At 37.5% G+C, this 144,179-nt stretch overlaps 4 protein-coding genes, 1 long non-coding RNA gene, 1 other non-coding gene and 1 pseudogene across 8 annotated transcripts; 3 read left to right on the forward strand and 4 right to left on the reverse strand.

Moving 5' to 3' along the window:
* Window positions 1-915: 915 nt before the first annotated feature.
* LOC148869070 (mavicyanin-like) lies at window positions 916-1,911 on the forward strand. The gene is made up of 2 exons (XM_088971873.1): window positions 916-1,249; window positions 1,388-1,911. The coding sequence occupies exons 1-2, from the start codon at window positions 1,060-1,062 to the stop codon at window positions 1,786-1,788; spliced, it is 591 nt and encodes a 196-aa protein (XP_088827999.1). The 5' UTR covers window positions 916-1,059; the 3' UTR covers window positions 1,789-1,911.
* A 2,051-nt stretch (window positions 1,912-3,962) lies between these two features.
* Window positions 3,963-34,875, forward strand: LOC148869071 (dolichyl-diphosphooligosaccharide--protein glycosyltransferase subunit STT3A-like; annotated as a pseudogene). The gene is made up of 15 exons (XR_016107257.1): window positions 3,963-4,159; window positions 4,324-4,386; window positions 7,526-7,581; window positions 9,149-9,220; window positions 9,383-9,488; window positions 9,586-9,636; window positions 24,799-24,894; window positions 25,135-25,194; window positions 25,275-25,388; window positions 25,599-25,684; window positions 32,170-32,274; window positions 33,918-33,997; window positions 34,079-34,166; window positions 34,316-34,405; window positions 34,509-34,875. The product of XR_016107257.1 is annotated as a dolichyl-diphosphooligosaccharide--protein glycosyltransferase subunit STT3A-like (transcript).
* Window positions 34,876-36,151: 1,276 nt separating this feature from the next.
* On the reverse strand, window positions 36,152-52,453 carry LOC148869072 (protein unc-13 homolog). The gene is given in 6 exon segments (XM_088967455.1): window positions 36,152-37,550; window positions 37,644-37,833; window positions 48,853-49,308; window positions 50,336-50,878; window positions 50,880-51,206; window positions 51,811-52,453. Coding segments are annotated over 6 exon segments (2,946 nt in total). The 5' UTR covers window positions 52,303-52,453; the 3' UTR covers window positions 36,152-36,612.
* Window positions 52,454-54,770: 2,317 nt separating this feature from the next.
* On the reverse strand, window positions 54,771-54,844 carry TRNAI-AAU (transfer RNA isoleucine (anticodon AAU)). Its single transcript has one exon. It is a non-coding gene; the product is annotated as a tRNA-Ile (tRNA).
* A 103-nt stretch (window positions 54,845-54,947) lies between these two features.
* Window positions 54,948-58,870, forward strand: LOC148869074 (F-box protein SKIP2-like). Of its 2 annotated transcripts, none has more exons than XM_088968381.1 (2): window positions 54,948-55,212; window positions 55,309-56,986. In XM_088968381.1, exon 2 carries the CDS (start codon window positions 55,484-55,486, stop codon window positions 56,570-56,572), a length of 1,089 nt encoding a protein of 362 aa, XP_088824507.1. In that variant the 5' UTR covers window positions 54,948-55,212; window positions 55,309-55,483; the 3' UTR covers window positions 56,573-56,986. The 2 variants fall into 2 exon arrangements, 1 of the variants encoding a protein (XP_088824507.1); XR_016106904.1 differs by adding an exon at window positions 58,514-58,870 and having other exon boundaries at window positions 54,972-56,860.
* A 1,784-nt stretch (window positions 58,871-60,654) lies between these two features.
* On the reverse strand, window positions 60,655-65,952 carry LOC148869075 (ruBisCO large subunit-binding protein subunit beta, chloroplastic-like). Its single transcript, XM_088971902.1, has 15 exons — window positions 65,656-65,952; window positions 64,479-64,733; window positions 64,261-64,386; window positions 64,026-64,163; window positions 63,834-63,929; window positions 63,303-63,545; window positions 62,966-63,200; window positions 62,677-62,846; window positions 62,506-62,583; window positions 62,334-62,405; window positions 62,116-62,220; window positions 61,921-62,013; window positions 61,741-61,833; window positions 61,206-61,329; window positions 60,655-61,068 (listed from the first exon to the last, which is right to left on the reverse strand). Exons 2-15 carry the CDS (start codon window positions 64,716-64,718, stop codon window positions 61,055-61,057), a joined length of 1,827 nt encoding a protein of 608 aa, XP_088828028.1. The 5' UTR covers window positions 64,719-64,733; window positions 65,656-65,952; the 3' UTR covers window positions 60,655-61,054.
* A 38,795-nt stretch (window positions 65,953-104,747) lies between these two features.
* On the reverse strand, window positions 104,748-106,728 carry LOC148869076 (uncharacterized). The gene is made up of 3 exons (XR_016106683.1): window positions 106,144-106,728; window positions 105,480-105,572; window positions 104,748-105,382 (listed from the first exon to the last, which is right to left on the reverse strand). It is a non-coding gene; the product is annotated as an uncharacterized LOC148869076 (long non-coding RNA).
* Between the last annotated feature and the right edge of the window lie 37,451 nt (window positions 106,729-144,179).

The following is a 144,179-nucleotide window of genomic DNA, read 5'->3' on the forward strand; positions in this document are numbered from 1 at the left end:
TTAAAATAATTAAAATTTACAATCTTACTAAAAAAGATTCAAACATATTCAACTATATTTTAAAAAATATTAACATAATATATATATATATATATATATATAAAAACATATGCATATATATACATATATATTAGCGAGGATCCCATGGGGTGGGGATTAGGGTCCCTACAAAGCAGAGAGTGTTCTTGCCCCCGGCCAATGGGGATGAAAATTTCCCCATCTCCGTCCCTGTCTCCCTACGGGGGAAAATCATCTCCATTCTTGTTTCATTCAGAACAGATCCCTATGGGGGCTAGGGAAATGGGAAAAATTGCCATCCCTAAGTTTGTTAAACAACCCTATCTAAAATTAATTATTGCTATTTTTGTATCATAAAAAAATTATTAAAAATAGTATATAAAATATAAATGATTATTAATTATTATATAAAATAATTGTGTAATCTTATATGTTTCTATTGTTTAACTTTAACTTAACAAATACCGTATTTCCTGTATAATATAAAAAAACCTCATAAAAAAATTAAAAACCGACTTTGGTGCTCTCTAGTTTCTAAAATACAACAGCAGCGCATTGTTCTCTTGGAGTAGCACCACCCACTCACAAAAAATTTTTACTTGATTAGAATCTTCGAAGCAAGCAGATTCTCATCAGACGATAGAAATAGTTTCCCTCGTATAATAATCAATAATGGTCCCCTTCCCTTCAGGCTTCAACTCTAATTAATCTGGCCGTTAAAAGAGAAACCTTTTCTGTGAAATTTCAAATTTGTTACTCTATCTAATCGTATGGGGTTTGAAATTCCAAACGATACAAGAATTAAGTCCACGTTCTAGTTTGAAATTCCAACCAATAACTACCCTTAACTGCCACGACTAGCACGTTTAAACTTTAAAAACGGCTTCTGGTTTATCCTTGGTACACTTCTTTGAGGAAGAGTAGTCTTTCTCAGAAGGTTAGAGCCCCCTCGATCCATTCATCAACATTGAGCTTTATTTCTCGATCGGAACCAGTACTGCTCCGACCTTCTGAGGAGAAACGACGAGAGAAACACCTTCCATGGCTTCTCTCTTGCGTCTTTTCTGCGCTTTATCCATTGCCGCAGCCACTCTGATCAATTTTGTTGTTATTGTCACAGCCACTGAATTTAAAGTTGGTGAAACTCTGGGCTGGCGACTACCCATCAACGACACTCAAGTTTATAGCCAGTGGGCTGCAAACAACAGATTCCGCGTTGGAGATTCTCTCTGTAAGTTGGTCATTGTTTTGCTTTTATTAATTGTTTGCAAATTTAAAGTTAACACAGGCAGCAATTAATGGCGGAGTTTCTTTCATCTCTCTCTCTCTCTCTATGTATTTGATACAGTATTTTGAATTTGTTTTACAGATTTCGAGTACGAGGAGGATTCAGTTCTCGTAGTGGACAAATGGGGGTACTATCACTGCAATACTAGCAAGCCAATCGTTTCCTACAACAATGGGAAAACGGTGATCAAGCTCGACAGGCCTGGGCCATTCTACTTCATCAGTGGGGCGCCGGATCACTGCAAGGATGGACAGAGATTGGTCGTCAACGTGCTGGCTCTCCGCCCATCTCCGCCATCCCCACCGTCTGCCGCCCTTCCACCCCAATCTCATGCGGCTGACTCACCATCACCATCACCACTTGCAAGCTCATCATCAGGATTCTCTGTCGCTCTTACATCCATTCCCATAGTTGTGGCCCTCACAGCCAGTATCTCGTCCTTGGCTTGGGTTATTGCACCATACCCTCCTCACCTTAATTAATATATGTTGATCGAACAATATTCTATATTCTGATTAGTTCCATGGTTTTTTTTTTATATATATATAATATATGTTGATCGAACGTATATTGGTTTGTTATATATATGCTTGGTTAAATTACTACTTCGAGTCAATACTCAAGAGTAGCTAGCGTTATTAATTCATTGAGAATATAGTGGGATTCTGTCGGTGATAATAGGCCCTTCTTGATTCTAGATATTACTATTACATCATTATCCTGGTTTCCTGCATTTACAAACTTGCCACGTCAACTTTTGTGTAGAAACAATAGTGAATCATGTTTGTTTTGCATGGGGTGATCATTAATTTGAAGCAACAGATCTCCTCGGGTGAAAAGGGAAAATGTAGGAAAAAAAAGGGAAACCCAGTTACTACATTTCAATTCCTTAATTTGAAAGAATTGGCAATAAACACCAATTCTTGAGCTTGGACAATTGCGTACCTATGGTTGGGGACGTCAATTTGTTGAAGAAAAGACCCACCAACTAAACTATAAGAAACACCAAACCCTCCTAGACTGGGTTTGGGTTGGACCTCTCCGATCAAAATCAATTTCAATTGGTTGATTAAATTGGACCGGTCCAGACTCCAGACTCAATAATGGTCTAAAAAATACTTATTGGATTGGCTTGGACCTGATCCATTTGTAACGGATTTATATCGGAATGGGTTGGGTTGAGCCAATATAGAATATATTGAAACAAGACAAGAGTAGGGGTGTTATGGACCAGGTTTGGATCGTACACACAATCTGAATTGAAACCAATTTGAACAAATTGAACGTACGGTAAAAAAAGACATTAAATTGGACCAGTCCAATAAAAAATATTTATGGTATTGGGTTAGGACTGATCGGACCGGATTGGATTGGACCAGTATCCGATTCGATCCATTAACAACCCTACACGGACTGTTCTACTAAATCATGATCTGGCCAGTCACCAGTGGCCATGTTTGGACCCATTTGCAATCCTCAATCATCATCATCATTCCACATGACTGACTACCACACTCATGGTATACCTAGTGGTTATCTGATCTCTTCATAATGGTGAAGACCTGCTGATACAGACTCTATCTACTAAATTATGATCTGGCCAGTGGCCATGTTCCTCAATCATCATTCAAGCCAGTGGCAAGTGACCATGTCCCAACCGTATAGGATCTGCTATTTGAATCTTGTTGGCCAGGTTCTCCAAATTCTAAATGGGTTTTCAGTCCAGCGCAATGGGTTAAGATTATATTCGTGACAGAAAGGTTAGGCTCATAGGTTGTTTCTATTGTTTGTGACGTTGAAGAGAGTTTCACATGTTCCGCAGAAAACCAGAGAAGTGGTTTTGAATGCTAGTGAAGGCCTTGTTAGAGGCAATGGCTTTTGGAGCTGATGAATTCTTGATTTATTCAACTTGGGGAACCGAGTTTAATTTTCTCAAAAATAGAAATAGAAAATGAGAGCTTGATGACTTCAAAACAGATGAAACCGAAAAAAAATACCACACCAGAAAACAGAGGATATCTTATGTTATTTCGATGAGTTAAGAACACCTTATTTTTCTTTTCACCAATCTGAGGCAACTGGCTAAGATGAATTGAATAGAAAATTGAAGAAACCAGCAAACGTTATTGAAAGAAAGAAAAAAAAAGGCATACTGCCATTGCTGTGACTCTTCAATCAGTAGAAAGCCGTCCCAAGCCACAATCAAAAGTTATTTCTATCACTCTTTCGCACTCCCCTTTTTATTCAATAAACGCTTTGATGTTCACTGCAAGTAAACAACGATCTGTCCCTCTTGAAACCTGAGTTCAAATCAATGTCCAAAATATAGCTAGAAAATGAAAAAAAAAAAACAGAGTATTTTGATCTGTAACAGTTGCGTGAAATAGTGGGAAATGCTGAGACCTCACATTCTCACCCTTGTTTTAATCGATGCTTCATGGCGGAAGCAAACCACCGAAAGCATGAATTCACCTTCAATCAAATCAAACCAGTGACAGCCAGGCAGAAGAATGTATATTTTGAAAATTTAATAGACGGTAAAGGTCATTTTTGACAATTTCGTTTCTTTTCGTGGGGCTACACCACACAACGGGGCATTTTCGAGGGCATTTTCGTCATTTTATCTATGAAGTTTACTTCAAACTTCTTCAAGGTCTTCTCCTCGTCTTCTCACCAAGAAAAAACCCTGGCCCAGGGTCCTGCAACTCAGAAGTCAGAACTCGATTTTCAGCAATAATGGCGACCTCGGAGAATAGCGGAGGAGCGACCCTCAGGCACGCCTTTGGGAACGTGCTCACCTTCTTCATTCTCCTTCTGATCGGAGTGCTCGCATTCTCGATCCGCCTTTTCTCTGTAAGTTGAGCTTATGATCATTTATATTTCAGTGTATTCATGGATCCGGTTGTCAATTTCTTGTCAACTTTGGGTTTTTGGATCTCATATTTTTCGAATTAGTTTTGTTTTGAATGAGTTATCTTGCATTGAAGTCTTACAGCTCAGTCGAATGGCTTGTACAGGTTATAAAGTATGAAAGTGTAATCCACGAATTTGATCCTTATTTCAATTACAGGGTTACACAGGTTCGATTCTTTCTTAATTTCTGTATTGGTGCAAAATTTGGTTTCTAAGGATATGATATTGTCGTGACTCGACAATGTGGTGCATAATTTGGCACTTCGGTTTTGCTGAATTATGATGTTAGCTCATTGTGACATGTCAGATTCAATAATTGGTGTAGATGTTGATTCCGGTCGTGGATAATGAGTGTCGAGAGTCCTCTTAAACTGCCCTGACAAGAAATTTACGAGTGGGTTAAGTTTACATGACCGGATGTTTTAGAATCTAAAACATTAGTTGGACTATGATAGAATTTAGGGAGTGCAGATGTAGTAAATGCATTAAAAACTTAGAAATGTTTCATTGATGGGAAATGGTTCTTCATAAAACAACTACTTTGCAATCATTTTGATCACCCCTCAATGCCAGACAATAGAGAAATGCTTGAGAGTAACAAAGGGTCTCTAGAATGGTGAGGTGTACAATGAATATTGGTGGGTCACATAATTGTTTCTAAGGCTTAAATTGTGACAGCAGACTGCTATAAACAAAGCAGCTCTAAAGAAGCATTAGCGTTTGAGTGGCATGGAAAATGGGAAATCCGGTTAGGTTACTTAGGTTAAGTATAGGTTTTGAGGTTCCGCTACATGAACAACAAATAACTCTTGGTGCAGTCCATAAGTGTCAAAACAAGGGCTGTACACAGGTTTGGTTGAATGTTGCGGTGCTGTCATGAGAAGGTACCATACAGAGTTCAGAAACAAGGTTGGGGTTCATCTAGGATTCTAAACAATGGATTTATTGCTAAAGAAGGGGAAATAAAGTGGTTGAACTGAGAAAGTATATTAATAATACCATGAATCGTAGGGACAAAGAAACCTTTGTAAGGTTGATGTGGTTCCAACTCACCTGGGATGGAATCCTACCTTCATGGCCCCCTCATCTCCAATTTCTCCTAGCAATGAAAAAAAAAAAGAAAACCTTTGTATACTCTTCTTCTTGAATTGCAAAATCTATGCAATCTTCTGTTACTATCTTACCAATTTCTATTAAAGAAAAAATTATAAATTTGAATTTTCTAATTAGGATGCCTGATATCATCTTATTATGTAGTCATGCTGTTAATGTCAGTGGAATACTTCTTTTGAGAGATGTAGATGCTACAGTAAGCCTGGGTTTTTTTTTTTTTCTTTTTTTCGAATTCATAGGCTACACAATGGGGGTAGCCCATCTCCCAAACCCATAACCCCTCTCTGCAACTGTGGTGGCAGAGGGATTTGATCCTGAGTTTCCACTACAACCAGCTAGAGATCCCACCAACTGAGCCACCATCAGTTGGTTCAGTAAGCCTGAGCTGAGATGTGGATGTTGTTAGTCCCTGTTTATCCTAAAATGGAATTGTGTCTATTCTTTTTTTATCAATAACAGAATTATTTCATTAATGAAAAATGAAAGATAAGTACAAGGGCAGGGGGAGATAAACTCTCTTAACTCCCCCCAAAAAATAAAAGATTACAAATAGGCCCAGAACAGCTGATTTCTTCCCACCCCTTGTTTGGCTAGTGCATCTGTAAAGGAATTGGCACACCTCTTTCCCCATTGTAATCTCACTGTCTTATCCCGAGTCAACCACTTGAATACTCTTTTTTCATTCAGGTAGCTCCACATGCTACTCTCCTTTTGTAGCCATTCTATTACTAACTTCGAGTCTCCCTCAATAATTAACCTCCTTAAGTTAAGCTCCTTAGCCTTTTTAGCACCTTCCAAGACTGCCAAAACTTCAGATCGAAGAGAGGGGTGTCCTTCCCCGACTGGGCCTGAAAACATAGCAATAATCGCACGCACTTCATTCCTAAAGACCCCTCCAATGCCTGAAGGGCCAGGGTTTCCTTCACTGCTACCATCGAAGTTCAGCTTTATAAAGCCGAGAGCTGGAAGATCCCACATTGGTTGAGGGACAATCTTGTCAGGAGCTGAACAGGCCACTTCTTTCCAATTGTTCAACAGAGCTGATGTGGATATTCTTCAAATAACTTCAGAGACTTCACCCATTGTATTACCCTTATCGTAATTACTTCAATTATTGCCTCTCTGGACCTTTCCTTATCAACAAATGTTCTTTGATTTCTTTCCTCCCAAATTGTCCAGCATACAGCAACCCTTGTACATCTCCACAAAGCCCTCCCCCTCTTCTTTGTTACAACTACCAGCAATAGGACCAAAGAGGCTTTGAACATCTGGTGGAGGAATCCAACTACAACCAAACAAAGAGAGAAACCATTCCCAAATAAAAGAAACAAATGGGCAAGAAATTAATAAGTGAAAGCAGGACTCACCATCAGCTTTACAAAGAACACATCAGTTAGGAGATAAGCACCAAAAAGGCTTCTTTCTTTGAAGGAGATAACCAGTGTTAATCCTTCCCAAGAAGGCTTCCCAACAAAAAGCCCCAGTCCTAGGTGGAATCGGTTTACCCATACTTCTTTAACTGGAAAGGTTTTCCCAACACTACCGATAGGCACCATTAAAGCTTTGAAGAAGGAAGCACAGGAAAAAATACTGGAAGAAGAGGCACCATTAAAGCTTTGAAGAAGGAAGCAAAGGAAAAAATACTGGAAGAAGAGGGAATCCAAATGCGTGAGCCCGACTTTGAAGGGTCCAAGCAAACTCTTTGTAAGATATGAAGAAGAGACAAAAGTCTGTTTAGATCTGAATCCCTGGTTCCCTTTCTGAAAGGAAGGTGGAAACCGGTTCATTTTTGTAATCAGACAAGGCCAAGAGAGAGGGAAAGCAATCTTTCAAGGATAAGTCTCCCACCCACAAGTGTTCCCAGAGCAAACTGGTCAACATGTAAGCATGACTTCCAGGGTCTGCTAACACAGTGCAATTTTTGAAGTTGGCAGCTGCTGGTTGTATATTATGATTAGATCATATCCCCAAAGCTGTAAACTATGAAAAGACAACCCCTCCCCCAAAAGGAGCTGTCTGTTCTTTGTTTTCTATCTTTTCTTTCCTTTTTTTTTTTTTGCATGTTTACTTAGGAAGTGGCTAGAATGGTTGTTTATTTTTGTTTAGGAAGTATAGTGCATGTTTTGATTGATTCTATTATCTTATTTGTTTCTAGACCAGTTAGTAACTGATGGCCATGCTCATTGATTTCAGTATCTCACAAAGAATGGAATATATGATTTCTGGAACTGGTTTGATGATCGAACCTGGTAATGGCTATTATCATTGTTTGTTAACTTATTCTTTTTAGATTGTTGCTACTTTCCTAAACCAAAATAAAAATAGAGAAAGTTAATTCTCTATCCAACTAGGATAGTTCAGTAAACTCTCAGCACTAATTTTCCTTATTTCTGAAGTTATGTCCACTGAGGCTTACTAAATCTAGTATTCCTACAAAGGTTAAAGACTGGGAAAATCACTAAATATCACAACTTTGATTATAGAAGGGGACTCAAAAGTATTGGTGTGCTGGATGAGAAATAACAGCATGGGAATTTGGTACTATAAAAGCACCATGAGGGTGTCTAAATCTAGTATTCCTACAAAGGTTAAAGACTGGGAAAATCACTAAATATCACAACTTTGATTATAGAAGGGGACTCAAAAGTAGTGGTGTGCTGGATGAGAAATAACAGCAAAGACGAGAGACTTAAAATATTCATGGGTTCACAGATCAGAAAATGGCTGTACTGATACCTTGGCCAAAGAGGGTGTCAATGGGAATCAACCATTCTGGGGGCTTTTTGATGATGTACAAATGGGGGACAGCCGGACAGGGTACACACCCTATTTGTGATAGTGGTCACCTCTAGTACAAACTCTATTTGTATTATACTGTTGCTTGATAGTTTTGTCAATCAAATAAGAATAGAAAGAATAATATTTCTTCATATTCTTTCCCTTGCTTTATTTTAATTGAAACCCAGCTTCCTAGAATCATGTTTAGGGGTGATCATTTCTAGCCAACCCAGCCCAAAATATATTTTATATATTCTATGTATGCATATGTGTGTTATTTTATATTTACATAAAGATTTATGCCAGATAAAATAAAATATCATATACATTTAATATAATGTATTTAAAGTCATAGACCCAGAAGCCTAGACCATGATCACCCCTAGCCATGTGGCTAGAAATCTAAATGGATAAATAATTTATTGACTAAATATGAAAAATGAAAATAAAAAATAAAAATGCATTTTTTTGAAAGAGGTTAATTATGAATGTTCATTATTCAAAACTTTCAACCACTCCATGTGCACGAACTGTACAAAGGGAAAATACAACCTTACATCTCAGGATTTACAAAAAGATTTATTTTGACAAAAAAAGCATCATATGATTTCCTATAAAACACCCTATGCATACCCACCCAAGAAATGATTCTGGCCTTAAATTTAGCTAACAATCCATCTTCTGCCTCATATTTGTTTTCAAAAATCCTTGAATTCCTCTCAATCCAGATGGTTCAAAAAATGTACCTAATATATCTGTTGTGTATAAAAGTAAAAATACAAAGGAAATAAAAAAATGCTTCATCTTTAATGGATCTCTCCTCAGTAATAATAACATTTGATAGGAAAAATCTTTGGGTGTCTAAATGCCATTTTAGAAGTAGGTAGAGAAGTTGATACCAAGAGTACCTAGTGGGTAGAATTAAAAAAAAAAAAAAATCCCCTCACCCTTCCAAAAGAAAAGGAAAAATATATTGTTTAGAAGGTTTGAAGTGATTCTAAATGTAATACTCATCTTATTTATCTTATTTATCGTAAGGTATCCTCTTGGTCGTGTGATTGGTGGAACTGTGTATCCTGGACTGACATTGACAGCTGGTTCCATATGGTGGTAGGTATTTGAGATTTATTGCCTTATTATTTCTTGAGAGTTTATTAAATAGTTTTTCTTTGATCGTTGCTACCAGATTTATCCTACTCTTCTGTGTACTTAGTATTTGTGAATCAGTATTCCAGATGGCTAGTGTTTTAGACAATTACTTTCTGATGGCAGGTTACTGAACTCGTTGAACATTCCTCTATCCGTGGAAACAGTATGTGTATTTACTGCTCCTATTTTCTCAGCTAATGCCGCTTGGGCGACTTACCTTCTGACAAAGGTTTGCCTTCAGCTGAAATTTATTCTTGTCATGGATTCATTAGTCATGTATGCATTATGCAGTGATATGTTCTGTCTCCATTCTTAAATCTTAACAGGAAGTGAGAGGTACTGGTGCTGGATTGACAGCAGCAGCTCTATTAGCTATGGTAATTTCTATGACCACTTTTCAATTTATTATTATAATTTTTTCTGGGTTTGTTGAATTTTTTTCAGAGAGGGATCTCACCTGTTCTAAACCATGATTTTTTTTTTATTTGAGAGAAGAAATAGTTATGGAGAAAAAATATAAAATTCAAAATTGTGGGGTAGCTTTTACTAAGCTCCCAGCCTCATGTCAATTGTTTTTTATTAAAAAATTAGTGCTTGGGTTTCTTTGTAGCATGTAGGCTGGGAAATATTTTCTTTTTTCCTTTTGATATTGGATTTACATTTTTGCAGTTCCAGGTTTCCATCTCATATGAAATAGAAACAAGTATGTGGTTGGTTGTCCAAATCTGCACACTGACGAAAATGCAAAAATGTAACTGGGTTAGTTCAGACTTCAGAGTTTTGGGTAGTTAACCAAAAAAAAAAAAAGTTGCTTGTCAGATTCTCTATTTTGTGTAGCTTGAATTTTCATTTACATTGAAAATGAGCTGAACCTACCAAAGAATGTGGACTCATCTCTAATTATAGACTTGTGCAAATGTTAAACTAAATATGTAATCTTGGATATCTCTTTGATCTGTCTATTAATTTGATGGTCAAATAAGTTATTTTTATATAAGATGTTGCAAATAGCTGACATATTATAATTTCTATAGTAAAGTCCAGAATTTTTTTAGTAATGCTGAATATTCTTTTAATTTATTACTTTATTCTATCTTTCTTTCTTTATGTTTCCTCATTAGAGACCCTAGAAATGCAAAGTTGGAAGATTTGAGCTTCCCCCTCATTGTCTTTGTTAACCTTAAATATGAATTATATTCTTTTGTTCTATAAGGCCTATTGCTGGTTAGAAAATGCATTTCCAGCTAAGCAGCTTGAAGAATTGTAGGAGAACAAGTGTCTAGAACTCCACAACTATAGTAGCCTAGGTTCTGTAGGTGGAAACCTGGAGAAACCTCCTTTATGTTTCCACAAAAATAACAAAGGCTCTCAAAGAACAAAAAGCCTGAAGGAAAATTTCATTCAAGTTGAAGTTGGTATTGGGGCTATGGGCTTCAATACCCCTTAAGTTGGATTATTTCTTGCAAATGCATGGTCCTGAAGGTTAACCATCGTGAGTATTGTTTGATGCCTGTTAACTGTTTGGGTTCCATGTGTCATAGACTCATGGAGTAGTAGAACTATTGTGAAGCCAGTGATGTGGAAATCTTTTATGAGGGATGATTGTTATTGTAGTTGGTTCTCATTGCTATCTTTTGTAGCATATTGGGAAGAGCGGTTGAGTTTCCAAGAACTTATGAAACAGGGATTTGGTTTCCAAGAACAAAAGAAACACTGAATTTCAGATTTTCCATATCACTGCAGGAACGAATCATCTACAGATTGATCAAACTCTGAGTACACAAAAACTTGTTTGGGGTATGAAAGTGATCCATTGTAGACATGCTATCAAGAGAAAAGAAGTCAACAAAGGGTCTCCATATCAACCACCACCCTGGACAACTACAGATGGCAGGAGGACCATGGCCTCCTAGATTCATGTTGAGAAAGGGCAAATAGTCTAGCAATTAATCTGAATTGCTCATCCAGATAAGTTCATAGAACTGAAAATAAAGAGACAGTTGCAGAAGCTAGGGTTTCAAGAGAGAGGAAGAAGAGGAGAAGAAGAAGAAGAAGAAGAGGAAGAAAAGGGCAAGTGTCGAGAGGTGTGTGTTATTCACTGTTCACACCCTCAAAAGATTACTTTATAATTTGAGAAAATAATAATTACAAGAAGGCCCCTATCTGGGTGCCTAAATACTGAGAGTATAAGAAAGGAGAAAAAGACCAAAAACACCCCTGTCTAGGGGTGGCAATGAGCCGAGCTTTTGACGAGCTCTCGAGCCCAATTTATAGGCTCAATTAATAAATGAGCCGAGCTCAAGCCTAATAGAGCTCAGCTCGTGAGGCTCGCAAGCCGAGCTCGAATATATATATATATATATAATAAAATTATTGTTGTCAATTGTTTATGTTTATGTATTTAGGTTTAGTACCATAAGGGTACTGATGTAATTTCCTCTTGGATTACTGTTCGGCTGTACTAGTATAAATAATAATAGATCATTCTTTCGCCCCCTAAGTTCAATAGGGGCTTTCAGTCCTCTCGGCTCTCCTCTCCTCTCTCCCTCTCTTCTCTCCTCTTGTCTATCACTTGCTCTTGCTCAACATGGTATCAGAGCAAGTTCGTCCAAGCCTGAAAACAAATTAGTTGAGGTCATTCTCCAATGCTGAGTAGATTGCCTCTTCATCTCCTAGAAGTTGTATCCCTGATGCTCGACTTCAAGAAGGAAGAAGGTGTCGGCCTGACTGTTCAGCTTCCTAGCGCAGAAAAGAGTTCTGGTACAGAGTCTTTTCGTATTCCAGCCCATATGCTGTTTTCATTGATTGCTCAGCTGTAGAGAGGCTATCACCTGTTGTACGAAGAGGAGGTTCTGGTTTGCAGAGAGGCTGGAGTTCAAGAAGGTACTGTCCATCTGCTGTTCGGGTGCCCTGGTATTCAACTGAAACTGTTTTTTGTTGTTCTTTCTTCTTGAATCCTTCGATGGATTGTTGATGCCCTAAAATTCGAATGTGGTATTCTCCTCTGGTGTGTCACTACTATTCGGCTACATTGTTGATGGACTGAAGTTTTTTTCCTTGACTGTTCTTGCTGTTCGGCTACATTATTGATCTCAGTGACTGTTCAGCTACCCTGAAGTTGGTGTCAGCCGATTAGGTGTATGGTGAACTATCACCTTGTGTTTCTCTTCTACTAAGGAGTTGTATGAAAACTGCAAAACCGTAGGTCATACAGACCTGGTTATGTACTGCATTGCAGTGTTTGTATGTTTGTTCATTGGATTCCTACAAAAATTGTAGATCATACAGACTAGTCCAAGTGCTGCAGCAACAGTGCTTGTTCTTGGCTCTCTGTGAAACAGCAGGTCAGAAGTACCTAGTTGTATGCTGAAATAGCAAGTGCTTCTTCTTTTGTGGACTGAAGGACATAAGATCCCTTTTTCTGTAACAGCTCTATGAGGCAGTGTGCCTTGGGTGTTGTGTGTTCTTAAACCTGAAATCATGAATAGTGAAGATTCAGCCACATCTGGAATCTCCACGATGTTGAATGGAATGAGTGGGGGTGGTGACCTATCCTTCCCTATGGCTGTTGTTCCTCTTGATGGATTAAATTACCTAGAGTGGTCAAGAGGGATCAAGTTATACATCACTAAGAGGGAAGATAGGCTACATTAATGGGAGGATAAAAGAACCATCCTCCGGGAGTGCTGAATATGATAGATGGAATCAAGAGAACAATATTGTTATGTCCTGGCTCTTGGTTTCCATGCAGCCTCAAATCAGGAGGAATTTCATGTGGGCTGAAACTGCGAATGAAATCTGGGAACAAGCAAAGTCTACATATTCATAATTGAGACACTATGCCAAAATTTATCAACTGCAGGCAACATCTTCTACTTGTAGACAGGGGGAGAGGTGTTTATCGGCCTATTACTCTGACTTAACATCTGCCTAGGAGTTGGATCACTACCAGAGTGTGGATTGGAAATGTGATGAAAATGCTAAGAAGTACAAACAGATTGTCTCCCAGCAAAGGGTGTTTGCATTCTTACATGGTCTGAATCCTATGTATGAATCTATCAGAGTTCAGATTCTCAGCTCTAAGGATCTCCCTTCTGTTTAGGAAGTCTATGCTCTTGTACAATCTGAAGAAAGCAAGAGAAATTTGATGAACAACTCTGGTGGGGATGTTGTTGTGTTAGTTGCAAAAGGGGGTGTATCTACTGGTGGGGGATCTTCTTCCCGGAAAGGAGATCTCCAGAAAGAAACAGAAGATAAGGAAAAATTGTGGTGCACTCATTGCCAGAAACCCCGACACACCAAAGATACCTGTTGGGATCTTCATGGGAAACCAAAATGGGCTCAAGATCTGACTAAGAAGCAAAGTTCAGAGGTGAATAAGAAGTACGAGCAACAAAATACAAAGAAACATCACATGGCTAACATGGCTACTCGGGAGCATCAGCCTACCATTTCTACTGTGACTCAGACACATCTCACTGGACCTGACCCGAGGGAGGACATTATGAATTCCTTCCGTGACCATTTAGAGCTCTATGGTAGAACAATTCGTCAAATGGATACTCCTCCCTCAACCTCATTTGCATCTACGTCAGGTAACCCTGCCACTGCTTTCCATGTTGCTTCTCACACCCATGACTCTCCATGGATCATTGATTCTGGAGCATCTAAACATATGACTGGTACGTCCTCTTACTTTCAAACCTATCACCCTCTTTCTGGAAGAGACAAGGTGAGACAAGCCGATGGATCATACTCTTCCATAGCTGGTCAAGGAACCCTCTCTCTTCCTCTTGGCCTTACCCTCTCTGATGTTCTTCATGTCCCAAACTTTCCCATTAATTTGTTCTCTGTTAGTAGTGTTACTAATTCCTTAAATTTCCCAGTGACTTTTTTCCCTTCTCATTGTGTGATTCAGGATCTGGCATCGGGGAGGACGATTGGTAGGGGTCGTATGGCTGATGGACTTTACATGCTGGAGAATAAGGCTGGTCTTCATGTTACAGAGTTTATGAGTCAGTCCTATAAGAAAAAAGTCTATTTATGGCATTGTCGTCTTGGTCATTTGTCTTTTGAGTCTTTGAAAGTTGTATTCCCAGATCTGTTTAAGTCAATGTCTGTCTCTGACTTTTCTTGTCAAACGTGTTAGTTGAGTAAACATTGTAGAACTCATTTTCTTCAAAGACATAGTAAATCTGAATCTCCATTTCACATTGTTCATTCTGATGTGTGGGGCCCTATTACTTTACCATCTGAGAGTGGCTACAAGTATTTCATTACCCTCATTGATGATTATTCTAGATTTACATGGGTATATCCGATGCGAACCAGGGAAGAAGTACCAAAAATCATTCAAGATTTCCAGCGGATGGTCTTCACTCAATTTCAAACTGAAATCCAAATTTTCCAATCAGATAATGCAAAAGAATTTTTTCATAGTGACCTCATGGAATTTTTTGCTTCGCATGGTTCCCTTCACCGTAGCTCTTGTGCCCGCACACCACAACAAAATGGTGTGGCCGAGTGGAAGAACCGACATCTCCTTGAAGTGGCTCGAGGTTTTTTGCTTCATATGAATGTTCCCAAACGGTTTTGGCTTGAAGCTGTTCTTTGTTCCACTTACCTTATAAATCGTATGCCCTCTCGTCGGTTAGAGTACAAAGCCCCACATCAACTTCTCTTTCCTAAGGCTCCCCTTCTTTCTATTCCTCCTCGTGTCTTTGGTTGGCGGTGTTTTGTCCAAAATCTGTCTCCCACCCGTGGGAAATTGGACTCTCGTACTATACCTTGCATATTTCTTGGTTACTCCTTCACTCAAAAGGGCTACCGTGTTTTTGATCCTGTTTCTCGTAAATTCTGTATCTCCATGGATGTTTCTTTCTTTGAAGATGAGCCTTTCTATCCTGTTTCTCCTCAGGGGGAGTGTAGACATGAGGAGAAACTAGTTCAGCTTCCCTCTCCCTGACCCTCCACCTTTTCGTGTTTTTTCTCACCGTTGCAAAGGCCAGCCAAATCCAAGAGCTGTAGAGAATCTGGAAGTTGTACCTCCTATGCCACCAGACTCCTTGACGGAGGACCATACTCACTCAGGTATTTTAGCTCCCAATGATGTCCTTGAACCTATTGAAAATGATTCCTCTACTGCTAATGATCTTGACCGTCCTATTGCTCATAGGAAGGGGGTCAGATTGTGCACCACAAAACATCCCATTTCCAACTTTGTCTCCTATGAGAACATTTCACCCTCATTCCGTGCCTTCCTTACCTCTATTGACAGTGTCCCTATCCTTAAGAATGTGGCAGAAGCTCTTTCAGTTCCTGAATGGACAAATGCCATGAGGGAAGAAGTTAATGCCCTTCATAAAAATGGCACATGGGAACTTGTTGATCTTCCCAAGGGAAAGGTTCCAGTTGGATGTAAATGGGTGTTCACAGTCAAACATAAGGCGGATGGAACAGTGGAAAGGTATAAAGCTCGCTTAGTGGCAAAGGGATTTACTCAAGTGTATGGAGTTGATTATGCTGAAACTTTTGCCCCCGTTGCCAAGATGAATTCCATTAGAGTCCTTTTCTCTCTTGCAGCCAATCTGAATTGGGTTTTACACCAACTGGACATCAAGAATGCATTCTTGAATGGTGACCTTGAAGAGGAAGTGTACATGATTCAACCTCCTGGGTTTCTAGCCCAAGGCAATGAACAGAAAGTGTGCAAGTTGAAGAAGTCCTTATACGGGCTGAAACAATCACCAAGAGCTTGGTCCAGTAGATTCCATGTGGCAGTTCAGCAGAAAGGATACAGGCCATGTCAGTCAGATCACACACTGTTCGTGAAAAAAGGAGAAGGTAAAATTGCTGCTCTAATTGTTTATGTGGATGACATAATTGTTACTAGTGATTGGGAGGATGAAATTCAGAAATTGAAACTTTTCCTTGCAACTCAGTTTGAAGTGAAGGATCTAGGACCTGCCAGATACTTCCTTGGAATTGAAGTTGCCCGATCAAAGAAGGGTATCTTCATTTCTCAAAGGAAATACGTCTTAGATTTACTTCAAGACACTGGAAAGATGGGGGTGAAGCCAGTTGACTCTCCCATCGACCCCAACCATAAATTAGCTGACAACTGTGGTGAATCACTCAAGGATGTGAAACAGTTTCAGAGACTTGTAGGGAGATTGTTATACCTTTCTATGACTCGCCCAGACATTGCATATGTTGTTGGTGTCCTCGGTCAATTCATGCATGCTCCTAGGTCTTCTCATCTTGAAGCAGCAGAGAGAATCCTCCGATATTTGAAGAAGTATCCGGGTATTGGTTTGTTGTTTCAAAAGCATGGACATTTGAAAGTTGAAGTTTATACAGATGCAGATTGGGCTGGATCCCAAAGTGACAGAAAGTCTACTAGTGGCTACTGCACCTTCATAGGAGGGAACCTTGTTACATGGAGAAGTAAAAAGTAAAATGTGGTAGCTAGATCCAGTGCTGAAGCTGAATATCGTGCTATGGCCCACGGGGTTGCTGAAGGCATGTGGATAAAGAATTTGTTGGGGGAGTTGGGTTTTCCAGTGACCAAACCTATAACTCTATTTTGCGATAACAAAGCAGCTATAAGCATTGCTGCCAATCCGGTGCTACATGATAGAACAAAACACATCGAAGTTGACAAGCATTTTATCAGAGAGAAAGTTATCACAAGCGAAGTGTGTACCCCCTATGTCACTTCTGAGAACCAGCTTGCAGACATCTTTACAAAGGGTTTAAACCTGTCCAGACATCATGATCTTTGTGACAAGTTGGGCATGATTGATATCTATGCTCCAACTTGAGTGGGAGTGTTGTCAGTTGTTTATGTTTATGTATTCAGGTTTAGTACCATAAGGGTACTGATGTAATTTCCTCTTGGATTACCGTTCGATTGTACTAGTATAAATAATAATAGATCATTCTTTCGCCCCCTAAGTTCAATAGGGGCTTTCAGTCCTCTCGGCTCTCCTCTCCTCTCTCCCTCTCTTCTCTCCTCTTGTCTATCACTTGCTCTTGCTCAACAATTATAATTCTTAATTTTTTAAATATAAAATAAAAAATATATTTTATATAATTTTTTATTTTTATAAAATATTTTTCCTCAAATCGAGCTCGAGTCAAGCCCAGCTCAAGCTTATGAGTTTTTGAATCGAGCTCAATATTCTAGCTCAAACCGAGCTCGAGCCTTATACAACCTTGGCAAGCCGAGCTCGAGTCTCATACTATTCAGCTTGGCTCGGCTCGAATCCACCCCTACCCCTGTCTAACCATTATCAACACTCCCCCTCAAGCTGAGCATATATGTCAATCATGCCCAGCTTGGCAAGGTCTTAGAAAACTTTGGATGGTGAACACCTTTAGTGAGGCAACCAACTAGTTGGTCTTCTGACCTTACAATAGGAAGGCAAATCTCTCCGCTAGAAATTCTTTCTTGATTGTCACAATATAGTCTCATTGGAACATTTGCTTGGATGCCCATCTCAGTCAATAAGGTCTTTAACCAGAGTAGTTCAGAGTTCAGACACTCCATGAGCCATTGCCCTGTACTCTGCCTTAGCACTAGAACGAGCAACCACAGATTGTTTCTTATTTCTCTAGGAAACCACATTACCTCCAACTGAGGCACAATAACCGGATGTAGATCTTTTATCATCAATGGGCCCTGCCCAATCAGCATCTATATACGCCTCAATCTTTAGATGGCCATGGTTGGAATACAACATCCCTTTGCCAGGGCGTCCTTTCAGGTAGAATAAATTTCTGTTAACTACTTGCATATGAGATGTCCTAGGTTCATGCATATATTGGCTAATCACTCCAACAAAATAGGAAATGTCAGGTCTAGTCAAACAAAGATACAGAAGGCGCCCCACCAATCTCTGATATACCCCCCCGTCTGGAGGAACTTCTCCTTCAGTAGAGTTCAACTTGTGGTTGGGATCAATTGGAGTTTCTATAGGCTTACACCCTAATTTCCCAACCTCATGAAGCAAATCAAGTACATATTTCCTTTGTAACAGAAAAATCCCCTTCTTGGATCTTGCAACTTCAATGCTAAGAAAGCATTAGAGATCACCAAGGTCCTTAATCTTAAATTTAGTAGCAAGGAATGACTTTAACTGAAAGATACCTATGATATCATCACCTGTCACAACAATGTCATCAACATATACTATCAACATATACTATCAACATTATTACTCTACCATCAACTCTTCTAATAAATAAGGTGTGGTCAGCCTGAGATTGAGAAAAACCAATCTTTAAGATGACATTCCTAAACCTGTCAAGTCATGCTCTTGGAGATTGTTTTAGCCCATACAAAGACTTTTTCAAGCGGCACACGTTTCCATCACTGTTAGGAAAACTTACCCCAGGTGGTAAGTCCATATACACATCCTCTCGTAAGTCCCCATTAAAGAAGGTGTTCTTTACATCCATTTGATATAAAGGCCACAAGTAGTGGGTAGCAAGAGACATGATCACACAAATAGAGTTCATTTTAGCAACTATAGCAAAGGTTTCCAGATAACCAATGCCATAAGTCTGAGTGTATCCTTTGGCTACAAGCCGAGCTTTGTATCTTTCAATTGAGCCATCTGCCTTGTGTTTAACAGTATAAACCCACTTACACCCAACAGAAATCTTATCTTTGGGGCAAGGAACAACCTCCCAAGTCTAGTTCTTTATTAGGGCCTCCATTTCTTGGTTCATAGCTTCCTTCCAATGGGGGTACTGCATTGCCTCTGTAACATTGCGAGGGATGGAAACAGAAGAGATAGCAGAAATATAGGCACAATAGGAAGGTGAAAGAGAATCATAAGACACATAGTTAGTGATAGGATACTTGCTACATGTCCTCTTCCCTTTCCGAATGGAAATAAGAAGATCAATGTTATAATCAATAATATGATTGTTAGGAGGTTCAAGATTACCCGAGTCTGGGGAATCAAATTGTGATGGGCATTCTGCTTTAGGAACCACCCTCTTACTGCGCCTGATGAAAAATTGCTGCCAGGACCGAGGTCGATACACAAGAGGAGGAGGAGGAGGAGGAAAAGGAATAGAGGTAGGAACAGGAAGGCGGAAGGAATTTCGGTCTTCACTTGCATTCTCCCCCTGAAGAGATGGACGGGATGACTGGAAAAAAGGAAGAGGATTCCAAAAAGGTAATATCCTTAGAGACATATCTCTTGCTAGAGAAAGCATCAAAGCATCTATAGCCTTTCTGGATTGGAAAGTAACCAAGAAATACACACTTAATTGATTTAGGATCAAACTTGTGCTGGGAAGGACTTATATCATTAACAAAACAAACACATCCAAAGAACTTAAGGGGTAGATTAAAAGGAGGTTCATCAGGGAAGAGTAGTTGGTGAGGAGAATGAAGGTTAAGGACCCTTGATGGGAGTCCGTTAATGAGATATACAACTGTCTCAATAGCATCACCCCAAAAACGAGTTGGAACATGAGTTTGGAACAATAAGCCTCAGGCAATTTCAACCACATGCCTGTTTTTTCTTTCAGCCACCCCATTTTGTTGTGGAGTATAACTACATGAACTTTGGTGAATAGCGCCCCTATCTTCAAGAAATCTATGCAAGTGATGTTCGAAGTATTCCTTGGCATTGTCAGATCTTATTATCTTAACTCTTTTCTCAAATTGTGTCTCGACCATATTCATGAAGTTTTGAATAACCATAGGAACTTCATCTCTACTTTTCATCAAATAAAGCCATGTATATCGATTGTAGTCATCAATGAAGAGAATGAAATATTTGTACCCCCCCATACAGGAGACAATATATGGGCCCCAAACATCAGTATGGATCAAGTGGAAAGCAACATTACTTCTTTTACTGCTTGCAAAATGTTTTTCTACATTGTTTGGATAAATGGAAAACTTCACATTCAAAATTTAATTTGGACACGGAACCAAACAAGTTTGGAAACAAAAACTTGACAAAATCGACAGACATATGACCAAGGAAAAAATGCCATAATTTCAAGACTCATTTTCTCATTGAAACAAGACTCAATCTGGCTTGGCAATCCATGCTCTGAAGGTCCCATCCAGGAGGTAGACTCCATCCACTTCATGCCCACTTCCAATCGTCTTCCCCGTGCTCAGGTCCTAAAAAACACAATGGTTGGAAAAAAAGGTCACTAAGCAATTATTATATTTTGTTAGAGAACTAACAGATAATAATTTTTTTTGTAGCTAGGACACATGTAGAACATAGTCAAGAGAAAGGTTATTAGTGATTCTGACTTCACCTTGACCCAAGATTGGGGTCTGAGATCCATCAGCAACAATAATCTTGCCCTTCCCTGGGGTTAACTTATATGAGGTAAAAAATGTTAAGGCATACCAGTCATATGGACATTGGCCCTAGAGTCTACAATCCATGGGTTAAAGGAGGTGGAACGAGAAAGTGTAATACCTATCTTGGATTATGAACTAGATAGATTACTAAGTCCAAAACCAGGTGAGGAGGATGTACCACCCTTCTCTAGCTGCAACAATATATTCCTGAGTTTGTCCATCACATCAGAGGAGTCAAGCACATCCGAGGACTGAGCATCATTACCAACTGTAGCCAAGTGAGTATTGCCCTTCTTCCCGGTTTTGTACTTTTCTAGTTTTAGATGAGGATTGAGCTTCCAACACCTTTCTTTAGTGTGTCTTGGCTTCTTGTAGTACTCACAAATAACATTCTCAACTTTCTCTGCAATGGGATGTTTGCTAGTATTTTGCTTGAGTCAAGATGACATAAAGGTAGAATGATCACTCACAAAGGATTGCATCATGGCAGTTCTTCGACTTTCTTCCCCTTGTACAAGAGAGTAACCAGTAGCAAGAGAGACAATGCCTGCACTAAGAATGTGTTGCTTGGTGAAATCAAACTCTGGGTTTAAGCCTGCCAAAAAATCAAAGACTCTATTCTCCTCTATGTACTTTTGATATTGTTCACCATGTTCAGGGTCCTTCCAAACTAGAGCTTTCAAGTGATCCATTTCTTCCTAGATAGACTATAGAGAAGAGAAATAAATAGCAACAGATCTCTCCCCTTGACGTATACTGCAAGCTTTCCTTTGAAGCTGATTGCCATTTAGCTAATAAGCCCGTGGATATTGAGGTTCCGCAAGCAGTACTTCCTGATACTGTATTTGAAGCAGTTGTTAGAATCCCTTATGATATGCAACTGAAACAAGTTCTTGCTAATGGTAAAAAAGGGGCTTTGAATGTAGGGGCTGTTCTTATTTTACCTGAGGGATTCGAATTAGCTCCCCCCGATCGTATTTCTCCCGAGATGAAAGAAAAGATAGGCAATCTTTCTTTTCAGAGTTATCGCCCCACTAAAAAAAATATTCTTGTAATAGGTCCGGTTCCTGGTCAGAAATATAGTGAAATTACCTTTCCTATTCTTTCCCCAGACCCCGCTACTAAGAAAGATGTTCACTTCTTAAAATATCCTATATACGTAGGCGGGAACAGGGGAAGGGGTCAAATTTATCCTGATGGGAGCAAGAGTAACAATACAGTCCACTCTAATAGTATTGTTAACTTGGGAATAAGTAGCAACTACCCTATCCCATATATCCTTGGCAGATGGAAGAAATAATTTTGGGCAATATGAGGTTGCATTGAGCAAATCAGCCATGAAATAACAAGGGAGTTGTCATGTTCCCACCTTGCAAATTTCGAGTCTTCAGTACTCGGCTTCACTTCCCTTCCTGTGATGAATCCCAGTTTAGCCCCCCCACCCCCCAGTAATGGTAAGTTTAGCAGATTGAGACCACTCTATCGGGAGCACGCCGGGAACCATCTAAAAATCCTTAGATGATTCCATATTCTAACAAGACACCTTTTTACCAACCCAAAAGGGCCCCCAACACTTTAACCGATGTTCCAAACCCAAAAACTAGGTTACCACATGGTTAAGAACCAAAGGAAGACCCAAAAAACCAGGTTGGCGGCAAAATAGAGGAGAAAAAACCCTCCCAAAAATCACACAGTGCTCAGAAAATTATGGGACCACTTCCTGTCAATCCCAATTTGAAAAACGACCTCAATGGTCTAGGTTTTATAGCAGAAAAATATCATTAAACCTGTTGTACATGGTTCGGCATCAGATCTGGAATTTCAGCAATTTTTTCCTTGAAAAATCCACCAAAAATCATAGAAGCTTCATATGATGACAAGAGTCGTACCAAAATTTTTCTAAAATCAGGGTGAATCAAACTGCACTGGTTTCATAGACTTCCGCCGGCACCTGTACTGGCTGTTGACATCACCCAACGACAGTCTGGCATCAGCAGTTTGCCTCTGGGTAGGAGATCAGCAGAGAACAACTCCCAGATGCTTCTACCCGCTCTGATACCAAGTTGCAAAAACTAGGGTTTCAAGAGAGAGGAAGAAGAAGAAGAAGAAGAAGAAGAAGAAGAAGAAGAAGAAGAAAGAGCAAGTGTCGAGAGGTCTATGTTATTCACTGTTCACACCCTCAAAAGATTACTTTATAATTTGAGAAAATAATAATTACAAGAAAGACCCTATCTGGGTGCCCAAATACTGAGAGAGTATAAGAAAGGAGGAAAAGACCAAAAACAACCCTGTCTAACTGTTCTCAACAGAGACAAAAACACTTTCAAGGAGTAGAGTGAACAGGGGAGAACTAGATTAGGGTTTGCCACGACATGGGCTGAAAATGTAAAGGGCTGTAGATAGCTATCAGCTTTTGTTATATTTTTTTTTTCCTGCTTCATTGTGTCATTAGAATGTAAGACTGCAGCTCTGTTCATTCTTCTACTTCTCTCTTCATTTCAACATCATGAAATGTTGGGGTATTTTATTTTGATCTTTAACAAAATTCTGGTTGTTAATGTTAAAAATACAATTGCAAATCACAGGATTTAGTGGAAAACTTTTGTCTATGCGCTAATCTCCAAATACTGATAAAAAAATGTGCTAATCTCCAAATAACCTCTTCTATTTGGTCCCAGAAAAAGACATCCTTCAGCCTATTGAAAAGTATAGGTACTCAATCTCTTTGCTCAGCATAGGTCTCCTGACAACAAACTATAAACAACCACTCCATTCTGAAACTGGAAAAAAACCATTACTCTCAAGTCTTACCAACCTAGGTAAAGACACGAAAAAGGTCTTGGAGGAAGATCATACAAGGCACCTGCCATTTTATTCTTCCAGAATTGTACTCTATCTCCTCTGCCCTTTGAAGCTGGTATTCACCACAAAATCGTTTTACTTCTCCATCATAATACCTTTCTATAAGCTGACCCCATAAGAAGGGGAAAAAAAGCATATCCCTAGAAGCAGGGCCAGATCCAGAATCATTCCTTATTTATAATCATAAGTAACAACAATAATAACAACAACAATAACAATTCTCAGTGCCCCGTTGTATCCTAACTCCTGAGGTGGGGTAGGAACCTCTCTCTCCTATTCCCTTTTATTGCAGGCTACTATAGGAAGGATTGAGAGGATTATTATTGGGAGGGCCTCCTACTATTAAGAGATTTCACCACTTGAATACGGATTAGTCTTGTTATCTTCCGTCTTTCTTTTTGTACAAACTTTACATACTTATAAATGTTCTGTTGAGTGACCCTGTCCATCCCTTTAATACTAAATTTATACCATTACTTATCAGGATAGTTGGTATCTCTTACCACTCCCAACCAATTTCTATATGGGGTGTTTTCAGAATTTAGTAGAAGAGTCAGGGTGCCACCTTCACTCCACTTCTGCCTAGAAGGTCAACCATTGGTATAGAGACCAATCAGACCATACTAGCAACAAGGGATTCTGGCCAAAGCACTCTTAACCTGAAAGTTTATTAACCGTGATCTCATTCACTGAATCACAGGTTGCCTTTTGGTACTTCTTATTCCCCATTGGAAGCCCAGAAACATATGAACACTTAAGCAGGAAATAGCAGGGATCCCTTTCTTCACCCTTAATCCTGAGAGAAGTCCAAGTACTCTGCTTATGGATCATAAGATCAAGACCTCAACTATCCAACTAGGGCAATATTCCTGCCTCAATCTGTATGCAAATCCAAACTGTGCCACAAAAATATGGTGTGCAACAACATTTCAAACTGGCAGAGAATAAGGGATCACCTAGCTATATCAAGTCATTTATAGTGTATATGTTTATAATATTCTGTTTCCTAATGCATTATGGGTTCATCATTTTTGTTCTTCCTTTTTCTTTTTCTTATTCTTATTTTTGGCTTCCTATGGCTACACAATGGGGGGTAGCCAATCCCCCAAACCCATAGTGCCCCAAACCCTGGTGAAAGAAGGATTCAATCCCAAGTCTCTGCTCCAACCAGCCAGAGAGACCTTACCAGCTAAGCCAGTTGGCACCTTCCATCAGGTTGCATTCTTTGAATGTGTTAATTTGTAATTCATTATCAATTTTTATACTGCAAATTACATGTCTTCAAGACTTCAACATAAATTTCAATCTTCATAATATGTTTGCTTTGTAGGTACCATCCTATATATCTCGATCTGTAGCTGGCAGTTATGACAATGAGGCTGTGGCCATATTTGCTTTAATCTTCACCTTCTATCTTTATGTTAAGGTAGGATGTTGATTGTAAATGTTACGAATTCATTCTTATGTTTTTGTATTATAACATATTTACCCAAAAAAAAAAAGTATTATAACATAGAAACATTCTAGCTTCTAACAGAAAGTCTGGATAGCTTTCTATATCTTTTTTCAATTGATTCTTCATGCGTTTTGTACTGGAGAAATAAGAGATGTAATGTTGTTATTTTGTCTTCAACTATTATTTGACAAGTATAGTAATTTTATGCAGACACTAAACACAGGATCCCTCTTCTACGCAACTTTAAATTCTTTAGCATACTTTTACATGGTGAGATGGTGTATGCTGAGATTGCCATTGTTCTTCTTTTCTCCTCTTACAATATTCATATTTGTTTGTAAATTCTTCAGGTCTGCTCTTGGGGTGGTTATACCTTTATTATTAACCTTATTCCAATGCACGTTCTTCTGTGCATTGTAACAGGTTGTTATTCTTCTAGGCTGTATATTGCCTATGCTCCTCTTGTAAGTATTTATGGCATTCTACAATGTTGCGTAGCAGCAAATTTGTATATTTACTTTTTGCCAAAACGCTTAAAAACTGCACATGACATGTTTACATGCATTGTTAAAATTTCCTGTATTTTGCCATTAGGATAATTTCAATTGCTTTTTTAACCCTTTTGGCAACAAAATTTGCTTTATCTTTCATAAGATTTATCTTTCTGGCTGCAGGTTGTCCTGGGTACATTGTTAGCCTCCCTGGTCCTGTTGTTGGTTTTAATGCAGTGATGACATCAGAACATTTTGCATCTTTTTTGGTGAGTTATTCATTTATAAATAATTTTGATATTTGAATCGGTTCATGTTCCTGTACTTTCTAACCAAGGTAGTTTCTCTAAGAATTGTTGGGAAGTTCTCAAAATTCTGTCATTCTTAATTCTCTTGGTATCAGACATGCCACAAAGTTATGGCTTTCTAGCCAATTATTCCAAAATATTTAATATCACAAATTTATTTATTTATTTATTTTGCACTCCTAAATGTTTTATAGTTTTAGATATTTTTATAATAATAAATATGTGGGGGATCTAAGAAAAAATAGCAGAAAAGGAACATTAATTTAGAATACACACACAAAGTTATTACCTTATTGTTATTCTCAGGTGGTTCTTGGTTGGGATATTGGACTCTTTATAGGAGGGGAAAGACCACTGCCTTGGATAAATAGCTTATCTAATAACTCAAATGGATCCCAAAATTGGCTAGTGCATTGGCTGATAGTTTAGCAAGAGGAGAGATGGGGAATGCTTATTCATTTTTGGGACCATATAATCTGGGTTAATGCACTATGTTTTTTGTGATGTGTTTTTTCTTTATAATAAAAGCAGTCACTGTGTTTCCCCTCTTCTGCTAGTTTTGAGTAGGGATGTATCTCTTTTCTTCATTTTTCAATAACATTTTCCTTATAGTGTTGCCAATCAACCAGAAAAACCTAAGATCCATAGATACAGAATGAAGGGAACAACCATAATCTATGCTGATACCATGCTTGTATATTTTAACTTTTTAAGGCATCTATAGACCATTTATATTTTTAGAAGTATTCATGATGTGATGTTGATAGGCCCCAATTAATGCCAGGAAGAGGAAAGGTCAACAATAAGCTAAGGGGGGGAAATAATCGAACAATCAATCACATGAGGGCAATTATAGCTGGAGGGAATAAGGAGAGTCTTGGGGCATTTATAGCTATGTCAGTTATGAATAAGAAGAGTTTTTGGGCATTTATAACTAGGCCAGCTGGGCATTTATAGAGGGAGTCAATTATGCTATCAGTAGAGTATAAGAAGGGGCTTTGGGGGATGGGGGTGGGATGTTTTTCTTGGAGTGAAGAATATTGAGAGTGTTTGGGAGAGCCGGTGGTCTCTCAAAGTACCGACCAACTGTTACTGTTTTCTGCTGAATGAATATTAGTTTCTTTTGTTGATATTCAAGTGTGTGAACGCTGCTGTAAGTCTGAACTGCGTGTCAAATTTCTGGGTCATAAGAGCGCGTCTTTCCTCGGCCATAGTGACAGCAAGGAAGTGGCATCGCAGGTGGGGGGTTTCAAAGAACGCTTGACTTCTCTGCATTCTGAATCTCGTGGGGAGATGGATGGCTTACGTGATGAGATAGCAGCTGGACTTTCGAAGATCTCGTCTCTGGAAGGAGTTGTTCAAGACTTGGAAAGACGATTTGATCTGTTGCTTCAGCAACAGACCTTGCCAGCTCCTTTGACTACAACTGACAATGCTCCTCCTGCATCCGTATCAAGTCGTGCGGCTGACAAAAGGAAGAGTGCAGCTGTTCCGACGTCCCCTTCAATGACAGTCCCGGAACGTATTTCTGATTCACTTCCTCGGAAGTTGGAGTTGCCTATTTTTTATGGGGAAAATCCAGACGGCTGGCTGTTTCGCGCAGAGCACTATTTTGAGATTAATGGCTTGCTTCCGGCGGAACGTCTGCGAGCAGCAGTGGTCTGTTTAGAGGGTGATGCATTGGCATGGTATTATTGGGAGGATGGAAACTTGAACGTTTTCGATCAACTCAGGAGGGAAACTTGCAGGAGCAGCTTCTATCATTACGTCAATCCACTACTGTCAAGGAATATCGTCGCCATTTCGAGGTGCTTTCTGCCCCCTTACGTGACCTGCCAGAATCAGTCCCTGAAGCAGCCTTTGTGAATGGGTTGCGCCCAGATATCCAGGCCGAACTCCGACAGATGGAACCCGTTGGGTTGATCAGGAAAATGGTTGCGGCCCAGAAGATTGAGGATAAGAATCAGGCCCTTTGGGCTTATCAATCAGCACCACTTTGCCATACTAGTTGGGAGATCAGCTCAAATAAGTCACTTTGCCCTGATGATTGGGTATCAGTCCAAATAAGAGCAAGTGTTTTGGGCTGATAGAAAACTCCAGTTATTGGGATGAATCCGAGTCCCGATGTAGGGATTATAATGGGCACTTGGCAGCACTGACATCAGCCAAGGAACTAAGTTTTGCTGGAAAACTCTGCACTAATACAGGAAGAGGCGGCTGCGTTGGAGGAAGAGGCTTCAATTCTACAGGTGGTTTTAGTTGGAAGTGGTCTGACAATGCAACACATTGGAATGAGTCCATCTTCCCTGGGGCACCATTTCACTCCAATTGCTCCAATTCATCATGCAAAGGCATTAATCTGATCAATACCTGTACTTTGGTGACTAATGGCTAGCCAACCCTTGTGGGTGAGATACAACAACTCTCATGAGTTCTTCTGTATGCTTGATATAGAGAACACATGCTAGCACCTGCGCCGCCACAAGGAGTATCTTATCATCCTTGCAACTGTTAGTGGGATGATCCTTTGCACAACTCTGGCCGTTGTAATTTTGTTGCTTGCATACAGGAAGAGCAAGAGGAGCAGAAGGTCTCGCAAAGCATCTAATCCATTGAAGGAGCTGATAGAGAGGCACTGTGGAGGAGTTAGAGGTGGATGGGTTAATTTGCTTACAGAGATACCAGGGGGTTATTCTGTTCCACTGATTCCAAAGTACATATGCGATGATGTGTTGATGGATTATGATGCACTCAAGGCTGTCCAAATGAGTTTAGGGACAGCTGCTGTAATTATGATGGACGAGTCAGCTGATATTGTGGATGCGATTGCTAGGCTCTCTTACTTCTACAAGCCTGAAAGTTGGGGGCAGTACACACCATGTAGGGAGGGGACAGGATGGCTGTGGAGGATCATGGAGAGGGCTGAAGGTTGGAAACGCGAAGCTGGAGGAAATAGACATGCTTCAAGAGGTGACAAAGCAGACACATCTGTGCATTGGGCGATGCTGCTGCTTGGCCTGTGCAGGGACATATCAGTACACGGTGTGCGTCCATCCACTATGCCTGGAGCTACTGGTTTGGGAGTTCTTATTCATTGGCTGGGCCTGCCTGATTTTGAAGATTCTTGGGAGCCTTTTGACTTACTTCGAGACCAGTTTCCTCATTTTAACCTTGAGGACAAGGTTAGACTTTGGGCGGCGGGTAATGATAGGCCCCAATTAATGCCAGGAAGAGGAAAGGTCAACAATCAGCTAAGGGGGGAAATAATTGAACAATTAATCACATGAGTGCAATTATAGCTGGAGGGAATAAGGAGAGTCTTGGGGCATTTATAGCTATGTCAGTTATGAATAAGAAGAGTTTTGGGGCATTTATAACTAGGCCAGCTGGGCATTTATAGAGGGAGTCAGTTATGCTATCAGTAGAGTATAAGAAGGGGCTTTGGGGGATGGGGGTGGGATGTTTTTCTTGGAGTGAAGAATATTGAGAGTGTTTGGGAGAGCCGGTGGTCTCTCGAAGTACCGACCAACTATTACTGTTTTCTGCTGAATGAATACTAGTTTCTTTTGTTGATATTCAAGTGTGTGAACGCTGCTGTAAGTCTGTGAACTGCATGTCAAATTTCTGGGTCATATCAGATGTATAGAGTATCCATGCAGTAACCAGTTTCATTACATATACATTTTGTGCAGCACAAGTATGTTAAGCACTTACAATATCTGGGTATTGTAAGTTTGTAACTTGAAATTCTGTTAGATTGCCCATTATTAATAGACAGAGGTCTGGGATTGGTATTTCGAAGTTACCACTTAATTATCCTCAAAAGTAAGGAAAACTCTTATTCACTTGAGAGACAAAAATCCCACATTAAGACAACTGCCAAGAAACTAACCACAGTTAGGAGCTTTAAAGTTCTTTGAAATCTCATTTCTATGACTGCATAAGACTGAATATGAAATCGAAAAATTGACCCAAATAAGAAAGCAAAAAATTTATAAAAGTGTCATTGGCTGGTAAGATACTGGGAGGTTCCTGATTCTTTCAAACCAGTTAGAGAATCTAGAAGCTAGGCAGCTGTTCAACTTCATTCGGTCTCTCTTACAGGGTGCCTGGGGTTGTAGGCCCCAAGGAAGGCAATGAAACACACAAAACAAGTCTCAACTAAACCTGGCTCTCCCCCTCCACATTTGTTATTTCCCTTTTTCTGCATTTGCATTTGGCACTTGGGGTGATTTTAAAGGTTACACTGTTACAGATAAACTGCCATATAGACATGTATAGGGCATAACCTGAGTAGGTTCAACCATTTGATGGCTTAACAGTTGTGTAGACCAGGATGCTATTCCTGTCACTTTTATTTAAGGTTCCAGGGGAAACCATTTTTCCACTATAGCATGTACAAATGAAATGACTTCACATACCAAGTGGCAGAAGCCCCATTGGATTACACCACTAGCACACATTACCATTGTAGTACTGTTTCCAGCTTCAATATCTCATATCTTAATAAATTTTTATTGCTGTTCTTATACGAAAGTTGGACCATATTCTTATGATATGGATCAAGAAGATGAAAGAAATGAATGCAGCTCTAATTGCCAAGTGGTTTTTGAGATTCAGTTCTCATCCTCAGCTTCTTTGAAGACAGATAATTGCAGAAAATTTTGGAGTCAGGAACTTCAACTGGGACCCAGGCATTGTGGGATCCTTATGTTGGTTCAATCTGGAGAGGTTTTGAAAAATTTTATAACAATTTTCTTCAGGGAATTAAGCTGAAAGTGGGGAAGGGAGATGGGTCAAATTCTAGAAAGATGTAAGCAACCCAGTGCATGAGGCTCCCACCAATGCAGGATCTGGAGAGGGATAGATGTACACAGCCTTACCCCTGCACATACAGATAGGCTGGTTCCAAAAATTCTGGAAAGATGTCCAGTGTGAAAAACTGAAAATTGTGCCTTGATGGATAGGTTTCCTTCATTGTATATACTGGCGGAGAACAGAGTAGCAAGAGCCATTGATTCTTATGATATCTTTGAAGGGCTACCCACCTGGAGTCCAACTTTCAGGAGAATTTTGAATGACTGGGAAATAGAGGAGATGGTTTCTCTGTTCAATCTGCTCAACATGTCTCTCCGGAGACCTGATCTAGAGGATTCAAGGAGCTGGAAGTGGGAGAATTCTGGAATATTCTCGGTCAAGTCCCTGTACAGGCAGCTGACTCATAGCAACAACTTTGCTTTCCCTCATAAAAAGGTCTGACTGCCCCACATCCCTTCTAAGGTGGCTTTCTTATTGTGGGTAGCAGTGCTGGAAAGGTGCTTAATCAGAGACAATTTGTTAAGAAGAGGCATGGCAGTTCAATCTGATGCTTGTGGGTTCTGCTGAAGTAGCAGAGAAACTTCAGAGCATTTATTCTTGCACTGAACAGAGATGCCCAAGATTTATTCTTGTTTCATTTTTTTTTTTTTTTTTTGCTGAGTATCTCTTGGTACATGCGAGAGAGTTTATCAGAACATTTATTCTCATGGAAAGTGAGGTTTAAATGAGAAGGGTAGAAAACTGTGTAGTAATATTCCAGCTGCAGTGTCTTGGTGTATTTGGAAGGAGAGGAATCAGAGAATATTTCAGAATAGGATCAGCCCACTGCTTAGTGGAGGATCTAATCAGGAAAATTCTGGGCACTATCCATTCTTGGTTGGCTGCAACATCACAATTCAAAGGAATAGCCCATCAAAGTTATTTGGATCCTGACATTTTGTTTTTAAGGCTGGCAGGACAGGAGCTAACTGAATACTCAATTGTAAAGATTTTCCGTACATGGTTATATTTGTACATGATCTTCTTTGAATGAAAACAAAATCAGTATGTTACCTTTTCTTCAAAAAAAAGTTGGACCATATTTTGACTTTATATCATAATTATAAACCTATTATAGATGAGGAGTCGACAGGCACCAGTTAATTGATTATAAAAGTTCTTTTGGAACTTTGAAGCAGCTTCATTTGACTGGAATGACATCTCCATATGTCACAACAAATATCTGAAAACGTCTAAAATGGGATGCAATACCTTTATATGATCAATATAAGAAAATTGAAGTACTTTAATTTGGGTTTCTATTCACATGTTAACTACCCAGAAAAATGGAATTGACTTGGATGAGTGACTTGGCTGAATTTTCATACCATGGTTTGACATGACCTCCAGCGGACACCTTCCAATTGCAAGTACACTAGCTGAATTGCACTCTTGATTAACATTTTTTTTTACATTTATATATCTCATATCTTTATGGTCTTATGGAATTATTACTTCCATGTAAGATTGACCACAATATGGAATTACTTTGACCTGGACTAAAAGCTGAATCTTGTTTAATTTCTACTATGTTCTCCATTGTCCTTGTATAAAATGTTTTCTTTCTGCCAATGCTCTGATGTTTACAGGTTTTCATTATCATACATGTGGTGGCTCTTTTGTATTACATCAAAGGGCTTCTCTCACCAAAAATGTTTAAAGTGGCTGTCACACTTGTTGTGTCCATTGGCATGTAAGGTTTCTTGCGTTTTATTTTCTCTTGTACCTTGTTAAATTTTGAAGGAGAGAGGGATTGTTTATCCAAGAGGTGGTTATTATGTATAATATAAAAAGGACTCAGAAAAACAACTTTTTTCTCTTTTAAAGTTTGGTTGCTTTATTTTATTCAATGATTACTGAAAGAAGGGATGGGGGCAGGGACAATTGGAGGGGGTGTTTTCCCTCATATCAGGGAACCTGATTATCTTGTAAGTCGGGTTTGAATGATAGTAGAATTATTGATGCATTGCTCTACTTAGATCTTTTGATGGTGGAACTTCTTTAAATTAACTTAGTGTAGTTACTCTTGTTTGTTGATTGTTTTAGAATCCGTAGTTGATTTTCAAAAGGGAATTCTGTAATGCATCCAACTCTGCCATTGTAAGCTTGTCTTATACTGCTGGTCCCAAGCCTTGATTAAGGAGGGTTGCGATAGGTTGGCAGCCAGCACTAAAACTTGTCAAACTCTCATGACAATTCTGTAATGCATCCCTCTAAGATGGTGGCTTAATGATGTACACAGTTAATTCTCCATTTATCGTGTCTGCCTGCATGTATGTTTACAAAGCATGAAGAAACATTTGTAAGCCCTGCATATCAATGTGTTTTTTAAAAAATATTAAATATACATAAATCATACAAGTTTACCTGTTTATCTGTATGGTTAAAGTGGCTAGGCATTTTGGATTCCCTTTGTGAGACATTGCCATACACAGTAAACTCGTATACTGTTGTATAATCAGGGTCATGTCCTAAATGATCAGTTAGGATTGTTAGTAGAACCATTTCAGATCTGGCCAATAGAGCTTCAGCTTGGGTCATAAATATATACAGGTCCAGATCAGTGGTTCTGGCATTCTGGATTTGTGGTCCTTGAGCTGATTTATATGGATTCCATGCTATGTTTGCTTCCAAGTGAAACGCCCCAAGGTTCAATCTTGAGGCCCAAGCCTAACGGTATAGGAATGCTTTAAATCATTTGTGTCTGTTAGACAACTATTCAACCATCTCAGCCATCTGATAAAGGATGACTGAGAACAATTCTCTACTACTGGGGAGATCCAGATCATGGGATCCCATTGTTTATTATGCCCTGATCACATGGTCCTTGTATATCCACCAGACTCAAGTTACCTGTCTACTTAGAACTCAAGGATATCGAGGAAAAGCCTTAAAACTCGAGGACACTTATTTTACACAATGAGTTGTTTATATCAATATTATATATTTCATGCATTGATTAGAATAGGGTTCTCATCACAAATCAAGTTAATGACCACTTTTCTGTTTTTTGGATTTGTGCTTCTGATTTGTTTAATTAATTTTTTACCCATTTGGTGCTTTGATTTACACTAAGAGCTTTCTAATAGCCTGAAGGAATTGTAAGAAAGCTTTTGGTACGTTGTAACTTGTAATCCAAATATGATCACTAATGGTCTGAAATTGCCCAGGTTTGCTTCAACCAACATTTCTTATTTTGTTTTGATGTCATTCAATTCCAAAACCAATTTCATTTGGCCAAGCACAGATCATCTCTTCTGTAATTCTTTCTTTGGGTTATATGTAGGGGATGCTATTGAAAAGTAACTATTTTCTTGAATTTTCTTTTCTGTAATAGAGAGATGGTCAGTACCGGATTGATTCTCAGGCCACTTCAACTATGCTAAATTGTCTCATGTACAAGCTCTCATATTACAGGTCTGGCTCGTATCCTGACACAACTTTCTCCTTACAATGTATATGGATGGCTATACTATATTCTTGTTTTTCCCCCTCTAGATTTGTGGAAACAGATGGCAAGGGCTTTGACAGAGTAAGGGGAACTGAAATAGGGAAGAAATATTTCAAACTTAGCCATTTTGAGGAGGTCAGAGCGTCTAAAATTTTTTACTTTAACATATAGGAGTACATAATCCAATATCCATAATTTCTTATTGTTGCAGTGCTATGTCAATGCTAGCTTATTTCAATTTCAGTACCTATTACCTAACTTACTGGTTTTTATGATCTATTCAGGCTTTCACGACACACCATTGGATGGTACGGATATACAAATTAAAAGCACCAAAGAATAGGGTCCGAGGAAAGACAAAGAAATCAAAAGCGGTATTTTCTTATAAATAGTTCGTCTTAATATTCAGTGTCTGTTATTGTCCGACCTTATAAATTTCACATGCCATAATGCCTTTGCTTTTTCCCACTCTGACAGAGTTCAAAGGGAAGCACGGCAACGAGCTCAAAAAGGGCAGGAAGGAGAAAGAAGAATCCTTGGCATTAGGAAACACTTGCATAGGGGAATTGTCTCTGTCAAGTTATTCTGCATACGATCTACATGCATGAACATTGAGGGATTGGGCAAAGGTTGTATCCAGTCCTGTATCATTTGTTTTCTGCGCTTTAATTGCTTTACACCGTTGTGGGAGAAAGATTAGTTTCTGATCCACGAACCAGCTCCAGAGAAGGAATAACGAGGTAAATTAATGACAGTTTTTTACTTGCTGGAAGGTGTAATGTGCAACTAGTAGATCTAACCCATTGATTGAATTCTCTATAATGAAGAAATTGCATGAATATTTACTTGTATCAGCTGTTTTGTGTTTCTCAGAAGTATCATCACATGCCATGATCTGCCCTGTATGGTGAACCGATTAGGGTGGACCCATTAAAACAAAAGAAGGCGAACGCGAAACAAATATATTGTTCTCCCAATTAATGGTGTCTCATCCCGTTGCCACTAGGGACCAGGGTTTGGGGATTATGGGTACGGACAAATTACCCTACCCCGTGTTGTGTAGCCCATGAACATGAATCAATATCTTCTTCATCCGAGGTTCAATAAAGTGTCGACCTCTGCCCATTTATGCAATGGCCATCTACCTCAAGCCCGGGCCCATGTAACAGACCAGCAATTTAGACCCAAGTTACCAATAAGAGGGATTCCAGCGGCAGCGGAGGCCATCACTCTGATTAAAAGAGTGGCTTGGTTTTGACCATATGATGTACCTTTGGGCCAAGTTTTCCTTCTAGGGCCCAACATGTTTCCATAGTGAAAACCATGGAAATAAGCTTAAATGGACCACCCTACTGCTTAACCAGTCCCCAGTTAATGGATTAACCGTCTGCAACTGGAAGGATAGCGCATCTCCTTACGTGAAAAACGAAAATGCAACAAGGTTTAAACTTTAAATATCGATGTGTATGATATACCAAGATATATCGTGTGATTTCAAGGGGCGATACTCTTTTTATTTTTTTCAAGTTTCAACATACAGCTTTAAAGGTATTATTAACCTTAAAATGTGGCCAGGTGTCAAAACTCATAATATTTGGCATATCGGTGGGTTAAAAAAACTAATACATACCGTACTAATGAGCCTGCAGCACTAGAGCATATGTACTCTGATTCAGCTTTGCAGTTTGCAGGTGTTTGAGGTAGAACCAAGGGCTGCATTAGTCGATACGCATCTATCAGGGGCTTATTGATATGTCCCTATAAGGGGTATTTCGGGGTTTAACCTGGTTCAAAGGGTAGACAGGTCTTAAACCGACCCCCTTTGAACCAGATTTAAAAAAAAAAAAAAAAAAAAAAGAGAAATGAGCCTTGATATAGGCCGATATGCTCCTACTGGTGTATCAGTCGTATCGATATTTTGAACCTTAAGAAGAATGTGTATAATTTAAATGACAATAAACATGAATTTCAATATATGTTCGTATGCAAACTTTTGCACTCAAAAGTGGTCAATATAAAAAAATGTAGATTCCAATCTTGGAATTCATGTTAGTGCTCACCACAACTAAGAATCATTTGGCAAGAGTAAATTCATCATTGCAAAATTAAACCAATTTGCATTTTTATGAAACCAGACATCTATTTGTATTTGCAAAATCGTAATGGATTCTTATCAACACTCAACATGAAAAATCCCTGAAAATGAGACTTGACAGCAATAAGTTCTAGCTTAATTTTAAATGATGTCAAAGAATGACAATGAATATCCATCCACCTCTAGAGCCTCCCACCTCAAAACTACTTAAGCTCTAGTCTTCTATCGTATCATCTGACGAGCCTACCAATGCCATAAACTGAACCAAAATGACATCTCTGTAAACAGTAAGCTGGAGCAGACAAACAGCAGTTCTCCAAACAATAGAAGTCACTACAAATTTACTGTACAAAAGTAGTATATACTTCCAGACTAGAGCAAACCCTCCTGGCTCCTAGCCAAAGCAAAGCATGGGTTTCTCTTGCTTGAGTAACATAGTAATTTGTGTAAGAACCACACATACTGCATCTGCACCATATGTCAAAGTCATCGTAGTTTTTTAGGCAAATGGAAGGTCTTCTTAAGGAATTTTATTGCTGCTTCATCATTCCGATTACATAACACGCATAACAGTGTGTTTGGTTCAGTTGGATTCCACTGGCCTGAAGTTGGAGGTAGTGGTAGCCTGGATTTAGTGGAAGAATCATAAGTTTTCGGGGTCGCATCATTGAATTGCCCAATGAGTTCCTTGGTCTCAGTACAGAAAAGTGGAAGGATACCTACTGCTGTTTCTGAAAACTTGGCTATCAAGTCATCTGGCAATCCATCCCCATCGGACCAGAATAAGTCTTTAAGAGAATTGAAATCATCCTCAATTATTTGAGAATCTTGTAAGGAAAAAGCACGAGAAGGGCCTCCAGCAAGAAGCACCAACAAGAAACCCTCAAATGAAGCTTTCATTACTTCGGTAATCACATGGGTGCGCACCTTATTATCAATTGTTTCTGCTATGATCTCTAAGTTCTGCTCAAGTTCTTGAAGTAGAGGTTCAATCCTTGAACTTGCTGGTTCCCCCACGTACAAACCATCCCACAGAACATGACTAAGATCATGGAAGATTATCTTGTAAGCTGTTGCCTCACAGAGTTGTTGGATCCCTCCCTGACAAGCAGCTACTGATAGCTCAAACTTTTTACCCATCACATTTGAAATGTCATCTCCATGACCAGATTCACAATTTCTCAGGTAAGTGACTATCCTTTTCTCTAAGACTTCCAACTCAGTCCTGATGCACAGCAAAGTATTAATACGGACACATAGCTGTGGTACTCCAAAGGAGTTGTCTCCATTCATTGTGCGACCTTGAGTTTTCTGCTTCTTAGTGCTTTGTGGTTTCTCTTTCTTTTTCCACACACCTTGGAACTTGGATCCTGTAGTACATCTGGTTAATGCTGGCATAGTGGGAATAAAAGTACTCCGTGTCCCTATACATCACAACAAAAGGGCAATCATTATTAACAAGATAAAGAGTCTAAAAGCCATTTGTATTTTGTAATCTAGGTTTTGCAACCATGTACCACAGCCAGATTTTGCCTTGGATATGTAATGCTGAAGACATCTATCAAGGCCAGCCATTAAGTCAGGAAGCAACACTGGATGCGTAGGTATTGGCAACTCAAAGAATGCATCTAAAGTCTCATCTACAATTAGAAGGATGTCAACAGCAGATGGAGCAAACCTTTCTTTATTTTTCCTTGGGTCCCACAACTACAAAGACGAGGTAGGAAAAGTTGGCAAACATAAAACAATTATTCAGTAATGCAATTAGGAAATGAGTTATTATCATATAAAAAATGGGAATACGGATGCATCCATGCACACATGCATGTGAATGTGCTTGGAATATGTGTGCATATGCAGGCATTGAACCAGAAGGTGTGGTAATGAACCGCAATCCTTTAACCACATAATGCAAACATTCTTCAAGTACAATTTGGGAAAACATGATAATCAACCTCCAAGATCTCCACAAAAGGATGTCCGGAGTTCAAACAGAAAATTCCATATTTAGAGGTTTTGAAACCATGCAAAGTTTAGTATGTAGAATTACCAATAAAAAATTATAGTGATAGAGGTATGCCTCAATTCAAGAATGACTAGGAAATATTTATCCATTTCCACTCTCTTGTCAACTCGTAAGGATCTACAATGTGGAAGCCTAAACAAGTTAGATTGGATTCAAAACAGTAAGTATTTAAGTTACACCACAAAAAGCAGTTCCTGAGCTCATTATGTCAAGTCAAAGATCTACAAAAACCATGGAAACTCCTACACCAAGGGGCAGATCAGGTAATGGAAACAAAAGGTCATGGAAAGTTCAGTTTAGAGGCTGATTACAAGAGCCCTGGGAATCATATTTTCTCATTTACCCGCCTTGAAGTCAATTCTTTTGCCTTCACATAAATCATCAACTTTAGAGATGCCTTTCATCACACTTAAATCATGGTTGCTAGTGACAGAATCTGAACTCCATACAAATTCTGAGTGGCTAAACTCCTCCAGTGGCTCTTGAGTTCCTCATGACTTGGCATGAACTCAACTTAGTCTTTTCCCAACCATAATGAGGTTGGCTACATGAATCTTGTTCCACCATTCCACTCTGTTCAGTGCCATATCTATTGTTAAATTATGGGTCCTCGAGTCATTACTCACTAGTTCAACCCATGTCCCTTTAGCCTGCCACCATCTCTTCTAGACCCTTTAACTTGCAAAAGAGATTCCGCTAATTAGACTGTTCCATGCCACTTATTCTCTATTTTTTTTTCTTTTGTTTTTCTCCAACTATATGTTTCTCGCTATGAACACTTTTAAGGTTGGACATCCCCTAAATGCTTTTTCTCTTCCCCTTTCTTGCTGTTTGTTTTTCAATTAGTTCTAGTCTATGGGTGAGGCTCATGCATTGGTCAAGCAACCTTTCTTTTTCTTAAAAAAAAAAGGGAAAAAAAACTTTTTTCCCTCTCATCTACCAAGGGTGATATTGTCACTCAGACCTTAGATTTTTTTTTTTAATTGCTAATAGTTAAAATTTTATTAATATGGATGAAACAATGGCATATGTACATTGTACTTAACACCCCTTTTGTTGCCCTAGCATGCGAGCCACCCCATTGTTTCGTAGAAAGGTGCTGAAATAAAAAAATCTGTAAAAGAAAATAATATTTCTTGAAGAAGAAGAAGAAGAAAGGAGAAAAGGAAGAGAAGAGATTTGAAAGAGAAAAGAGAACAATAATGCTGGTCGCCCTCTTCACTATTATTTATAGTCTGAAATAATAAAAGAGTACAAAGACCAATATGCCCTTATAGGGTGGCTAACACATAAAATAGCATAAAACAATTAAAATAGAGGCTCGAAAAGAACCTAACAAGAGTGTTGTGGTCCCCGCTTCCTATCTAAACAATAAATAATAAAAAACTACCACTATAGACTACACAATTTGTCTAAAACCCTCAACACTCCCCCACAAGTTGGGAGTGAATGCCACACATTCCCAACTTGCATAGATTGTAATGTTGTATTCAAGCTTGTTCTTTGCAACCCCTTTGGTTAAGACACCATCCAATTATAGTTTAGAGGAGATATAAGGCAAGCAGACTTCTCCAATTGTCACCCTTTCTCTTATGAAGTTCCTATCAACCTCAATGTGTTTAGTCTTATCATGCTGAATTAGATTGTGGGCAATATTGATTGCAACTTGGTTGTCACAATATATCACGGGCTCCTCAGCTTTTATTCCAATCTCACTCAGTAGAGATCTCACCCAAAGTAGTTCTAAAACACCATAAGCCATAGATCTATATTCAGCTTCTACACTTGATCTAGAACTGACTGTTTTTTACTCTTCCATGAAACCAAGTTTCCTCCCACAAAGGTGCATACCCTTGATGTAGATCTCCTGTCATCAAAGCAACCTGCCCAATCTGCATCTGTGTAGGACTCCAGCTTTAAATTTTCATGGTCGGAGAAAAGAATCCCTCTGCCAAGATGCTTCTTCAGGTATGCAAGTATCCTCTCAATGGCTTCCCGATGCTGAACCCGATGAGCATGCATATACTAACTCACAACACTAACAATATAGGAGATGTCTGGACGTGTCATACATAAATATAGTAGTCGCCTACCATCCTCTAATATCTTCCCACATCCTAAACCAACTCACCATCCAAAGCATTAATTCTATGATTTGGGTCAATAAGAGTATCAACCGGTTTAGTTCCTAGCTTCCTAGCCTCCTATAGTAAATCCAAGACATACTTCCTCTAAGAGATGAAAATCCCATACTCGGATCTTGCAACCTCAATCTCCAAAAAGTATTTCAGTTCACCTAGATCCTTGATCTCAAACTCTTGCTGTAGTGAGTAGTGACTTCTTGAACGCATCAATCGCCTTTAGATCATTTCTTGTAACAACTATATCATCTACATATACAATCAATACTAACAAGAGTGTTTATCTCCTTTTTACAAAGAGAGTATTATCAGATTGAGTCTATATGTACCCAAAACGGATAAGTGCTCCTCTGAACCTGTCAAACCATGCCCTACGTGACTATTTCAAACCATATAGTGATTTCTTCAGCCTACAAACTTTTTCCCTACCAACATCCTCATAAAAACCAGTTGGAATGTCCATATATACCTCTTCTTGCATATTAAGGAAAGCGATTTTAACATCAAGGTAGAATAGAAGCCATGAATAGGTAGTTGCTAGGGACAAGAGAATCCAAACTAACCTTGCCTTGTACCTCTCTATGTTGTCATCAGCCCTATACTTCATAGTGAACACCCATCTACATCCGACTGCCTCTTTGTCTGTAGGAAGATCAACTATTTCCCAAGTTTGATTTTTAACCAAGGTTTCCATTTCTTCTTGCATAGCTAGTTTCTACTCGAGTTTAGAGAGAACCTCACTGACATTCCTAGGTATAGACATAGAATCCAAGGAAAAAAAGAAAGCACAGTAGGAGGGTGGTAAGGCATTGTAGGAGAGATGGTGTGAAATGCAATGGGTTGTACACTTTCTCTTCCCTTTACAGAATGCAACGAGAAGATCAAGATCAGAGGGATCAACTGCCACAACAATGTTAGGTACAAAAACATCATTATCAGGGAAAATAACAAGCTCAAGCTCAAGGGAAATACATGGAATTGTATCAGCCGAACCTGGGATCTCGGATGGATTAATGGAGAGTGGTGCAAGTTCTTCTATCTGAGCATGTGTGGAGTCAACCCTCTTCTGGTGACGCTGATAGACCTGTAAGGCTGGTTGTAGTGGATCAGACAGTGAGATATAGTTGTTGATGGTGGAATAGATAGATCAGATGAAGGAACAAATGACACCGGAAGAAGGACAGGTTGTGAGTTCTCTCCAAAACACTCCCCCTGAGGAGAACCACTCAAGAAAAAGAAAGTAGACTCAAAAAAGATAACATCCATAGTAACAAACATGCTCCCCGACACAGGATCATAACAACAATACCCCTTTTGGTTTTGAGCATACCCAACAATACCCCTTCGGGGGGAGGGAGGTCATTGGAGGTCCGATCGGAGATACACCCAAAAACTCTCAAAGGTATATGAAATATCTCCCCATTTGGAAAAAGCAAGCCGAAAGTTGCCTTAAACCCCAAAGTGCGTGAAGGAACACAGTTAATCAGATGCACGGCTATGAGAACTGCACCCCCCCAAAAACGAATAGGAACTGGGGCACACATCATAAGGCTCCTTGCCACATTTACAATATGTCCATTCTTCATCTCTACTACCCCATTCTATTGCGGTGTGTATGCACAACTACTTTGATGAATCACATTGTGCTCCAAAAAGTATGAGGACAAGTACTTCTCAAAGTATTCTCTAACATTATCTGATCTAAAGACTTTCATCCTCACTTCAAATTGTGTGAACCATATGGTAGAATTGTCGCACCAAAATAGGTACTTCATCACGTGATCTTATTAGATATATCCAAGAATACCGTGTATGATCATCCACAAACAAGAGAAAATAACAATAACCACCCATGGAAGAAATGTGGTAAGGACCCCATACATCAGTATGAACAATATCAAAAGCAAAGGAACTTCTTTTATTACTTGGTTTAAAAGAATGTCTACAATTCTTTCCCAATTGATAGCTTTCACATTCCAAACTAGACAACTGAATAGACTCAAACAACTTTGGAAACAAAAACCTCAATGAAATGAAAGAAATATGACCCAAATGATTATGCCAGAGCATAATCTGACTCACTAACTCTGATCCACTACTGCTGCTGCTACTAGCATGATGGCTCTGATGTCTTGGAATCTAATCTAGAAGATAGACTCCATTCACCTTACGACCACTCCCAATCATCCTCTTTGATTCTAGATCCTGCAAAATACAATTACCAAGAAGAAAGGTTACTAAGTAGTTCAATTTTTTTATCAGAGAGCTTACTGAAAGAAGATTAGTGTAGAATTTAGGGACATGTAAGACAGAGGATAAAGTAATGTCATTAATCACTCTAACTGTCCCTTTCTTAGCAATGGGAATATGGGAACCATCTGTTGTAGAGACTAATACCAAAGCACAACTGGTAAGAACTAAAGAGGGTAGATATATTGGTCATGTGCTCAGATGCTCCTAAGTCTATAATCCAAGGCGGTCCCTCCTTACCTGGGGTGGATACATGATTTGCAATTACATATGAACTACCTGTATGAGCAAAGGAAGTAGTATGGTTGCCTCCTACATTGTTCTACCCATCTGAAGAACTAGAGCTGGCTGAATCCTTCTTACTCATAAGCTGCCCATACTTTTCCAATTCAATCCTTCAATCCTCACTACTGCTGCTACAATGGACTCCAGATCAGCCTAGGAGAGGGGTCCTGAAGGGTCTCCTGTAATTGCCACATTTGCATTTCCCTTCTTGTTCTTAATCCAAGATGGTACGAGATGAGGGTAAAGTTTCAAACAGGTGTCTTTGGTATGCTTAGTCTTCTTGCAATAGTCACACACCAAATCTTTCTTGTCCTCCTTCCTAGCCTCACTACTCCCCTTGTCTCCATTTGGCTTAGATTTAACTGTACTAACCATAGCTAACTGATCAATCCCAGGCTGTCTCAACATGACATTCCTCCAGCTCGCCTCTCTAGAGACAAAGGCATAAGCTTGAGAAAGAGTCACACTTTCTCTGGAAAGAAGATGTTGCCTAGCAATGTCGAATTCAGGGTTCAGTACAGCCAAAAACTCAAAAACCCTATTCTTTTCTACCAACCCTTGATAGGTTGGTGTGTCCTTCATACTCTCCCAAGCCATAGTTTCTAAGTGGTCGGTCTCCTGCCAAAGAGTTTTCAGCATGGAGAAATCTCCTTGTTTTGTACTAATCACCTAATTCCTTAACTGATAGGCTCTAGCTACATTTTGTTCCTGGGAATAGGTTTCAATCACTCCATCCCAAATCTCCTTTGCAGTATTAGCCCACAAAAAAATTTTAACAACGTGAGGTAACATAGAGTTACACAGCCAAGTCATCACCATGTAATTCTCCTGTACCCACTAGGAGGGATCTGTATCAGGTTCTTCTCCTCCCCAGTGACGTACCCTAGTTTCCCACGAGCATCAATGGCCATCTTGGTTGATTATGCCCATTCTAGATAATTTGTACCATCAAACTTCATTGTAGTAATAATTCCAGACCCATGTTACCAGTGGACTTCTGCTCGGCACTCCAACTCTTCATTTTACTTCAAACAGTTCAAAAGCAGAAAAAAAAAAAAAGGTAGAGAGCCTCCAAGATCAAATCGACCTCACACACAAAGGTAACAAACCTTTTCAGAAGAAGAAAACCCTATCCGGAGAGAAATCTCTCTCCTCCCACTATCTCCCGCTGGAGAGAAAAGTGAATTGGCCACTCCACAAGGCCCAGAAAATTCCAAAAACCTAGAGAAGTTCAATAATACCTAAGCGCCCCAGATCAAATCAAAATTGAAGAGTCCAACTTGACTAGGACTCTTCCCCGCACTCCAGTTCTTCCTGATTTTGATGCCAAAACATAGATCACCCTCTTGATGACTAGATCACACCAAAAAATCCAAGAACTGGACAATCTGAAGTAGATCGATCAGCCCTTTATCTCCTCGTGCAATCGGCTGATCTAGGACTGCATGAAAAAACTTCAAGAAACCCTAACCTTGCTCTGATACAAAGTAAAAAGGTGCTGAAATAAAAAATCTGTAAAAGAAAAGAATATTTCTTGAAGAAGAAGAGAAGAAAGGAGAAAAGGAAGAGAAGAGATTTGAGAGAGAAAAGAGAGCAATAGTGTTGGCCTCCCTCTTCACTATTATTTATAGTCTGAAATAAGAAAGAGTACAAAGACCAATATGCCCTTATAGGGTGGCTAACACATAAAACAGCATAAAACAATTAAAATAACTGCTCAAAAAGGATCCAACAAGAGTGTTGTGGCCCTCACTTCCTATCTAAACAATAAATAATAAAAAAACTACCATTATAGACTACACAGTTTGTCTAAAACCTCAACGATATCATGCTTTCTTAAGGCAACAAACCCTGGTACAACTAATTTCCATTGGCACCTTGTCTAGCTAGACCATCTGCTAGCTCATTAGCCTATACTGGAATACGTTTATAGATAGTTCTGAGTTCTGCTGTCAAGCCTCCAATTTGCCTCACCTCACTGACACTGAATATTTATATTCCATGAACCTGTCCCGTTCTTGCATAACCATCCCACCACGGTGTACAAATCCCCTTCCACTCTTAAGTACAGGCCCACAGTAATACTTTTTCTAAATCTTGAGGGTTACTTGCCCTTTTTTATAGTTATACAGTAATACGATTCATTTTTTCCTGCTTATCAAAAAAAATGCAGCCAAGGGATCAGGCAAGCCTCAGCCCATGTAGAACCAACATAAACTCTGATCTAGTTGAGTGGCCATGCCCTTTAGGTCCTGTATACAAGGCCAAATATGCTTCCTTTACTGTTTCTAAAGATTCCCTATTCTGGATCTTCCTTGGTTTCAGGGTGGAGGTTCTAAAGACAATTGGGAGGAATAGAATTCCTTAATGAGGATGACGTAGCCACCACAAACCAAATTTTTATGATACTATCAATGGAGAAAGGAGACAAGACCTGCATGGACTTCACCCAATGCGCCTTGCCACCATTATAGAAATATTTTTAATTAAAGCTCCTTTACTTTTGCTCTTCTCTTTGGATATCCTATCGTTCTTTTTTTTTCTGATAGCACATAAAGTTATTGATACAGGGGCCATTAATTGGTGTAATGGTAAAATCTTGAGCTGGTGAGTGTGAGAATGCAGATTTGAGTCTGAAAGTGGTCACTTTGTGCCCAAAAAAAATGACAAAGGGTAGGACAGTATCCACTCTAGCCCTCCAAGACCCCAGATAGCTGGGACAAACATTGGGTAATGGCCTTTTTTATTAATTTTTTAATATCTGTATGAAAAGAATAATATATCTAGTGTGTGCCAGACACCACAGTTCAATAGCTAGCCTCAGCGACCACTATTATTGTTTTCCTTTTACAAGTTCCCCCTTGGGGAATTAAACCCCAAAACATCTGAATTCTGTTCACTCCTTGTTTTGCAAGCCCATCAACTAAGCTGTTAGCTGATCATGGTGTCTATTTGCATCTTGCCCTCAGTTCCTATGCTAGTTTCTTAATCTCCCTAAAGGTGTCTCTATGTTCCCATGAACCAACATGATCTCCTTCTAACTAACTTATGATTATAAGTGAAACCCCATCAATTAAAAATGTCAGTAGTTCAGGGGCTTGGCAATTCTTAAACCCTGTAGTACCACCCACATCTCTCCCTCGGTTGTGTCTCCCCACCAATATGCCCAGAATATTACTGCTAAAATGTTCCTTTCACAATTTCTTAAAATTCCTCCCAACTCCACAAGATCTTGGATTCCGTATGCTACAAGCCTGCAACCATCAAAGTTCAACCTTATAGTGTTTGATGGGAGGGGGACTCCACACAGTTGACAATTTTTTCTTTTTTTAGATCAGTGGCTGATAACCTGCTTCTTGTCAACAACAGTGTTTTAAAAGGCGTGCCTCCAGGCGAGGCGCCCCCAAAATGCCCTAAGGCATATGCCAGAGGCACTGGCACCTCTGAGGCGTACGTCTCAAGTGCAAGAGGCGTACACCTCATACACTTTTTTCATTAGGCGTGCTAGAGGCGAATGCCTCATGAACACCCCATGTAAAAAGACAAAAAAAGAAAAAAGAAAAAAAGGAAAGGAAAGGAAAAGAAAGGGAAGGTGAAAAAAAAAGAGAGAGAAGAAAAGGGAAGGCCTCCTCATCCCCCCTCCTCTTAAGGAGGCTTACACCTCCTGAACACAAAGAGGCTCACGCCTCTAGGTAGTGGAACTCCTCGTGTCACGCCTCCATGTGTTAAAACATTGGTCAACAAAGACATTGTCATATTTTGCCAATTGCTTATAATGTCATCCAAGGTGAAAAAAGTAAAACACCCATAGTCTTTACCAAAGTAGTGAAGGACTGCTGCCCTTGTGCATCTCCAGGGATTTTTCCTCTATTCTTCATTGGAAAGACGAGTGCTAAAAAGGCCTGCACCTCTCTCAGAGAGTTCCGCTTACAGCCAAATAAAGAAAAAAAAAGTACTCCTACATATTGGATGTAAAGGGGCAGGAGATCAGCAAATGGCTGTAGTGTCAAAACTTACCCTACAAAGAAAAGGCATGAGGAGATAAAGTCCAATTTGTTTTTTTTTTTTTTTTCTTTTGCAAATTATTAGAGGTGTTAAATTTCAAATGAGCTACCTCCCAAGACCTCATTAGAATGTGATATTAGATTCCAATTATTATCAGAAATCTAGGTTTGCAAGATCCTGACAAAAAGGAATTAAAACTAGCTATAAAAAAAATATATGAAAGACCAGATTCAGTGTTTGGACAAAACAGGATTGAATCTACATTCTACATGGTCATGACATGTGCAGGTAAGGTAGCAACCCAAACTATGTAAACATTTCCTCCAGTCACCCTCCTACCATATGACAAGTTTAGGCAAAGACTTCTTCACAAGAAGAAGAAAGCAAAGGGGATTTATTTAAAAAGAAAAGCACAATGTGCAGTTAGGTTAGCCTGAACTCTGAAGTTGATATGGACAATAACAGCATAACAAGGCTAATTCAAAACAATTTTTCATGGATTGGAAGGTGTTAAGGAAATTTGATTGGTAAAATGAGATGCAATTTGAAGAATCAAGAAAGTGGGAGGGCTGGGGCTCAGAAAAACAACTTTTATTAACAAAGCATTGTTGGAAAGTGGCTTTAAAGGTTTAGCTTGGAAAAAAAAGAGCATCATGAAGAAGTTGCTTCTAGATAATGGAGTGACTAGACTTGATTAGGATTCCATAGAGATTTTAGCAACTGATGGGTTTATTTCTGGATAAGAATTATGAAGTTTATCAGCTCTTTGCCAGTCCATCTAATTCCAATATAGGGGGGTAACATAAAAATGAGATTTTGAGAGGATAAGTGGTTCAGAATTAGAAAACTTAAAGAAATGGAACATTTTGCAAAGTTTCTAGATTGCATTGACTGAACTATAAAAATAACTGAGAGGCCCTTTGATAACAACTAAAGTGGCTGAACTGAATGGGTTATTGATTTGTCTTCTAGTGAATAAGTTTAAAAGGAGGTTGTGAGCTCCTTAATGGCTGAAACTGAAGCTAGGTTGATTACTAGACTCTCAAACATTTTTATCATTTAATTATTTTATACACCAAAAACGAAGCAAGTCATTCAATCCATCCACTTTAGCCATTATCAAATGGCCACAGTGTTTTGAGCTTAGAAACGACTAAGTGGTTTAGCATCTGAATTTTGGAAGACAATTATAACACAGTTTGAAGAATGTCTTCAGCCTTCAACAGGTTGGAAGAATTAATCCCAGAAACAAGATGGCCGAAGGATGCAATGCTTGAAGGTTTCAGAAAGTACTTGTATGTGGTTTCAATTAGAAATCAAGTGGATCATTTTTCAAGTTAAAGGTGTTTGGAGCAACCCAGTTCCTTTAAGAACTGAAGTTTTTGCATCACTCCTTTCCTTGGATGGTATCTTAATGGTGGATCACTTAAGAAAAGGACAGATATAACATCTTATTCCTGGTTATTCGTTGCATTTGCTCCGTTGTTTTTTCTAATGCATGAATTTCTTTCTATTTTTGTTAATAGTGAATTTAAGGGGAGGGAGAGATTTCCTCAAAAGCAACACACGTACAATGGAGAATCTATAAAACATAACATCATAGACATACAAAAGGACCCTTTCATGCATGAATTTTTTTCAATCTCAAATTTGGCGATAATCAAAACTGCCATCAATTTTCAATTTTAAACTACTCATAGCAATAAAAAACAACCAAATGCCTCCAAGATTCACGCAACAAAGCTATTTTCTGCAAAGACAAGATCATAACTAAGCTTTGTGATTTAAATGATCATAACAAAAAGGAAAAGGCAAAGATGTAAATCTTTTAGCAGGATGAAATGAACAAAGAATTTGGAGCAGAACAGATGTGACATTGTAACCGATTCTTTTTTCTTTTTTTTCTTTTTTTTTCCATTGAAATTCAATACAATGCCTTACTTTTTCAAAAAAAAAAAATGATTGAGGGGAAATATAAGTTCCACCAGCATGAGGAAAAAAGGGCCAGTCTTTGCATACCTCTTGCTCCAGGGTCCTGTCAAACCATTCCTTCAGTCTGTCCACTCTGGTCTTTATCCATACCTTCACCAAAATAGCAATTGTAGTTTCAGCCTCATAAGGAGGCATCTCACGAATTATTGCCTTTCCACCATCTTCACTGTCCACAGAATCTTCAACAGCAATCTGTACGAGATCTTTCTCTAACTTGTCAGCAGCTTGTAACACTTGAACAGCATCAGGTGTCAGTTCTGTGATACCCGAAATAATTTGCTTCAGCTCATTTCCATAGCAAGCATGAAGGGTAGCAACTGCAACAGCCGCTGCAAGAGGATGCCATCTCTTCAGGATTGGGCTAAATATTGCTTTTTCATTAGCTGCAAGTTCACCAATATCTTTTGCAAGGATAGACAAGAGAGGAAGTGGAATTGGCATATTTTTGGATGATCGCCTACAAGAGTCTGCCTTCTCCATTTTCTGTCTTAAGACAGACCAAACAGATTATCACATCATAAAATGGAGAGGTCTACTGCTAACTTTACATTCACATAAAAATAAAAAAGGGCAGCCTCTTTTCTAATCATTTCTTGGGTTAATACACATCTTGGCATCTCCTAAGACAACCCAACCTATTTCCACCAAGTGAACAGGTGATGCTTCCAATCCAAACCATCCATCAAATAGGTACCCTGACCGACTGGGATGGACTTGTATTTGCTTCTCTACTCTATGTCAGTCTACACTCCACTTCGTGCCCGTTTGGGAGGGCTGAAGTGTAACAGCCTCTAGCTTTCCGAGGTGGGCCCTACACGGACAGCCTTTAAGCTATGTCTGGTAAAAAAATCCCGGAGAGCCCAATTGCTCAAATGGTTGTCCGTCAAGCTTATCCGAAGTGCCTCAAAGCAGTCATCTGAAATTTCATATTCTTTTCGATTTAAACACTACAGATTATAGCAGGGGCTTTTGGGGTGAAACTTTCCACATGAATAGAGGATGTTGACTAAGACCATTTTGGATACCTAGCCAAACTGCCACATGGAAGGTTCTGAACCTCTGATTTGTCTTACACCCCATCCATATAAATATGCCACCAAATCAATGGTCAGGCGCCATTCACTAGTGGTGCCAGGATCAGCCACAGCCCAAAACAGTTTGATTTGACCATTTAAATGACCAGCAACTGCATAATATTCTCACATGGTTACAAACATTACTTAATTTAGATATCAGCATTCAGCTAATACTTGGATTGGCGAAATCATTCAATTACAGATATTGATGGGATAAGTGAAATCCTTCCGTCAGCATCTTTTGGGGGTTTTCTTATCCTACTAAACCAAACAAATAAATTACCTACTGCTAACATGCATAGATTGATGAGTTGGCATTGCATGTATACAGTATGCCCCATTAGGATCATTTGAGCATCGAGTCCAAGTATACTTCATAATGCCTCTTACTATTTACTAAGCAAAATGCAAAATAATGCACCAGATGGACTTGCCTGGGCAAAAGCATTGCAGAGCGATGACCTAATGTAGGTATCAATCCTGTTGCGAGCCACATCAATTTCTTCTTTCTTTTTCCTCCTATAATCATGTGGGATATCTTCCACTAGTATCTTAGCTGCCGATTCACCTAGAGAAACAAGGGCCTGCATTGAATCAATGTTTGATCGATTAAATGTGTCATGATAAGCAAGAAGTCTTTTTTCAGCCCAATCCAATATAAAATTCAAGATTGAACTCAAGATCTTGGAGGAAACTGGATCTTTTGTTGCTTTTGCATCTTTCGCAACTTCTGTTAACTGATTATCAGCAGAAAACAGCAGGCCATTCTCTATCTGACCAGTTGAAACATAACGATGAAATAAGATCCATAAAAAGCAAACATTATGGAGCATCTGGTTCATCCCAAGGATCACCCAAGTTTTCTTTATGAGTTCTATAAGCTCATTAACCTCTTCAATGAGAGAGGTCTCTTCATTTGCATCAAAACAAGCTTCTAGAAGCATTTGGTAGAGCCAAAAGTTCAGGGGAGACCCATCCTGCCCAATGGCATGTATCAGAGACAGTACCATCAAATGATCTGCAAGCAAGAGACATAACAGAACTTTGAAGAATTTGCATTGATTCATTGTTCTTCCCAGTTTCTATGGGTTTTTTTAAAGCCCCGTGAATAATCTGCTGAAGTTGTTGTGCTGACATATCTGACTTATCTATTGATAGATGAGGGTGCAGCAGGAGTCCAGCCTCAAGAACTTTCAAGTTTCTAATCTGCCAAGCTTCATACTCTTGCTGATCGGGAAAATCTGAAGATTTGAACTGTTCTAGTAGCTCCAATGGCAGAACGATTGACTCAATGCGCTTTCCAAGCTGTTATACGAACATAAAACAAAATCCTATGATGAACACCATTGACATTTTAACCTACAAATATATATGAACTTCTTTTTGTTCCTTTTTTTTCTCCATTACAGATAAATTATATATGAAACTCAAAGATGTACATGGTATAAAATCAAATCAACTACATAAAAGAATCAAGCAAATTGCCAATGGAATAGCAACTACTGTACAATGAGTTTATAAAATGGCTATCAATTTACCATACTCATTCAAGCCACCTATGAACATGATAAACACCACAACAAAAAAATGTGGTCAGTCAACTCATAAATCAATAATCATGAGCCCAAAACACGAGAGAGAGAGAGAGAGAGAGAAGAAGAAAAATAGAAGGAAAGAAAAAGAAAAACCATAAAACGCCTCAACCATGATTGGAAAAATAAAAACGAAGAAAATTCCTTTCCTTGAAAATTCAAAGTAAAAGAAAAACAAAAGAGATAATTAGCATTCTATTAACATACATCCTAAGAACATGGTGTAAAAAAGAAAAAGATTAAAAAAACTAAATGAGAAAGAAGGAAAAGAATCTATAAATCTCGAATCAGGATCTCCGAAAGAAAAGAGAGCTTACTTGGCCTGTAGCAATTCTCAGCAGAGCCTTCCTAATCCTAGAGTCCGTCTGCTCCGAAAACCTCATCTGAACCCTCATAAGCTCCCCAACAGTGACGGGCTTCTTCGACTTCGAAGGACTACTGCTCTCCTTGGCCGGACTCTTCTTCGAAGAGCTCAACCCCAAAGCCTTCTTAACCTTTCTCGCAGCAGTTGAAGTGAATGATCTATGAAGAGAATGCGAGGTTGAAGAGGAGGAGAGAGTAGAAGGAGAATAGGAAAGAGACGATGCAGAAGATGGAGACCTCCTGTTCCTATCCGAGTGAGGGATAAAATTCAATGGCTTGCCAGCAGAGGATCGACAAGCACGAACGAAGATCTCGTAAGCAGTCTCCCGGAGCTCCGAATGAGTTAAATTGCAGCCCAATTCACCAAACGGGGAGGGTAGATCAATGGAGGGAGACCTGCAGTTGCTTGCCATCTCTCTTCTGTCTCTGCTGAAGAGATGAGCCATTGTTCAGTCTCCTAACTCACTCTCGTCTCGTGCCCTTTATTTCTTGTCTCTAAGCTGTGATGATTCGATGAGTTTCGTTCTCCCTTGACACATTCCCTGCAATCGAGAGAGAGAGAGAGAGAGAGAGAGATGCATTGAAACCAACATATATTATTTTGCCTCTAACTAACAATTGAACATTTTTACCGGTTAAGCAGCAGGCTTTCAAGTTTCAATAACACATTTTCATCACTTAAGAAAGCTTTCTATCCCATAGTCCACGTTAGCCTTATGAGTAAAACCAACATATATTAGAATTGTGTTTATTACGTAAATCCATCTATATTATATTTTTTGTTTAATTAATATAACAGATAGCTTATTTATATTGCAAGGTCCACAAAAAAGAGACATGCATTGAAACCATAATCACAATCTTATACCTAATAGAAAGTGAATGCCATTATGATAGAAAAAAAATTTATCAGAATTTTGTGGATTCCATATTTGATTAAAATAAACTTAAGTATAAGTGAGCAATATTGAAAAGTTTATATTGTTCAAAAGTGTGGATCAATTTCGCATTACAAACTAAAACCATAAAACCCCATATGCCTCCAAGCACAGAGCTCTAAACACTTCACATGCCTTTGTCTTCTAACACACCTCAACAACGAAGAATTCCAAAACTCTTATATCTCATGCACGGACTATCATAGACTTCAGCAAAAATACAAATACGCACACACATACACACACATGCATCAATGGTTGCAATTATAGTAACCTAATACTTAAATCCAAAGAATCCCAACTCTCTATCTTTCATGCCATTTACTAAATAATGCTCTATATCCACTCGATAGGTTAACCCCTCATAAGCCATTAATTAATATTTCAGATTCCCTATAAGAGCATTAAAATTGTAATATAAATACCATGTGAATCCATTTCTTGGTGTTACCTACCTTCAATTCAAAGACAAAAAATGTGATTGTAAGAAATCGAGCACCATCACTTTGAAAATGCTCTATGTTGTTGGAACCATCCCCAATGTAGGCCAAGTGTTGTAGTTTCCTATGTAATATTAACCATAGTTAAAATTTAGAGGGCTTCCTTTCTTTTAACATTTCTTCTTCTTCTTGATGTGCATGCTTATACACATTTAATAAATACATAAATGCTCTTTTGTCTTCTACATCACGTGTAGAGATGCCTCTAGAAACTCTTTGCAATTCTGAAAACATTGTAGAAAACTCTGCATTAGGATCCAGTTCAATTACACAACCATAAGAATCCATTGCATCCTCTCAGCCTTTGCAATTCTTGTCCATCATTTTAAGATATAATCTGGAGGTAGTTGTTTTACTTGCCTTTGAGAGAAAACATATAATGCATGAGCACACAAAATTCCCATAAACTCAAACTTTTTACAGATGTAAATAATCGTTACATTTATTGGACCAAATGTCACAATATGCTCATGTGGTTTATCCGAGTATTTTACCTTATAATTAACCACGGTTCCAATCTCACCCACATCTTTAATAACAAAATCATGATTTTCTGAATATTGCTTCTCAAACTCCCTATACATTGTTGGAGTGTATATAGATGCGGCATGCTTGAACATTTGTATTGGAAAAAGCCCAGTGAGGAGTGATTTGACTCTTCACTTCCGTTTCTAACTCTACAACTCTTTCAAAGTGTTTAAAAAAACAACATAAATCCAAGTAAGTTTAGATATCCTTTTAATGAATTGTTCATGCATTAAAATCTCTATCAATACAAGAAATAGCAGCAGAAACATGCTTCAAATGCTTAGCTGCATTTTTGTATATATATGCCATATGCAAAGATGGTGGCATGTATTTGGTAACAGTACTCATTTGTTTGCATTCGCCATTGCAAATTGCAAGAATTGTCCTTGGATATTTTCCAGACATTACCTTCAAAAAGGACTAAAAACTCCACTTAAAAGACTAAATGCTCTCATTATACATTAATGCGGCTCCAAAAAGAGTAGTTTGCTTATGATGGTTAACTCCAACAAAGGGGGCAAATGGTCTCTGCTCATCATTTGTTCTAAAAGTATTATCAAAATAAACAGTATAACCAAAATAGTTGTAGCCGGCCACCATTCTTGCATCTGCCCAAAAGATGTTGGTTATTTGACTCATTGTGAACTTGAATTGAATGAAATGATGGCGTGTTATCTTCTTGCTTTTGGCCGTATACCTGAATCATCTGCTTAAAAAGCTTGTGATCTTGTTATTTTTCTTTGTGATCTTAGTGTATAAGGAAATTGTCATCCCTCATTATTTGATAAATGGTATTTATTCACTTTAATAAATTCACATATAAGGAGGATTAGGTGGTTGGTTATTGAGGCTTGAGAATTGAGATGATTGTCACACGGCTTTCCCTTTTTTTTTTTTTTTTGTAACAAAAATTAAAAGTGTAACCTTATAGTTTTGTCATAAAAAAACTGGCCCATGCAGGTCTCGAACCTGCGACCTTCGCGTTATTAGCACGACGCTCTAACCAACTGAGCTAATAGGCCGGAGATGATACGCCCTTTCAGTTTAACTTCTTGAAAAGTGTCACAGTGCAGTTGCCACCCCCTTTCGGCGATGCACCCACCGATCGGAGTGTATCGAGTCGACGGACATGTTTGTAATCACAAGTTCTCATTTCTCAGTGACTCAGACTCAGCAGTTGGTTTGAAGGGAAGTATAGCCATCGAGGAAAAAGGTGTAGGAGATCCGGAGTCGGTTCGGAGACTTGACTGATCGGTAACCAAAATCATGATGATGCCGCAAATCACGTTAAGTTGCGCCTAGATTGAATTGTCGACCTGTCTCTCCGATCTTGTTCATCCAATCAATCCCTAGCTTGCTTGAGAATTCACCAGCGTACCACGGGTACCAGGTATGAATCTTCACTGCGGTTGGTTCCCAGTAAAATTTAGGGTTTCAAATTGGCATATTTGATGAAATGAAGTTTCCATCTTTTCCTGTGTAAAAGGATTTTAGGTCTGTGGCGCTTTATGCCATCTTCGGTTCGGTTATATATATATATAAAGAGAGAGAGAGAGAGAGAGAGAGAGAGAGAGAGAGAGAGAGAATCGCTCTTTTAGTGGAACTGGAATCATTTTGATACACAGTTGTTTAGCTTCAAGAAGAAAGAAGAGCATCCATTTATGGAAAAACTGGGGGATGATGAAATAGGGTTGGTTCTTAGCCGGGTTTTCGATCTCAATGATAGGAAGTCCTGTGCACTGGTCTGTAAGCAGTGGTTGAGGGTGGAGGGTCTGACACGTTCCTCACTACGAGTCTTAGAGCCCAAGCTCCTCCATAAATTCTTACCCAGGTTCCCAAATTTGGCCACTTTCGGAGCAGGTAGAGGCATTACTGATACAGACCTCGAATTTGTAGCCCAAACATGCCCAAATCTTCGGGTGCTTAACTTGAATCTTCGACAGACAAAGAGGGTTCTTGAGGAATTTTATGCGTTGGGCTTAGACGACGTCGGGGACGATGGGATCTCTGCGGTTGCAACTGGGTGTCGGAGTTTAGCCAAGGTTTGTTTGCGGCGTAGGAGGGGAATTGGGAATGTTGGGGTTATTACTCTTATAAAATCATCCCAGAATTTGACTGCTTTGGATTTGACCAAGTGTGAGAAGGTGACGGATCAAGCTCTTGAAGCCATTGGAGCTGCGACTTCGTTGCAGGTTCTCAACTTGCAGGGCTGTTCATTGGTTACTGATTGGGGGTTGGCTTCATTGGCTACGGGATCTTCCTCGAGAACGTTGAAGAAATTGGTTCTAGCTGAATGCGATCAAATCACAGATGTTGGGGTATCACTGTTGCAGCAGATGTATCAGCTGGAAGAATTGAACTTGGCGGAATGCGGCCCCAAAGTCACCGACGTGGGAGGCGTAGCAATAGCGGCCATCCACACACTTGAGCGACTGGACTTCTCGTGGCTGATCAACATCTCAGACGTAACACTGGTTGCAGTTGCTCAGAACTGCTGCAATCTTGTTGAGATGGACGTGACCGGCTGTGAATTGATAACAGGGGCAGGCATTCGAGCCTTCTCAAACCATGAAAAGCTGGAAGTTCTGGTGCTGGCATCTTGTTACAATGTGTTTGGGGATGATGTGGAGCAGACGGTGGTGGAATGCCAGTCATTGAAGTATGTTGGGCTGGATAAAGGACTGAGGATGTGGATGCCCACGGTGATGCAAGACAACATCAGGAGGTTCTGTATATTGGCCTGGCGATGACATCGTCCCTTGTCGGTTAGCAACCGGCGGGTCGCAACTCGCAAGAGAATCCTGTCACCGACTGATCGTGGGAGATGTAATTTCTTCCTCTACTCTTTTTACTCTGGCGTATTTGCCCAATGCTCACTGCATTGCTTTCCTTCACCTTCACCTGTTGATGTTGTTAAAGTCGGACCGGACAGAAAGCTAGAAAGCTCACCGGATCAACTGAACTGGGACCCAAATGCTTACCGGGTCACACTGTATTCGGAATTTCAGAGTGCATAGAGAATTATAGACATCAAAAGGGTATGTTCCTTATTTTTTTTAAAATGAAAAAAAGAAAGCTTAATCTCTCTGTATCTGATATCAAGCCATTTAACATGTTAAAACAAGGTTCCAAGTATCATAAATGCAAAAAGTATTGGAAGGTCAGGATACGCATGCATAAAAGCCCCAATTCCTCTTTCCCTTTCTCTCTCTTCTTCGTCCCTTCTCTGAAAGTTTTTATTTTGTGGTTGATCTTTGATGTGCAAAAAGCCCCTTTCAGATTTCTCCAACGATCAAAATAAATAAATAAATAAAAATTCTATGTGGCTCTAGCCACAATCCACACCAATCGATAGAAAAGTTCTATTAATTGCTCTCATTCTATCCATCAATATTTTTATCTTCTATTTATTTCTCTCGTTCTATTCATCAATATTTTTATCTTCTTCAAGCGAGAAGCCAGATTAAAATGATAATCGACAGGATAGCATCTCCAACCATCAATTTCAACTTATTCTAAAGCCACATCTTCTGTCTCAATTGTTTGTCTATAAATTATCTGCTTGGAAAGGTTTTCTCTTTTAGCCGCAAGGAATTCAAATTTTTCCAGAGTTCAAAACCTTTTCAATATTGTTCATAGAAACATATAAATTATTCTCCTCCCAACATCTTCATCCGTACAGTTTCCTGTGCAACAAAACTATATACCAATGCCCAAAAGAACTCAAATGCACTTTAAATGTGCTAATACCCAAAAGAACTCAGTTTGATCCTTTATATGTTTTAAAACTGCAACTTGAAAGTTGAACCAGTTGACAATTATTTTTTTGATCCTTGGAGAAATCGGAAAGGGGGTTTCATTGAATAGGCATGTAAGAGAGAATGGGGAAGTGGAATTCGTGTATCAATAAAATAGATATTTTTATTTTTATTTCTTTTTCTTGAAGCCTAGTAAGGCAAATTCTTGCATTGGCAAAAGAGTTACCAATCACCTAAGATTTTTTTATTTAATTTTTAGATACTTTTAATTAATGCATAAAAAATAAGTATTTTTCTAAAGAATATCTAACAAAGGGATTAGGCATTGGTCAGTAGTTACATGTAAGTAGGATTGGGGGACAGCTGAAATCATTTTATTGGGTTAGTAGAGAGGGGAGTAGAGAGAAGTTAGTAGGAAACCCGGACTGCCCATAACATTGATACTTGCATCCATTGTATTGGAAGATACTCTCAAAGTGCTGTTCACACCAAAATCACAGCACATCCCACCATTAGAAACATCACCTATGAATAACAAAGAAGTAGGGGAGATGTCCCTACATGCTGTGAGGTTTGTGTGAGGAGCAGATCCGAACTCTAGGTTGATAATTTGATATTACAAGTATACGCTGATATAATTTATTAATAGAGTATCTCCACATTCTGTTTTATTAATTTCTAGTTATAACCCCTAGAATTATTCTCTCACATTAACTCTCATATTCAATCATCAACTCCTAGACCATTCTCCAATTTCATGGATTTTGAATCTAAACTTTAGGTTTTCCTTTTTCAATGGATCTTTGCCGATAAATGTTAAAAATTGATCATTAAAATTTATTATTTGTAAATATTAAAACATTTTATTTTGTTTTTCTTAGATTTAAGATATACATGCATGATTTAGTCTATCTTTTTTTTTTGTATTAATAGGATATTAAATAATATGGAGAGGCAGAATGTATATGAAATCTACATGACCTTACCACAAAGAGCTTTACACAGGTTTGATCTCACACCTCCATTTTACGAGAGATGCTGAGTTAACATGTGTATAAGGGACTGATTGGAGTAAAATGTTGTGTGGAGGAATCTCCCAAACAGCCCAGGCTATTTTTAGTATGACATATCCATACATCAGCTCCCTTCAACAGACTACATATTCATTTATACCATGGACCGTAGTTTGCATTGATTCAACAAGCTATGCTAGTAACAGTTAATTTGAAAATGAGGAATCAGGATCTCTAATCCACAAAGTATATGTTTGGCATCGATGCTGTAGATACATCACCCTTTTCTGAGTAAACGGTGCTGTTGATGTGTGGGTTAGAAGTACTGTCTTTTTTTTTGGAAACGTTACTGTTAGGTAGGACGTTTCCTGGAGCAACAATATTTTATGTTTGGTACCAACGCTCTAGGAAATGTTTTCAGCATGAGTATCTATTATCCAGTGCCACATCATGTCCCTGCCACCTCCTGTCCCTATTGATAGCAACGAACTGCAATTCCAGTAAACGCCAAATTTGGCATTGCTCCAAGTCATGCTTTTCTGATTTTCAATACATAGCTTGAAACACCATATTTTATGGAAAAACGGTTCTAAACAAATAAACATTTCTTGGAATACCGTTTTTTTTTCTGACATGGCATTGATGTATGCTGTTTTTTGGAGCAACAGCATCAATGCCAGATGCAAAGAATCCTACCCACCACAACACTATAGTTGTACATCGGGAACAACACCCCATGAATGGTAATAACGCAAATATGTTCTTAAGATTACATTTGTTTGAGATACAAAATTACAAACGTCCAACCGGAGTACGTAAGTAATTCAATTCGGATTTATAAGTGTTTATTTGCCATATAAAAATGCAATAATTAAGTGGGGGTGGGGGGGAATGTTTTTTTACCATTTTCATATCATGAGGAGAGTGCATTATTATATCCATTCAAAGGACACAATTGTATTTTTTGAATCTCGACGTGAAATGCTTGCTTTATTCCGTCAATTGAGTGAAAAAGAAAACACCGTACAGCCTTTTGTATCCATTTGAAACAAAGAATAGAACAAAATGGACTTACAATTATGGACCATTTTTGCATCCATGAATTCAAGAAAAGGTATATATGTAGAATACATATTTGCATTTATATCACAAACAAAAGCAGCCTAATGCGCAACTGTAATGATGTGTGGATAGGCACCTTGTAAGAGATCCCATCACTTCACCAACGTGCATGATTTTGTTTTACAAAGCATAAACTGCCCTATCAAAAATATATTGATTGTGATAGTTGTTTTGCTTTGAAAAACAAAATCATTTATATTGTCGATGCCCCCACTAGCTCCAGACGGATTCATCATTCATGAGAATTCACTTTCTTTACTCTCCCTGTTAAAAAGGAGGGTATGCTCCTTTCAACCCCTCCTTTCCACGATAGGGTACTACAACCACTGAACCACATCACCCATGTTAACTAGAGAAGACTAAAGCAAGGGCAGTGAGATGTATCATCCATGGTAGGGCCATGTTTGGTTTGCTGCTTTGGGCTTCATTAGTTTAATCCTTGTTCATTTTGAGCATGAATGAGAAAGAATAAATAACATTATAGCATTTGATTATAATTTACAAAATTCTTGCCATGAACCTTATTATTTTAAAAATGAAAAACCAGCCCATAACACAAAAATTGAGATACCTTGCAACATGAAAAATAATCACTCTCCATCTTACCCATTTTCATGTTAACCATCATAAACCATGAACCTAGGTCTACAAAACCAACGCCATAAATGTTTACTATCAGATTGTCATAAAAACTTATGCTGACAAACATTGAGTGACAGTCATCTGCCCGTAAACATCTATGCCAATGGTTTTGTTGACTTGGGCTAACAATTTATGACCACCAACAATTTTTTTTTTTTTAAGAATGAAAATTAGCAACATAACACACCCAATTTGAAAAAAAAAAAAACAAAGCGTTAGCAATATTTTCTCATTCCACACATTTTAACCCATTCTTGTCCAATTTGGAATTTGATCTTGGGTAAGAACGAGAAAGAATGAGAGAACCAAACATGGAAGTTTTTCAACTTGGCAAAATAGCAAATGCAACCTGCCAAGCCTTATCGGCAGGCACGTCTTGTAAACTTGTAATCACATCCAACCATCAAATCAAAATTAATAAAAAAATTAGAAGGAATAAAAAAATGAACCAAAGAGCAAAATTTCTCATTATATTTGACTCAATGATGATTAGTGACACTGCAGCCGATTGCAGTCAAGACATGCCGGACCCCAGCAAACTGCTCTCTATGGGATTTCATTGCTCCTACTATTCTCTATCTCCATTTTTTCCCTTCCATCAACAACAATGACAATGGGTTTCAAGAAGATTATGTACTCAAACCACCCATTGTGGCTGTGGATCTCATTCAGTCTTGTCTAATCATCATTCCGCATCTCAGTAACCATACCCTGATAATACACACAAGTCCAAGTTAATTAATCCAGCCAGGAAAAACAAAAGATACGGCTAGAGAACTTGTAAATGCGACTATGGGAAAACAAGAAATCAAGTAAAATATGAGATTATGTCATTAAAAGTCCAAAACCTGAATTGTCCATGGGATTCCCAGCTGGCATTGGCTCAGGCTCCTTGATGTCAACCACCACAACATCCGATGTGAGGAAGGTCCTTGCCACAGAGGCTGCATGCTCCAAGCAACATCTCACAACCTAGTTTTGAAAAAACACATTCGTTAGGAAATAGAAGAACTTATGAATAACCTTAATGACATGGAAACTCAAAGATTAACAAACTTGCTTTGATTATCGCAACCTTGCCTACATGAAAAACAATATAACCCGGTCCCAACAACATGCTGTAAATATATGAAAGCATATGCAGCAACCACAAATCCCTAGTGTTAAGTTGTGATGGAAGGAAAAAAAGGGGGTCCAAGAAGCTATAAAGCCTATAAAACTAACACTGGCAAGCTAAGGGGTTGCCAGTGTTGTCATAAAATGTAAAATTTCATTATGAATTATAGCCCATGCCTTTTCGTCTTGTATTCCTAATATGAAACAAGATGGAATAACCTATTATCTGCATCCCTTGGAATAGATGAATATAGTAAAGCAACTTACTTTGGTAGGATCGATTATTCCAGCTGCCATCAAGTCCTCATATTTCCCAGTTGCAGCATTGTAACCATATTTCGGATTGTCACTGGACAGCACCTGAAGAATGGAACACAACAAATCAGCTATTTGATCACGGATAAAACAAGACAAAGTTTCTGACAAGCTAGACCCGTGTGTCAATACCTTCTCAATGACCACACTTCCATTGACACCAGCATTCTTGGCAATCAACTTCAGAGGGTAGCTCAAAGCCCTTTTAACAATGTCTGCCCCAACCTGCCAACAATTCATGGTAACCTGAGTCAGAATATTCACAAATCACAAGAAACATATGAGTTTTACCTCAGACAAGTTCACAAATGGTTAAACATGCATCACCTTTTGCTCGTCATCATCAAGAGTGTCCTTTATAGAATCAACCTTTGCTGCAAGCCTCAACAGGGTGCACCCACCACCAACTACAATGCCTTCCTCAACAGCTGCCTGGGAACCATAATAAGGTTTATGGCATAATTGTGGTAACAACAGCATGTAAAATAATAAAAGACCCCATTGTAAGAGCTCTTGTAAAATTGGTTTTGCCCAAAGTCCAATACCTTTGTTGCATTAAGAGCATCTTCTACTCTTAATTTTTTCTCCTTTAATTCAGTTTCCGTTTGCGCCCCAACCTGTATGTTCATCACAAAAATTAATAAACACAACCATCTAAAAACTCACTCGATCAACCCAAAGCGTCATCCTCATTTTAAAGAAACACTTGAAAATTACCTGAATGACAGCAACACCACCTGAGAGTTTCGCAATTCTCTCGTTAAGCTTTTCTTTCTCATAGTCTTGTTCTGCAGCCTGCAACAACCATTACCAGGTAAAGGAAGTTCCAATACGGGCAGCAAATAAATAAATAAATAAACTAAGAATCTTGAAATTCTAGAAATTCACCTCAATTAGGTTCTGGATCTGAGCAACTCGCTTATTTACTGCTTCCTGTGTACTGCCATCACCAACAATTGTAGTGGCATCCTTGGTAAGCACGACCTTGGCAGCATGGCCCAAGACCTCCTTTTCAGCTTTGTCCAGAGCCAGACCAACCTCATCTCTAATTACAGTTGCTGCACCAAGAACAAAAAAACTCTCAGGGACTTGGAATAGGTCATACATGTCTCAACTTCCCCAGTGGTGACCAAAAATGTGGAGAAGCAGAACCTATAATCCATGTATAATAACTAACCTCCAGTAAGAATAGCAATATCATCAAGGTATTGACTCTTGCGTTCTCCAAATCCAGGAGCTTTCAGTGCAGCAATCTTCAATGATCCCCTGAGCTTGTTCACAACAAGAGTTGCAAGAGCTTCCTGTTCAATATCTTCAGCAATTATCAAGATTGGGTATCCCCCTCTTATAGCATCCTCCAAAACATTGATGAGATCCCTTGCATTTGTGATCTTCTTGTCAACAAGAAGCAACTACATAAACAATGACATCAATCAGCCAGGATATAGATACATAGACAGGCCTATACAGTTAAATGTGCCCCAAACAGTAAACTTCATGGCACAACCACATACCTTGCAGTTTTCATATTCAACTGCCATTTTCTCACTGTCTGTGACAAAGTAGGGGGAGATGTAGCCACGGTCAAATTGCATTCCTTCCACAACATAGAGGCTGTTCTCTGCACTTTTCCCTTCTTCAAGAGTGACAACACCCTTCCTGCCCACTTTACTCATAGCCTCAGCAATCATATTTCCTACTTCATAGTTATTCCCAGCACTAACTGCTGCCACATCTGCTAGTTCACTGTCTTCGACCTGCAAAAAAAAATATATATATATATATATATTATAAGCAGAGTCAACCTTGTACTCCATAGCACATATTGAAAATCCTATAGAAAGAGTATTAAGGAAACCAATTTAGATAATTATGATGATAATAATCACAATTTGCAATATAATAAAATATGAAGATCATTTCTTATTTCACTTTTGACATCATCATCTCAGCCTTGTCCCAACCATGTGGAGTCAGCTACAAGAAAAAAATGGCATCAATGTAAAATGCCAATTATATTTACACTGGTAATCATCTCACTTTACCTCTTTAGAAATTAATTTGAGCTCAGCAACTAGAGCTTTGGCGGTCTTCTCTATACCTCGAGTAATTTGAACAGGGTTGGCACCGGCTGCCACAACCTGATTGTACCAATCCCTGGTTAGTCCTTCACAAATAAGCATTGTTCATTATTCAAGCTCTTAAAGCAAATAAAGCAAGAGCTATGTCTGACCAACCTTTACACCTTCAGCAATCAGACCTTGAGCAAGAACAACAGATGTTGTTGTCCCATCACCAGCCAAGTCATTGGTCTTTGCAGCAGCTTGCCTCACCAACTTAGCTCCAATATTCTCAACAGGATCCTCTAGCTCAACCTAAAGACCAGTAGGATGAAGGAACATTAGCAGTGATCAGCAATCGTCAAAAGAGAATTTCATTAAACATCAACAAAGTTTTAATAGTAAATAATACCTCCTTAGCCACAGTAACACCATCATTAACAATTTTGGGGGAGCCATATTTGCTCTCCAGGACAACATTCCTCCCCTTCGGACCAAGGGTGACACCAACTAGGTCTGCAAGCTTGTTTACACCCGTCTGCATTGTGACAGAAGGGGGAAATTAAAGATAGGAAATGCAGGAATAACCTTTCCATGAGAAGAAAACTTGACTAGCATTTAAAAGCTCACTTGCAGTTTCTTAATGGCCGATCCATCCTTGTTGAAATACAACTCCTTAGCCATAGCCATTATCTTAGGGGATCTTCTTGAAAGGATCACATTCTGTCTCCTTCCACCAAGGGAGCTCGAAGAAATGGAGGCAAAAGAAGATAATTTTTCCAAAGAGCTGGAAAGTTTCTTATCCACTGCACGGTTGCCTGCAGCCGCTAGGGAACCAACAGAAGATATGGTGGCAATAGTTGATGCCATTTACTTTTAACAGACCTGTATCGTTTCAGTGTCAGTTTACTTGAAAAAGACCCACCTGAGATTACTAATACAACAAACACCTATAGAAATGAAAATCAACAAACAGGAAAGCAAAGAAATATTGGTTTCAATTACAATGAACTTTTACTGCTAAATTCTCTCATTACCTAAACAAATATCCAATTCAGTCCAGTACCCAGAAGACTCAGAATTACCAACAATAATGGCCTTTTTTGGTCAGTTGGTTATTCCCCATTTATTAGATTGCTGTTTTTTTTTTTTTTTGACAGTCCATTCACCCTCTATTGCTCGAAGGAATTCCATTAACACCTTTCTTTTCTCAACGTGCATTCGTACTTATTAGTTATCAGAAAACTCTGCTAAACATTCAACGCTCACTTGTTTATAGAATTATTCACAATAACATACGTTGTCAAATTGCCAGTGTCACATTTTATAATAATAAGTTCAGATAAATGCAAAAGTAGAGAGAATGAAGAAAATATCTCCCGTAGCTTATTACTGAAATTTCTATTTCTTCAGAATTTCCTAGAAATTAAACTCTAATTCACACAAAACATCAAATTCAAAACTGGAAAAAAAAAGCAATACGAATTCTTTTGGTAAAAAGGATTTTCATTAAAACAAAAACGAAGGAACAGAGAGACAAAAGATACACCAACAACGACCCCCTACAATATCCTTACGGACATCCGAATTGAAACTTTGGCAGAAAATAACATCAAATTGATATGACCAAACGACAAATGGAAAATAAACAAGCAAAAACTAGTATTTTGGTCCAGTCTAAACATAACTAAGCTTTAGACAACAAATGCGAATACTTAACAAAGCAAAATCGCAAAACCCCTAAGACATGGTTGAAAAGGCTCGGACAGGAAAACCAGAACCATTACCAGGAACTCAGAAAGCTTACCTAAAAACCAGTTTTGAGGATAGAGCTAGGGTTTTACAGTGGTGGGTGGGTGGATAAATGTGGCGTGGCCACTCTTCAACTTTCTCAGTTCTCACACTCTCAGGAGTCAGGTCTCAGCTGAAGAATAAACTCCGGGCAACTCAGAAACGAGAGGAGATTGGATGGGGATGGTTTAATAAAATGATAAGGGGTTCTGAATCCATGGAGTGGACGGGCTCACCTAAGCACGATTTTTAAAGCGTCAGATTGGAATTCCTAATTTTCGGTTTCGATGCACTTGGGGTATAGCTCTTACCTAGATTCTAATACGACGGTCGATGTCTCGTTCTTTTAAAAGCACGTACTTTCCAAATCAATTTATTAATTCTTGAAGCTGCGTATAGATCTAGGCCGTTAGATGGAAAATCAACAGTACCCTTCTTTGCACTGCACACATGGAACAATCTAGAACATCTCTGCTCTATCCTCGATTGTGTGAACTCAACCCTCGAAGTCTCAATACTCGGGAGAGCAGGAGTGACGCTTGCACGGATGTGGGTGGGCCGTGTGTCCAATCCACACATTTATTCCACTCCCCTCCAACCCCTTTACCAAACATTTAACTATAGCCCATCTAATATAATGGAATGTATTTTGTTGGACGTGGAGCCAATGATAACATCCTAAGGGTTATATTATACTAGTGTACAGTGATAAAACACATGGAGCCCACAATGAGGGTTCCCGATTGGTACTTGTACTTTGGGTTTATTACTGGTTCTTTAAATTTAAAATATGATAATTTAGTAATTAATTTTTAAAATGTGTTAATTCAATACTTATGATTAATCAATTCATTAACTATTAGGTGACATTTAAAAAGATAAAAATATTCTTCGAATCTCATCTAATTCTCTTTTATCAATCATCTAAACATTGATAAAAAATAAATAATCTCAAATTCTTGCCTCTCCTATTCAAGAAAGTTGGTGTCATAAGAATATCCATTAGACATGACCCCAATTTTCTTTAATATAAGAAACAATGATTTGGGACTCTTCATTTTTTAACTATGTTTGGATGATTGATAAAGAGAGTTAGATGCCAAATGAAGGGTATTTTTATATTTTCAAATGTCACTTGGCGGCTAGTTAATGATAGGTATTAGATTGGCATGTCTTAAAAGTTTGAGTACTGAATGGTTGCATTCTAAAGTTTGATAACCAAAATGGCACTATGCCCAAAGGACAAGGTACTAGTTGAAAATTTTTTCTAAAAAAAAAATAAAAATAACTAAATGAATCCACTAGTAATGGGTTTAATTGGTCTTTGTTTCATATCACTTGACGAAGTTGCAGTGGTGAGTTGGACACCGGTGACCGGAATCTATTAAAGATTGCCTTTGCCTAGTGAATAGAGTAGAAGTGTAAATTGGGTTATGCCACCCGCAACCCGACACGATTGTATGGGTTGTGTTGGGCTTGGGGTTTCAAGTCCATGGGCCGGGCTATGTCGCCCACAGCCCGCGTGCTTGACCAAACACGACCCAATATATATATATATATATATATATATATATATATATATATATATATATATATATATATATATATATATATATATATATATATATATATATATATATATATATATATATATATGTATTTATATATATTATATATATAATATATAATATATAAATATTATATAATAATATATAATATATCAATAAAATAAACAATTTTTTCAATTTTATTATACTATTTTATTTAATTATTGTATATATAAATAATTATATATATCAAAATTCATATAAAATAAAAATTTTAAGAATTTTTTCTTCAAATTTTTAAATAAATAGTTTTGGTCTAATCCATGACCCGACTTGACTTAAGGCTCGACCCACATATTAGCCTAATTCGTGGCACAACACGACATGGCATGGGTCCGCATGGGCTTGAACCATGATCCATGTCGAGCCAATCCCCCAAAATATCACAGGGGAGGGAGGCATAACCCAGGACAATCCACACTTTGCGTAAGCCACACGCAGGTCGTGTTGTGCCGGCCCAACACAACCAAACATGCAAAGAGGTAACAGAGGGTAAGATTGAGATTAAAAAAAAAAAAAACCTTAAAACTGTACATGGAGGAGAGATCGTTTGTCCCTAGGGGACACCTACCAATAATAATCAACCACGTCTCTCTTTTCTGTAAATTTCAAAATTAACGGAGCCCAGACCTTAACGGCAGCTGGACTCCAAAGCTTATTAATTTTAGTTTAACCGCCCTTCTTGGGTTCCCGCTTTCCAAGTTTCTCTTCATTTTCATGTTTGTTCTGTTTTTTCTCCCTCTCCCTCACATCCAAAGCTCGCCTGCACCAACACCATCGCATATCGCCATTGCAATCGAGACACCATCAATCGTCTGCAGAAACAACCGGAGTCTTTCTTGACCACCGCTCATTCCCCTCGTTGGAGATCACCGGCTTCTTTTCATTATTCTTTCATTGTTGGGATTGGTTTTTGCCGATTGTAATGATGGAAGGATCCATGCGGAGGAGATCAAGGAAGAAGAGCTTAATGGAGACGACAGGTGACTGTGACGATGATGAAGAGGAAGATAGGGATAGGTGGTGGCATGGCCGATTCTGTGTGTTCTGTTCTAAACTAGACATCAGCGGAAGGAAGGCCATACATAATCCCAATTGCTCCTGCTATACCTCGTCTTCTCTTTAATTTCAAATTTTCAAATTCTGGAGTTTTGAGCTTCACTTCTTTATTTTTTATTTTTTATTTGTCTATACAGTACACCATATAATATGCATGCCAATACAAAATTCAACACCCCATGAAAGAGGGTAACGAAACAGATGCCATTCTGAATTCATTAGTTTCTGCAATTTATTCTTCACATAATACAAGCTCTATTGTCTGTTCTACATGATTTAAAAACATGGTATATTTGTTGTTGGCATATTGCAGTTTGTGGATTAAACATGGGAAAGGGAAACAAATTCTCGATTAATTAAATAAGTAACGAATTCAAAAAAATCTTAGTTTAAAATTTTGTCATTCAATAAGAAAACAAACACACAGCAATGTTTTGTCCTGTTAAGGCTAAACGATATCTAGATTACATAGTGGCACTATAAAGATAAAAATATCTGATGAATTGACCTTTTGGTTATTAATCTACAATGTCACTAACAATTTTTTGTGGATTCAAGTATTGTAAAGAAGAGCAAATTGAATGATGTATATACACAAATTACCCTGATGTTACAGTGCCTCTGGTTTCTGTAGATGTGCTTAACATCGGTATGATTATATTGGACCTCAAAGTTCATCTCAATTGTTGGGTAAAAGTCCCAAGAGGGAGTAAGATTGAGGTAGACATAGTTGAATGAAGTCTTTTTGAAAGAAACATGGATAATAAGATCGAATCCAAAACCTCACCACACCTTTGCAGCTTCAAATTACAAATTTTAGGGGAAGCTTCTCTCTATTATTAGCAAGCCATGGAATATCATCTCCAATGTCCACCGATCCGTTGTGTTTGCAACTCATATATCAGAGAGAGAGAGAGAGAGAGTCATATAACTTTCTTCTTCCATTTATAAAAAGACGCCATATATGGAAGATTCTTGTGTCTATAAATCATTTAATTTATGAGAAATTTAGAAGAAAAAAACAACTTTACAGTGCAAGATTTTTCCAGACAAGAAGATAGAGGGAAAAAGGAAGAAATTTTGAATCTTTAAGCCAAAATACTGCTGAAATGAACGTCGAAGATGAGCGGTGGAAAGATTTTGAAAGCTTGCAACGAACGAACGAACTCCTGTAGCTCGGCTCGCAAAGGCAGTGTTCTCCTATGATGATCTCCGGCAAGGGGATTGAGCGGTGGACGAGAAAGACTCCGGCTGTTGCCGCAGACAAATGACGGTGGCTCGATTGCAATGGCAGTGTGCGATGACGTTGGTGCATAACTTTCGTTGTGAGGGAGAGGTAGAGAAAGTAGAACGAAAATGGAGAAGAGAAACTCGGAAAGTGGATCCCAAAAGGGCGGTTAAAACAAAATTGATAAATTTTGGAGTCCAACTGCCGTTAAGGTCTGGACTCCGTTAATTTTGAAATTTACCAAAAGGGGAGACATGATTGATTATTATTGGTAGGGACAGAAAAGTTTCTGACCCCTAGGGACAGACGATCTCTCCACCTACACATGATGTCACGTTCTAATAGATATTGAATAGAGAATTAATAGATGGGAGGTTTTTGTTTGCTGACATCATTTGAGATGGGAGGTTTTTAAGTCTATTTTGAAAAATGAAGGGATATTTCAGTATTTAAATAAAATACCAGGGGAGGTTTAAGTATTTTACGATTTTACCCTTTCTTATTTTTTTATCGATTGAATTAAAATTGGAAGGATTTGCGGGATCTGGGTCTCTAACATGAGTTGTTGAGACAAAGATTAGTGGAGGAGGTGCATTTCATCCATTTTGAGAGGAAGCCATCAATCGTTGCAACGACAATACCATCTATTGCTGAAGCCTAGGGAATGTTGATTTTCAGATCTAAACCGATGGTTCTTGAATGCCATTCAACAGTCGGATGGGTCTCATGGTTGTAAATCAATTAAATCATTTTTCTTTAATTTCCTTATTAACAACTGATGCGCCGAGTGTTTTATTCATCTATTCTCAGATGCAACATCTTAGTCGTCTAGGAACTAACTGATGCAGGTAGATTTGGAGGAATTAATTACAGATCTATGTTATTAAACAGTAGCATGGTTAGTTGATAGCCATCCACGGCTAAAATAAGCCTACAGAGTGTAAGAGATTCCAATCGCTTGGGATTGGGAGGGAATCGGGACTATCGACCCCATTGGCGGATTTGGACTTTGACCAGCAATGGTGGGTCTCACTCACAAGATGAGCATTAGTTTTCGGACAGAAGAAAAGTGCCCTTGTGAGTTTGTTACTAGCAACGCTTTTGAGCCGTCATTGACCTGGACGATTGGATTATTCAACTTGGAAGTCTTTAGGCAATCGATTTCGTTTTATTTCAAACTTGGCATCTGGTAAAAAACCATTAAAAAAGTTAATAAACCGTTGATTCAGGCGGTCGAATCGTCGACCTGTTCAATGGCTTTGACCATTTATTTTATTTTTAATTTTGCTGTCAAACGGGACCATCTATTCTGTTTCCGGGTCATTTTTTAAAACGTTGGTTACTAGATCTCCATTGTCGGCAATTGGTGATATGAAAGGCAGTCAAGTTCACTATTGCAAGGTTGAAGATGATGGGTTTTTTCTTTGAATTAATTATATATCAATCTAATTCCAAAATTAACATGGGATATATTAGTCATTTTACTTTTTCTATTAGAAATAACAGTTTAAATTTTTAAGAAAAAGGAGGTCTAAGTCTAATTTATAAAGTGAGGGGATGCTTCAATATTTAGGTGAAATATTAAAGGAGGGAGGTTTAAGTCTTTTAGCCTATATTTTATGACTTGTGTGCAGTATTATTGTTGGTTCAACAGCCATCTAAATAGCTACTGGGTTCAGCTATACCTATCTCGTTTACCAGGTGTGGTACCAAGGCCCATTACAGTCCAAGGCCCATGACCACTCAAGACCTGTTTGGGAGGGTATATATAGACTTTGGTGTAATAGTATAGTATTGGTGTTGGATGCATGACTGATAATCCAATATGTCACGTAGGAAGAACCCCGTTGACGTCCCAAGTTGTTAAACCCAGCTAATGCCTATCGATCAACATACCCATTTTTTTTATTAGAAGATCTGGCCCGTTCATGATTATTCTTATGTAATACGAGTTCACATCTGCGCCCCACAATTATTATTATTATTATTATTATTATTATTATTATTATTATTATTATTATTATTTGATGGTGTATATCCATCTTTGCTAGTATGTAATGCACTAGAATATATCTCTACATTTCTATGTAAAATGCCAACCATTTATTTGTTTCTCCTAATTAAATGGGAACATCAAACCGATGGCCGGTTTGATGTTCCCCCCAACACCCCCTACTTTATGTTTTTAGTAGAATCATTTTGTGATTGTTTGTTTTTACTCAAAAGAGTGCCAATCAAACAAAATCTTGATGTTTAAACTGAAAAGGGTAGTGTTTCAAGTAGAAAAAAAGGCATGATACCAAACATCACTTAATTGTTTCTCTAATGTTGTTGTATTTGGTTAGTTGTAAGTCATTGAGGGAATCCATTAAAATGGAGGGGGAAAGTATTCGTCCCTCTTAAAAAGCTTAAATGTTATAGAAGCCATGCATGGCAATAGAGGATACTACTACTTCCAAAGCTTACATGTTATGAATACAAATTTAAATGTACAGTGTGTAAGTGCATATATAGAGTTGGGTATTTTGTATAAATGCAAATATGTAAAGTGCAGAACCTTATATTTTGTATTGTTAAATTTTATATTTGCACTGTACAAATTTGTATTTTGGATAAAATACAAGTACAAATATGTACAAATATACAATAAAAATACAAGATTTAGAAATACAATGTACATTATAGTATTATGATTATGAGCTCACATGATGTATTTATAGCCTTAGCCGTGGTGTTTCTGTCTACATCCAGGTTGATGGAATTTACAGTCGGGGCAATTTGGGTAAGTCTATCCTGAGCCTAACCCAACCCAGCTTACATTTATTTCATAGGTTGGCCTTCAATTTTTGGTCCTTGGGCTGAGCCTGGGCTCAAAACCCCAAGTTTTTCTATTTTTTTAGTGTAACCCAAGGCTATTTTTCATGTTCCCATTATACCTCATGCAAAATATGGTGTGGCCATATCAAATTAAGTAACCGATGATGTGTCTATATCAAACTAAATTGCCCGGATAAGGTTGCCCAAGTCTTTTTTTTTTGTGTCAAAAGTCAAATCATTTTTAGGATGTTGGGCATGGGGTGACAATATCTTTACGAGAAGTAAAATCAATGGACAAAAGAATACTATCAAACTAAAATCAATGGGGAGAATAAAATAGAAATTGTTAATTTTAATAATTACTATGTATCATAATTAATAATTATTATAAGCAAAATTTATTATACCGTCTTGTACACTATACCATAAATTAATCATTCAATTAACAGTGGACCCTTCATTCTATCTACCTTACCAAACATTAAAAGCCTTTATATGGAATTTATGCCAAGAAAGTATATTAGAAAAAGGGGTAGGACCATAAATATCTTGTTTATTATGGAAAGAATGCAAGGTTGTCTGTGCTTTTGGCTTTGGCTTTAACATTAGAACTAAGAAGATTGCTTTTCATTTCAATCTCAACTTAGCCTCTTACAGTTTCTTACTTAACCCGTATTTATTAGAACTATTAGTGTAATACTTTGTATAGGAAGATTTCGATAATAATTAGCCAATAAAGTAATAATTTGGATAAAACTTTTCTAGATTATGAATTTGTGAGAAAACACAAAGCTAATAAAGTTCCGATTGGCTTTGTGAGTGCCTAAGATTGCTACATATTAGTAAGCTTTGGCCCTGTTTAGCACCCATCCAGAGAATCAATTATAATGATTTTGGCCATTCTCCGGATGAAAATGTCATTTGGGGTCAGTAAATCCATATTTTCCATCCAATTCTAGATGGAACTTTTGCTCCAAGGGAGATTCTTGCTATGATGGCCTTAAAATTACAAACACATGCACCCATTTTACATGTGCAAGCATGGGCAATTACATTTCATGGTAAAATGGATTTTGGGATTGAACAAAAGCCCTAGACCATCATTTTCAGGTAAAACAAGCTCTTCAATCCCATGACTTTTTTTCTTACAAACACTCGTTTTTGCTTCCATATTCATGTCTTATTAGAGGATCGTTTTCATTCTTCTTTTTCTTTCCCTAGTCTCTCTCTCTCTCTCTCTCTCAAGGTCCAAGAACAACTCCACGATTTTAGGTAAAACTAGCGGGGACCAATGTGATGCACGTGATTTGTTAAGCAAAAGCTAAACAATAGAAACGTAGAAGAGTACACAATTGTTTCATACTTTTAAAATTTTAAATAATTAATAATTATTTATATTTTATATACTACTTTTAATAATTTTTACAATACAAAAATAACGATAATTATTTTCATCTAGGGTTGTTCATCAAATTGATGAAATCAACCAACTTGACCAACTCGGTTCTAATGTTTCCGATCGGCCTTGGTTCAACAATTTCCCAACCCAACCAAGTTGGATTAGTTTCACTTTAGCCATTTGTAAATTGACCAAGTTGGATTAGTTTCCCATATTCCTTAGTCTAAAATATTTTATATCATAAATTTAATTTTTTAATTTATTTTTTAATAATGCCACTGTATTTGTTTTAAAAAATAAATTCAAATTTTTAAGTTTTAATCTTTTGAACTGGTGTACCAAACCGATATAAACCGAGTTATTGGTTTTCACTAGTGGTCAATCGGTTTCATGTGACCAACTCCCCAACCTCACCGGGTCAATCTAGTTAGCTAAAATGCCTATAATCGAACCAAACAAACCCATGAACACTCTTAATTTCAGCTAAAGTAATAATATAATCTCCAATAAATAATGATAGTTTAATATTCAATAATTATTGAAATTTTATAGCAAAAATACACATTTATTGAAAATATATTGATAATGAAAATACAATAAATAAATAATAAAATTACAATAATTACAAGAATTACAAAAGTACAATAAATGCTAAAAAAATATACTAAGTTAGTCAATAAATAGTGTAATATCAAATAATATTTTAATCTATAATAAATAGTAATCAATAAATAAACAAAAATACAATAAGTACATTAAATAAATTTAAAAAGTTAAATAAAAATAGTTTAATCTCCAATAATTATTGAAAATTATCTGTTAAATAACAAAGCATAAATGGATTCATACATAATTATTGAAAATATATTTATCACAAAAAACAATAAATACATAATTAATTTTATATATAAGTATATGATAAATATAGATTAATATTTTTAAATTATTATCAATAAATATTAATTCTTTTGAAAGTTATTATCCAGAATTATTAATTGGTATAAGTGAAATTAGTTATTTACAATTTTATTTAGTTAGTTAAATAATATCATTATTTCAATTTTAAAATATTAATTATTTATTGAATTTAATAAACCATAAAATTATAATTTGTACTATTATGACATAAATGCGTTATTAATTTTGTAAAGTATTATATTATTATTAATTTGAATATTATGTTATAATTATTTTTCTACTTTTAATAATTTACTTAATTTTATCATATAATTTCGTTATTTTAACAATTTAAAATCATTTATGTCAAATATTTCATTGTTTAAAATATTTAGTTATTTGAATATTTAAATAATATATAAAATTTTTAAAATTTTTGTTATTTGAATTTTATGTATTTTAAAGTTATTATGTAATATTAAATATGTGGTTATATAATTATTTAGCTATTTTTAATAATTTTTATTTAAGATTTTTAGTTATTGAATTATTTAAATAATATTTTTTAATATTAAAATTTTATTATTTGAATAATATTTAAATTGAATAATTAGGAAAATCATAATTTGTGTTTTTGGTACATAATTTTGTGATGAATTTTATAAAAATATAACATTATTAATATTATGAATATTATTAAATCTATTATAGCTGTTTTTTAAATATATTAAACTTATTATATAATTTCGTTAGAACATTTAAATAATTTTTAAATTTTTAATTCAAAGTTTGTTTAGATAAATATAGATAAAAAATGGGGGAGAGGATTAATAGGAATAAGAGATAATTTCGGAGAGAAATTCCACTAAATTAGATATAATTTAGGAGATAAATAGGAATTATAGATAGTTAAGGAGAAAGTTGGGGATAATAGGGGAGGTAGTTTAGGAGAAATTTTAGGAGAGGATATTATTTTGGTTATTGGGAAGTATGTGTGGGTGAGGGATATATATATATAGTCTAAGATTAAAAAAACTTCCCCTCTCTACCTGATAGTTGACCACCGACATCTTCATCCACATGGATGGTATGACGGTCCCGGCCACCAAATGCCACACATAATTGATCATCAGTGGTTGGTGATCTCATCTAAGCTCAAAAGAGATGTGTCGGTGGGTGGCTATGTACTTTAAACTTATATATATATATATCCCCCACCATTCAAACACGTGCCTTCTCACTTTTATTGAAAAGCTAGACACATGAAAATTTCTGAGAAAGTGGATGTTCAAGCCCACATCCACTCACAAAAAAAAAAAATGATAACTCCAATATTAAAGAAATAGTAAAATTCACACACATAGTGTCCTAAATTTATAAAATTTCTCCACAACAATCTCTCCCATCTAAAATTCCTCCTAAAGCACCTCTTAGTCTATATTATAAACCATCTAAAAACAAAAAAACGTAGTTAAATTAATTTGTGAAATAATTATTATATTTTCAATAATTATTGATATTATTGAATATTATTTAGTAAATATGAATTCCTAAACTATAATTTTTCATAATTTTGGTAAATTGAAAATTTTAATTACTAAGAATTACTTGCTGAAAATTACTTATTTTGATAATTTAATTTCATAATTTTTTGAAAATTAATTATTTAAATCAATTACTAAAAATTAATAATTAACTAAAATATTAATAAATACAAATTTAATAATTCAAAATTATCAGTAATTTTTAGCAATAAGTAGTTATTGATATTTTCAGTAATTTTGGTCAATTTATTAATATTTAATAATAATATCAAATAATAATTATAAATTTTTCAGTAACCTTTTAGTGGAAAATTAATATGAATAAATATAAATTTATTTTTTATATTTTCAATAATTTTGATATTTAATATAATTTTTTAGCAATAATTATCAATTTTATTAATTTAGTAAATGTTAAATTATAAAACTTTCAAAATTTCAAATAAATATTTGAAAATTTTTAATAATTTCCATAAATATTTAATACCACATTTATAATCATCATAAAAAATGGAACTATATTTATGCGTTTAGGGCTGTTATTGGTTTAGGGGATGACCCCCAAGGTAGGAATGACAATGGGATGGTTTGGGGCGGGGTCATACTCCCAATCCCAACCTTGAGTTTTAAATTAATCCTTATCAAAAATTTTAATTTGCATTCCCAGCCCTTGATAGAGAGGGCTTCCCCATCGAGGACCTAAATCCCTGAATTTTTTAATTAAAAGTTTGTGATTAGAAAGGTATTTATTTAAAATAAAGAAAAAATTAAAATGCAAATAATATTTAAAATATATATATATATATATATATATATATATACATGTGTGTGTGTGTAATTGGGGTTGAGGCAGGGTGTGGACTTCACTCCCCGTCCCCAATCCAGTATTCCTATTAATCCCATCCCAACCCTATTCCTGTTAAGGCAATCTCCATCCCATCCCTACTTGATTTAGGAGGCTAGGTACTTGTTGTGGATGGAGAAAATTCCTTACCCCCAAGTTGTGTAGTTCCATAGAACAATAAGTTACATTGCACAAGGAATATATATATAGATAAATAGATAGATGAATTCTTCAATCCCATGATTTTTTCTTACAAACACTCGTTTTGCTTCCTCATTCAAATCAACCTTTTTCTTCCAAATAGTTCAGAGAGATATTTCCAAATGTACTTGTATGTGGCCAGCCCATTGAATAACATAGATATATTATTCCCAATTGTATCTGTATGTTGGTCCATAGAAGATTAAAATGGTGGGCAGCACTTTGAAAATTTGGTCTTTCAGTAAGGAGTAGCAATGAAAATTTGGCTTTAGTCAAAAGCCAGTTTATCATTAAGGAATCACTCTGAAATTTTATCTTTAGCCAAGAGCCACTATTCCTGCATGAATGCATGGAGGATATCAATGGGTTGGGTCTGGGCTTGATCCTTGTATACCTAGACTTGGACTTGGACCTTTGTATGGACTCAACAGATAATCGGCACCCGTTATTGTTAACATTTGTTATTTCTATGACATTCATTTATTATTCCTAAAATGATAAAAAAATCTTAGGGTGACTTGGTTTTAAGAGTTGATATGAGGAAATAAGACGATGCTAAATACGATACCGATTTCAAGACATAGGAATCAGATGAATGTGCCAAATGCATATGCAAATTATTAGAATCCATTCATTTTTGGATGGATTTTGAGAAAGAACCTTTAGAATTGGTGTCAAATATGGGCCTTTTCATGAATACATGAGACCACTCTCATCATTGTAACAATGAGAATTCATAGCATTTAGAAAAAAAGAAAAAGAAAAAAGAATTATGCCTTGACAACCTTGTTATAATATACAAATATAGATTTGGGATTTAATGGAAGGGGGAATATGTTACAAACGTTGATTATTGGGAGAGAGAGAGTTCTTATTTTTATTAGAAACAATTAGATATGAGTTGTCGGTGGGTTTTATTAGAAACAATTATGATAGGAGTGTTTTTTTTTTTTTTACTTCTTATATTTTTTATGATTTAATTTAAAAATAACTAACCACATGTGTGAAAAATGAGAGGAGGAGGTCTTTGTGAGCTTTGTATGTGTGCCCATATGTGCATATGTATAGGACAACCCTAAAGTACGCTCCTTACACGTGTGTTCTTGTATATGCATGCATGTGCATAAATGCACTTGTGTGCAATGCACATTGGCGCGTGCTCATGTGCATGCACTAGGGCTAACTCGGTTCAGTTCAGTTACAGGCTGTGTGGGAATCAAACCAACTTGGTCGGGTTGGGGAATTGGTCACCGATCATTAATGAAAACCGGCTAGCTTAGGTTGTTTTCAGTTTGGTTGGTAAGTTCAAAAGATTTAAACTTAAATTGCAATGATATTATATATATATATATATATATATATATATATAGTTTTGGTTGGTTTATAAATAGCGAAAACAAAACTGACTCGACTTGGTCGGGTTGGGGAAATAGTGAATCGAAGTCAACTAAAAATACCAGAAAACTAACCAACTTGAGTCGAGGGTCAGGTTAATCGATTATATCGGTTTGATGAACAACTTTATTTCGTTGTTTTTTCACAACAAAAAAACCGCATTTGCGGTGAACTACTATGATGGGAATGCCAAATCAAACCAAACCATTTTTAAGCATATACCAAACCAAACGCAATTCAGTTTGATTTTATGGTTTGAACTGTACAATGAACACCCCTAGTAAAAGCCTAATGTGCATATAGGTTCAATAAAAGAATTTGCCAAACCTCATTTCATTAATTGCTTTCTAAGGCTGTCTGTCCTTTCCATTTTCGCATTTCAATTATATAACAGCAATAATAATAATATATCTAAACTGAATATATAAAATTATAAATATATAATAAACTCTTTTATTTTATAATAAAATAATATAATGAAAGTTTTAAATTTTAACTTTTAGGCATGTTGTTTGGGCTATCTAATTGAATTAAGAAAAATAAAGTCATGATTGCCCCAAAGCCCCCAAAATAAAGTCATGGCTTGATCCATGAATTAGTGCCTATTTGGGTCGGAGGGTTTAACTTCGGTTCAGCTGTTCAAATAAAATAATAATAAAAAAATGACTAAAAGAGGCTTGTCTGGAGAGTGTTTGGGAGGCCTTGACTTGTTAGACAGTCTTGTATGCCCTTAGCTTCAATCGGATTTGATGTACTTTTGTTATTTAGTGGAAATAAGTTAAAGTGCATGTTTGATTCATGTTGTTTGATATAATTCTGTGTAAGACCCTAAAACTGTACACTTATAGAAACTTGTGTTAGTTTTAAATGTTCACAGCCATTGGATAAGTTTGGAGAGATTTATCATGCCAAGGCTGATACTGGTGTGCCACCAAGTGTTGGGATGGCTTGTTTCGGCCATCAGGGTAATACCCAAGGCACATGCAGTATGGGATTGCTTGAACCCTTGAACCGGACCAGATTTCCAGTATTGCCCTAGACCTTGGAGACAGATAGGCAAAACTGGAAAATTACACCTGACCCCTAGACTCGATTATGACACATCACTAGGTGTCGGATCGGGCTGTCTTTGATGTGTCAATCAGTGAGATCCTTAGTGGGGGTCAAAACCTGGACATGTTGGGGCAGTCTGAGAATTCATCTGAGTGAGTGGTCATAGTGACAAGATCAGCCCATTTGTCGGACAATGGTAATGATCAGTAATGCACTCTCTCTGAAGGAAACCAAACTGCCGGCAGTTGATTTCAATCGTTGGAATTTTGTTTTGCAAAATAAGATATATATAAATGTATATGTAAGGTTTCAAAAGATTTGCAAAATGTTTTAATTCCCGGGATTCATGTGAGTAGAGAGTGCGGCACTGTTCCTTGCAGCCGAGAGAGAGGTCTTCTTTTGTTGGGCAGTGCTTTATCATTAAGGGCTGAGAGGTTAAGTGTAAGACCATTTAGGATAATACCTGATGGGCTAATCTTGCACCTGCCCACAGTCCTTGGGTTTTTATAAGATGGCTTGGCCCAAGGACCACTTATTGTAAGTGTTGGGCCCATAGGGTCCATGTGATGGGCTCAAGGGGGTCACTGAGTCTTTCAGTGAATTCGGTTGGGCCTTATAACAAAGGTTGGGCTGAACCCATGTGGCTGGTGTGTAAATCAATGCTTGGGTCCCACGCCATACAAAGAAGCCCAACTGGGCAGTAGGTTGGAAACTAGTTAAACACTGAAGACTTAATGGGCCAAAAGCCCATTTCAAACTGGGCTGATATGATCACCAGTTCATAGGGCGAATATGAGATTAGTGTTAATAAAAGGATTGGGTCTTTGACCTTATCCACTCTAAGAGACTAAATTCAAATTAGATTTGAATCTGGTAACCTCTTGATAAGATCAGGAGTTAACTAACTTAATCTACAAATAGGATTAAGATTAACCTCTATCCAAATACTGATTTGGATTGGGATAACTCCCAAAGTATTGGGAGGTTTCTTAATCAAGAAGAAAGAGGAGAAAACCCTAACAGAAATATCAGATTTCGAACTATGGGGTTTGAGTAAGCAAGAAACACATCCTGCAATCTGAGATTTGATCTCTCATAGACTCCAGAGAGAAGAGACAATTCTGCCCTCTTTGTCCCTGGACTTCTCCTCCTTCAACTGCCGCCACTACCTGTTGGAAGATTGGATCTTTGTAGCAATAGGAAGTCAAGAAAGCAGTTCTTGACAATAGTTTTGCAAGAAAGACACTAGGATTCGGTGTTCGAGGTTTCCAGAGGGTTCTTGTGAAGAATCCAGTGTGTAGGACGCACCCTGCTGGTTCCGTTCCATCCACAGCTGTGTCATCTTCAGCAGGAGCGGATCTTGGTTACTTCTTTGGGCGTGAACACCAACTTTGGGAGATATTATTTTTTCGGATCAGGTATAATCCTTCCTGTTTCCTTTTGGTTCAGATTTGGTTTGTTTATGGTTCAAGTAGGATCCTTGATTAATGTATTCTAAATTTAGGGAATATGATTCCCAGTTGGAAGAAGGTAGGAATTTTTTTTTGAAATTCGCCCCCCATTCCGCACCTTTCTTGGCGTCCATTAGATGGATCCTACCATTCTTTCAGTGATATCAGAGCCACAGGTTCGAATCTTGAACCAAAAGAAAATCAGATCTGACCGTGCGTAGATGAACATAAAATGTTCTGCCAAGATCTGCGCAGATTGCTTTCCTTTTTTTTTCAAGAAATGGTTTCTTGTTATGGGCGTTTGATCTGAAATTAATTTTGTTAAATCCAAAAATTTATTTAGAATTGTTCTTTATATATTTTTGATTTAATGGACTGTTCGAACATGGAGATCGCAGTGCAGATTTGGCGCACATAGTCTGCGCACCCTTTTTTTCTTCCTTTTATTATTATTCGGTTTGTAAATAATTTTTTTTCTAGACTGAATGTATAGGATTTGATCAAGAATGTAATTAATTAATAGAAATAAGATTTTTGTTTTTTATTTATTTTCTTGATTAAAGAAGAAGGAAGAAGATGGCAGCGTTGGAGATTTGTAGATGGAGAAATCGCATATTGCGATTTACAGTTTATGAAACTGTAACTTTTGTGATTAACCTCTGTTTTGCAGGTGGTATGAACAGTCCATATTTTTTATTTGTGATTGTCTAAAATAAAAAATTATTAATTTCAGATCTCTCTTGACTTAATTCTTGAATTGAAAATCAGTTTTGGACCTTTTCGGACTAAATTGGACCAAAATTGTTTGAATCGAATCTGAGATTCGAAGGGGGCTATTTTTCAGTCCATATTTCTCACACTGATTATTCCAAATCTGATGTTCAATTACGGGGATTAATTCGGCCCACCTGTAAAGCCCAGTTTTAAAGGGTTAAAACTGCAAAAGCCCATTGTTGTGAGAAAAGCTGTATGGGCCGAACTACCCCATACACCTAGTAAACATTAATTGTTAATGCTTTAAGTTTTAAATGGGCCATTTGATGGGCTTTACAACAGTTAATTGATTGGATCAATTCTTCTTTTACATGTGATGTTTGGATGTATGATGTGCTGCGACCATGGGCCATAAGCACTTGGCCCATGTTAACTCGTTAGTGGCTCTTGCGCACACCATGGCTGAATGCAAATCATTGCCATGGTGTCCCTTAAGGTCATTGGATGACCCCTCTCTACTTGGTGGGCCCACAACCTTGAAAAGGGATGCGTACGGAACCCCTAACTGATTGAGGCCCACCAGAAATCTGGCTTTATGAAAGCCAGTGGGAGCCACTTTGGTTTGACCTAAATTAGAACTAGGGTGTAATTTTGTTCCCTCCAAGCAAATATGAGTGCGTGTGATAGGGAGATCCATTTGATGGACTCTCTAAAGGCCTTCCGTCATTAGCACAATGATGGGTCCATCAGTAATGAGGAAACGCACCATGAAATTGGGCTATCCATTTGCTGTTGGATCTGTTAGAGTGTTTCATTAGATGATAGGGGCGTCATAGACCGATGTGGGAGGGGCTTCACCAGAAAATGGGAACTCTCTCACGGTACCTTGGCATAACCTGAATATGATGGGTGTGCACTCACTGGACAAAAATGTTTACCTGAAAACGGTTCTGAACCTTGTCTGACAGAGGCCAAAGGGAAACTCATCTGATGAGTGGATATGATCCATCACAGAAAGGTGGTGGGGTTATGTAGTTGAAATAGTTGGCTTCACGCACCCTATGTGATTTCCCACATTTCCAGAGACATTCCGTCGTCTCCGCCACTGAGAAGGGAGGGAAAATCTCAGAGATGAATAAATGGGAATGGAACATAGATTAAAAGCCATATCTATGTAGGTAACATGAATCAAACTAAGGTTGCGGACTAACGTTTTTGCTGTTTTATCAGAAAATGGCAAACGGTCAATTTGCAAAGCTTCTAGATGATAACAAGCTTAAGGGCCCAAACTATGCCAACTGGTACAGAAATCTTATGCTGGTCATAACTTCTGAAAAGTTAGATAAGGTGGTGAAAAATCCTGCCCCGGAACATCCGGGTGATAGGGCTTTTGAGGCCCGTAGGAGGGACTACCAAGATTGGGAGGATAAGAACTCCCTAGCCTGCTGTTTTGTCATTGCCTCATTAGACAACTCAATACAGAGGCAGATCGATCAGATCGAACTAGCCAAGGACATATTGGACAGTCTAAGAACAATGTATGAAGAGCAGAACCGTTCTACTCGACAGAAGGTCCTGAAATTGTTCATGACCTTGCAGATGTCCAAGGGGCAGAAAGTTCATGACCATTGTCTTCGGATGATGGGATACTTTAATGAACTTGAAGCTCTTGGATCCGGGCTAGATCTTGGCATGCAAGTGGATGCCATCCTGAGTTCTTTGCCCTCTTCCTTCAATGCGTTCACTATGATCTACAATATGAATAAGCTGAATGTCAGCGTCCAGGAACTCAACAATATGTTGCAGAGGGCCGATGATCTTTTAAAGAATGATGAGCCTGTGGTTATGCTTGCTGAAGCTAACAGATCGGGCAAGAAAAAGAGAAAGGCAAAGAAGCCCCAGAAGAAAGCTGCCAAACCCAAGAAGCAGAAGAAGAACAAGGCATCGGATGTCTGTCACTTTTGCAAACAGACCGGTCATTGGAAGAGAAACTGTCCTGCCTACCTGGAATCTAAGCAAGGTAACATCGAAACTAGTGTCATAGAAACTAATATGTTAGTTACTTCTGCGTCCTGGTGTGTTGACTCTGGGGCTTCAACTCATGCGTGTAACTCACTACAGGGGTTCAAAGATAGCAGAAGATTGAGTGATGGCGAAGTGACACTTTTCTTGGGAACGACTGCAAGTGTTGCAGATACAACGATAGGAACCGTAGAATTAGTTTTTAGAGAATGAGTCCTTGTACTTAAAGATTGTCTTTATGTACAGAACTTGAGAAGAAATTTAATTTATGTTTCTAAACTGTATGCTGATGGATATACTGTTTATTTTAGTAATATGATTACTGTTAAACGGAATAACAAATTCATCGCATGCGGGGAACTGGAGAATGGTCTCTATGTTCTACATCCTTCTCTATAAACTAACCTAACCGAAACTACGTCGGTAAAAAATCCCAAGAAAAGGAATCGTGATATAATTAATCTCACGTGCCTCTGGCATTACCGACTTGGCCATATCGGTATTGACCGAATCACAAGACTGGTAAAGGATGGTCCTTTGGATTTTCTAACCATAGAAAATCTTCCCACTTGTGAGCCTTGCCTTCAAGGTAAGATGACTAAGAGGCCATTTGACGGTAAGCCTGAAAGATCTAGAGGCACACTTGACCTAGTACATACTGATGTATGTGGTCCCCTGAGTGTTAGGACACGGAATTAACATGTGTACTTCATCACATTTACATATGATTTTTCACGATATGGTTACATGTACCTAATGAGACACAAGTCTGAATCATTTGAAAAGTTTAAAGAGTTCAGACAGGAAGTCGAGAAATAGTTAGGGGTAGAAGTTAAGGCCCTTCGATCGGATCGAGGTGGCGAGTATCTCTCTGACGAATTCAGGGACTACTTAAAGGACAATGGGATAGTGTCGCAACTAGCTCCTCCTGTTACACCACAACTCAACGATGTTTCAGAGAGGAGGAATAGGAACTTGTTGGACATGGTCCGGTCACTTCTTGTACGCTCAGAATTACCCACATCCTTTTGGGGATATGCATTAGAGACTACTATCTACGTGCTGAATTGGGTTCCAACCAAATCAGTTCCGAAAACTCCATATGAACTATGGATTGGAAGGAAGCCAAGTGTAAGACATTTGAAGATTTGGGGTTATCTTACACACGTTAGAAGAACAAGTGTGGACAAGTTGGAATCCAAAACCAATTGTTGCCTATTTATAGGCTACCCAAAGGATTCAGTGGGCTATCTATTCTATGACCCAAGTGAGCAGAAAGTGTTCTGCAGTCGAAACGCCCAATTCTTAGAATCTGAATACATCATGGACACTCACCGTCAGAAAATAGTTCTTGATGAGGAGAGCTCACGAGCAGTGGGAGATGTCCCACAAGTTCCAAGTAGTGACCAACCTAGAAGGTCCACCTGGGTATCCAGACCACCAGTCCGATATGGTTAGGATACCTACCTGGTGGAAGCCTTGACTAGTGAAGAGGATCCCGTGACTTATGTGGAAGCTATGTTAGACATAGATTCCCAGAAGTGGGTGGAGGCCATGAGAGCTGAGATGGACTCAATGGAGACCAGTGGAGTCTAGACTCTAGTAGATCCGCCCTTCGGGGTAAAAGCAATTGGTTGCAAATGGATCTACAAGAGGAAGAAGGGCCCCGATGGCAGGATTGAGACCTACAAAGCTCGCTTGGTGGCAAAAGGGTATACTCAGAAAGAAGGCATCGATTATGAGGAAACCTTTTCGCCCGTGGACATGCTTAAATCCATTAGGATCCTGCTAGCTGTAGCAGCATACCATAACTACGAGATTTGGCAAATGGATGTCAAAACCGCGTTCCTGAATGGAGATCTTAGTGAAGATATCTACATGCAGCAACCGCAAGGCTTTATTGTTGTTGGTCAGGAACATATGGTATGTAAACTCAACAAATCCATATATGGACTTAAGCAGGCTTCTAGGAGTTGGAACATCCGTTTTGATTCTGCCGTCAAAATGTTTGACTTTGAGTAGAATCCGGATGAGCCCTGTGATTACAGGAAATCCAGTGGGGAGAATATTACTTTTTTAGTATTGTACATGGACGATATCCTACTCATTGGGAATGATGTAGGAATGCTGACTTCGGTCAAGGTATGGATGTCACAACAGTTCTCCATGAAAGATCTTGGAGAAGCTTCATACATACTGGGTTTTCGACTCTATAGAGATAGGTCGAAGCGGATAATTGGATTATCCCAGGCTGCTTACATTGACAAAATTGTCAAAAGGTACAGCATGGAAAACTCCAAGAAAGGAAATGTTTCTTTCAGACATGGAGTAACTCTCTCCAAGAAGATGTCTCCCAAGACTTCTGAGGAGATTGAGGGCATGAGAGACGTTCCCTATGCCTCAGCCGTAGGGAGCATCATGTATGTCATGTTGTGCACTCGCCCGGACATAGCTCAGGCGGTGAGTGTGGTAAGCAGATTCCAGGCTAACCCAGGGCAGGAGCATTGGACTGTTGTGAAGAACATACTTAAATACATTCGAAGGACAAAAGAGTTTTGTCTGGTATTCGATGGTAGTTCACTACAAGTTCTGGGGTATACCGATGCCGATTTCTAGTAGGATCCAGATGATAGAAAGTCTACATCTGGGTATGTTTTCACAATAGGATCGTGTGCTGTTTGTTGAAAAAGTAGCAAACATGGGTCCACTGCAGACTCCACAACCGAGGCCGAGTACATTGTCGCAAGTGAAGCTGCCAAGGAAGCCGTGTGGATGAAGAAATTCATACACGAATTGGGAGTGATTCCGTCCAGCACATCACCCATCCCGTTGTTGTGTGACAACAATGGAGCGATCGCCCAGGCTAAAGAGCCTCGGGCCCACTCGAAGTCAAAGCACATCGAGAGGAAGTACCATGTACTGCGGGAGATCGTTGGTAGAGGGGACGTCCTAATTCAGAAGGTAGCATCAGTGGATAATGTGGCTGACCCATTGACTAAGCCACTGACACAGAAGGTGTTTGAGAAACACATGGAAAGTATGGGACTTCGGCTTGTACTAGATTGGACCTAAGTGCAAGTGGCAGCTGTTAGACAGTCTTGTATGCCCTTAGCTTCAATCGGATTTGATGTACTTTTGTTATTTAGTGGAAATAAATTAAAGTGCATGTTTGATTCATGTTGTTTGGTATAATTCTGTGTAAGACCCTAAAACTGGACACTTATAGAAACTTGTGTTAGTTTTAAATGTTCACAGCCATTGGATAAGTCTGGAGAGATTTATCCTGTCAAGGCTGATACTGGTGTGCCACCAAGTGTTGGGATGGCTTGTTTCAGCCATCAGGGTAATACCCAAGGCACATGCAGTATGGGATTGCTTGAACCCTTGAACCGGACCAGATTTCCAGTATTGCCCTAGACCTTGGAGACAGATGGGCAAAACTGGAAAATTGCACCTGACCCCTAGACTCGATTATGACACATCACTAGGTGTCAGATTGGGCTGTCTTTGATGTGTCAATCAATGAGATCCTTAGTGGGGGTCAAAACCTGGACATGTTGGGGCAGTCTGAGAATTCATCTGAGTGAGTGGTCATAGTGATAGGATCAGCCCATTTGTCGGACAATGGTAATGATCGGTAATGCACTCTCTCTGATGGAAACCAAACTGCCGGCAGTTGATTTCAATCGTTGGAATTTTGTTTTGCAAAATAAGATATATATAAATGTATATGTACGGTTTCAAAAGATTTGCAAAATGTTTTAATTCCCGGGATCCATGTGAGTAGAGGCACTATTCCTTGCAGCCGAGAGAGAGGTCTTCTTTTGTCGGGTAGTGCTTGATCATTAAGGGCTGAGAGGTTAAGTGTAAGACCATTTAGGATAATACCTGATGGGCTAATCTTGCACCTGTGCACAGTCCCTGGGTTTTTATAAGATGGCTTGGCTCAGGGACCACTTAATGTAAGTGTTGGGCCCATAGGGTCCATGTGATGGGCTCAAGGGGGTCACTGAGTCTTTCAGTGAATTCAGTTGGGCCTTATAGCAAAGGCTGTGCCGAACCCATGTGGCTGGTGTGTAGATCAATGCTTGGGTCCCACGCCATACAAAGAAGCCCAACTGGGCAGCAGGTTGGAAATTAGTTAAACACTGAAGACTTAATGGGCCCAAAGCCCATTTCGAACTGGGCTGATATGATCACCAATTCATAGGGCGAATATGAGATTAGTGTTAGTAAAAGGATTGGGTCTTTGACCTTATCCACTCTAAGAGACTAAATTCAAATTAGATTTGAATCCGGTAACCTCTTGATAAGATCAGGAGTTAACTAACTTAATCTGCAGATAGGATTAAGATTAACCTCTATCCAAATACTGATTTGGATTGGGATAACTCCCAAAGTATTGGGAGGTTTCTTAATCAAGAAGAAAGAGGAGAAAACCCTAACAGAAATATCAGATTTCGAACTATGGGGTTTGAGTAAGCAAGAAACACATCCTGCAATCTGAGATTTGATCTCTCATAGACTCCAGAGAGAAGAGACAATTCTGCCCTCTTTGTCCCTGGACTTCTCCTCCTTCAGCCGCCGCCACTACCTGTTGGAAGATTGGATCTTTGCAGCAATAGGAAGTCAAGAAAGCAGTTCTTGACAATTGTCTTGCAAGAAAGACACTAGGATTCAGTGTTCAAGGTTTCCAGAGGGTTCTTGTGAAAAATCCAGTGTGTAGGACGCACCCTGCTGGTTCCGTTCCATCCACAGCTGTGTCATCTTCAGCAGGAGCGGATCTTGGTTACTTCTTTGGGCGTGAACACCAACTTTGGGAGATTATTTCTCCGGATCAGGTATAATCCTTCTTGTTTCCTTTTGGTTCAGATTTGGTTTGTTTATGGTTCAAGTAGAATCCTTAATTAATGTATTCTAAATTTAGGGAATATGATTCCCAGTTGGAAGAAGGTAGGAATTTTTTTTAAAATTTGCCCCCCATTCCACACCTTTCTTAATGTCTATTAGATGGATCGTACCATTTTTCATGACTTTGTTTGATTTTCTTTGAAAAAAACTATTGGAAGAGGCTTGCCTGGAGTGCTGTATAAATTATTTGGCTCAAAATTTCTTTTTTATTTATTTTTACCGGACATTGCTTATAGTTTGGCTCAAACTTTCTTTTTTTTTATTTTTACCGGACATTGCTTATAGTTATGGGCATTTCCTTGTAGGTAAGAAAGCCAAAACCCTCAGCGTGTGAAAAGCTCTCCCAAATGGGTAATGACAGATTAGACGTTAGGTTGAGCTAGCTTAAAGCTCAGCGCTAGCTTCTAGATCGTGGAATAAATAAAAAGTTTAACTGATGACCTATTGTAAATGAAGCTCAGGTCACTTGGGTATCTAGGATTTATACAATGTTTTGATTTTTGAGGTTCATTTTCGGGATTATGAATTACATGGCAGAAAAGTTGTAATTCAACCATTTTATCCTTCAAAGGCAGCATTTTGTGTCCATACTATTACATTTTAATATGCTTTGTTTGGTTTGACACCTAGGGGGCGTTCTTTTTCTGGATAAAATATCGTGTACTTTTTTCAGATTCATGTGGGGATTAGGAAAAGTTTATTCTCTTGGGTACCTAGGTGGATAAATAACTTTCCCACTTTGAGGGAAAGTTGTCAATACTTGAATGGGACAAAAATGTCCCTTATAATAATGAATTTTTATGATTAAAATAGTCATTGTCTTATTTGCATAGAAAATAAAAGAACATAAATAAATGCACTTATTTAAAACTGGATAAATACATTTACCCGGATAAATAACTTACCAAAAAACGAACAGAAGCACAAATAACAAAAACACAGAAAGTTGAGGGACCTTGAAGAGATGGAATTGGGCCGGGCCTCTGATTATTAAGTGGACCTAAAAAATTAGTCATGGTCCTGAAACACGGGCGAAAGCATATCCCAAGTTTAGCCTTAAAGCATTCTATGAAGCGTGGGCTTGGTCCTTGTAATAATCATTAATTTGGGTCGGGTGAGGCCCCCATATCTAGCCCGCCACTGATCTTTATTTTTCATTGCAAAAATATTAGTGATAATACAGGAAAACACAATTAAAATCTGAGTAAATGAATTTCGAACTAATATGATATCCACAATAAATCAAAGTATTATAATTATTATAATAAAGGCATAGGGAGAAAGAAAAGCTAAGCCACTGTTTTAAGACTCGGCCCGGGACCTGACGGTTGGACGGTGAAAACTGGGAACCAGTTAAATGATGGTTTTCGTGGGTTGATTGGATGTGCAAACTGCCTGATCAACTGATAAAACTGGGAACCAGAGACCATTCCGGTTTTTACTCCGGTCCGAGTCTTAATTAGCTAATTAGTGTATCAATCAAGTAGGGCCTGCTTTGGACATCAATCACCTATGTTCAATGAAATCGTTTCATTTGTGTTACATGGCGCTTGAATAAACACAATTCTCACCTGAAATAGATTCATTTCAGGTTGTTAAGGAAAACCAAAGCATAACGTTGAAACTTAACAATGCATAATTCATTTGAAAGGGAAATGGAAAAAAATGTGGATATTCGACTAACTAATATGGCTGGAATGAGATTTCATGGGCTTTTAGATGGTTTAGACTTGGGTCAAATTTTTCAATTTAGCTAGATTCAATCACTTCCTTCCAAATACTATACGTTGCTACATAAACATAGATCCATGAAATTGGGTTTACGGTGGGCCAGTTTCATTTCTCCCCCTCAGTTCTGTTGATCCAAAGTCCAAACACAGCTTTGGTGGAAGGCCCTTTCTTTGGTACAATTTCCAATTTGACGCACTTGGTGTGCTTCAATCACTGTTTTCCATTTCGGTAAGCAACTGAGATTGGGAGAGTGGAAATGGCCAAATGGGGTTTGATTGCTTCAAACCTTAGCAAATCCAATGCAGACAAATATTGAGGCAGAAAGCAAGAACAAGATATCATGAACTTGTAAACCAAAGGAGGTGACAATATATATAGGAGGGACCAGATGATGTAAGACCCAACATACCCAACTTGTATAACTACGCAAAACCAGCTTGGACTGAACCCCACTGGACCATCTCTCTCTCTCTCTCTCTCTCTCTCTGTGATGTGCTGTAATTTGAAACTTGAAAGAATCAACTACACAATGTAGTAAAGAGCCTGGGATCTAGGAGCCGTAACGTGGGCTGATCTGGGTGGTGCAGCAGAGCAATAGGGAATTATCATAGTATTTTTGAACAATTCATTATCCTTGGAACCGGAATGGTCTGTTCCCATAATCTGTTTGGTTTAGATAGGAATCAAAATGAGAATTGGAATAAGTTAGAATGGAATTTCATTTCCAAGGGAGGGTGAGGGTATCATCATTCCCTCAAATGGGAGAATGCCATTTCATCAGGAATGGAAATGATATTCCAATTCCGTCCAACCAAACAGTTGGATTCCGAATTTTCACAAACCAAACAGGCTCTTAGAGATAAATTTTATATGAGATTCGTCTTTGTGTGATGGGCCGTGCTAAGCTGAACCGTTCAAAACCTTCAACAGGTCAATCAATTGGGCTGGAAATTTAAAGTCCATTCAGATACATTGGATTGTAGGAAAGCCCATTCAGTTCCCCACACGGTTGTCATTATGCAGAAGCAGAACCTTTTATCTGACATGTTTTTGTTGATATGGCAGTTGTTTTTTATGTTTTAAAAAAAATCATAGATATTGAGAAATTACCCCTTGGCCCTTGTTATTGTTTAAGCTTTGGTTGGGTTTCCAGAATACGCACCAAAATAAACCAAAAAAAAAAAAAAAGGCCAGAAGTGAATATTTAGATTAGCCAATTTATGAGATCACATCTGCACCCCACACGATTTATACATTGGGGTATTTTCGTGCTCAAGCACAGAAATGGGCTTTGGGCCAGGGCCAGTAAAAAGTGGGCTATACAGTCATGGTCAGTGAACCCATGCAACCCGAGCTCAAGGTTGGGGTTGGCCCGATTGTTTCATTTTATTTTGCTAAAATATTATTTATTTTGTTAAAAATATTATTGTTTTTTATAAAAAAATGTATGCTGTCGGAAGGATATGATACCGAAGGGCTTTGACCAATAAAAACCCTCCCATAAATTTGATAAATAACCCTCTTTTATAATATCAGTTGATTGATTACAAGTGTTTTAAGTATCATAGTCTAGCGTATTTATTAAACTTAAAGGTAGGAAATTAAGGTTTATGGTTTTAACACCACTTTTTGCTAAGACATGATTTTAACCTTGGACTAACACTGAAATCATGGCCTTTGAAATATTGCTATGAGCCTACCTTGAATTAGATGATGTCGAAGTGGGGCCACAGCAATACATCAAAGGTTGTGTTTCACAGTTATACTGGAGGATAAGTGAACTCTCTAGTAGACCTATTCATGGGCTGCGCTTCTTCCTCAGCTTTACACTATTTTGGGCTTAGGCTGCAGGTTGGATTCATTCAAATTTTGACAAAAGCCAAGCCTAAGCCTAGCCCACGAACAAATATACTCCATAGCAATTAATATATCTACAGGGATAAAGTTATGGTATTTAAGGAATTCTACACTCATAGCGGATTACAGAATTTTTTGCTTTTAAATGTTAAAATTTTGGATTGGGTGGGGTTATTGAAGACCTCAACCCCAACCCAACCCAACCCGAAGCTGAATTGGATTTATATTTTTCATCCCTGACCCTAACCCGTAGTTGATGCTAACTTGGTCCAAGTTGCAGCCCTAATGCAAACCACTGGAACCTTAGGCCTACTTACTACTACTACTACTGATTGCTAAATTATACTTGGTTGCTCTCGTTCAAGATAGATCACAAGCTTCGTTTGCCCCATAAATTAGACATCCGTTAGAAGACTCCAACGTGTAGTTTCGCCATTTTTGGAGTTTATAGTACTTACCGTGCTTTGGAGTTCTTCTGTTAACGATTTCATTCATCACATTAAAAAGGAAAAAAAAAAAAATGCTTGACCGGTTAAAAAGATGGAGCAAATGGTTGGTACATAGCAAATTATCATATCGTGAGGGTTAGTTCGAGCATTGCAGCTTTCATGTGGCACATGTGGTAGATCCACATGCACATGCACAGTGGGTTTAAGTCAGGTGGGCTGGGCTTCATTTTACTTCAATCCAAGCCTAATTCTAAGAATTTAGCCTAAGGCCTAACTCAAAAGTGAAGCCTGAACTGTCCGGCCCAAATTCAATTTGCAGTAAAATTTGATGTACTTGAGTTGAGTTTGGGCCCGGGCCAGAATTGAGTTGGTCAATCAGATCATACACAAAATTCATATAAATGTATATGTGCTGTGCAATGTATGTATGTAGGTAGGTATGTATGTATATATATATTTAAGGTTTACTAAAAAATATACTTATATGCATGTGTGTATGCAAAATATGCATATATATATATATTGGGTCTGAATCAGATTAGGATAAATCAGGTCGTGCTTGGTCCAGATTTGGGTTACCTAAGAGCTAGGCCCAAGCTCAGCCCGTATAAACTGCGAGCCCATTAGAGGTCTCTCATTTTCCCCTCCCCAGTCCCCAACTCCCCATCCATAAGAAAGGAAAAAAAAAAGTGCTTGAACTTGAGAAAGTCTCTCTAATGAATTTGGGAGAGTTACTGAGGTTTGTTATTTTCGGAGGTGGGGTGATCACCTAATTAAGATGATGATCAGCTAGTAACAACATACAATGTAGCTCAAGAATTCAACATTGAAAATTGAAATCTCTGGAGTTGTCGCTTTTGCCGACTTCCCTCAGGTCTCATCCATAATGTATCCAAATATTCTACTTTTGAGATCGGATCTTCTGCTAGCTACCATACATTGTTGCTAACATCACACAGAGCTTTTGAAATTGAAAGACAAAGAACTGTAATAAAACGACGCTTGACCAAACCAACAACGAGCTTATTTATTTAATTTTTAATTATCTTTACAGGCTACAGAGCATCGTCTACTCGATTTGATAGCCAAAAATCATAAACAAATGAGTATGACAGAAAAACACACATAGTCTCTGATTCTTTTCCTGTATATTCTTGTCTTTACGTCCCATGGTCCATGGATTTTGTGTGCACTCCCAGTCACCCGACATTTGCAGTACTGACTTGTTTAGCTACCCAAACCAGATTGCAGAGATTGTTTGTGGAAGGACAATCGGACAATCGGACAATCCCTTAAAGACAAAAAGATGATCACTTTCATACGCAATAACCTTGAAAATTGAGTGTGCATGGCAATGGAGATGAAGCTTTTGGTCGGCCTCAGAGGGATTTACTCTGATTGTCGATTACCATTTTAGCAGCAGTAGTCACATGGTTTATCGGGCAACTGGCTTTAAGCTTGGATTAGTTGCAGCTGGGTATTATCTGTTTATTTCTCTCTCTCTCTCTCTATATATATATATTAGAAGCAAACAAATGTAATATATGGTCCATCTTGAACTCAGCATTTAAGGCTTGTTTGTTTTTCCTATAAAGTACAAACTGATGTCAGATTGAACTAGAAGAGATCTAGTAGATAAAGTAAACCAATAATAAAGTCAGTAATTAATTCAGTAAACCAGCATGAACAAGCTATCTAGCTACATAAAAAGTATTAATTACTATAATTAAACAAGTGGAATGCCCCTAGCTAGGAGCTATATATATATATAGGCCAATTATATACACCTAAAAAAAATAAAACCCCATTAATTCATTAGAAAGCTGACATGTTTGCTATTCAGGCTATTGACTTTACTTGCATTATCCTTCCAAGAAATGAATTCAGTTTGTCTTTCTTGCTTAATTCAATTGTATGAAGTTGAAACAAACAGGCTAGAAATAAAGATTAAATATTAGAATATCCGACTCTAATTCATTTGTTCTTCAAACCCTATTGGTTACTAGAGCAAAAAAGTCCAAGACTCTAGATCAATCCCTGTACAAATAAAGATGCTATTTATGAGTTTTTTTTTTCCCTCTCTCTCAATATTGTATCACAACTTGTGTATCATCTGGTTCTAGTGTTGAACAAACACATGGGTATAGCAATTCAAATGCGCGCCTAGTTGCTGAAATTATCAAGTTCAAATGCAAGGAACCTACCCAAAGTCCCACTCCTCCCATTTGAAATAAGAATCATGTAAGCTTTTGTGGTTGATGCTGGTAGATAGAACAGCTTCACCACTTGTTCTCTTACTAATCCAAATATAAAATATTCAAATATATATGAGGTAGTTCATAAGTAGAGAGTCAGGTTGTAAGCCCAACATTACTAGCATATTCCATTGAGATTAACCTTCTGAGATGCTTTGTACATACATGGTTTTATAGCACTAAGGCTCTGCTTGTTTAACCATAACGTAGGTAAAAACCTCTTCAATCCAAAATTAGACTACTTTTAGTGTTTAATTACGGTGTATTCATTAATAATTAATATGGGTCACATGTTAAATCTAAATCTCAACTAATTATGTTAAAGTTTACTTACTTTTTTTTTATTGACAAATATATTTTCCCATTTAACAAAGTGGATTCACATGCACCATAGATTTTACCCTAGCTACTTTCAATGCTTTTAGAATTTAGAGTAATATATTCAAGGATTTCCATTTCCCTACTCTAGGGTCCTACTTGGAAGGTACATTTGGAGCCCAAGTTTCTCCCTTTTACATACTCGTTTCTCAAACGGAAACCCGGTGGACTGGGTGATCAAACCGGTAGAGATCGTCAACCAAATCCAAAACGAATGGACTATTCCGGACAGGACGACTGAGTTCTTGCTTTTTCTAAAGTTGCATCGATCAGTCTGGATCTGGGTCCTCGGTCTACTTTCGGCTATGTCTCCATCGGGTCGGATCATATGCCAAATGCCGACCTTAAAAAGAAGGTGACTTCTTTTTCCGCCGTGTCTCACTTCTGGAAGGAAGTGATTGGATTGGTTACATCTCGGTATCCAGATCCGGACAAAAATAACAACACCGGGTCCGCACGAGCCTTTCATTGTCGTTTCTCGTTACGTACCAGTGTCGTTGAAAACGGAAAAAGATCTGATTTTTATCGTTAAAGCTTGCTTGACCGTACTTAGGAGGATGAGATCATGACCGTACTCAGAAGGGAAGAGAAGAGAAGGCGACGATGATGATGATGATCAGATCTGATGGCGAAGACGTTAGACATAAGACATCCCATGTGCTCCCTCGGTACTCTCTGCTTGAACGGTCCACATACAACGCCAAAGAATCTAATCCTTTTTATTCAAAATATATTGATGTCTCTGTGGCCCCACATGAGTTGTCTGATCGACAGGTGGAAAATCATCGATGCAGATGGGAGACAAGAACGTTTAGTTTGTTTCTACTTGCCATGGCCTCGTGGGGTTTAGTTTGTTTCTACTTGCCATGGCCTCGTGGGGTTTCTTTTAGGGGTGTCGAATTTAATTCGGTCTTTTTGAGAAATGGCATCTCAATATTTTATTTTCCATATTGCCTTCTTTCCACGTGGCAACTTTGAACTTTCTTTTCTTGAGACAAAATTGGGAAACTTTGCCTCATTTGTTGCAATCAAAACATGGATCCCGGCAACCTACTATAGTACTATTCGTCTGAACAAATCCCGTATGTTGTTACTTTTTTTGGTTGACAAAGTTACGTTTATAAGAAGATGAATAAGAAGTTAAGAACCCCACTTTGAGAAATATAATCTTAGTTTAACCAAGTTGTTGATATTGGTTAGTACTTAGTAGCTAGGGTCTATTAACACAGGGGCATATATTCATACGCCAAGCAAATATAAATTAGGCTATCTAAAATCAAAGCAGATGCCCTCCAGGTGATTGGACAAAACTAGATTGATTGATGTTGTAGCAAGGGTTTTCATCACTGCATTGCCAACAAGGCAAAAAATATATAATCAGGTTCTAGAACCTAAAGCCTTACTATCAGAAAGGTCCATGTCATTTTGGGTTACATCTATTTTGGAATATTAATAGTATCTCCGAAGTCTTCCAGCCATTTGCTAGGTCATGATCAAAGCTATTAATTCCACAACTATGAGCCAAAAGAGTGAGAAAAGATATTAAAAAGAAAAAAAAGGCTTCATATCATGACATGTTTTCTCCCTCCTTTTAACATATCATATTATACTACAAATTGCTGTTATATACAAATCAATGATGGGTCACATTTCACATGCTTAATTAAGAAAAATAATGCAGAGATCTATATCATTGTGGTCATTTTAATCTTCATTTTCCTTTTCTTTTGATACCTCTATATGACTAAGTATATAATTTATATTTGACAGCAGTTAGTATTGCTATTGTTGATGTTATATGTAACATATATAACTCAATTTAGTTGGTGCATGGGTTAGCTTGTCCTTTTCTTAAACCCTTGAAATGATTGACCTTCCCTTAATTAGGATTGGAGCTAGAGATTCTAGGCTATGCAGCTACACTTTCTAATGCTTGTTCTATATGGAGAAGTATCAACTTTGCAACTTATGCAACAATAGGTTTTTGGTGGGGAAGATTAGTAGGGTAGGTGACAGTATTTTAGATTATTTGGTTTCCTTTCTTAGAAACTAGAGTATTCTTTCTCTCTCCTTCTAACTTTTCAACTTCATTGCTTTGCATCACCTTTCTGCAGATAAGCTAAAGAAAAGGATGAGATGAGGAGCCACTACACTACATTACCAACCCAACAAATAAAATAAGCAATTTGTCCAAACAAAGCAATTGAAAATACCAACAGTCCTTTTACAGAAAGCTTTCCCTAATAATGTGACTTGAAATTTTGCCATCATTCATTGTAGCACCATCTTGGAGACAATGGTAGGAGAATCAAAGGGGGTGATGCAAATTGCTACTTAAATTAATGCCTAGCTAATGCACGCGTGCATTTTTGTATTGGTTCCTTTCTCCATGCAAATTTTGTCATGGTAATAAAGTTATTCTATTCTTCACATCAGCAATAGCTAAAATCTCACAAATTTTCTTACTTGTATTATTAGTGAGAAGACTTGATAAATTCCTCCAGGTCTAGCTAGGGCCTTGGTTCATATATAGCTTTCATATTATGAAAAAGGGTTCCTAATTTTTATAACATTAGGTCCCAAATCAATCAATATCTTTCCTTTAATTGAATTTTCATGGAAGGTCCATTGATTCATATCACGAATAGAAGGGAAACTATATTATATTGCTAATTTCTTCACCTTGATTATATCATTTTCAACCATTGTTTTATTTCTTGTTAATCATCTTGGTGATAGTCCCACATACACAATAATGTCGAGCACACCCTTAATTGAAGGCTTTAATTGGCACCAATAGTTATCCCCATTACTTCAATTATTTCTAAACACAGTCACAAATGTTACCAGAATATGCCATAAATTAATGTTGTACAATTAAGATTTGATTGATGGATGGAAACAAAATAATGCAGCAAGAGAAAAGAAGATCAAATAATAATTTTGTAGCAAAAAGTAATGGAGAATATATACCTGTCCAAAACCATTCTCATTTGATCATACCATGAAGAACAAGAGCTGACACCTCATATTCTCATGTTTCTGCAAAAAAAAAAAAAAAATCAATAACCATGTTTTGTCATCTTCTGATTTAAGGCCCCCATGCCCATTATGGACAAGGTCATAAAATAATTAAATATCATGAACTCTTAGAGTGAAAAATTATAACTTTACCCACCAAAATCCCCATTAAAACATAAAATTAATGTCTCATCTCCTGCATCATAAAAGGTTGTGTTTGGTATCATTATTGTTTCTACCTGGAACATTTTGAGTTGATCAATACAAATTGATGAGAGATATGTATTATCAGATCATAAATGAGAATCACTTTAGTTAGAATAGTTGACCATTTCAATTACAAACGTCAATGATTAATCCTAAACATGCATTTTTAAGACATGTATTTTTCAACCATAAACAGCCTCAAATAAGAGTTGCATCACTTGTATGCATGCCAATTTGTATTAATCAGTCCACAATGTTTGAAGTAAAAACAACAATGAAATGTTTTAAAAGAAAAATGGTTTTGAAAAGCGTTGGCCTTAACAATAAACTGAATCTCCATCTCCTTAGTTGGATCAATCAAATTCATCAAACTTGGCTTTGTTTTGGAAATTGGTTGTTGTTTATTTGTTTTGTTTTGGTTAACTGTTGCTGTAGTTAACTACTAGTTTAAAATTATGAATTGAATCAACCAATCCACTTAACTACATCAGACAGAGGGAAGTGGTACTGAACTTTTGATGCTACTGAGTGTAAAATTTAACTCAGACGAGTCACAGCTCCGCTGCCCTGTTTTTTTGGTAATCACTCACTGCCCTGTTTGATTACGTTGGAAACAGTAAAGTAAACATGTCGGATTTCGTTTGACTTTTGATTTTTCAAAATTTTGAGAGCCGCAAATCTATTGAAAGGAGAGTCGGACCTACCATGGACATTGGACTGCTCCCTATACTAGCTAGAGCTAGGGGCTAGAGAGGACTCCTTGGGTGGTGACCTTTCTATTGGATGGACACGTGTCAGAATCTTGGAATGCCGACAGTCATGGTCTTGCTGGATAGTGGATGTGGGGCCAACGGCTGTGAGTCAGTGACCCAAGCCCGATAAGTTATCCGGTGCGGGTTCAAGTTCAACCCACATGTGTCGTTCAAAAGTTGGGACGTGGATAGAGCTGTCGAAGGGTACGGAATACCCGACCCATGGGTACGATATGATTTCAACCTGTTGGCCCCATCACTGCTGCTTTTTTACAGTTACACTAATCACTAGTATAAATAAACTTTCGGGTAGAGATTTGGGTTCCATCCGGGTCCATGGATTGGAGCCAGTTTGGGAGTTGAGTCCTATACTCCTATTGGAGCTTATTCAATGTGCATAGGGCCACGTAATCTTCCACGTGCCAATGAAGAGGTTAAAAGTGTTCCATGTTGATTCTGTCCTTGGGCTGAATCAGATACAAATTTGATACCCGGTTCAGCTTTTCCATCCTTTTATTCGTAATTATGATTTACACTCGTACACGTATCATTAGATGATGCAAAATTTGCATTATTTGTCTCGTTTGCATTCATTGGGAAAGCAAATTTTATACACCCCAAAACTGATACAATATTTACACCACCCTCCTCATATAAAGTGGGGATCATATCATCTTGCTCGTTGGGTCCTTACTTGAATTGAAGGTTGAATATTTTAATTATCGGCTACTCCCAAACCCAAGGAGAACGGCTAATTAATGGCGTTTACACAAACTACTTAACCGCATTAATGCAATTGCATGCTGCAACTTCCGAGTGGCGAGTTGCAGACAAGTCTTTGCCTCATCCATTAAAGAGCATTAGTAGGGTAGTTCAGACTCCAGAGCCATATACATTAATTTTGCATTTCGTGTTTGTGATAAATTTCCCCAAATAATAATGGTGCCGTTCTACTTTTAGTTATATATCCATTGTGTACTGTTGTGGTGGTCATCATTAATTTTGCATTTCTTTGTAGGGTTTTGCAGTTATTGGTTGTAATTTACATATTTCTATATGGTTTTTCTTCATTTGTTATGGAGAGTAAATAAAATTACCTAAATCCTATAAAATCTTGATTTGCACTTTGCAGTTTTGTTTTCGTTTATTTATAATTATAATTTGTATTTCTATCTGATATAAAATTTGCACATTTTGTCTCTTTTGCATGCACTTATTGACAGTGCAAATTTTGCATCTTACCTTGCTCCTATACAGATAACTCTCCTCCTGCCTCCATTCCCCCCCCCCCCCCCCCCTTTTTCTTTTAAACTAGAGATTATTTCATTTCACTTCCTAATTTATTTCTCTCAAACAAAAAGACAAAATCAAATCTCTGAAACAAAAGCAAACCAGAATTTACTGTCAGCCCTTTTACACTCCCATGCATTTACACCGGTGCAAATGAAATTTGTATTGCAACTAAACACTGCTTTAGTAACAACTAGAGAGGATTTGATGGATTCCTCTTGAGCTTGGATAGTATCAACCCTTTAATTTGCATAAACCCATTCCGCCTTACTTTGTTTGTGGGGATTTTGATGTAAAGGGTTTTCCTGTAGAAGATTAGATTGCAATTGATGCAAGTGAAGAAAAATGAAGATTTGTGCTGGAATTTTGCTGCTGGTACTTTATATGCAATGGACATTATCACCAGGGATCTTTTCTTCTTTTCAAAAAAAAAAAAAAGAACATCATCACTAGGGGAAAATGTTTGTGCTTGATTGGTTGTTGACACAACTAAGGCTATGTCACTTAAAAGACATGTAGGGTTGTGAGGGTGACATTCATCCACCAATCACAATCGAAATTCCCTACTAAAGCCAACCAATTAAAGCTAAGGTTTGGTACAAGTTATGAAGCTCAAAAAATTTTTCCAACTCAAAATGATGGTTTTGATTATCTATTAAAGTATTTGATCTTTCATTCTCCCCGTTTCCTTTCTCCCCTCTCCTAGTAGAGGCTCCTTGTTTATGCATTATTTTACTAAGTGCTCACTGCTAAAATATATTGGGCCATATAAGGTTGGCCAAACATTAAATGCAGCTTCACTTAATTTAACAAGTCCCTCAGTTAAACCACAAATGGAATAAATAAAATGAATGCGGCTCAATGCTATACTAGGGTTCGAGGATTAGTTTTCATCATCACATTGGTTCAACCTGATCCCCCCAAATTGAATTGGTTCAACCCAATTCCTCGTGACACCCATTTTCACTATACCCTCCTGAAAAAAGAAAACACCAAATCCTAGAACATACTAGCTAACCGACCTGATCAAATTCCTTTTAGCCAAATCCAACCTGACCCGTTGTTCCATGACCACAGCATTTTGAACCCAAACCCCACCACCACACCACCAACCAACCAAAAGAAAAAGAAAAAAAAAAAAAAAAAAAGAAAGAGAAGCCAAAAAGAAAAAAAGGGGGGGAAAGAAACCCTTTGAGTCTTTGACAGTAAAAATATTTGTTACACAAAGTCAATATGAGGCTCCAACTTTTGGATCCACAATGGGACATGATCCAAAGTTCTAGAGATCATGCTCCAACTTTACGATTCACATTTAACCACCACTAAAAAGAATTTTTTTGGATCCACATTTTGCAAAAAGGAGAGGACGGGGGTATTTTACAAATCAGCATTCGGCACCCCTCCAACTCCAGAAGGGACGATTTTTGAATTCACAACCACATCCTCATTCACAACCACAACCACAACCACTTCTAATAGTCCAACTTTTTTTTTAACTTATACTGAAATTCCACATTGCTCCCTGAATTGGCTGTCACATCCTCTGCTCCGACAGCCAGTGATGATCTTCAATTCTTTGGGCAAGGCAACTCATGGAGCCTTTACCGCAGATACAATCCTGTGGCACCAATCAGGCTTGGAAGACCACCCTCGTAGGGTAAGGGCTTGGTGGTTTTGCCGTGTAGCCTGTACTATCATACTTTGATTTTGAAAAGAAACCTATGTAGCGTTCAAGTCTGAGCAGTCTGGACCAAGTGTAGTTAGATTAAGCCTGTCAGATTAAGGGGTGACTCGTAATGGAATTGATTCTTGTGATCAAGTTATTATTGATGTATGTACCAAATACCAAAAAAAACTGTTTTAGACGATGACAATACGGCCTAATGAAGCCTTGTATGATGGGCATGATCCCACGATTGGCCTCGGTCACATAAGTTGCCACTTTTCCTCTACCGCACAGTACCACGCACAGTGAGTACTGAATAGCGACCTACCACCAAGCAAAACACGAAGACCATGCCTTATCTCTATCATTCCAAGCGGGTCCCTCCAATCAAATCTCAAAAGTCTCTCTCGAGTAGAACCACTAACAGTCTATACCACCACTCAAACTATAGGTCTGGACACCTATGCATCCAACACGTGGCAAGTTGAGTATTATTACTTGTTACTTTTCTCCGTGCAGCAGCCTACAACTCCCACCAAACAGTTGTGTCATCCCATCGTCCAACAACAAACCAAGTTGAGTATTATTAGGTCGACTTCACATATATAATTTAACTGGAGATAGATATCGAGGATAAGAGAAGGTGCTACATGTTATTTTTTTGTTGTTTATGATATTCAGACTTAAAAGAGTAAGGGCAATGTTTTGGTCAAAGATATTTATTAATTAATGTTTGATGAAGACCATATCCTGTAGTTTCCTGCCCTAAAAGAGTTGTTGGATCAAAGTCGTAATGCATGATTCTATTATCAGAACAAATTAAGAAATAAAAGACCTATATTTTGCCAGTTGTCTAGCTGGATAGCCTAGTAAATGGTTACAGATTTACAGACATAAGTCTAACAAGGAGAAGACGAATAAAAAGAACAAAAATTGCGGTTGGTGGCAGGCAATGAGGCACAGAAACAACTAATAACACCCAATTAGCTCTGCAATATTGGGTACCTAAATTATGAGGATGCATCAGTAATCACATCACCAAATACATACAGCTATTAGATTCCAGAGAAGGCTCTCATCTTTCCAACGCAAATAATGCGTATGTATTTGCTTATAATTAATACTTTGGGTGCTCAGCCAAGGCCACACTAGAATCTAGATAGTGTGGATCATCAAATTCTCAAATCGTCTCAACTCAACCACCTTGCATGCTAGGCCACATTAGGGGCCAGCAACAACCCTAATTCCCCTCTATCAATCAAACATGTGGACACATTATTTTGGTAAGCTCCTTGTTAATTCATTCAAGGGACACTCAATCACCACCCCCCTTGGAAGTTGAATGCCCTTTTAAAATTATACACATAATAATAATAATAAAAAAAAAACTTGTGGGGATCTTCTATATTACATTTATAGAGGACACCGAATAAACATTCTTAATTTTTATTTATTTATTTTTTTCGGGAGGAGTACCGGTACCTTCAATTCATAAACTGATTATTAAATCTCAGTCCCGAATCGGGCTCTTTCCACTGTTTTCTCCATCTCAAAACAATGGCACTGCCTTCTTTTGCTTAGGCTCAGTTTGAAAAGAATATATAAAATACAAGGTTATGTACTCTATATATTTATATTTTTGTACTCTTTCCAAACTGTGCCTTGAATTCAAACGCCTTCTTCAAAAGCTTGCTTCTAGCAATACCGCGTTTGTTCATTTGATCCATCACCCTCACACTCTGGATATGCTACACATAATAAAGTGTTCCCACATCCCTACCCACAGAACACCATCATGTATTGAGAATATCTGCAAAGCTATAATGTGCCATGAGTAGAGATGAGGGAACAGATTGTGGGTGGGTAGCAGTCCAAGCCCTGATGCCTGATCCTGATCTGATCGAATTAATACCAGAGAGAGCACTTATCTGGTTTGGGCCTTGACTGGTCCATTCATGTTACCCATATAGTCCTGAATATAAGCCCACACCCAACCCGGCCAATACCCATTATGTACCCATTCCTTGGCCAGCTTATTTTTAAATTATTGCTTTGGACCCAAACTTTTAGTTTGGATTTGGACGTCCAATTGAACGAAGAGATTGATTGGTTGAACCTTTGGATTATCCATAATCGAGTAGCCAAAACACGATTAAAATAGAACGTCTGATCCGAGTCTGATAACAATGTATTTTGAAGGGTCACAAATCACAACAGTGGTGTGTTCCTTCTTATGGTCCCCGTACAAAACATTTAACAAAAATGATATAAACACTGAAAATGCCCAGTCTAGCAAATTTAGGCCCTGTTTGGCAATGTCCCTTTCCGTTCTTGAAGAAATTCCTGTTCTGGAACAGGAATTTTGTTTCTTACTTTTCAAGAATAACAGAGGTGTTTGGCGATTTGTTTCTTGGGAACAAATTTCTGTTCTATAGAAATAGAAACAACGTTTGGATGGCGCAAGTATTTTTTTAATATTAATTCTACAAATCTATCAGCAGATTTTGCACTGCTGCAAGTTATTAAAGCTAAACTTAACAAAATAACAAGTGCCATTGTGAGTCTCAAGTTACATGAGTCATAAGGGTTCATTTTCTAATTATATTTGACTTGAGCTATAAAACAATGAATAATTACGGATATTCAATAGGAACACTGGACTACAAGATTAGTTCTAGGGGTAGGGGGAACCCAAGTTGGGAGTTGGGAGAAGGAGTAGACGGAAGATCATATCATTAGGAATTTTAAGGGTAGATAGAATTTCAGATCGTTAGGAAGTAGTTAGAGTTACGAAAACCAACCTGGTTTCATTTCACATAACCCAGGTTGGGAGTTGGGAAAAAGGAGTAGATGGAAGCTCGTATCATTAGGAATTTCAGGGTAGATGGAAGTTCGGATTGTTAGGAAGTTGGGAAAATAAACCATATATGTGTAAATGATAGTTGTCGGTAAGCAGACGTCGAAGAGTTGTTGCAGCGTTCACCTTGAAATAATACTGGTACAGAGGAAAATTGAATGAGAGGGAAAACATGGTATATATCCAGTAACAAAGAAAAAAGCGATGATAAGAAAGACAAGCAAAGAGTGTTTACCATTGACAATAAGGATAAACAGTGCAAAACAAGAGTATTCACCTTTGTCATTCACCATTGACAATGAGCAAAGCCAAATGCTCACCAAAGTCCCTGATTGTTCACAAAAAATTCAACAGTCACTGCTCATTGGTTGTGCAACGGTAGAGAGAGAAGTCAAAGGAAGAGGAAAGCCATTAGGGTGGAGTTTATTAGATTGGGCAAACTGTCTAAAATGCCTTTGCTCTCACATGGGAAACAAGGCATGTGTGTTCGTAAATTTGAAGGACAATGTGAGAACTGCGTATTCTATGAAAACATATTCTTTGAGAGTGTCAATTTGCCATTCCCAAAAAACACATTCTTTTCTTTGGGTGTTGTTCTCATGCAAGAATGACTCATTTTTCATATTTTTATTTTGCTAAACATGTTTTTGTTCCGCAAAAACGCTGGAAACAGAAGAAATACTATCGCAGAACATTGCCAAATGAGGCCTTACTTGTCCAACTAAATAACACACTTTTTATGGCCAGATCAGTAGTGCAACGAGATGGACCGTAGTCATCTCATATTCTCATTAAGCAGATTTTTTTGGAACCAATGGAACTCCAATAAAAAAATAAAAAAGGAAAAAGATTGTATATAAAAATGGTTCCAAAAGAAAACAAAAGATTGAGAGACTAACAAAGAGAAAGCTTTCCAAAAGTAAAGCATCATCCATGCTGCTAATGTATTTCCAAAAACTCTGATGAAGAAGTAACTTGATGGGATTTAGGGCTCCCAAATTCCAATTCCGAAAAACTTGTTGGGATGGTGAAGAGGATATTGATTTGGGTTGCCAAAAAGATTGTAAATAATAGTAATACGTTGTGAGAAAATAAAGAAGAAAGAGAAGATGATCAGATGGGTCCTTTGCTCTTTGGGAGAGAGCAGTCACAGCTATGAATGGGGTCGTCAAGATTGGATTTCTCGTACAATTATTTACATACAGTTGGAGAAACTCTGTCTGTGTGTAGAAGGAAAAGAGACTGAGAGAGAGAAGCTGAGATTTTTGTGATTGATTTGATGGAAGACAAACTTTTTGGATTCATTTGGAGATTTAAGGAAGATAACAAGGAATAGCTAAAATTTGTGGCTCTCACTTTCTCAGATTTGGTGGGATAGAGATACAGTGGCACAGGTTGAAGTTGTGACAGTAAAGAGAGAGAGAGGAGAATGGGTTCAGATCGAAATTTGATATGGGTAGGATATTGGTTAGGGATTTGGAGACAAATGAAGCAGAAATGAATTGGTTTTATGTGATCCCCACATCCCCCCCCCCGGGCACTGGGCACTGGGCACTACCACTACCACTAATAATTTGATGTGATTCGCACGACTCAATTATATTTGTTGGGTCGATATCGGATCACCGACTCATGTACCATCTCCCAGAGTCCATGCCAAGTGGACAAACCGTCTCAGGTTTATTCTCTTTCCTCTCTCTTCTGTGTAAACCCATCTTCTCTTCCCCCTTTTAACAATTCATCCATCGATATTTGATATTGAGATGTTATATGAGAGCTTGATTGTTATGTAGTTATCATTCATGACATCAAAGCCTTGCATTTGTTTGGCTAAAACCGGCTCACTCTAACCTGGTTCAGGTTTTAGCATTTGCAAACAAACTTGATTCAATCTCTTACTGAAATTTAATTAATTATAACGAGAATAATAAAAATAGATCATTGAAGGCACATCCAAGAGAAATTGTCATAAAATGCTCGCTCTGTTTGGGAAAAGTTCAAGTGTCGGGTTTCGTAGGTATTTGATAAAAATACTTTCATGTAGCGACGATGACACTGTCACAAGTTCCAAGACACTTTGCATTCAAAATGAGACTCAAAGTTGGTCAACGTAAAAAAGGTAGGATTTCAGCTGTCTTGGAATTCGTGTTTGTACCTGTAACAACCAAAATCATTTGGTAATAAAACAAAATTTATCAATGCAAAGCTGAACCAACTTTGCATTTTCATGACCCCCTTGTTTGTATTTACATTCTATATATTTTTATTTGCATTATTTCCAAATGGAGCCTAAAGGTTTCTATCCAGTTGGTTTAGTCTTCAGTTGGTTGTAATGTAGACTTAGGATCAAATCTGTCTCCACTAGGGTTGTTGTGTATGTAGCCTTTTTATCTAAAGAAAAGAATATTATTAGTTTAGTTTAAGAGAATAATATTTAAATAAATTTCAATGTGGTGGAATATCAAAGGGTATGGTACAATAAGTGTGTTCCCATGGTGAGAGACCTACTAGGTGTCCTTCCTACTTGTTCCACATATCTATAATATTTGTTTTATCCAGTATTTGAATTAACTCTTTGAAAGATGTTACATGCAAACCATTAGGCCTTGCTTGTTTACAATTTTATAACTTACCTAGGTTATCTAGGTAAATGTTTTTTCCTGGGTAATGTTTATTTAGGTAAGTTCATATACCTATGTTCTTTTTATTTCTATATAAGCAATATAATTGCTTTTTTACCCATAAACTAATATCAAAATGGGCAAACTTGTCTCATTATGTTTTATAATTTCCCCCTGGGAAATTAATTTACCAACATAGTAGACGCTAAGTTTTACTTGGGCAAGTGAGGCTTTCTTTATTGTAGGGCCCAGTAGTTAATGCAAAAAAATTGTTGTAAAATGGTCAATGGGAAAGAGATATCCATTGACCAACTTTCCCCCTTAGGCTGTGTTTGGAAATGATGCAAATAAGTGTGAATGCAAATTTATAGTGTAAAACAGTTCAAATAAATTGCAAAATTGGGTTAGTTTTGCGTTGATAAATTTGCCTTCTTACCAAACAAACTTTTAGCTGTAATGGATGCAAACATGAATTCCAATAAACCATATGCTTTTTTTTTTTTTGTTTTTATTATCAAAAGCCCACTTGAATGCAAATTTACTTCTTTTTTGTTGATGTACTTTTACATGTTATTATCAATGCAAATATGCATTAGTCTATCATTTGTTAATACATAAATGTAATGTTGTCAAACACAGGCAAAACTGAACCAGAGTGCAAATTTATCCTGAACCGAGATTTACACTTCATTTACATCATTTCCAAACACAACCTTATTTACCGATAAACAAATGAGGCCCAAGGGGTTACTGAAATAGCAAGTCAATTACCCTGTTACACGCCTTAGTGGCTAGTTGATGAGCTAAAGCATTTCTTTGTCTATTTACATAAAATATTTGACATATATTAGAAGAGTCTTGTGTTTCCAGTTAAACATAGTATGAGGTTCTGGGCAAGATCTGCACAAAAACTAGTGCATCACAATTGATTGCTAGCTGCTTTATATTCTTCTTCTTGGATTCCTGAAGACCCAGTATGATAGCTTGCCATTTTGCTTCAGATAGATGCTATGCCGAGACCCTGTGCCTTGCTGCTGTAAGTACATGGTCTGAATTCTTAAGTAATACATACAAATACGAACTGGCAACTCGACTACATGGGTGTAGGAATGAGCCATCAACAAATAGTTTGTACATCAGATCTTGTTGAGGGGTTCTTGCTATCTAGAAGAAAAGGCATTCCTTGCATGGTTTTTAAAACCGAACCGGTTAGGGGTCTGGTTATCGGTTCGAATGGTCCAATCGTTTGATCCGAATAGTCGGCCCATTCTGACAAAACAAATTAAAAAAATGAAAACGGTAAAAACCATTCGAACAGCTAACCAGCCAGTTCAGTGGTTTGCTGATCAAAATCAATAATTTTGGGGAAAAAGCGGTTTTGGGGGGGAAAGTGGAACCGATCAAGTGACCGGTTCCCAGTTTTTCCAGTCCAATCATCCGGTTCAGTCTGGTTTTAAAAACCATGATTCCTTGTGCTTCAACCTTATCTATAATATTCATAATTAGTGCATATGCCATCTTTCCTTGCAAGTAAATATTAATCACATGTGATATATGATATTTGGATTTAACTTTTATGACTTGTATGAATCTAATTAAACCAATTATTTATTTTATATAGTACTAAGTGTGTGCTAATTAATATTAACCTAATATATTGCATTTGAATTTTACTTTTATCACTTATGTTATCCTAAATAAGTGTGTGCTAATTAATATTAACCTAATATATTGCATTTGAATTTTACTTTTATCACTTATGTTATCCTAAATAAGTGTGTGCTAATTTTACTTTTATCTATTTTATATAATATAGATTAGATAAAATGAAATGACTCTTGTCTAAAAACATCTTTCATATCATAATCATAATCATAATCATAATCAGATAACTTTTAATTAGTGATATGATTCGTACTGTCTTTGGTATTTTAAAGGCAGCTCTAGATGTAATCCACTTTTCTAAACAAAATATATACAGTTGGGAACTTCTTTCATTTTCATTTGATGGCCAAACACCACCAAATAATTCCAAAATGAAAACTAATGGGCCTTTTTTTTTTTGACAAATAATGAGTCGGATAACTGAGTTATGTGGCTGGAAGTTTTACTCATCTAATTATAGTGGATTCAAGTCAAGACCCATCTTACACTGTGGGTGTGTCCACTCAAAGGAAATAAGCAGAATCAGACAATTTGTAGCCGTTACAGAGTTGATATTTTCAGAGATAGGACAAATGAATCTGTGGGCCCCAGATCATTTTATGGGTCTCTATGGGCTGTAGAGCCCACTCCCAAGCTTTTTCCCAGCAATAATTTTGTCCTAACTTCAAACTATAATTTAACAATAATAATTCAAGATGTTCAAGGTAGCATATTTGAAAAAAAAAAAGGTCCTGACCTACCTCTGGTTTGGCATTTCTCAGAACAATTAATACTAAAATCTATTCGAAATTCGTTTGTTTGATTGAAATCAGTTGGAACTTTCTTTTGTAATACAATAAAAAGTGTAATGACAAAATTACCCTTTATATTACATAAAAAATGATTATATATCATTTAAGTTTATAAAATACCCATGTATAACAAAAGCAGAATATACAAATTGTCACATCTAGCATCAAACTACTCTGCTGCGGTCTCTCTTTTAAAGACAAGATCATTTTTTTCTTAATAAAATGAGTACTTTCTTTGTGGGAATCCATTTCAAACCTATCTCTATGCTGACCTTTTCAGTTTTGTTTTGTTTTTTTTTTTTAATCAAAATCAATCGGCTGACTTTTCTTCTATTTTATATATTTCATATCAAAATCAATCTCTGTTCATTCATTTGTAGTTTGTAAGAATTGATAACATCTCGCATGAATAATAATATAAAATTAGGAAAGATGTATATCAAGTGTTCGGATTGCAAGTCCTTAACGCCCGAGCCCGGTCCGAGTCCGAGGTTATGTCCGATTTTCTCAATCCGAGCCCAACCTACCCTCTAATTTGATGCATTCAGGTTTGGTTTGGGCTCGGGCCGGATTCGGGTTGGTCAATGAATCCACTCTAAAATTATACATATATAAATGTATTTATGTAAATATATACATATATTTATATATGTATGTAAAATATATATATATATATATACACATATGTATGTATAAATGGAAATATGTATGCAACATTTACATATATACACATATGTATGTATAAATGTATATAATTGAGTCAGGCTTGAGTCTGGCTTGGGTCAGGTTCTGGCTACCTAAGGGCTAGGCTCAAGCCTGGCTCGAAAAATATAAAAGCCCGACTTCTTGGGCCTGAGCCCAGCCCAAGGATCGAAAATCCAAGCCTAGCCTGTGTAAAATTCCGAGTTGGGCCGGTTCAGGCTCGGGCTGGGCTCGCCCAAGTTGCCACCCCTATGTTTGGGTGATGGTTGATTTGGCCAAGGAAGCTACGTGGCAATCTCTGCGGCAACCCCCTTCTCAGGCCACGTTGACGCCATGCGTAATGGAAGAGCACGACTAAGAAGGACTGTCCTATATGTAGGTATTCCTAGAGCACGACTAGGAAGAGGAAACCTCCCGAAGACCTCGGCGAACGCCCTCATCTCGACAACCCCAGAAGTCCTATCCATTTGAGACAGGGACACCCAACTATAAGTAGGTATTCCTCGCTCGAGGTAAGGGACCTTTTTTGGGACTATACTCTTTGAATACCTCTTTGCTTTATCTCTTTGGCCTAGACCAATGCTATTTCAACCTATTTGCCCCAACCCCATCCTTCTCAATCCTACTGACTTGAGTGTTGGAGTACTTACCCAGGGAACAATTCCTCAGGCCTTTGACCTCTCTCTTGGTTGCATATCTCGATGCACGGCTTTGTTCTTCCACCTCGGCTTCATCTAGTTGGCAGGACTATCCGATTGTGTCCTTGGACCAGACAACATTAGGTTGGTGTCATCTATGGGAATCATACAAAAAGTCATTTCCCAAACCCCTTTCCACGCACTAAAAGCAACCATGCCTAAGAACACATCCGATCACTCTAGAGCATGTTCTCCATCTCGGGGATCCCGCTCACTTCATAGCTCTCTGCCTTGGGAGTCCTAGCATTAGACAGTGGTCGACCTTGCACAACTCCTTTCCATGAAGTAGAAGGTTGACTGTATCCTGGCCATGATGGAGATGCTGGGGCAACCAGTTCATGCCCCCTAAGTTACTCGTCCTGCCACTTAGGCACCTACTATAGTTAATCCTCGCATCGAGGACCTTAAAAGGTGCTACGCAAGTCTGCACGGGGCCCAATCCGAATGCAAGCGAGCGCAATCGCCCAGAAGACTTGGCTCACCAGCTCGGCCTTGCGCACATGATGCCCGCAGTAGATCTCATCACTCCACTCGAGTGTCGGCAAAAGAACGGCTCGGCCAACGTCTACAACAACCGCCAACCTCGATAGCAAAATCCAACTCGGTCCGAGACCAACCTGCGATCCTGAAAGCTACGTCTATAAACATGATCCCGATTGATAGAGATGCCAAGATTAGAGAACCGAGAAAGCGGTTGGCCGAATTGGAACGTAGCTAAATGGATAGAAGCGGGGCTCCTCCGACGGCTTGGCACTTAGAACAACACCACAACCAAACTATGAAGGAACCTGTCTTCATCCAGGAGGTCGTTGATGAGACTCCCCTAGCTGGCTGACGATCATTGACAAGACCCCAATGATCACATTGAGGGGTTCAAGGCAATAATGATGTTGCACGACTCCTCTGAAGGTTTCATGTGCAAGGCCTTCGTCGCCACCCTCCACGGAGCCACCAGAACTTAGTACGCCTCCCTTCCTTCGTGGTTCATATCCTCCTATGATCAATTGGAGATGCAATTCCTGGCACAGTTCATTGCCAGCCAAAGGCACTAAAAGACGCTGGCCAACCTCATGCAAGTACAACAAAGGAAAGGAGAATACTTGGTGAGATTCAATGCTGAGGCCGTTCAAATCTGGACTCTAGACCAGTCGGTGGCCTTGTTCGCCATCATGAGCATGCTGCGCTCCTCAATGTTGAAATTCTCTTTGGAAAAGAGCCCTCCACCCAACGTGACCACGCTCATGAAGCACAAATAGAAGTATATGAATGCTGAAGGGGCCCAAGCATTGCGTAGGAAGGATGAAGACCAACACGACCAGAAGTGCAGAGACCATGATGACCAAAGATCAGACCGAGATGCCAAGAGTCTAGATTGCCGACCTAACCACAGATCAAGGACCCCACCGCTGAGGTATCATAACTTCACTCCACTCAACGCTTTGTGGGCCAACATACTAATGCAAATCCGTGACCATAGCTTCGTCAAGTGTTTTAAGAAGATGAAAAACTAGGGCAACAAGAGAAATCGAGACAAATTTTGTGACTTCCACTAAGACCATGGCCACGACACCAAAAGTTGCCACAACCTTCACCACCACCTGGAAGACCTCATCCGACGCGGATACCTCTATGGGTTCATCGATATCAAAGAGCATAAACCCATAGAAGAACTACACTGCACAAACGATCCCCTAGCCTGAGCTCCCCCATTTGGGGTCATCACCGCCGTCTTAGGTGGGACGACCCTTAAAAGGGGAAAGTAGGCGCAAAAGATATACTCTGAAGAGATGGAGTTCCAAGACTAAAATGTACCGACAATGATCGATGTCGAGCATTAACGACAACCGGGCTATAACAATTCAATAAATAAAGAATTTTCTTTAAGCACAAATGAACAAATGCCCACACATTGCCCGATCGAACTCCAATAGCTATACTTCGTATTGACCAATGGTTGTAGCATGACGGCAACCTCACGAAAGACCCAATCGACCAAAGATGGCCGAGCCTAGAACAAGCCCCCGACGGGCACTACGGGAATGATGTCCTACCACAATGGCAAGAGGATGGCCATCGAACTCCGTGCACCCTTTCAACTCACATTCAAAGCAGAGCTAACCAAGGACCACGACTAACCTAGTCAAAGAGCGTAAAGCTCTCCAAGACTAGGTGTCACTAAGCTCCCTGATAACGTTTAGAGCTTGGAAGCACCTTAGCCAGTGTAAGACCAAGGCCACTAAGCCAAAGACCTTGATCGGTGAGAATCAGAACTAAAGACCTCAACCACCGAAGACCAAAGACCTCGGCCAACATATGACCGAGGATACTAAGCCAAAGACCTCGGCCACTGAAGACTGAAGACTTCGACCAGCATAAGACCTCGGCCAGTATGAGACCGAGGCCACGAAGTCAAAGAACCCGACCATCTAGCATTAAGCCCAAGACCTCAGGCAACATGAGACTGAGGCTATAGGGCCGAAGACCCGAGCCATAGCATCAAGTTTGAAATTCTGACTAGCCTAAGGGCCAAGTACAAAAGCACGACCTATGGTCCCTATCGACCAATTGAATTCCAAAGCACAACAACTTAGAAAAAGAAGGGGAAAACAATACAAAAAGTGTTCATTAGAAAGACCAAACTTCCACTAATGAAAAAGTTGATACAATGATTATAAGCTTGACATACTGAGCTGTGTACAACAAAAAGAAAGGGGAAGAGACAACACATCAACTGTCCGCTGGGGGGGGGGTCCTTGGAACGCTTCTAGGCATCAACAACAACATCTCCACTATCAAGCTTTTCGATATCGAATGGGCCGAACCCCTAAATGACACTAGCCACCTCTGAGCATTGATGCATCACCCTCCTCTGATAGAGAGCAAATCCCTCCTACCAAGAGTCAGAGATTCCCTCCTCCTTCGCCCAAGCTATCTTCGCCTTGATCTCCTCGAGCCCCCTCAGCACATCTTGCGCCTCCTTGAGATCATGGATGTGGTCCTTTAGCTTGTAGACTGTGTCATCCCTCTCCTTGATGCCACACTTTTACTTGGCCAACTTCACCTTTAGTTGGGTGTTCTCTATTTCTTACGACTCATAAAATTGTCGCGACCCGCGGAGACGGTCGATAAGGAAGGTGACCGAACAAACCAATTGTGGGGCATCGAATAGTTAGTACAAACGAAGAGAAACAATGAAGAACAAGTAAAGCTGAACTTACCGCGACCTTTATATGGCGAGCTCTCTCCTTAGCACCACCCTTGTTCGAATCTGCACAATTCACCACAAAATTAGAACCAAGTGAAAACGAGCTCACCGAAAAAAAAGGAGACCATGTACCCCACAGACCGGACTGGGATTGATTAGTTGAAGGGAACATCAGCCTAGCCAAGGTCAGCAATCAAGACGATGTGTACTCCCCGATGTGCACCTGCATTATCCTCCTCACAATAGCTATCTCCTCCTTCGATAGCTTGGCTTGGGAAGGACCCTTATCCTTGGTCCTTGGAATGGACAGGGCAAGGGAGAACATCCAACTTCCTTGGTACTTCACAAAGAAATAACCCTCTTTCTAGTGCTTAATGGAAGAGGGAGCCCCAAAGAGCACCTTGGTGTTCGACCTGGACGACAGGTAGTAGTACCCCGCGTTTATGCTTCTTCAAGTAGAGAAAGTATCTAAATATCGGCAAGGTAATCTCAATATCCTTGAGAGTGTAGTAGCAAAGTAGTTCGACTAGGTACCAAAATGTGTTTGGCATCAACTGAACAGGCAGGACCCGATACCACCTCATGATGACCACTACCCCAAGATCTAAAGGGAACATAAGGCCGACTATCAAACTATGGATGTACACACAAATATCCCCGGGATGGGCCGAAGTGGCCCTCTCCCTGATCCTAGTACACCTTCATTCATACTCCTCGGGAATGCGGTACAACTTCTGGATCCAAGCCAGGTTGGTTGGAGAAAGACTACACAAAGCTGAGGCAAACTGCTCCCCAAATCTCCTATTGAGGGCTTGCTTTTCTGACTCCACATCGGCTTCAACCACTTTGTTGGCGCCAGTCTCCCGAGCACCATCTCTCGGGTCTCATTGTCTCCCTCGTCACCGACCTTGGCCTCATTGACATCGGTCTCCAATACCCTAATTTCAGTCGCCCTTGCGTCGAGGACTACCCTCCCCTCACTCTCATCCCCCGAAGTATACTTAGTGAAAAGGAAAGACAAGGAAGACATCTTACCAAAGAAAAAAAAGAAGTTTGAGACACCTGAGATATCAAGCAAGGGACATCAGCCAAACTCCAAGGTGCAAACTCTTCCCAAATGACAAAGTGAAATGGCTCGCCTACCCCCTTTTTATAAAGGTAGCCAACGGTCTGTACATGACCTCGGAAGATGAAACAAGACATCTTCTGACCTATAATGGAAACAACATGAGTGTTGAACCAGGCAGTCCACCTAGTGAATCGGCCTTACCCCGGGCTAGCCAACTCGAAAAAACTAAAGTTCCTCAATCGAAAACTACAGAACTCTTCCACACCCAAACGTGGCCGAGCACTACACTCCTCAACTTCGGAACTGAGGGAGTGGTGTTCGAGTGATGATTGAGTTGGCCAAGGAAGCCATGTGGCAATCTCCGCAGCCGCCCCCCTTCTCAGGCCACGTTGACGCCAAGCATAATGGAAGAGCACAACTAAGGAGTGTCTTGCATGGACAAGGAAGTGGACTTCGTCGGGGAAGAGGAAACCTCCCGAAGACCTCGGTGGACTCTCTCTCATCTCGACAACCCTGGAAGCCCTATCCATCCTGGACACGGACACCCAACTATAAGAAGGTATTCCCTGCTTGAGGTAAGGGACCTTTTTCAGGACTGCACTCTTTGAATACCTCTTTGCTCTATCTCTTCGGCCCTGACTAGCGCTATTTCAACGTATTCGACCTGGCCACATCCTTCTCGATCCTTCTGACTTGAGCGTTGGAGTACCTACTCGGGGAACAACTCCTCGGGCCTTTGACCTCTCTCCTAATTACAGATCTGGGTGCATAGTTTTGTCCTTTCACATTGACTTTGTCTAATTGGCAAGACTATCTGATTATATCTTCATTTTGGAACACTTCAAATCGAACAACATCAATTAGTACATACTATGAGACCAATATAAGAAATGCTCTGTGAGAAGCATATATGGATTCGATTTGTATAGACTCTCCACATTTTCTTTAACAGAGTTATTGGTAGTTGACACCTTGTCAACCCAGGCTAAAAAAAGGGTGCTTTGATCGTAACAAAACCTAAATGGCGAAAGGGAAAAAGTAAATTGTATTTGGATTTGTGAAAATTTTTAAATAACAAGGTGGTGGGATATTTAATTTATGTGGCTGAAAATCTAAAGGGGTGTTTTATATTGTGGCTTGGCTCATTTCGTTTAGTTCTAGAATACATCTCATCACAGAGAAAATACGGTTCTTTATACTTTGATGCATTCTGGGTTAAGCTATGATGGATTCTGGAATTGAATGTATCATAACATAAATTTTGAATTACACTAAAATCTCATATTTCAGATTTATAAAACTATGATTTGAAATCTTTTAGTACAAATGTGTATAAATCTAAAGGCTTTGGAATACACCATACAATCACAATATAAAACGTTTATTTTCAAATTAACCATAGTGGAGCCCATGATATGGAATATATCATGCTATCTTGGCCCCAAATTAAGATAAGATGGTGGGATATATCATATATCACATAGGTGTGGGCCTGACATCCATGCCGGGCTGAACCAGGGTTTGGGCTATTTCTCGTCATATCATAGGTGCTAAACCTGGCCCTATTCGGATGCCATAGAGCTATCTCCCGATTATGTTTGGTTTGAAAGAAAAAGTGGGGAAAAGAATATAAGAAGGTAAGAAAGCTTTTATAAATTTTATATAGGTTTTTTGACCTTTCCTTGTGTTTGATTGCGGTGAAAATATCCTCCACGCAAAAAACAGTCGATAGAAAAGTCAGGTGATTGGTTTAAAATTTGAATGAACTGTTGGGTTGGGAGAAATTTTTTATGTGAGAATCAATGTAAAATGTACATCGATAAAATCAATATATCATTAAAAAATTAATCGATTAGATGATTTATGTCGACTTTCGATTTAAACGTCCACTTTTACAATAAAAACAAACAACGCATGTAAATGCAAACTCAATAAAAATTTACATCCATTTGCATTTACACTGCAATCAAACACAATGTATAGAAATACAAATTTGACCTTATTTTTTTTTTTATTCTTTACCTGATTTTGCTCGGGGCGGAATCATAAGAAATTCAAAATTGACCTTGTACGGGTACAGATTTGGCATTTGGAAGAAAGTTGTCTCAGTACAAAATTACAAATTTGACCTTCTTTTCTGATTCTCAACTGATTTTGTAGAAAGGCGCCATAAAAAAAAAAATTCAACGAATGACGTGGCGCGGTTTTAACGACTAATACTATAGATGATTTGAAATCAACGAATGAGGAATAGAAGTGTCACTACTTTCAAACTTGAAAGAATATTTTTTTGTCTAGGCATACTACTTCACTATAATAACGACCAAATTCTCTCCCCACATGAATTAATGAATTGTGTATACTGTACAAAAACTTCCTTATACAAGTAAGGCTGTGTTTGGTTTGAAAGATGAATTAGGGAAATGACATTCGTTTTTCTACCTTTTTCTTCCTTTCTTATCTTTCCTTTCAGACCAAACACAGATATTCGGTTTAGGGTTCTAAAAGATGATAGTATGGCATAGATTTGTTCACGTCTCAGGTGTTGGGTTCAATTTTATACTATTTTGGGTTTGCAATTTGAGCCCGGTTTATTCAAAATTTGGAAAAATCTAAGGTTGAGTCCGGTCCATGAACAGGTCTAATATGGCTTAAAATAATTTTCTTTTTTAAAAAACGATCATGCATTTTTTTGAACCTGATGACATTAACAAATGTTCCGCTCATGGTTCATTTTCTAAATCGTAATACGTGAGTATTGATGAGGGGTAATTTGGTCCTCCAATGACATCATTACACGTGGCATCGTAGAACACCTGGGTGGCACATCGAAACCACATAAGCAGGTCACTTTGGACATTCACAATTGCATCAACGACCTCAACACCACCCTGGTAGACCAAACTGCAAACAACTAGGCGGGACCTTAGGTCGGTGTAAGAGACGACATGCTTCCACCGAACTGCCCTGGCCCTGGCAAGACATTAGTTCACTAACTTAAGTATCGGAGTGCCCACCTCGGCAAAGCAACCCGAACACTCTAATCCATCTCTCTTGCAACTTGACCAGGTGACCTACTCAACCTGACGTTCGAGCTGTCTGCCAGCAGGTAGCACCAAATTGCACGTTATTAATTGGCGTCATCTGTGGGAAATAGTACAAAATGTCATACTCTCGCACCTACTTCTTAAACATACCTTTTAATGGCCTCATCCAAGAATGCTCCTGTCAAGAATAACTCAGTCACAGGGGGGTAGCACCAATCCGGAGTGCACCCAAAGATCCCCTTTATGACTATCAGGTAGTTTATTGTCTCCTTGATCTTACTAGGCGTCCTTTCCATGCAAGAACCTAACTTCCCTCTACCCAACACGAGCGTGCCTCTCCCTCTAGTTGAGCCCTCGGTGGTTCCTATTGGGATTGATGCGTGCTAGTTGAACGAGTTGATGTAGTATGCTCGAGGGATAAATCTGTAGATGAAGACATGGGAATTACACTTTGCTGCCCTGGCAGGGATGCAACAACAGCAACAACAACAACATCAGCAACAACAACAACAACAACAACAACAACAATACCTGCGAAGTCATGCCGCGGGGCAGAATGCCAACCAGAACCAGTAGCCCGACAACTAGAATCAAAACCCGGTACCAGACCCACCTCATCGCTCTCATGACTAGAACTAGGTCCCGGTAGATGAACTAAGCCGGGCCACAACACCAAATAGGACCGAGGCCACCAGCTAGACTAAGGGGTCTTAGAGAAGGCGCCGTAGATGTACGCACCACAAGAAGGAGCTGCTTCGCTCCAAATGATAACAAGGGGGTGGAAAAGAAAGAAGAGAAGGAAGCCACATCGTCAGCACAACTAGTGTCTCGAACTTTGCCACTGGCTGTTGAGATCCTCATGGCCCCACGATTGAAAGACTTCAAGGCTCCTAGCTTGGAATCCTACAACAAGACAACCGACCCGGTTGACCACCTTGACATTTTCCAGTCTAATAAAATCAATATATCATTGACAACATGAGCCTTTGCATGGCCTTCCCGACCACTTTCTAGGGCACAACTTGGATGTAGTATTCGAGGTTGGCTACATGCTCCATAAAGAGTTGGAACCAATTCACCAACCCGTTGACTACCCACCTTGCTACAAGCAAGCGATGCCCGAAGTCTGCAACCTACGTGCTCAATGTCGTCTAGCGACCTAATGAGAAGCTTCGAGATTGAATTGCTTTATGTAATCTCGACTTTAGATTACTGCAACGGTCAACAACGTTCGACACCCCAACTTGCGCTCGAAAGTCGAGTTGAACCCTTTGGCCTCCATGGAGGAGTTCCTTAACCAAGCGGCCAAGTTTACAAAGGTCGAGTAAGCGTTTGAATCCCGATTGTAGCTAAGCAGCAAGTGAAAGAGGTCGGAAGACGAGCCAGGAAGTAGCAAATAATAGTGCAATAGCAAGTCACCGAGGAGAAGCAGGTCCCCGCAACCTTCACAACAGGTTATTGAGGAGAAGCATGTCTCCATACAGAATCAGTTGGTCCTCGGGACAACATTCTCGCACTCCCCCCGTACAAACCCGAAACTATACTGCATTGAATGCGAAAAAGAGGAGAAGTATTGATGCAAATCAAGATGGCCAAGTACGTTAGATGGTCACCTCGGATGAGAGGAGACCCCGTCAATAGGAACCCCAACAAATTTTGCCACCTCCATTGGGATATTGGCCACGATACAGAAAACTACCTCAACCTCAAGGACAAGATTGAGGAACTGATTCACTGAGGAGCTGATTCACTGAGGTTACTCAAAGCAGTTCATCAAGTAGGAGGATTGAAGCCGACCTACCAACCAGCCAAGAGAAGTGCCACAGTCAAGCAGGGACCAGAACAGAGACTAGTCTCCCCGAGACCCACCACTGATAGAGCGGCCCATCCATAGTGTACCAATATGATCACGGGAAGGTCCATAGTGGCAGGATGTAGCACCTCAGCGGGAAAGGACTTAGTTCGGGAGCTCGAGCATGAGGGCGAGAACCTGTTGAAGTGCCCTCCTGTGGATGAAGTGATTTACTTCTATGATGATGATGCTCGCGGTATCTAGTATCCGCATGGCGACACCCTTGTAGTCAAGTTAATTATAAACGGCTTCGAGGTAAAGCGAATTTTGGTTGTCTTCAGAAGCTTGGCCGATATTATTTTCTTGGAGGCGTTTGAGCAGATGGAGCTTGATAGGAATGACCTATAGCCTACCGATGTCCCTTTGGTTGGCTTCAGTGGAGAAATGGTCCAGACCCTAGGTCGGGTGAGGGTGCCAATAACAGCGGGCTCAACGCCGAACTCATTACGCTTCGATCCCGATTTCTTAGTGATCGCAACCCCCTCACCCTACAACGCCATTCTAAGCCAACCTATCTTGCATGTCCTCCAAACAGTAATATCAACCTATTACTTATCGATAAAGTTTCCGACAAATTATAGAATAGGAGTGGTATATAAACATACTCAACCCACTTTATACAAAATTTGAAAAAAATCTAAGGTTGAGCCTGGTCTATAAACATATCTAATATAGCTTAAAAATAAATAATGATCATGCATTTTTTTTTAACCTGATGACACTAACAAATGTGCAGCTCGTGGTTCATTCTCTAAATCGTAATACATGTGGACCAAAAACATTATGATCGGAAATTGTGGGATGCATGGTATAAATGCTAATAGGGGTCATAATGAGCTGCGCGAGTTTTGCCATATGAATTTAATATAATATTTTATATTGTGGGCCGAGCTAGACAAGAAATGATCGTCCCCTAACAGACATGTCGTGCTTCTATTTCAATACACCATGTTTTCATCATCTGCACATCTTAAATTTGCAACTCCAAACTTTATTTAGTTTGATGGATGGACATCTTAAAATTTTATTAACCCGTTTTGCTCATAAATTCAGAGTACAAAACTCTCCCTCACAACTTTAATTTTTTCCCTTATAGGCATAAAGGAAAAAAAAAAAAGAATTATCATTTTGATCTCATTTGTGTCTCGTTTATTCATTTGGGTTTATTTTTTAGGTAGTTGTATCCGAAAAAAAAGTGATATTATTAAAAGATTATTCTTGTATTAATAATTTTCATTGGAGATGAATAAGTGATTTATCAAAATCTCTAGAAATTATTATTTGCTCAAATAAATGAATCGCTTGAGAGTCATTCTTTTCTAAAAAACCCATTACCAAAATGAAGTTAGATTTATTTCTTTTTCCATAGGATTCACCAACATACCAGCCCCCACTTTCAAAATAAAAAAGGGGATTTGTTAGTATTGGAACCATCAATTGCTGGTTGTAGAACTGAAAGGCAAGGAAGAAGGTTTATCAATGTTGAACCAGCTGGAACACAAAAAGGCCACGGATTAAACGCGCCCTAACTTCAACGATTGCACGTTTCATCTGTCACAGTTACATTGCAGACCCACATGTACAACAAATGTAAGCCTTGAACATTATTACTAAAGGTAATAGTGGAGGTGGGGAACCTCCCCTAGTACTCAGCATTTATCAATGTCGCTTTTTTGCTTTGTTCATACATCTTCCGAATTTTTATTTATTTATTTTTTCTGTATGTGTTTCAGTTTATTAGTAAATAGTAAAGAAGGCAGAATGAAATTTATCGGTAATCGATTTCTAAACTGAAAACTTATAAAATTGTAGCATTATAAAACTGTGAAACCGAGAATTTACAGAAAAAACAAGGGCCGAATCATGCCACTTGGTCACTCTGCTTGAAACTACAATCTCCCTCCAACACATTCTCATGGTGGTCAGTCTGCTTATAGACTCTTCTACCTCATTCTATTACTAACATATATATATATATACTAATCCTAATTAAGGATAAGATTGGATTTCACTGGGTATATTTTGCTGAAATCCCACCCATTTGCAACCTTGTTCCTTTCTAAAGCAGTTGTGAGAATTATGGATGATGACAAGAAGGGTTTTTGTTCAGTGATGGGACTCTTGTCACAAGTAGGGAAGCTATTCATTAGGAGTGTCCAAAATCTGTAACATGGTCTCTTAGGAAAATGCAATTTGCTATTATTCATACCCTTTAATTTAGTGAAGGACTAAGCAAAAATTTGCTCTTGATTTTTCCTTTCTGGAAGTGTTTCTTATCTACTTTTGCAGAGCCAGACAACAAGAACATACGACCAAAACCCTACTTCCCACAAGATATTTCTCTACAATAAGAGTATTTTTGCTGAAATCAAATGTCTTACCTTACGAGGCTTTAGGCCCACAGCAACAGACCCCATCAAAGAAAAGGCCCACAACAGTAGAGATGTCTGGCCTGATCTCATTTTCTACAGTAAATCTCGGTCCAGATCCACTGTACTTGTTTACACTGCACTTAACGTGCACCAACCAGTCTGGATCGTGGGTATTTTAATTGAAAAAAAAAAATTGCCAAAGTCATCAAATGGGCCCAATGATCTAATGTTACTGATGTCGTGGTTCACATGGGTTTGATGGTGAGATGTTGAAAATGGGGATATCACCAAAAGTACGAATGAGGAGTGGACAGCTGGGTGAAGGAGAAAGCTCATAACTTATAATAAGGAGGAGCCCTGACCTGACCCAACTTGTTTAATACACAAGTTGGCCTTTGTTTTCTTCCCTACCCAAATCCCATATGACCTTACCTTTCACCAGCAGATTAAAAACAAACAATAATGTAGCAAGCAGCACATATAGAACAGAAGCAGTCATTTTCACCTTTCCATACTTTTCTCTGATTCTCATATTAATGATTTAATTTAGTTGCTAGCTTCCTCTCTGCAATTATATTTGGACCAATTTTGTGTTCAGATGTTGCCAGTTGTCAAATTGAACCATTCGTCCCTTAAATCTATCTGGAATCCACCAATCAGGAGAGAAGACACGTCACAAATTAAAAGAGGGTGTTCCCCTTCCACGTTGAGCAGTAAATACCACACACAGAAAAATAAATAAAAATGCCAATTTGGAATTCAGGTTGTTTCCTTTCATTTCAACAACTCCTCCAATTGAGTATTTAAAAACACCATGAAATATTTAATGCTTAAAATAGTATATAAGTCTTACAGTCCTTAATCAGAATCAATTTATCTGGATGACATTTCTAAATTCTAATGTCTGTTTGATTCCTGATCTCCTACATTTTTTCTTACACTTTTCATAAAAGTATGGGAGAAATTTATTAAAATTATGTAGTTAAATGATCCATGTATGTATGCTGTTTTCTCTTTTTCTTTTTGCATTAATAATGTCCTATTAAGGAAGGAGAGGGACCCATCAAATGGTGGGTCCTGAATCCTGATCTTTGAAAAAATAAAATCAAATTAAAATACTTTCTTCATTAAAATAAAATAAAATTAAACAAAATTATGGCACGTGTTGGTAATTGGTATTACTTTCTACATTTATTAAGTTATTATGAAGTTAAAAAAAATAAAATAAAAAATAAAAGATGTCTAACTACTACACTAACCCCACATTAATTCCACAAGACTAATTAAAAAGATGGATAAATTAGTTTATGAATAAAAAAATCAAACACACACAATCTCCCTTTATAGAAATGGAGTAAATTAACATATTTCCACCATTCATCGTAGCAGTTAGCACTATCTTGGGGAGAATCAAAAGGGAATCATGCAAATTGCTTGTTAATTGATTAAAATACTTGTGCATTCTGTCCTCATTCCCACTTTCCTGTATATTTTACTGTAAATCTGTAATAAGTGTCTACACATCAGCAACAACCCAAGTCTTCCTATTATCAGCAAGAAAGGCTACATAAAATACTCTTCTATTATTAGTAAGGTAGCTTGCAAATTAACTAATTATTTATGAGCAAAACTCAGCTATAAGATTAGTTACAGAGACATGGAAAACAGAAATCAAATTCAGAAGTTTACATATAGAAGTGTAAAGAAGATGAAACAATAACAACTAACATCAATTAATAATAAATTTAGGGCAGAAAATCCAAAGAAAGTCATTACTATTGTGTCAACATTTCAAGAAACCCAACATAAAAAAAAGAAAAAAAAAACAAAAAGTAAAAAATAGGCCTTTCCCAAGAAAGGAAGATGATTGAATATCAAATTCCTCTACTCAACTTATTAAAATATAAAAATATATTTAATTTTTTGTTTTAATATCATTATTTATTATTATTTAGTGCAGTTCTGGTTCTCAAGTTACCATTTATTAGTATGTCTCTATTAACACTAAGCAGCTAATGATCTCTTACCATCAAATGTCCTTTGGGCTTTCCAAGTGTCTCCCTATAATAACGTGGTGATGAGGTTGGTGTTTCAAGTTTTCTCCTCTTTCTTTTTTCTGTGCAAGGTACATAGGGTTTCAAATTAAAGCATGTGCATGGTATATAGGGTTATCAATGGACTCCAACAATCCGAACCCGATCCAACATAAGATCCATATACCCACTCATCTTCTCCTTTACAAAGCTCATTATAATTTTAGTAAATGGTTATGGTGCCAACAAACCCATGAATTGAAAAATGATTGACAAGTAGAAAAGAAAAAAAAAAAAAACAGCAAAATACGGCAAAACAACTAAGAATAATAGAGATTACAGTTACAATGTTCACAGCTTCTCTCATCAAACCCTAACTCCCAATGCACCCAAAAGGCCAAAACTCTCTCTCTCGCTCACTTGTCTTTCCCCTCAAGAAACAAGATGAAAACTTCCTCTTCAAGATAAAATAAGATATACAAGAAACAACCCAACTGGTCGGATCAACTAGAATTCAAGATGCCAACACAACAACCCTCTTTAATTTTCATGCACAAAATTCCACAAAATGCCATACTCTGTCTCTTTATATTAATAGCATTGCAAAAAGAAAAAAGAAACCTCACAGTATTCCCTTTTAAAAGTGAAACAGAGAATGACAAATTCTAATGTGTAAAATCTAGATTCCATCTACTTATTTGAAACACACTAATTATATGATTATTAACTTAAGCACATGGATTTTGAAACACTCGAGCTTTTTAGATTTTGGACCCTGATTTAGAGCATTCAAAGTTCAAACTCCACTTAAGGTCTATTTGATTTGTAATCGGAATCTAAATGGTCTATTCTCATAGTCTATTTAGTTCAGATAAAATGAGAATGGGAATTAGAATCTACGGGAATGAGATTTTATTCTCAAGGAAAAGACAAGGAATGACCATTCCCTCAAATGAAAGAATGCCATTTCAGTAAGAATGGGAATAAAATTTCAATTCCGTCCAACAAAACAGTTGAAATCGGAATAACCCATTCCATTTCTGTTTCCTGAGAACCAAACGGGGCCTTAAATCGTTTTATCACCTTCCCGCACAATTTGGTACAATTGTAGGGAAACGTCACCCGAGAATGGAAGTGCATGTGCTCTCCTGCATTTCTAATGTGACAATCAAACAAGCCAGCATGGACCGTTGTCTTTGTGCATGTTACTGATACAAAATTTGATTCAGGTAATTGTCCTACTAGGATCGGGTAGTGTTCTAAAGTGGCCTCGTTTTCAACTTTCCAAATGAAATGATCCAGTAAAAAATGTCCTCGTTTGCACTTTGATCAGCCTTCGATGGTCCAGTCAAATATATAAGGTATAAAACCATTTACATAGCATTTCTAAGCCTTGTATTTGCACTCTTCAATTTGGGAAGAGTGTAAATACAAGGTTGAGAGTATAGGAAGTTTTGTACCGACCATATTTGAAGTTGGAAAGATTCAGTTTGGAAAAAGTATAAATACAATCGCTGTCATTTTCATGAACTTTTCATATATTTTGTGTTTGCACTCTTTCTCAAACGGAGCTATAATTGCATTAATACGTAACTCGATTAAAATTGGGCATATGAATGCCCAAGCCCAATCTAATTAATTGGCCCTAATTTGCATGCATTAGTGCATTACTATCAATAGGGGGGTAGATATATAGAGATCAAATCGGTCATAATTAAGCAATTAAGCAAATTGGATTTCTTGCATGCTCACTATTCTCCACTCATCATTCGAGATCAAATCAATCTTTCACAAGATTGCCCCCCACAACGTTCCATCGCATTATCCTCGCCGTGTATTGAAAATAATCTCCCATTTTGAATTAAAAACACACGTGAAATATGTGACTGCATTGTACCGCAAATAGGGGCTAGATAGGGAACGTGAGTAGAAAATCTGGATTGACGACGAAGCAATGCAGGCTGCAGTAGAAGCTGTATTTTAATAGTGTATTTTGTAAATGAAATGGAAACCACGATTCAATTTCGGGTCGACTTCTCCAGGCTCCAATTGAAAGCATTTTAATCACATGGATTTGGATTTCCGTAATAAAGGAAAAAAGATGAAGAAATGCACACGGAATTGGGATTTGACTTTCAAGAAGAATTCATAGCCGCAAATCTTTTATTAAAACCCGATTTGGGATTGTGAGTTGGGAACCAAAAAGGCTCTGTCCCTGTATGGGTACAAGCAACATCATATATATATATATATTAAAGTAATGATTTCTGTATATATAGTTCATTTATATTCAGATACCTGTAATTCTAAAGATTTAAATAAAATGGATAGTAGTTCAAGAATAGAGCCCACTAGACATGTGTCAAATTGTGATTAATGGCAGTTCAAGAAAAGAGTCCACTAACATGGAGAGTGGAGCCTACCACCAGAGTTATGAGAAGTTGGAAGCTCCCACTTTCAATCATTTCCTACAAAAAAGAAAACTGTGCTATTAATTAATGTTTACTAAACTAATTAATTAATTCCAGTTATTGATTACTAATAATAATTACTGCTAACTACTTTTAATTAATTAATTACAACTATTAATTGCTAATAATAATTACTGTTAACTACTTCTAATTAATTAACTCCAGCTATTAATTACTAATAATAATTGTTCACTCATAACAATTAATCACTGAAAATTATTTCTTATAATAATTATTGTTAATACTTAATTATTGATAATTTATTACTCACAATATTGCTCATTATTAATTCGAAAGGATGATTAATCAATGATAATTAATAAATATTTTTAAATGGTAATTAATAATTCGGAAATAATCACAATATTGCTCACTAATACTAATGATGATAATTATTACTTTGGAATGTTAATTAATAAGTATTTCAATACTATTAATTAATAATTGGGATATAATCATTTTATATTAATACTAATTCATATTAAATATTTTATAAATATATAATTAATGTTACTTATTTACATTATTATTATTACAAGTAATTATAATTAATAGTATTATTATAATTAATTCTATTACTATTCTCCAATGAATATTTCATTTAGTGAAAGTTAAATTATAAAACTATTATTCAATATTGTTAAACTTAAATAATTATAAAAGCAAATATTATTTTATGAATTAACTAAAAATCGTATTTATAACAAATTAATTACTTAATAAAAATACAATAATAATAATTAGTAGTAGTAGTAGTAGTAGTAGTAGTAGTAATAGTAGTAGTAATAATAATATTTTAATATTATTGATATCAAAATCAATACACACATAATAAGAATATATTATTAGTTAATAATAATAATAATAATAATATACTTATTATTATTACTGATTTCATAATTATCAATATATTATTAATCTACTAATAATACTGATTATTATTAAAAAAAGTTAATAGCAAAATTTAATTAATTCTCAGCTATTAATTACTAATAATAGTAACTCACTGATAATAATTAATTACTGATAATAATTTCTTATAATAATTACTGCTAATACTTAATTACTGATATTAACTAATTACTAATAACTTATTACTGATAACATTTCTCATTATTAATTCGGAATGATAATTAATAACGATTTTCGTAATGGTAATTAATAATTTGAAAATAATCATTTTATATTTATATTAACTCATATTAATTATTTTGAAAATAAATATTTAATTTTAATTATTCATATAAGAATTATTATCATAAATTATAATTCATACATTTATATGAAATAATTTATTATTATATTATTTTTATTATCTATAATTTTAATTAATATAATTATATATTATTATTATCGATAATTATAATTAATTATTACTAATAATAATGATTTTTGATAAAATTTAATTACTGACTATAATTACTTACTGATAATTAATTCCATAGTTATAAAAATGACAATTATTACATCATAATGTTAATTAATTAATGATAGTTAATAAGCATTTTAACAATGTTAATTATTAATCAGGATAAAATAATTTTATATTTATATTAGTTCATATTAATTATTTTATAAATATATAGTTAATGTTACTTATTTACATTATTATTATTATAAATAATTATAATTAATACTATTATTATTCTCCAATAAATATTTATTTGGTTAAAGTTAAATTATAAACTTTCAATTATCCACTATTGTTAAACTAAAAGAATTATAAAAGCAATTATTATTTCAGGAATTAACTAAAAATCATAATTATAACAAATTAGTTATTTCATATATACTAATAATACTAATACTAATAATAATAATAATAATAATAATAATAATAATAATAATAATAATAATAATAATAATAATTTAATATTACTGATTTCAAAATCAAAACACACTCAATAAGAATATATTATTTGTAAATAATAGTAATAATATTATACTTATTATTATCACTGATTTCATAATTATTAAAATATTATTAATCTATATTATGCAATAAAGACATGGAATAAAAAAAATATTCAAATTGCTACTAAATGAATGAACTAAAACACTATGAGTATTCTAATTGACTTGAATTTGACACATCAACATGTCCAAAATTATTGATGGAGGCCCATCTCATCATATGGGCGACAAATCATGGGAAGAATTCAAGATAAGCCAAAGAACACAAAGAATCCAAGATAATTCAGGAATTCAAAATACATCAAGAATTCAAGAATTCAAGATCCATCAAGAATTCAAGAATTCAAGATAATCAAGAACTCAAGAATTCAAGATAATCAAGAACTCAAGAATCCAAGATTAGCAAGATCCAAGAAATTAAGATAGACCAAGACTCATCAAGAATCCAAGACTTATCAAGAATTCAAAGAATCCAAGACTCATAAAGAATCCAAGAATTCTAGATAATCCAAGATTCATGCATGGATAAGATCAAGGGAGATCGGATGGGGGAGATCAAGTCAAGAAGAGTTCGATCCTATCTACAAGTTTGAGATGTTTAGATCAAATCTAATTTCTTTTCCTAATTCTTTTACAATTTCCAAATGTACTATAAATACTGCTATTTCCCAAAGTTAATCATCAATTCATACTTCAGATTTTCAGAATTTCTTTAAGTTCTCTTCTTCCTATTTTCGCTACCTTTTTCTCTCTCCTAGAGAAATTGGTGTTTTTCGCTAGGTGCTAGCGGACGCCCGGTGCTTGCATAGCCAGCTCCGGTTCTCATTGCTTCCACGCTGCGCCAGGTGGTATCAGAGCAGGGAATTCGCCCAGTCATATCCAACCCAGACGGTAGCAGTCGCAACCCACCCCGTGACGGAGATCAGGGGTTCCCAGCTGTTTGGAGAGCAATCGAAGAGCAGCGTACAGCCACACGTAACATCGAACAACAGTTGGCAGAGGTGACTGAACAATTGCAAACCTTGTTACAGGAGGTTGTCCCACGAATCCGGGAAAATCCACAGCAGATCGCAGGAGACGACCACGACAGACCATCCGTCGCTACTGCTTCCCGACGTCCAGTTCTTGACAACGACAGCGGTGATGATTTCGAATTTGGTGGTGCTCCAATTCTTCCCGGCAACGACAAAAACGGTAGAAATTGGCACAATCAAGGTAATTTCAACCCCCGTAGGAATAATGATGAATTTAAACTCAAGGTAGATATTCCTACTTTTAGTGGAGATCTTGGTATAGAGGGACTTCTGGATTGGATCACAGAAGTCGATAGGTTCTTTGATTACATGGAAATACCAGAGGAACGAAGGGTAAAATTAGTAGCTTTCCGATTAAAGGGAGGCGCATCTGTTTGGTGGGAACGGATGAGAGAGACCCGGATGAGAGAGACCCGGATGAGAGAAGGAAGGGGTCCTGTTCGAACCTGGAGGCGCATGAAACAATTAATCAGAGGTAGATTTTTACCTCCTGACTATGAACAATATATGTTTGAATCTTATCAGAGGTGTGCGCAGGGTTCTCGTAGTGTTAATGAATATACATCTGAATTTTTGAGATTAGCTGAAAGAAATCAATTATCTGAAAGTGATAACCAGCAGGCAGCCCGTTATCTAAGCGATTTAAGACCGTCTATCAGAGATAAAATTGGTGTACAGATGGTTCTTAGTGTGCAGGAAGCAAGGAACCTAGCCTTGAAAGCAGAATTAATGTTATAGAACAAGGCACGCAGTGATAATTATCGCAGGTACAGCGGGAGCGACAACAAACCGGCAACTGTCGACAGGAACAAGTCAGTTCCAGTAGCACAACCTTCTCACCCGGCAAGTACAAGTAACGCCAGTAAGGCTACTACAGGAGGACATACTCGAGGTAATCCTTCCAACCCTCCTAAACCCAGTAACCCTTATGCAAGGCCTGCTCCTATTAAATGTTTTAAATGTAATGAGTTTGGACATAGATCCAGTGACTGTCCCAGGAGGAATGCAGTTAATATGGTAGAAAGGGAAGAGGAAGAAGATATTGAGGAAGAGGTATATTGTGGACCTGATGGGGAGGATGAAGAGGGTCCATATGAACATGAGGAGTATACTTGTGTGGTAAGAAAATTAATGTTGTCCCAGAAAAATAAGGATACTTCTCAACGGCACAGATTATTTCGTACCAGATGTACTATCAAGGAAAAATTATTTAATTTAATTATTGACAGTGGTAGTCAAGAAAATATTATTTGCAGGGATGTCATCCAACAATTATAGCTGATTCCTGAAAAACATCCCAACCCATACACAATTGGGTGGATCAAGGAAGGAGGCGGCGTACGAGTGGAAGAACGCAGCAAGGTAGCTTTTTCAATTGGTAAGTACCATGATGAAGCATATTGTGATATTGTAGATATGGATGCTTGCCATATATTGTGATATTGTAGATATGGATGCTTGCCATATTTTGTTAGGAGTATACTTGAAAAAGAAGGTACACGTTATACTTTGTTACCCATAGCAGAAAAAAATATTACAAATACTCCAAAGGCACATGAGAAAAATTTCCTTACCATCACCCATCATCATGCGGAATTTGTTAAAGAATGTAAGGATACTCATGAGATACATTTGTTAGTAGTAAAAGGAGAAGATGTTAATGATGAAAAATAAAATTCCAGTGGAAGTGCAGGGACTACTTGATGAGTTCCATGATGTAGTTCCAGATGAGCTACCACATGAACTCTCACCCATGCGAGATATACAGCATCACATTGATTTTGTTCTTGGTACTAGAATCATAATTCCCCTTGTAAATTCTTCAAAGGTTAAGGTTTGTGGTCGATGTGTAGCTATGCCAGAAGACCTTAGTTTGATGCAAGAAATTGTACTGTGTGTAAGCTTTCACATTCACAGTTCCATTTTCATTGAGGGTGATAAGTCTTCATGGAAGTTAGAAGTTCCTTCATATTTCGATTCTACTCTTTGTCCTCTTCTGGCTCTTTTCAAATTGCTGAAAATTAAGCCATATTAGAAGGTAGAAGTTATCCCGAAGGATCTTGACAAGCGAAAATGTTCCTTAAGCCTAGAGGGTGATTCAGATGAAACTGCAACACTCTTGCCTCTTTTGAAACGAAGTAAGGGGGGGCAACATCTTGAGCAAAGTAACGATGAACAAGTTATCTCAAAGTCAGCTCTAAATAAGCTTGTCGGTACTGCAGATACATACAATCTGGAGGAAATGGATCCCCCAAAAACACTCATGTGTGGTCTAAGGCCGTATCAGAACCAAGCCCTTTATTGGATGACAGAATCGGGGAAGGGAATTGATGTTGAACAAGCGGCCAAAACACTTCATCCATGTTGGTCTGCTGACCGTATATGTGATAAGAGAGCGTCCGCAATCTATGTTAACAATTTCTCAGGGGAAGCTACTACACAATTACCCAGTGCTTTAATACTTGCTGACCTTCATCGCTACCTACCAGAGACAACCCTCGCATATCCTAGCCACGACTCGGGGTCGAGTCTTTTCCAAGTGAGGGAGAATGATGGAGGCCCATCTCATCATATGGGCAACAAATCATGGGAAGAATTCAAGATAAGCCAAAGAACACAAAGAATCCAAGATAATTCAGGAATTCAAAATACATCAAGAATTCAAGAATTCAAGATCCATCAAGAATTCAAGATAATCAAGAACTCAAGAATTCAAGATAATCAAGAACTCAAGAATCCAAGATTAGCAAGATCCAAGAAATTAAGATAGACCAAGACTCATCAAGAATTCAAAGAATCCAAGACTCATCAAGAATCCAAGAGTTCTAGATAATCCAAGATTCATGCATGGATAAGATCAAGGGAGATCGGACGGGGGAGATCAAGTCAAGAAGAGTTCGATCCTATCTACAAGTTTGAGATGTTTAGATCAAATCTAATTTCTTTTCCTAATTCTTTTACAATTTCCAAATGTATTATAAATACTGCTATTTTCCCAAAGTTAATCATCAATTCATACTTCAGATTTTCAGAATTTCTTCAAGTTCTCTTCTTCCTATTTTCGCTACCTTTTTCTCTCTCCTAGAGAAATCGGTGTTTTTCGCTAGGTGCTAGCGGACGCCCGGTGCTTGCATAGCCAGCTCCGGTTCTCATTGCTTCCACGCTGCGTCAATTATTGAATGATTTTCTCCTTCTTTTCCTCTTTGAATGGATTTCATTTAAATGCTTTTTATCTATTCATATGTCCCTAAATATTAAGCATTTTTGGTGATATTGTTGTAAACATCCATCTAATTTTGCTATTTTATAAATAGATTAATGATTTCAAAGTTATTGATACTTTTTGGGGGGTGGGTTTCTCAACAGGACATTGATTTTTATTGTTAAATAGTAAATTTCAAATTAAATGATGTTGTAATTGCCCCTTACTTAGTATGGGGTCATTGTCTAGATAAAACATGGTAAGTCTCTTAAATCAAATAAATAGACTACCCTAAATGTCTATTGTAAATATTTAAAAAATGAAATAATTCAAATTAAATCAAATAATTACTTGCTGAAAATTACTGAATTAAGTAAATAATAGCAATCGATTATTTATAGAAATAATTAATAATAATAACAATCATCAAGTACTTAATTAAGTAAATAATAAAAAACAAAATAACAATCATCAATTATTATTAATGTTTATTCAAAGCATGCCCCATAATAATTACCGAATACATTAATTAAACCTTAAATAAGAATCAATATTTATTAACAACCATTAAAATTATTGAGCCAAATTATTAATGTTTATTCTTAAATGCAAAATATGAATTAACAAATCTATTGTATAATAATTACTGTCGTTTGGAAAAATTATTTTAAGTAAATATTTAAATAATTACAAATTTAATTAATATTATTATTATATAACAAAATTTAAATTAAATACTAAAATAAATTAATAATAATAATAATATGATGATTAAATTCAAGTAATAAATGGTTCAAGTTGAATTTAATGACCCATGGGTCGATTTATATGGCCACCCATAGACTGTCTTAAAAAAATAAGAGTTTATAAAATGGTAATAAAAATCATTAATATTTATATTATATATAATTAATTTCCTCGTACTTACTATGAGTCATTCACCAGTTCTATAAAAATGTTGATTGACCCAGAATTAAACACGTGTCCTTTGGTTGTTATGCCGACAGTCGTTGTCCCTGTCAGTGTCTTTTGCTTCTTGCTAGGTTTGGAGACAGCGATTATGACCCGAGCCCGAACGCCCAGATCTGTTGGTAAGTGAAGTAAAAAGTGGGAAATTTGAACGTGGGTCAAAGTCTGACTGACGTAAAGGAATTCGGTAGGTGAAAAAGGTTTTCCTGCCTTCTTATCCAAACCCGTACGCCCCGACTCATTAGTAATCTTCGATAAGTGAGAGCTGCGTCTTCTTCACATGGGAAATCAAATCAGTCCCCCCACAAGATTGCCCCCTCGTCCCATACCACATTTTCGCCGTATATTTAACATCTCCCATCAATATCATTATTTTTGATATTATCATCAGGAGTTGTAGTTGTGGGAGAATTCTTACATATGTGGCTTAAATATAATCCATGATCTACATTTTAATTTTCACCGGTGAGTATATTTTAGTTTTCAATCATCTTGTATTAAAATTTGATATATTACATGTATAACTTTGCAAGTATATATATGCATGGTTTATTAAAAAATTATACATATATAAATGTAAATATGTATTTATATATGTATATAAATATATAAATAATTAGGTTATGCTTGAATTGGGATAAGGTCGGGTTAAGTTTAGGCTATCTAAATATTAGGGCCCGAGCCCAATATGAAAAGTTAAAAAGCCCAAGTTTTTGAGCCTAGGTCTAATTCGAGGATCAATAATCCAAGCTTAACCTGTATAAAATTGAAGACTAAATCAATTCGGACTCTTATTGAGCCTACCCAAGTTATTGCATCCCTATTGATTGCACCTATTGTCCCTAGTAGGGGTGGATTCGAGCCGAGCCGAGCTGAATAGTACTAGGCTCGAGCTCGAGCTCGACTCGTTTTGTATTTTATTATAAAAATATTTAGAAAAAAATATTTTATAAAAATAAAAATTATATATATATATATATATATTATTTTATATTAAAAAAATAAAAATAATAATAAATAATAATTATAATATATTTATTATACATATTATTTTCTATAATTTTATTATATATATATCATATATATTAAATATCAAATATATATATATATATATAGAACTCGACTCGTTTAACAATCGAGCCACTGAATTGTGCTCGAGCTCGACTGAAACCAAGCTGAGCTCGAACAGCTTGTGAAAAGCTCATCTCGTTGCCACCCCTAGTCCCTAGTACTTATTTGCCACTATGTGTTAAGGTGGAGCAGAATGTTCAGATGAATAAGCTTTAGGGTTGAGTTTTGTAGTTGGTGAAGATGGTGATGATACCCAAGCTTTTGGGTAATTCTTGGTATGGATTGCCAGAGGAAGAGTGTAGAGAGGCCAGATGTTGCTAGTTCAAGTGGATTTGAGCGAATGTGATGAGGATGCTCGTGAGGTATATCTATCAATTAGGAAACATCCCCCGCTATATAGGAAGCTTAAGGGGCATTCGATTGTTGCCAGTTTTAAAAACAAATAAAAACTATCTGATTTCTCAAAATAAAAATACAAAAACATGTTATGTTTTCAAAATTGAAACCAAAAACATATTCTTGAATATGGTTTCAAAAACATGTTTTCAACTTCATATTCTATAAATCATATAATTTTTATACTAAAAATTTGTTTTTGCTTTAAAAACCAATATTTTGTTGATTCTAAAAACATGTATTATTTTTTTGAAACAAAACCAATAAAACAGAGTTTAAGAACATATTTTTTATTTTTTTGCTGATGTAAAGATTCCAAAAATAAATGAAAACAAAAGTATTCATGTTGTGAAACGCCCCTCTAAGAAACTGTGGGATTTTTTTTAATGTTTGTTTAGGGTCTTGTAAAAAGGGGCTTAAAAGTATGAGAAAGAGAGGCCGATGTACATAAGTAGTGGTAGATAGGCCTAGACCTCGTTTATTTTGGTGGGTGTATAGGGGAGGTGGGCATTACTGTTGGTGGCCTGTGTTTTTTGTTTGGTAGGCTCTCCTTTGTTGTCTGGCTTGTGAAGTTTAAGTTCCTGGATGTTGTTTTGATGGAGTTAACCTTTTTTTTATTATATTTTAATTTATTATCAAAAACGTTAATGAAATATATATATATATATATATATATATATATATATATATATATATATATTTGTGAATGTATTTATGTATATATATATTAATAATTTTAAATTTAAAAGCAATTTTTTGATAAATTATAATAAATCTATACTTCGCCTTGAATTCCGTGTATGTCAATATTTATCCAAGTATATCACATATGGCTAATCTTAGAATAATATATAATAATGCTAAAACTGAATTGACATCTAACTCTTGAGGCTAAGAATTGAGAAAATGTGGCAAGAGGAAGCAGAGGAATTGGGCTAACCCGAACCTAACCTCATGCGAGTTAGTTTTATAGTAAGGGTAATTAGAGGTTTAAGAGATCGGGTTGGGTTAGGGTTAACCACAATTCGACCTAACCCGGCATTCAATTGTCGCACAACATTGATACAATACTTATAAAGAAAAAAACGACAATGATACAATGCGCTATAATAAAATACTTAAATTGAATGAAAAAGTACTGACAGGTGTAATGCAGATTTCTGAATCCCGGCCATTGTAAATTTATACATATTCAAATTGTCAAATATCCACATTTTATGCACTAACGTCTGCTTGTGAATTGATATCAATTCTGAGTTAACACCTACCTCAACAGTATTTTGGGTCTAGAAATTCTGATCTTGGGCTAGACAATCATTCTCCCTAAATTGAAAGAAAATTGCTCTTTATATGGACACACTTGCATTCAATCTATGGACGGTTATAAGGGGCTCTCTATCATTTTTTTTTTTTGCCTCATGGGACTACACAACAGGGGTAGCCCATCCGCTCTCTATCATAACACAAAACATATAACCAAATTAAGCATTAATTAATAATTTAGCATTCAGTGTATGGATCCTACCAAAAGGCTTCCAAGATCAATGATGTATATAATTTTTGGACTTTTTCCTGATATTCTAAAGGGAATACTTCTATTGCTTAAATTAGTTTCTTTTTTAATTATAATTTTTTTTGGGTAGCAATGACTAGAGAAACTCTGAATGCTGCGATCATCCGATTCAATTATTTTTTCCCATGTAAATATATATAAATCTCCAAAATGCCGCTTTTCTAATTACATTTTTTTGTATTTCTTCTAGTTCATCTTGGTAGTAAATCCAACACTTTATTCTTATTTCAAAGAGCTTGGATTCTCCCAAGCCCATGTTTGGAATTACTTATTGGATAGGTGCTTATTTTACATGGTATTCGAAGACTGAATTGGTAAGGGGTCCGGTTATCGGGTCGAACAGTCCGATCGTTTGAGCCAAATGGTTGGCCTGTTTTGACAAAAAAATAAAAATAAAATAAAAAATGGTCAAAACCATTCGAACGGTTCGGATGGTTCAAATGGTTAACCACCCGGGTCAACAATTTTCTTACCAAAATCAACAGTTTTGGGCAAATTTCCAGTTTTGGGAAAAAACCGAAACTGGTCACGTGGCCAGTTCCCGATTTTTCCGGTCTGACCATCCGATCCGGTCTGGTTTTGAAAACCATGTTATTTAAACAAGCACTTGCTGGTGTTTGGTGGAAAATTATTTCTTTTAAATGGAACATTGGGACAATATAGATATTTAAAAAATTTTATGGCAGGCCAAAAGATGTCAGAAAACAATACGTTGTTAAAAATAAGCCCAAAGGAATTATTTCCATGAATAAACACTTATTGAGGCATATTTACCAAACACCAATAAAAATTTATTGGTACAAATCCAGTCTGAAATATGTGCTTGTTCCAATAAGCACTCCCAAACAATGGAGAGGGAATTTGATTATACATTCAGTTTATTTATATATATATATATTGATTTTGTAATTCTAGTGGCTCTTTATTTCTTTTTAGATTGGGTGTTTTCTGGTTGCATTTGGCAACTTTGTATGACAAGTAGGTCGTGACAATGGCAGAAGAGGGAGCCTGACCTGGCTCAGTTTGAAAGGAGTAGAAATACAAATAAATAGAATGTAAATAAAACCTTAGCTTATAATTTGTATTATTCTTTCCAAAATAAGCGTTTAATTTGGGGCCATTTAGTTTAATATTGCATTGGAGAATGCAAGAATTGAGAAAGTTGGAAAATTGCATCATCCTTTGAAACTGTGGCAATTGTCGCACTGGAATTCATATCATTGTCTGAAATTTGGTGGTTGTGTGTAGAGTACGGGCAAAATAGACCCCAATAATTCTATGCAAGGATATAGAGAGTACAGGCAATTCCAGCCTAGCTTCTCGATCACTATGTACAATAGAGTTAAACTTGGGGGTGGATTGTTGTCTAATTCATTGTTAGTTTCTTTGAGATAGCATTGCACTCATTTTTGTCCAATTCTACTTTCTTTCTCTGGTTTGGAAATTCATACAACTGTGGTTAGGTATAAAGAATTTAGTAGATTGGCAAATGTTAAATGTAAGGCGAAGTGGCAAAGAAAGAAAAACGATCTACTAGCTAGCTAGCTATATATATATATATAGAGAGAGAGAGAGAGAAAAGTGTCAGATTCAAGGTTGAGTTGTGAGGGTGACATTCATCTCCCAATCACAATCGAAATTCCTCTCTGGAGCAGCCAATCAAAGTAATTGAGTGGTTAGGTATAAGATATGAGGCTAATAATAAATTCTGTAAAGAAAAAGAGACACTGTTACCTGCTGCGCTACTACCTATACTGATGATCACCACCAATTTTTAATACTTTGTGATTGCATGCTTATTGCTTTAATTAATTTAATATAATCTGTGACTTGGTTTGAGATTATTTGATTTTTGAATTATGATGAGCCCCGGCCACCCACGTTATAAGGTTGCCCTGCCACTGAGAAATACATATAATGGTGGTGATGAATAAGCTGCTTTGGTCAGCTGTGTATGTATGAAGTATGATCTATGATGCATGGTTAGAAAACGAGGACGTAAGGGGTTGGCCTGGTTCAGTACAGTTCATTCTGGTTCATCCACGGTCCAACCCATGGATCAAACCTTATGATGTTAGGGTGCTCATTATTGCTGAATTGGCATCTGACATGGCTGTTCATATTCATATACTATATTCTTTTTTAATTTCTCTCATCTGATTGGATAACCTTTCTTCCTTTTTTGTTTTTTGGTTTTGCTTAGAGTCGTCTCTTTAGTTTTACGCAAACTTGAATTATGCAAATGGCCATTAATAGGAGTATATTTTGTAAGGCACCTTCCTTGCAAAACAGAAAACTGGAGTAATGAAGCTACGTGTTTGATTGCATTGTCGGTGTCGTGCTTTTTGATTATTTAATTTAGGATTGCGACCACACATAGTTCTCATTTTGCTCCACATCTCACCCCGATGCAAGTCTGCATGCTTACATTAATTTTGATCCAAATTTTGGAACAAGGAGATTAAGTTGTTTAATTTCGCTCAAGGTTGTTGGAAAACCCCCTTATCACAATTTGTGATAATCTAACCGGTTGTCTCATCTCTAACCCCCTTAACATGTGTTACGTGGATGTGTTTGGTAAGCATGCAACAAATAAGCAAATTTGCACTCTGGTTCAATTAGGTGGGTATTTGGGAGGAGGGTTTGATTATGATATCCGAAAAACCACTAAATGTACATAATAATCAATCTGGTGAAATTTATAAAAAATTACAGAAAAAGGTACATCTTGATTGGTCAAACCTCTTTCAATACCATATATTTCTGCCTTTCCTTTCTGGTATCATAGATTTTTATGCCTTTTCTAATGAAAATTAAAACAAATTTGTTTTTTCAACATTGAATTGGTCAGTGTGAAGTATAGTAAGTTGGTTCAGATTCCAGCCTTGAGATTCATGTTTACAATCATTACAATCAAACAAGACTATAAAATTTACTGATGCAAATTTGCAAAACCAAATTAGGTTTGAATACTTCTATTTAAATAAATTGCATCTATGTCAGCACTTGCGTTTTGCACTCTTACTAAAAATAAAAAATTGCTGCAGAGGTTATTTTGCTCCTTCGTGGAAGTAGGTATTCCCTATTTCTACCGTTCGACTTTTTCATGATGGATGTTAAGTCGCCTCATCTAATATTCATTTTTGTTTTTTCAAAAAATAAAAAATAATTAAAAAAAAAAACAATTCAATTATTTGCTGGTATATAGAGCAATTTTTGCTTCTGATGTACTTTTTTGAGGGTTAGATCGAGATCTCTTGCCCACCTTTTTAATCATTTGCATCAATAAAACTTTCTTTTTCATTATAAAAAAAGTTCTGCTGCCCGGACCATTCAAGTTTTAGGTTCCCCTACATGAACAATTCAATTGTAAATGGATGTAGGGTTCATGTCCGATGACTAAGTCTTCCATTTATCACAGTCTCTGTAATTAATCCAAGTTTTCTTTTTATATTTTTTCTAATAAATTTTAACCAACTTCTGTCCTTTTCTCATTCTTCATAAAAACACGTTTTCCTTAACATCAAACAAATAGGAAAAAAAAAAAAAAAAGAGGAAGAAAAGACTTCAATGGTCAGCTTTCGACTTGTATTCCCTTTGAATGCTTCGGATCAAGTGTCTTATTCTATAGAAAATATATAGATGTTGAGAATCCCCAGAGCTTAGAGAAACTCAATTAGTTTTTAATAGATTTTAATCCATCCAAGTTGATAATCAATTTTAGGGAGATCACGCCTAAAGAAATATAATTTCAACACTATGCTTGGTCATGCAAGAAATAGAATTTCTACACATTGCTTATTTCCATTCGCATTGAAAGTGAGTGACACTTCATCTATCCATCTGTTTCCAGACATGATTGATGAAAATAGGAACGGACCACATTCTGCCTTACACTTAACCCTTTTTAGGGTTTAGGGTTGGGTTAGGGTTAGGTTTATTTAAGTGTAGGTAAATTTAGGATTTTGATTCTTCAACCCGAGTAGTTAGGTTAGAGTTTCATTATCCCATATATATTCTTGTAATTTGGTATGACTTCTAACCCAATAACTTTAAAATAGAGGACGCATAACACCTTGGAAACATAAACCAAAATCCAGTTTAAATTTATGGCTCTTGGGTTTTCAAAACGTGTTATAAAAATACAATCTGTGAGTCAGGTTGGATATGTATTGGGTTCAACCTTATAAAGTCCGTCAGGTTTAGAAATTACACATGTTATTAATAAGTTGGGTCGATCTGGATTCGAGTGGAAGCATTAGAGGGTCAGGTTGGATAGGTTTTATTTTTTCAAGAAAAGAATATTTGCATAATTTCCTAGAGTCTAGAAAAAGAAAAAAAGAAAGAAAGAATGCATCATATATTAGTTGGCAAACAAAAGTACAAAAAAGCATTACAATTAATGTCGTATTTAAGATGGAAATTCTCTCTTTTTTTTATTATGGCTCAGTTTGGAAGAAGTACAAATACAAATTTGTAGAGTATAAAACCTTATATTTTATATTATTTTGTATGTATATATTTGTATTTGTACTCCTTTCAAACTGAGCCTATTTTGCAAATTTTGTACTCCAGAAGAACTTTTGTTTTGTATCAGTACTGCAAAATACACATTGGTGCTATAATGTTGCACCCTGTGTAGTAGTGTACAACATAAAGTGTTTCCCATGGTGCAATATTTACAACTCAAGATGCATTTCATGGTATTCGCAGTACCCAGAAAAAAAAAAAAAAACATGAATAAACAATTAAAAATCCACATAGAGCAGTGAACATTTGGCTGGTATACAAGCAGTATTGTGCAGGGAATTGTTTGGTTCCAATCTCTGTGCAGGTCAAAACCAATTTTTTGATGACATCTACTGGCTATAGGGCGATGGGAGCTTAATTTCATTTAGAAATTAGAATTAGAAAGAGTCAGAGAGACATAGGTGGTGTTTGATATTGTAGTGCTGTGTTCCTAATTTGATACCTGTTTGGAAGAATATATATAGATTTGACTTGAAAAGCGAACACCACAAGTTGCATTAGATTTCCTACACAAGAGGGTCGGAAGAAATATTAAAGATGAAGTTTCTGACATTCTGGGGCGTTATTTGTGCTATATATAGTTAGTCCACTCTTTGGCTTAAAAAAATCCACGATTCAATTCACACAGAAATTCTTCAGCCTGAGACACCATTTGTTGTCAAACACAAACACTATCATAGTTACGCGCTCTTTGCACTTGTAAAAATCAAATTTCAACGAAGAAACATTCAACACTTGTGTATGTTCACACAATAAGCTAAGTCGGAACTTCCTGAAGCCACAACTTCGTTGAAAGAGAATTTATATACTCTTAGAAAAATGCGTTAAGAGTCATAAATAAAGCTTTTGATTCAGTGCTTATGTTCATGTCAAGTCGTGTGCATGAACATGGTCCATGGCATCATCTTCTGATAATAAAATTAAAAAAATAGTAAAAAATTATTGAATGAATTGACGGTTCGACTGTCCAAATCAATGGTTTATTGACTTTTTTAACAGTTTTTTACTAGATTCTGGATTTGGAATAAAACAAAACCGATTGAGTGAACAATTCTCAGGCCAAACGGTCTGACCATCCGAATCAATGACAATTTGAAAATGCTGGTTAAAGCATATATTAAGAGGCAATAAAGAGCTCAAGTATCAACGTGTTGATAAGACATATAACCTACTGGATGCCAAACAAAACGGTTCAGGGACATTTTATTAATATTACAAAACTAGAGGCCTTGATTCAACCTGTAGTGATGAATTGGCAAATTTAAAAAATTATTTACTAATAAAATAATGTTCTCTATATCAAAAGTAAAAGTAAAACTAAAGTGGTAATAGGTATAGACGCGTTGTGTTGTCATTGCATTTTGGATTGATTAATACAATTTTGCAAGCGAGAGATTTTTCTGCTAGAAATATTTTGAAAACGATTTGAGCTGATCAATATAAATTATTATTTTTAATTTGTCTAAAATGTCAAATTTAATATTTCTCGCACACATGCATTTGATGTGATCAGATATATATTTCTCACAAATTTGTATTAACCAACCCAAAATACAATGGCGTGTAATTTGTATAACGAATCCATGTAATTGGAATAAGGATTTGTTGAGTGGAATTGGTGAGTTTTGAAAAAAGAATATTCTACAGTCCTAAATTGGAATAAGGCTTAAGAAACTTCAACTGATTTCTTCTTCTCTTTGCAATCCTTAATTTGTTTATT

The sequence above is a fragment of the Nelumbo lutea genome, chromosome 2 (assembly GCF_056320005.1).
Source record: "Nelumbo lutea isolate HS-2025 chromosome 2, American lotus-T2T, whole genome shotgun sequence".
NCBI classification, from domain to species: Eukaryota; Viridiplantae; Streptophyta; class Magnoliopsida; order Proteales; family Nelumbonaceae; genus Nelumbo; species Nelumbo lutea.

Bases quoted from the DNA above. Each gene is read 5' to 3' on its own strand.
- LOC148869074 (XM_088968381.1), top strand. From the start codon at position 55,484: ATGGAAAAACTGGGGGATGATGAAATAGGGTTGGTTCTTAGCCGGGTT.
- LOC148869075 (XM_088971902.1), bottom strand. From the start codon at position 64,718: ATGGCATCAACTATTGCCACCATATCTTCTGTTGGTTCCCTAGCGGCT. The intron at 63,201-63,302 runs GTATGTGGTTGT...TTGTTTATGTAG, and splicing joins TTGAATATGAAAACTGCAAG to TTGCTTCTTGTTGACAAGAA. The intron at 62,847-62,965 runs GTTAGTTATTAT...TTCTTGGTGCAG, and splicing joins TATTGCTATTCTTACTGGAG to CAACTGTAATTAGAGATGAG.
- LOC148869070 (XM_088971873.1), top strand. From the start codon at position 1,060: ATGGCTTCTCTCTTGCGTCTTTTCTGCGCTTTATCCATTGCCGCAGCC. The intron at 1,250-1,387 runs GTAAGTTGGTCA...TTTGTTTTACAG, and splicing joins CCGCGTTGGAGATTCTCTCT to ATTTCGAGTACGAGGAGGAT.